At 43.7% G+C, this 143,467-nt stretch overlaps 7 protein-coding genes and 1 long non-coding RNA gene across 25 annotated transcripts; 3 read left to right on the forward strand and 5 right to left on the reverse strand.

Moving 5' to 3' along the window:
* The first annotated feature begins 13,197 nt into the window (after window positions 1-13,197).
* On the forward strand, window positions 13,198-14,491 carry LOC149768362 (uncharacterized). The gene is made up of 2 exons (XM_089929343.1): window positions 13,198-13,295; window positions 13,377-14,491. The coding sequence occupies exons 1-2, from the start codon at window positions 13,248-13,250 to the stop codon at window positions 14,238-14,240; spliced, it is 912 nt and encodes a 303-aa protein (XP_089785469.1). The 5' UTR covers window positions 13,198-13,247; the 3' UTR covers window positions 14,241-14,491.
* A 9,192-nt stretch (window positions 14,492-23,683) lies between these two features.
* LOC103696044 (uncharacterized) lies at window positions 23,684-24,298 on the reverse strand. The gene has a single exon (XM_089928301.1). It carries the CDS (start codon window positions 24,296-24,298, stop codon window positions 23,684-23,686), a length of 615 nt encoding a protein of 204 aa, XP_089784427.1.
* A 2,165-nt stretch (window positions 24,299-26,463) lies between these two features.
* On the reverse strand, window positions 26,464-37,885 carry LOC103696042 (glutamate receptor 2.7-like). Its single transcript, XM_088714709.2, has 5 exons — window positions 37,627-37,885; window positions 34,261-35,600; window positions 29,107-29,419; window positions 27,693-28,099; window positions 26,464-27,015 (listed from the first exon to the last, which is right to left on the reverse strand). Exons 1-5 carry the CDS (start codon window positions 37,883-37,885, stop codon window positions 26,464-26,466), a joined length of 2,871 nt encoding a protein of 956 aa, XP_088570835.2.
* Window positions 37,886-47,270: 9,385 nt separating this feature from the next.
* On the forward strand, window positions 47,271-66,753 carry LOC120107018 (uncharacterized). 18 transcript variants are annotated; one of them, XR_016399507.1, is made up of 6 exons: window positions 47,271-47,397; window positions 47,710-47,777; window positions 48,087-48,179; window positions 48,488-48,528; window positions 62,676-62,788; window positions 64,233-66,753. XR_016399507.1 is itself a non-coding variant. In XM_089929095.1 (5 exons), the coding sequence occupies exons 1-5, from the start codon at window positions 47,317-47,319 to the stop codon at window positions 64,818-64,820; spliced, it is 363 nt and encodes a 120-aa protein (XP_089785221.1). In that variant the 5' UTR covers window positions 47,271-47,316; the 3' UTR covers window positions 64,821-66,753. The 18 variants fall into 18 exon arrangements, 6 of the variants coding, with proteins under 6 accessions (XP_089785221.1, XP_089785219.1, XP_089785220.1 ...); XR_016399508.1 differs by having other exon boundaries at window positions 66,154-66,753; XR_016399509.1 differs by having other exon boundaries at window positions 63,622-64,270.
* Window positions 60,631-62,660, reverse strand: LOC103698939 (glutamate receptor 2.8-like). The gene is made up of 4 exons (XM_089929315.1): window positions 62,597-62,660; window positions 61,893-62,231; window positions 61,396-61,802; window positions 60,631-61,203 (listed from the first exon to the last, which is right to left on the reverse strand). Exons 1-4 carry the CDS (start codon window positions 62,658-62,660, stop codon window positions 60,631-60,633), a joined length of 1,383 nt encoding a protein of 460 aa, XP_089785441.1.
* An 8,547-nt stretch (window positions 66,754-75,300) lies between the features above and the next one.
* On the reverse strand, window positions 75,301-83,142 carry LOC120107019 (glutamate receptor 2.8-like). Its single transcript, XM_089928303.1, has 4 exons — window positions 83,065-83,142; window positions 76,827-76,980; window positions 76,321-76,727; window positions 75,301-75,979 (listed from the first exon to the last, which is right to left on the reverse strand). Exons 1-4 carry the CDS (start codon window positions 83,140-83,142, stop codon window positions 75,389-75,391), a joined length of 1,230 nt encoding a protein of 409 aa, XP_089784429.1. The 3' UTR covers window positions 75,301-75,388.
* A 14,813-nt stretch (window positions 83,143-97,955) lies between these two features.
* LOC149768363 (uncharacterized) lies at window positions 97,956-108,495 on the forward strand. Its single transcript, XR_016399518.1, has 5 exons — window positions 97,956-98,033; window positions 98,348-98,415; window positions 98,725-98,817; window positions 107,407-108,024; window positions 108,128-108,495. It is a non-coding gene; the product is annotated as an uncharacterized LOC149768363 (long non-coding RNA).
* LOC120106867 (glutamate receptor 2.2-like) lies at window positions 100,659-105,241 on the reverse strand (the record flags this gene model as incomplete). The annotated part of the gene is made up of 1 exon (XM_089929316.1): window positions 100,659-105,241. A coding segment is annotated over one exon (1,380 nt), but the record flags the coding sequence as incomplete, so codon positions are not given.
* Window positions 108,496-143,467: the final 34,972 nt, after the last annotated feature.

The raw sequence follows: 143,467 nt of genomic DNA on the forward strand, positions 1-143,467 counted from the left end.
GAAAGAAGAAGAAGAAGGCATTGAAGGCAACATGGGATGATAGTGACACATCATCTTCCGAGGAAGAGAAGGAAGAGACCGCCAATTTGTGCTTCATGGCGTTCGAAGACGACGAGGTATGTCAAAACCCAACTATAAATTTTACTTTAGAAGAATTATATGAAGCTTTTCAAGAACTTATGGGTGATTGTAGTATGTTAGGAGCAAAGAATAAAGAATTAAAAGCCTCCAATCAAAAACTGAAGGAAGATATTGAAAACCTATTAATTGAAAAGGAGAGCATTAAAAATATTAACACTATTGACCTAGAAATCAAAAATTCAAAACTTAGCATTGAAAATGAAAAGGCAAAAACACTAATTAAGGAATTAAATCTAAAAGTAAAATTCCTACTCGATAATAATACCTCACTCGCACAAAATGTTGAATCTCTTAAAAAGGATAAGGAAGAACTAGTTAAAGAAAATTTGAATCTTAAGAATGAGGTACATAAGTACAAATCAATTGTTGAAAAATTCACACAAAGCTCTGAAAAATTAAATCTTATTCTTTCAAATCAAAGAGCTGTTTTTAATAAAGCCGGATTAGGATATAAAACTAACAAGCAACAAAAATATCTAAAGAATTTCTTTGTGAAAGCAAAAGATGTCAAAACTGAAAAACCTACATGCTTTCATTGTGGAAAGAATGGACATAAAGCCTACTCTTGTATTCAAAGAAAGATCCAAACTAACAAGAGTACATTTGTAAAAGCTAAAAACATAACTAAAGTATGGGTGCCTAAGGGAACCAACTACACTAACCACGAAGGACCCAAGAAAACTTGGGTACCTAAGAGCTTCACATGATCATTTTGCAGGTATGCCTTGCAGCCGGAAACAAAAAGAGAATGTGGTATCTTGATAGTGGTTGCTCAAGGCATATGACCGGTGACAAGAGTCTCTTCGTCACCTTGAAATCAAAAGAAGGAGGAGTAGTCACATTCGGAGACAATGCTAAAGGTCAAATCATTGGTGTTGGTAAAATCTCCATATCGCCCTCCTCATTTATTGATAATGTATTGTTAGTTAATGGACTAAAACATAATTTATTAAGTATAAGTCAATTTTGTGACAAGGGCTTTAAAGTGTCATTTGAATCATCACTATGCATAATTAGTAGTCCAATTGACAATGAGATCATACTCACAGGACATAGGCATGGAAATGTTTACATGGTTGATCTTGATGATCTCACCATGAAGGATGGCCAATGTCTTGTAGCCATGAGTCCCAAAGTCAATGAGACTAGTTGGTTATGGCATCGTAGGTTAGGACATGCTAGCATGGATTTAATTTCTAAATTGATTACAAAAGATCTAGTCAAAGGACTACCAAAGATAGATTTTGAAAAGAACAAAATTTGTGCTGCATGTCAATTAGGAAAACAAACGAGAAGCTCTTTCAAGTCTAAAAACATAGTCTCAACAACAAAACCCTTAGAACTAATCCACATGGATTTGTTTGGACCCACTAGAACTGCTAGTCTAGGGGGTAAGAAATTTGGTCTTGTAATTGTTGATGATTTTTCACGTTTTACATGGGTTTCATTTCTTGCACATAAAGATGAGTCCTTTCCCGCTTTTATCAAGTTTCATAATAGAGTTTCGAATGAACTCAATCTTAAACTAAAAGCAATTAGGAGTGATCATGGTACCGAGTTTGAAAATCAGCACTTTGAAAAGTTTTATGACGAAAATGGTATCAATCACAATTTCTCGGCACCTAGGACACCCCAACAAAATGGGGTGGTAGAAAGGAAGAATCGCACACTAGCAGATATGGCTCGTACCATGTTGTGCGAATCGAATCTACCAAAATATCTTTGGGCTGAAGCAATAAATACTGCATGTCACATTTTAAACCGTGCATTAGTTAGATCCATCTTGAAGAAAACACCTTATGAGTTAATAAAAGGTAAGGAACCAAATATAAGCTATTTTCATGTTTTCGGTTGTCGATGCTTTATTTTAAATAATGGAAAGGACAATCTAAGCAAATTTAGTGCTAAATCAGATGAGGGGATCTTCTTAGGTTATTCCTCATCTAGTAGAGCATACAGGGTCTTCAACAAGAGAACTCTTGTTGTTGAAGAATCCATTCATGTTGTTTTTGATGAAGCTAACGGAGATTCTTCTAGAAAAGAAGAAGATGGTGATGCAGGTATACTTGAAGACCGAATGAAGGAATTCTCCATACAAGACAAACAACATGAGGATGAGATCAAAGAAGATACAATTCAGCAAGATGAAGAAGATCAACCTCCATCAAGAAATCAAGATCTTCCTAAGGAATGGAGGTATGCACATGGTCATTCAAGGGATCTAATCCTTGGTGATCCTTCGCAAGGGGTAAGGACAAGATCCTCTCTAAGAAATACCAGTAATTATCTTGCTTTCGTTTCACAAATAGAACCTAAATCACTAGAAGAAGCCGAAAAAGATGATAATTGGATGAATGCTATGCAAGAGGAATTAAACCAATTTGAAAGAAATGAAGTTTGGACTCTAATGAAAAGACCCCCTAATGTTACAATTATAGGCACCAAGTGGGTGTATAGAAATAAACTAGATGAAGATGGAATAGTCATAAGAAACAAAGCTAGACTAGTTGCCAAAGGTTATAATCAGGAGGAAGGAATAGACTTTGATGAAACTTTTGCTCCTGTTGCTAGATTAGAAGCTATTAGACTACTTTTGGCATATGCATGTTTCATGGATTTTAAACTCTATCAAATGGATGTAAAAAGTGCATTTTTAAATGGTTATATAATGGAGGAATTTTATGTAGGACAACCTCCAGGCTTTGAAAACCACTTACATCCAGATTACGTTTATAAATTGCATAAAGCATTGTATGGACTTAAGCAAGCTCCTAGGGCATGGTATGAAAGATTAAGTAATTTCCTAATTGAAAATAAATTTAAGAGAGGAAATGTAGACAAAACCCTCTTCATTAAAAGAAAAGGAAATGACTTATTGCTTGTGCAAATTTATGTGGATGATATAATTTTTGGTGCTACTAATGATAGTCTTTGTCAAGAGTTTGCCAAGCTTACGCAGGGAGAATTTGAAATGAGCATGATGGGTGAGCTCAACTTCTTCCTTGGGCTACAAATAAAACAATCAGAGGAAGGCATCTTCATCAGTCAGTCCAAATACATCAAGGAAATGTTGGAAAAATTCAAGATGAAGGATGCAAAGGAAATCAGCACACCCATGGGCTCAAGTTGCAAGCTTGACAAAGATGAAAAAGGTAAAAGTATAGACTGCAAATTGTACAGAGGTATGATAGGCTCTTTACTTTACCTTACTGCTAGTAGACCAGATATATTATTCAGTGTTTGCATGTGTGCTAGATACCAAGCATGTCCTAAGGAATCACACTTGCAAGCTGTTAAAAGAATTTTTAGATATCTAGTAGGGACATCTAATATAGGCTTATGGTATTCAAAACAATCTGACATAAATCTAATTGCTTATTCCGATGCTGATTTTGCCGGGTGCAAACTCGACAGAAAAAGCACAAGTGGCACATGTCAATTCTTGGGTGCTAATTTGGTTTCTTGGTTTAGCAAGAAACAAAATTCAGTTGCCTTGTCCACAGCGGAGGCTGAGTACATTGCAGCTGAAAGCTGTTGTGCCCAAGTTCTTTGGATTAAGCAACAACTTGAAGACTTCGGTATCAAAATGGATAATATACCAATTAAATGTGATAATACAAGTGCAATTAATTTAACAAAGAATCCTGTCCAACACTCTAAATCAAAGCATATAGAGATTAGGCATCATTTTATTAGGGATCATGTGCTGAAAAATGATGTGATGATTGAATATGTGTGTACTGAAAATCAATTGGCCGATATCTTTACAAAGCCCCTTTGTAAAGATAGATTCAACTTCCTAAGGAATGCTTTGAGCTTGTATGATCCTAGCAAATAAATTGAACTTGTATTGCATTGCCTTGCTACTCAAACTAGTAATCCACCTCAAGGTCAACATAAGTGAAAGCATGAATCCATCTAAGCTAAATGACGAACTGTTTGACTTTCCGGAGGATGGTTACCCTCCCTTGGACTCTTCATGGAGACATTTTCAGAGCCTATTTCATAGGCATTCGAAAGTTGGTCAAACATTCCTCATTTCAACATTAATAATTCAAAAATCATTATTAAACCTCTATAGGATGTATTATTAAGGGGGAGGATCACAAACAAACTCATTCCGTATTCACCAAAAGAAATCATATTGATTAGAGTGATTAAATGAAACAAATTGGGAAAAGATAAAAATCAGTCTGAAATTTTTCAGTGCCGGAGATGTCTCTGGCAAATCGCAGAGACGTCCCCCCGGCGAGACGTCTCGCCTTAGTCGCAGAGACGTCTCGGGGACCGAACGAGGATTTTTAAAATAGGTCGAAACAGCTCGAGCCGACCCGAGCTATCCCTTTCATCCCCGACAAAAACAAAAATCCTAGCCTCCATTTTCTCTCCAACACAAACCCTAGCCTCTTTCTCCTCATTTCCCTAGGTTTTCCATTCAATGGCACCTAAAAGAGCTAGGAGGACTGGTGGGAGGCGTCCTAGGGCAGCGGCCGACGATGAGGAACGGAGGGAAGAACCTTCCGCGCCGTCTCCTCCGGTTGCTCCGCCGACCACAACCATTTTCTGTGCAAATCGCACAGTGACAACCGGGAGGTACATAGATTTTCATTTTCTAGATAATGAGGTGTTCTCTATTGGAGAGAGACTCCGAGCCCAAGGGTGGAAGCACCTTTGTACCCTCAATACCTCGACCTACCCCGGCCTTGTTAGAGAAATGTTTAGTAATATGGCTTTAGGGGACTTAGGGTACACTGCATATGTCCGGGGGACATTAGTAGAAATTAATGAGGACATCTTATCCACTGTTTTGCAAATCCCTAAGGACGGTGAGGCTCCAACCTCACATCCCCAAAGGGAAATAGCCCTAAACTTACTTTTAGGATGAGAGGACTGCGGCCCTCTTGATGTAGTGAACTCACAAGACCTAAATGCCGAGATGAGATTACTTTTAAGTATTGTCAACCGGGTCTTGTTTCCTAAAACCGGTCGCTTCGATTTTGTTTCGGAGCGGGATTTAGTTATCATGCACCATATCCTACTAGGGATTCCTCTAAACCTCCCTAGACTCATGTTAAACTACATTGCTCTATGTCACAGGTATTCTAGGTTTAGTATACCCTATGGCATGATATTTACCCTAGTATTTAAACACTTTAAGGTTCACATTCCCGAAAATGAACCTGCAAAACCCTTGAGAAACACCGACTACTATAATGAGGGCACAATGCGAAGAATGGAGTTTCAAAAGGTAGATGGGTCTTGGGTCAAGGTACCAAAAAGAAAAGCTCAAACCCTAGAGCCTGAAATCCCACATCAGGAGTCTGACCACCACTCTCCTCCACCCAGCCACATGGATTTCCCTGATATACCCTCCAGCTCAGCTGGACCTTCCACATCCATGCCACCACCTCCTCCAGTCAGTGGGCCCTCCTTCCTATCAGAAGACCAGATGCGTACCTTAGCATCTGTCATTTGCCAGCAGATGAGGGAGGAAATGAGATCCATGATCTCTACTGAGTTGGCCCCCATCAGAGCTTCACATAAAGGGCTTCTACAAGAGCTGAAGGAAATTAGAGCTCAAATTGAAGCTACAACGCAAGAAATAGTTGGTGTGGGTGCCACCCAAACAATCAGATCAATTGAGCTAAAGGACAGCTTGAAGACCATTTCAAAGAGTCTTAAAGAGTTGACAAGCCCAGGAGGAAATGTGGGCACCTTGGTTGCCCAACTTAGAGGAAGAATTGAAATGGCAACCATAGAATTTGAAGCACTCGTGGCAGCCTTCCATAAGTCACAGGGAGATCAGTTCAAGACTCTAATGGATTCAATCAATGCATTTATAGATGCAGCTTGTAGGGCTTATGAGCAACGTCGCCGATAAGGGACTTTTTGTATACCCTAGGCTATTTTGAAACACTTTTTGTAGTAGAAATCAATACTTGTAATGATTTCTTCTTTTAACTATGTACTGACTTCAAAGGTTTACAATGATACATGAATACAATTTCTTTTGAAACCTTGTGTATGTGCTACTGTGTATGTGATTCTGTGACTGTGTATGTGTTTCTTGTGATGTGCCATAAAAATCTCATAACATACCTTAAGTATTCAAATTCAACACAACTTATCCATGCATATGACACAGGGGGAGCACATCTTGTGATAACTATGTTAAACAAAAAGAGGAGTCTGAAATGAATTCCAAAACAAAGGAGGAGTGATATGAATGACTAAAATTCTTTAATAGAAATAACTTGGACAGGGGGAGCACAACTTGAATCTCCTTGAGTAGTTCATAGAAGGATAATTTGTCCCCTTCATTGTTGATGACAAAAAGGGGGAGTAGATATATAGAAGGGGGAGTAGAACCAAGAGTAGAACCAATATGGATATTGGATACATTGGAATGCAAAATACGAAATTCATACTCCAAAGTTGAATTAGAAAAGATAAAATTGAAAAATATTGGCTTTTAGATAATTGCCCTTCTGGAAAAGAAAGGGGGAGTCAAAAAGAACTTAGCTTTCAAATTTGAACTTAATTGAAATTCAGTTGATATGCTAAAATTGCTTAAGAGCTATAAAGATCAATCTTATGCATAATGATAGAACTGAAAATTGACTATTTTGAATTATGCACACTGTATCTAGCTCTAATCAAAACATTATGCTTGTACATCTGATCAAATACTGTGTATATGTTTAAAATTCGAATTTTGCATATACTCAGTGTTTTGTCATCATCAAAAAGGGGGAGATTGTTGACCCCCTAATGAATTTTGATGAATACAAAACACTAGAGTATAATTCCATTTATCTTAACAATTTAATTGAGGATTTCATGTATTTTATTAAGAATATTGTTAAGAAATGTCTAGGCAAGTTCCCATGATTTTTTAAGGACTTATTGAAGAATTTTTGAGATGAAAGAAAAAGTTCAGGGACAGCCGAGACGTCTCCGGGTGTCTCAGAGACGTCTCTGGCACAAACAGGAAGAACTGGCACGTCTGGAGACGTCCCCGGCACCTGCCGAGTCGTCCCCGCGATAGCGAAGTCGACTCTCTCAGTAGCGGAGTCGACTCTCTCAGTGGCGGCAGAAAGGCAGTTTTCAAGAGATATGCGCGAGACGTCCCCACCGTACGCGGAGTCGTCCCCGCAAGTAAAAAGCAGACTTTCCGAGTCGTCCCCGAGGTAGCGGAGTCAGCTCTCTCAGGGTTTTCCAGATGATGTCATTTTCGGTGATAAGGCAGCGGAGACGTCCCCTGAAAGAGCGGAGTCGACTCTCTCAGAGAATTCCAGAAGACATGTTTTTCGGAGTTATAACAGCGGAGTCGTCCCCAAGGCAGCGGAGTCGTCCCCATGCAAAAAGTGCAAACAAGCCGAGACGTCCCCGTAAAGTACAGAGACGACCCTCTCAGAAAAACAGAAAAACAAGGATTCAAACGATACAATTCCAGAGTCGTCCCCGTAAAGTGCCGAGTCGACCCCAAACAAAGTAAAAAGTAAATTTATACAGCCGAGACGTCTCGCGTTGAAGCGGAGACGTCTCCGGAGCGCCTGGGACGCGACTGACAACTTTTGCAGGTTTGGTTTGAATTTCAAATCTCTTTTACTTTATCTCTAACGGCTATATTTGCTTTTTGGGCTATAAAAGGGACCTCTTAAGTGCTTCTCAATAACTCTTCACCAACCCAAAGCTAGATCATTTAAGAGAGAAGCAAGAGAAAGAAGTTTAAGGGAGTGAGTGCATTCAAGTGAAGAAATCAAGTGCTTTCAAGCTTTCCAAGTGATTTCAAGCTCAACCACTCTCTTCCGCTCGGGATTCAAAGCTCATACTCAAGCCTACGCGATCCACATCGGAAGAATCATCATTTCCCACGCTTCCAATGGTAAAAGGATTCTTCCGGGTTCTATTGTTTATCATTGTCATATTTGCTTATTAAGAGCTTTTCAATCCTTTATAAAACCTTTCATTGTGGTGCTTGTTCCAGTCAAGGGACTTGGAACAAGGGAAAGGCGTCCCAAGCCTAAGTGAAATTGGGGGTTATAGGGTTTGTTGTTAGCCCGGTGTAAAACAACGAGTTGGGTAGTGCACTCGCAAAACTACCGGACTGTAATCTTGGATTATAGTGGAAATTCCCAAAGGTGCTTTGGGGAGTGGATGTAGGAGCAGTGGAAGCTCCGAACCACTATAAAACCTTGTGTTTGCGATTGACCTTTCTCATTTCTCTTTCTTTACTTTAGTTCATATATTTGTGTGTTTTATTTTTAATTAGGCGAAAAGTTTTAAAACACCCAATTCACCCCCCTCTTGGGTGACCATCTCTGGGCAACAGTGATGCAATCCAGGATTCGAAGTCCGAGCATTACTCAATAAATCAAAAAATATTTGAAAAAAAATCAAGTACAAAATTGCTTGATGTTGTATAAAAATATTCATGAGTAATAGAACAAATCTAAAAAGCTTATATGACCAGAAAATTTAAATTACATATAAAATTAGCATAAACAATACTGTCATCTTATCACAATCATATTCCCTCATTTAAGAAATAATTTTTTGAGATAGAATTAGGGAAGCAAGATGCTTCCCCCATGTTAAATTAAGATTTTAATATTAGGTTATATGTATATAGCGAGCAGCGGAAAGAAATTTACAGGGATAGAGAAGACAGTGAGTTTGTTCGCTTTCGCATCTGCAGGTCATCACTGGACGATGTCACGGAAGCGGGAATCAAGAGAAGCGAGGTCGGAGGCACCTTAACCTCCTCATTCTAAGCAAGGTATTGCGTGAATCCATCCCATCAAGTGGGAATGGCTGTCAAAGTTGATACCCTTAATAAGATGTTTTTCCTGAGACGATCCTGAAGAGGTGGATGGAGGAGAAGAAGAATACATAGTATTTTTCTCACTAAGGAATGAAGATGACTTTTCTCTATATTAAATTTCTTCAATTCTCTTCATTACAAAATGACTCAAATAATAACCCTTATAAAGAGAATTTTATAACCCTTTAAGTAACCTCTATACAAAATACTAAGAGTCATATTTATGAATAACACTACAGTTTTGCTCATGAAGAGAAATCCTAAGTAACTTTCATAGGTAAGACAAAAGGTCTCTTGGAAACACAAACGTCTCAAATAGCATATCTTGATTTAATGCATGATTAAGTTTATTTATTTCCAACACCCTCCTTTAAACTTAATTGTCTTCCATCCTTCATACCAAGCAAACCTTTGAATTTGTTGAAGAGATCAACTCCAAGTAGTTTAGTGAAAATGTCTGCAACTTGATCATGAGTCTTCACATAAATAAGCTCCACATCTCGGCTTATAATGACTTTCTTCTCCTTTGGTTCATAGAGTTTATAGACTTTGGAACTTGCATTTGTACCCGATAAAGATGTATGGTAAGCTTTTATCATCTAACTTGCTTCTTCTTTGATCTGGAATATGTGCATAAGCTATGCACCCAAACACCTTCAAATGAGAGATATCAGGCTTGTAACCACTCCATCCTTCTTGTGGTGTTACTTCTTTCAAGTTCTTTGTGGGGCATCTATTAAGCAAGTAGACCGCACAATTGACGCCTCGCCCCAAAACTCCTTCGACATCTCCTTTGTTTTAAGCATGCTTCGGATCATATCAAGTATAGTTCGATTTTTTCTTTCCGTGACGCCATTTTGTTGAGGTGAGTATGGAGCGATCAAGGGTCTCCAAATACCATAAGTTTTATAAAAAGCTTCAGACTCCTTGAATGTGAATTCTCTTCCATGATCTGACCGTAACGCCTTGATGGTATAGCCACTTTGATTCTCCACCAAAATTTTAAACTCCTTGAAAGCTTGAATGCTTCTGTCTTCTCCTTCAAGAGATGCACCCATGTTTCCTGCTGAAATCATCAATAAAAGTTAGAAAATAGCGACGACCTCCAATTGAGCTAGGAGTGTGGTCCGCAAATGTCGGTGTGGATAAGTTGAAGTGGTATTTTTGCTTTGTTGTAAGACTTCTTTGGAAAGCTCCTCCTTGAGTGTTTGCCAAGAACACACCCCTCACATATATTATTAGGGACATCAATAAAAGGCAACCCCTTCACCATTCTTTTACTTGAAAGACGCTTTAGAGCACCGAAGTTTACATGTCCGAACCGCAAATACCAAAGCCAAGATACATCATTCATACATGCACTTAGACATTTAGCAACAATATGATTTATGTTTAATACAAACATGCGGTTATTTGACATAGAAACATGAGCAATCAATTTATTTTGTTTTCTTAGATAGAAGCTTCCTTCCTTTAGTTGCATATCAAATCCTCTCTCTAAGAGTTACCCAATACTAAGAATGTTGGTTTTTATATCAGGCACATAATAGAACATTGGTGTTGCTGGGGGTCCAAACTGAGAACGATTGGCACTGCAGTGTGAACGGGGTTCCCTTTGAGTTGCTTTGGTTGCACTCCGCCCTCCGCCGTGAAACCTGCAAGCAAGCCTCGCACCACCACCAGAGTAGTGGGGGCCCTCCGACGATCAAGTCAGGGGAGATCGAAGGAGAAGGAGAAGGAGAGGTAGCAGGTAAGATGATACTCTGGAAAATCTTTCTTACCCTCCCCCTTCTCCCCCCAGCCCCATATATATCAGGCTGGGGGGTTTTTCTGGGGATTGGTCATCGTGTGGCACGATGGGGTTGCCACTGACGTGGCCGTTACAGGGCGTCGTGGGGCAGCGCTGGGTACGGCCATGGCAGGGCGTAGTGGAGCTCCGCTTTGTACGGCTGTTACAGGGGATCGTAGGGCAGCGCCGGATTCGGCCGTTGCAGGAAGTAGTGGAGCAGGGGGCCGCGGCGTGCCTCAGGGGAACAGTCTGTTGTTGTCAAGAGATTGCCGACCCGAGGTCGGATTGCTGGATCAAGGGGCAACCGACTCGGGGTCGGACTGCGGAGCCGAAGATATCCGACCCGAGGTCGGATTGCTGGATCAAGGGGCAGCCGACTCGGGGTCGGGCTGCGGAGCCGAAGATATCCGACCCGAGGTCGGATTGCTGGATCAAGGGGCAGCCGACTCGGGGTCGGGCTGCGGAGCCGAAGATATCCGACCCGAGGTCGGATTGCTGGATCAAGGGGCAGCCGACTCGGGGTCGGGCTGCGGAGCCGAAGATGTCCGACCCGAGGTCGGATTGCTGGATCAAGGGGCAGCCGTAGTCTTCCTGGGCGCGCGTGCCGGTCACGTGGGGCATGGTGGCTAAGTTTTCCCGTAACAGTAGCCCCCCACTTCCGAGCCTGGAACCAGGAGGGGAACGGGTGAAGAGAGTGACGCTTCGAGATTGCCGCCATCCCTCGGAAAGGCGCGCGCACTCCGAGCTCCCCGCCTTCTTTATGGCGTATGGCGGTTGTCGCTGATCTGGCAGTCTGCGGATTTCAGCGGACATCCTTCCTTAATGGCGTCGATTCGCCTTTGGGGCGCGAACGATCCTTCGGCAGCCAGGCGTCCTCTGGCGTCACCGAGGCGTCACCCGCCTTTCCGCCTATTTAACCGGGGGCCCTCCCCGTCCGCCTTTCTTTCCACAGGCATCCTCGAGTTTCTCCCTTGTGCTGCTGCCGTTGTTGTCGGACTGTTCGTTCGCTCCTCTTTTGATGCTCTTGGAGCCGTTCTTCCTTCCCTTCCGGTGAGTTGCCCCATTCTTCAATTTAGGGCTCTCCGTACTTTCTCCTTTCGTATTAGTGTACCCCAGTCGTTCCGGTCCCTTCTCCCCTCTTGACCCCGTCCTGACCGTAGATTCTCTGGCCGTTAGGGATGGACGAAGTAAGAGCGGACCGCATTCAGTCGGAGCTGGTCCCCGAAGACCTAGATAGGTTCGTGGCCCGGTACCACCTTCCCGAAGCCTGCAACATTACGCTCCCGGGGCCTGAGGAGAGGATGTCCCATCCTCCTCCAGGGAAGGTCGCCATCAATGAGGACATCCTTCGGGCTGGGTTCCGCTTTCCCCCCTCGGACTTAGTCGTGCAGGTGCTTCGAGGTTTAAGAGTGGCGCCGACGCAACTGGTGCCGAACTCATGGCATACCCTGACGGCCTTCCAGGTTCTCTGCCGCATGCACGAGGTTCCCGCCACCCTGAATGTCTTTTGGAAATGCTACGGCCTGAACGGCCACCCCCGGGACAGAGGGTGGTGGTGCTTTGCGGCGCGGCGAGGGTGCGGCCTCGTCAAGGAGGCTCCTTCCTCCATTCATGGCTGGAAGGAGCGTTTCTTTTTCATCGACGTAGATCCCTCTTGGGGAATTGGGACAACTTGGGAGACGCCGATGAAGTCCCCGATCGGCCTATCGAGGTTGTCAAGGGAGGAGTCCGATGGCGTCGCCGTTTTGAAGGGGTTGGTTGCCGAGGGCCGGCTCCCCCCGGTGGCTTGCCTTATTTCCGAGGATGCCTTGGTGAACGTCGGTCTGAGCTCGGTCCCCGCCGACCGTGAGCCCGCCATCACTCCTTCTTTTTTAGCTCTTTTCTCCTCTTTCGTTTCTTCTTTCCATCAGTTTCTCAGTTTCTAACCATCTCGTTCTTTTTGCAGAAATCGACGACGTCATGCAGTCGGACAGGACAATGGCTGTTAGTAGGGCGTCCCTACTGGAAGCGGTCCGGAGGAAGAAACGGACTCCTCCGAGCGGGGTCCCACCGGCGAAGAAGCCCCGCCAGCAGGCGACTCCGACGCCGACAGACGGGTCCGGGCCCACCGATCAGGGGGACGCCGCGGGCTCGGACCGACAGTTGACGCCGTATCAGCCCTCCGGTGATGAGACTACCGCTTTTCTGGAGGTGTCATCCGGGCGCGCCCGTGGTCGGTCCCCAGCCCGGCCTTCGACTCGATCGGCCTCGGATGATACGAGAAGGAGGGGCGCGCCGAGGCCCCGGCCGAGCGGGACCCTGTTGATTTCTGGCGCGGCCCCCGCCCCGAGCACGGTCGGCATGACTCTCCCTCAAGCAATGGGTAAGGGTAAGGCCGCAGAACCACCGTCCGGCTCCGAGGCGAAGTCGGGGTCGGCCTTCACTTTCACCGGCGCCCGAAACCTCATCGAGACGGTGCTGCTGGAGGGTGACCGTAGGCAGGTCCGGCAGATGAGGATCCCTGAAGTCGGAGCTGCCAGCTGCGTCTGTCTCATGTCGGTGAGTGTTCTTTTGGTCGCTTTCGTCATTTATAGGCTCTATTGATCCCCGTCTGACGCTCTCATTTTTCCTGTCTCTTAGCTCGCCCAGTACATGATCCGTCTGGAGGAGAGCCACGAGGAACAGGCGAGGCTCCTGGCGAAGGCCGAGAGCCGACTGAAAGCTGTAGAGGAGGGAGGCCAGGCTGCGGCGGGGAGAACGACCAGGGACCTCGAGACGAGGCTCCAGGTGGCCGAAGAGCGGGCACTCAGCTTCGCCGCCCTCGAGAGGCAACTGTTGGAGGCTCAGGAGCAACTCAAGGTTGCCTCGGGTCTCGAAAGCGAGATCAGGAAGGCGGAGGAGCGAGCCGAAAAGCAGTCCCGGAAGGCTGCCGACTTCCGGGAAAGGTGGGAGAAGGCCCAGCAGTCGGCCGACAACGCCCGCAACCGAACCCGATCTCTTGAAGCCAAGATGGCCGAATTGGAGTCGGCCTTGGAGGGGACTCGTGCGAGCAACCGGAAGCTTCACTCGCGCCTGGAGGAGGCTGAGGCTGCTCGCGTCGCTGCCGAGGCGAAGCACACGGAGGCTCGGGCCGATCTGCTGAGGGTCTCCTCCGAGGCGGACGACCGGATTGTGGCGAAGGTCATGGAAGCAAAAGCTCAGATTACGGAGCGAGCGGAGGCGGTGCTGGCCGAGAAGAGCGCAGAAATCGGGCGTCAGGCGGTACAGGCCTATCGTCAGTCCGCCGAGTTCATCCGTGACATGTCGGATGCGGGGTCCGACTCCTTTGCCTTAGGCTTCGATGAAGGCCTGGCAAGGGTGTCCACTAAATACCCCGGAATTAACCTGAGTGGGGTCTCCCTCCTCGACTCCCCTCCGATGCCATTACCTGCCGGTTCTCCAACCGTCTCCCTACCCTTCGCGGACGTGCTCGCCGTTTCCGATCCAGGGGTTCCTCCAAGCTGACCCTCTGTACTTTTTCTTTGTTCTTTTCTTTGTATGTTGGCGTTTTGCCATGTTGTATGGGTCTCGGCCCTGATGCAACGAAAGTTAATGCAAACAAAATGTTTCTCCATTTCACTTTCGTCCTTCCTCTTTTTAACTCTTGGTAGCGTCTCGCCGACTCCTGACTCTTGAAGTTCCTCCGGCACTAGGCCAGGCATCCGAGGGTTAGGCCTCAGGAAATTCTTCCGGCGCTAGGCCAGGCATCCGAGAGTTAGGCCTCAGAAAATTCTTCCGGCGCTAGGCCAGGCATCCGAGGGTTAAGCCTCAGGAAATTCTTCCGGCGCTAGGCCAGGCATCCGAGGATTAGGCCTCGGAAAATTCTTCCGGCGCTAGGCCAGGCATCCGAGGGTTAGGCCTCAGGAAATTCTTCCGGCACTAGGCCAGGCATCCGAGGGTTAGGCCTCAGGAAATTCTTCCGGCGCTAGGCCAGGCATCCGAGGGTTAAGCCTCAGGAAATTCTTCCGGCGCTAGGCCAGGCATCCGAGGGTTAGGCCTCGGGAAATTCTTCCGGCGCTATTCCAGGCATCCAAGGGTTAGGCCTCAGGAAATTCTTCCGGCACTAGGCCAGGCATCCGAGGGTTAGGCCTCAGGAAATTCTTCCGGCGCTAGGCCAGGCATCCGAGGGTCAGGCCTCAGGAAATTCTTCCGGCACTAGGCCAGGCATCCGAGGGTTAGGCCTCAGGAAATTCTTCCGGCGCTAGGCCAGGCATCCGAGGGTTAGGCCTCAGGAAATTCCGCTCATTGGTCGGCCAAGGCTGGCGCAAGCCGAGGCGACCGGTCGGGGCTTCAGGCTAGTCTGCTCCCGGGATGATCATCGGGTTAGCCTGGCATCCGAGGGACGAGCCTCGGAGAATTTCGCTCGTTGGTCGGCCAAGGCTGGCGCAAGCCGAGGCGACCGGTCGGGGCTTCAGGCTAGTCTGCTCCCGGGATGATCATCGGGTTAGCCTGGCATCCGAGGGACGAGTCTCGGGGAATTTCGCTCGTTGGTCGGCCAAGGCTGGCGCAAGCCGAGGCGACCGGTCGGGGCTTCAGGCTAGTCTGCTCTCGGGATGATCATCGGGTTAGCCTGGCATCCGAGGGCCGAGCCTCGGGGAATTCCGCTCGTTGGTCGGCCAAGGCTGGCGCAAGCCGAGGTGACCGGTCGGGGCTTCAGGCTAGTCTGTTCCCGGGATGATCATCGGGTTAGCCTGGCATCCGAGGGCGAGCCTCGGGGAATTCCGCTCGTTGGTCGGCCAAGGCTGGCGCAAGCCGAGGCGACCGGTCGGGGCTTCAGGCTAGTCTGCTCCGAGCCTCGGGGAATTCCACTCGTTGGTCGCGCGCCTATCACTTGCCGCTCGACGTGGTTTCTCCGTGGCCAGCTGCGATCGTATTTCTCCTCCTCTCGAAGCGTCGCCTGGGGAACACCAGAAGGCTATTAAATGCTAATTGAGGCGTTACCTGGAAAATCGGACCGGCCTGTTGCTGCTTGCGAGGAGTGCCAGTTAAGCGGCCGCGATACGTGCGTTCTTCGAGGCGGATGCGGCCTGGGCGCGTGCGGAGATACGTGGGCCGTGGGATACACGCCGCCCGGAGTGTCCTGCATGAAGAATGCAATTAAGGAGAACGACGCTTAGGAGGTCGTGGGAGGATACGCCTCGAGAGCCGGAACGGCTCCGGATTCGATGCGCCCGCATTTATTGGAGCCACCCGCATCGGAACGACCGGGGGGCCACAGTTTGGCTATAAATATAAGTGCAGGTGCGGTGGAGCCTGCCAAGCCGGAGCTGTTCAGGTTGCCATGGATCGTGGACCTCCTCTCGGGTGCGTGGCTGGAAAACCCCTGCCGGAGGAACGGGAGGCGCGCCCCTCGTGACTTCCGCCAACTAGCCGTTTCATCTGGGATCAACAAGGAGATTCTCCCCGGCGGAACTCCGCTCTAGGCGTTTCATCCGGGATCGCATCCCCCCTCTTTTCAGTCCCACCTCTCGATTGAGCTCTGCGCTAGACGCTTCATCCGGGATCGCGCCCCCTCGCGCTCTTCTCCCTTGTATTTCTTTCCTCCCCTTCTCCTGGGGAGGACCGGAATATCCCTTGGAGGTGGCGTTCCTCTAGAAGCAGTGCGAACTTCTTCTTCGTCCGCGCCGGCTCTTCGTCTTTTGCGTGAGGCGTCGATGGCGCCTCCGGGGGGAAGCACCCACGCCCGGTGGGATTGCAGCTGCTTCGGATGGAGGGTTCGGGATCCCAGATCTTCAGCTTAACGGAGTCCCCACCTCTTCCTTACTTTCTTTACTCCCCAATTCCCCTCTGGAAATTCTTTGTAATCACACGAACACGCCATTGTAACCAGGAATTATTGAGATGAAAAGGACTATACATTTTTGAACTGTCTTTCTGGCTTTGGCTTTCTACTGGTAATACACCCGTAGGTTAGCGGAATTCCAGCTCCTTGGAATTTCTCGACCATCTAGGGCCTCCAACTGGTAGGAGCCAGGTCGGTTTACCCAGCGAACCCTATACGGGCCTTCCTAATTTGGCGCCAGCTTCCCACCTTCCGCGGGTTGAGATGCTTTGGCTCGCCTTAGCACCAGATCTCCGATTCTGAAAAGTTTTGGTCGGACCTTGGAGTTATAATATCGGGCCACCCTCCGCTGATACATCGCCATCCGAACCTGCGCCATTTCTCTCGCTTCTTCCAAGAGGTCCAGGTTTCCTCGGAGTTGCTCCGAATTGGCCTCGGGTCGGTGCGTAGCCACCCGGGGCGAGGGGAGTCCGAGCTCCACGGGGACAACCGCTTCCGTGCCATAGGTTAGGCTGAAAGGCGTCTCCCCGGTAGGGGTCCGATGCGTGGTCCGATACGCCCAAAGGACGTTCTCGAGTTCTTCGATCCAAGCTTGCCCCGTCCGACCGATTCGCGCCTTAATTCCTTGGAGGATTGTCCGTTTTGTCACCTCGGCCTCACCGTTGGTTTGGGGATGCGACACAGATGTGAACCGATGCTCGATCCCGAATTCCTCGCAGAAGTCACGGAAATGCTTGTTGTCGAACTGTCGACCATTATCCGAGATGAGGACCCGGGGTACCCCAAATCGGACAATGATGTTTTTCTTCACGAACTTCCGGACTTGCACCTCCGTGTTAGTGGCTAGCGGCTCTGCCTCCACCCACTTGGGGAAGTAGTCGATTGCAACAATCAAGAATTTCCGCTGGGCGGAAGCGACGGGGAATGGTCCGAGGATATCCATTCTCCACTGTGCGAAGGGCCAGGGTGCGGTGATTGGTGCCAAGGGGACAGAAGGGACTCTCTGGACGTTGGCGTGGCGCTGGCAGGCGTCGCATTTCCGTACGTGATCCTTTGAGTCCTCCAACAAGGTAGGCCAATAATAGCCTTGCCTCATGATCTTGTGCGTCAAGGACCTAGCCCCCGAGTGCGATCCGCAGACGCCCTCATGGACTTCGCCGAGGACGTAGGCCGCCTCCGAGGGGCGGACGCACCTTAAGAGGGGGGCGGTAAACGAGGTCCGATACAGCCTCCCTTCATAGAGTACGTAGTGGGCGGACTTCCTGACAAGTCGCCGAGCTTGATCTTCGTCTTCAGGGAGGATCCCTTCGGCGAGGTAGGCGACGAGCGGGTCCATCCAAGACGGCTCCGGATCAATCGCCATCACCGCTCCAGCCTCGCCGATGCTCGGGGCATCTAGGGTCTCCAGGTAGATTGCCCTCGACAAGTTGTGCGCCTCTGCGCCCACCAAGCGGGATAACCTGTCGGCCCTGGCATTTTCGCTTCTGGGGACTTGCTGGATGTCGACACTGCCGAGGTCGGAAATGAGTGCTTGCACCTTCCGGACGTAGTTCTGCATGGTCGGGCTCCGGGCCTCGAACTCCCCATGGACCTGCCCGACCACCAGCTGGGAGTCGGTGAAGACCTTCAAACGCCGGATGCCGAGCTCCTCAGTGAGTTTGAGTCCTGCGACTAGGGCCTCGTATTCCGCCTCGTTGTTGGTAACTGGAAATCCAAACCTCAAGGCATACTCGGCTATCACTCCATCAGGACTGGTAAGGACCAGCCCGGCCCCTCCACCCTCGGGGTTCGACGACCCATCGATGTGAAGCGTCCAGGTCGGGAGGTCGAGGCTGGGCGTTTCCGGCGGTCTAGGTTCCGCCTCCTGCACCGTGCACTCAGCGAGGAAGTCCGCGAGCACCTGGGCCTTGATGGCGGGTCGGGGCTGGTAGCGGATGTCGAACTCACCGAGTTCTACTGCCCACTTCACCAGCCGTCCCGCATTCTCGGGGTTGCCGAGGATCTGTCGTAACGGTTGATCAGTTAAGAGGGTGACAGAATGGGCCTGGAAATAGGGGCGGAGCCTCCTGGTCGCGGTCAGCAGCGCGAAGGCGATCTTTTCAGCCTTCGTATACCGCGTCTCGGCGTCCCGTAGGACCCGGCTGATGTAGTACACAGGCTTCTGGAGCTTTGCCTCTTCCCGAACCAGCACCGCACTGACCGCGGTTGGGGAGACCGCCAGATAGAGGTAGAGCATCTCCCCTTCTTGCGGCTTGGACAGTAGGGGAGGAGACGCCAGGTATTCCTTGAGCTGGTCGAATGCTGCTTGACATTCGGCCGTCTAGAGGAAGTCTTTTGGGCGTTTTAACACCTTGAAGAATGGTTGGCAGCGTTCGGCCGATTTTGCCACAAATCGTCCGAGCGCGGCGACCCTTCCAGCGAGCTCCTGAACTTCCTTTACTTTGGTCGGAGGGGACATACCTTGGATGGCCTTGATTTTGTCCGGGTTGGCTTCGATACCCCGCTGGTTGACAATGAAACCAAGGAACCTCCCGGCCGAAGCGCCAAAGGCGCACTTCGCTGGGTTCAGCTTCATGCGAAACTTCCGTAAGGTGGTGAAAGTCTCCTCCAGATCCACGATGTGCTGGTCTGCCTGGCGGCTCTTCACCAGCATATCGTCCACGTACACCTCCATGTTCCGGCCGATTTGCTCTTTGAAGATTTTATTGACGAGGCGCTGGTAAGTGGCGCCAGCGTTCTTCAGACCGAAGGGCATTACCTTGTAGCAGTACAGCCCCCGGTCTGTTATAAAGGCAGTTTTCTCCTTGTCCTGTGGGGCCATCATTATCTGGTTGTAACCGGAGAAGGCGTCCATGAAAGACAGCAGCTGATATCCGGATGTCGCGTCGACCAGTTGGTCTATCTGCGGAAGCGGGAAGCTATCCTTAGGGCACGCCTTGTTCAGGTCGGTATAGTCGACGCACATCCTCCACTTCCCGCTCGCCTTCCGGACAAGTACAACATTTGCCAGCCACTCGGGGTAACTCACCTCCCTTATGAATCCTGCCTCCAAGAGTTTGTCTACCTCCTGGTCGACCACCCGGATCCGATCCGGGGCACAGTGTCTCTTCTTCTGCTTCACTGGCCGGTGGGTCGGGTCGACGTTGAGGGCGTGAGAAATGACCTCCGGGTCGATCCCAGGTACATCGGCCGCCGACCAGGCAAATACATCGGCATTGGCTCGGAGGAATTCCACCAACCGGGCCCGAGATCCCGGGTCGAGATTGGCGCCGACCCGGACCACCCGGTTCCGGCGGCCTTCCTCGAGGGGAACTTCGACCACACCCTCGGCCGGCTTCCCCTGCCGCAAGGCCACCTCATCTCTGGCATCAAGGGACTCGACGCTTAGGGCTTCTGCGGGCTTCTTCCCTTTGAGGGTCGCTAGGAAACATTGCCGTGCGGTCGGTTGGTCGCCTCGGACCTCCCCAATCCCGACCGCCGTGGGGAACCGCATGAGCAGGTGGTACGTAGAGACCACCGCGCGAAGGGCGTTCAGTCCGGGTCGTCCGAGGATAGCGTTGTAGGCCGAGGGAACACGGACGACCAAGAACCCGAGTCGCACCGTGGCTTCTGCGGGTGCGACACCCGCAGTCACAGGCAGCTCAACGACACCTTCCGCCGGGACAGCGTCACCGGTGAATCCTATGAGGGGGGTGGATATTTTGTGCAACAATTGTCTGGACAAGCCCATCTTTTGGAAGGCCTCGTAAAACAAGATATCAGCTGAGCTTCCACTATCCACAAGAACACGCCTTACATCATAGTTTGCCATAGTGAGGGAGATCACCATGGCGTCATCGTGGGGGGTCTGAACCCCCTTTACATCCTCATCACAAAAGGTGATTACATTGCCGACCCTCTGCCTCTTTGCGACGGCCGCCCCCGACGCCTCCGCCGAGCCCCCTGCGCACCTCACGGGCCGGGGGCAGCCCCCAGTGATAGTGTGGATCACGCCCGCAACGGGTCGATTCTGCTCCCGAGGCTCCGGAGGGGCCGGGTCGGCCGGACGCGGGTCTGCGGAGGGACGTCGGTCGCTCACATATCGACCGAGACGCCCCCGGCGGATGAGAGCCTCGATCTCGTCCCGAAGCTGGAAGCAGTCCTCCGTGTCGTGGCCGTGGTCTCGATGGTACTCACAGTACGCCCGGGAGGGCCTCTTCCCAGGGATCCTCCGCATCTGTCTCGGGGCCGGGAGGTCCTCCCGCCCCTTGATCTCCATAAGGATCTGGGCCCGGGGAGTCAGGAGAGGGGTGTACCGGTGAAAACGTCGGGGCGGAGAACGAGGGCGTGGGGCGCCGTGGTTCTTCGCCGGCGACGGGCTTCTGCGCCGACGCTGAGGCGTCGGGCTCCTCCTCTGGCGTGCCTCTTTCCGTCTTTTCTTCCCAAGCTTTTGAGGGATCTCGGCGGCCTCCTTGCTCCGGTGGGCGGCCGCCTCCTCGGCGTCCGCATACTGGTTCGCCCGGGACAACAGCTCTGGGAAGCTCCGCGGCAGGCGTTTGTCCAGGGAGAAGGTGAGTCTGCCCTTCCGGAAGCCACGCTTCAGGGCTGAAAGAGCTACCTCCTGACTCAGGTTCCGGACCTCCAGCGTAGCCCTGTTGAAGCGGGTAAGATAATCCCGCAGGCTTTCTCCCTCGTTTTGCCGGACATCAAAGAAGGAGTCGGAGACCAGTCGCCGCCGGCTACTGACGGCGAAATGAGTGATGAAGAGGCGAGTGAACTGGTCGAAGGACCGGATTGAGTCAGCCTCCAGCCCGGCGAACCATGCCCTCGCCGGGCCATGGAGGGTTGCCGGGAAAGCCTTGCAGAGAAGGGGATCTGATGCTCCGTGGAGGAGCATAAGGGTCCTGAAACTCTCGACGTGATCCCGCGGGTCCGCCGCCCCGTCATAGGGCTCGATCGCCGGCATTTTGAACCCCGGCGGATTCGGGGTCCGCAGGATCCTCGAGGCGAGCGCCGGCTGGGAGGAGATCTCTAAGTCAGCGAAGGGATCTTTGGAATGGCCCTTCAGGACCTGGAGTTGTCGGTGGAGATCGTCCACCCGCCGGTCCAGGGAGCGCGACCGGTGGGTGGGAGACAAGGAGCGGCGAGAGGGGGACCGACTGGAGCGCGGGTTCCTCGAGGACTGGGAGGTCTGGGAACGCGCCCGGGCCCGCCTCTCGTACCCCGCGCAGCTCCGGTGGGAAGGTCCCGGCAGAATGGAGCGTGCTCGAGAATCCTCCTCGCGCCTGCGCTCCTCCCCATGAGAGAGGAAGGAGCGCGGGTTGAGGAGGACAGGCGAACGCTCAGGCAGCAGCGGCTCCTAAGCCCGCTGCGGCGCCCGGGACATCGTACCCTGCAGATTCTGCACCGCCTCCGCGAGGGTGCGAACCTGCTGGGCTAGCTGGTCGAACTGGGCGGCTTCGACCGTCTGAATGGGCGGTGGGGCGGTGGAGTGTTGCTGAGAGTGTGTTGAAGATGCAGCGGCCTCCCGGCCAGAGGCGCGAGAGGCCCCGCGACCGGAAGCATTGGAAGCTCCACGACCACCTCGCCGTGCCATTACGATCGCTCTGAGATCCAGGCCCTCCTTCTAGCGCCAACTGTTGCTGGGGGTCCAAACCGAGAACGATTGGCACTGCGGTGTGAACGGGGTTCCCTTTGAGTTGCTTTGGTTGCACTCCGCCCTCCGCCGTGAAACCTGCAAGCAAGCCTCGCACCACCACCAGGGTAGTGGGCGCCCTCCGACGATCAAGTCAGGGGAGATCGAAGGAGAAGGAGAAGGAGAGGTAGCAGGTAAGATGATACTCTGGAAAATCTTTCTTACCCTCCCCCTTCCCCCCCAGCCCCATATATATCAGGCTGGGAGGTTTTTCTGGGGATTGGTCATCGTGTGGCACGATGGGGTTGCCACTGACGTGGCCATTACAGGGCGTTGTGGGGCAGCGCTGGGTACGGCCATGGCAGGGCGTAGTGGAGCTCCGCTTTGTACGGCTGTTACAGGGGATCGTGGGGCAGCGCCGGATTCGGCCGTTGCATGAAGTAGTGGAGCAGGGGGCCGCGGCGTGCCTCAGGAGAACAGTCTGTTGTTGTTAAGAGATTGCCGACCCGAGGTCGGATTGCTGGATCAAGGGGCAACCGACTCGGGGTCGGACTGCGGAGCCGAAGATATCCGACCCGAGGTCGGATTGCTGGATCAAGGGGCAGCCGACTCGGGGTCGGGCTACGGAGCCGAAGATATCCGACCCGAGGTCGGATTGCTGGATCAAGGGGCAGCCGACTCGGGGTCGGGCTGCGGAGCCGAAGATATCCGACCCGAGGTCGGATTGCTGGATCAAGGGGCAGCCGACTCGGGGTCGGGCTGCGGAGCCGAAGATATCCGACCCGAGGTCGGATTGCTGGATCAAGGGGCAGCCGACTCGGGGTCGGGCTACGGAGCCGAAGATGTCCGACCCGAGGTCGGATTGCTGGATCAAGGGGCAGCCGTAGTCTTCCTGGGCGCGCGTGCCGGTCACGTGGGGCATGGTGGCTAAGTTCCCCCGTAACAATTGGAAATAAACTGTTGGCTTCCATCTTTGAGTTGAATAAGTATCTTACCAATGCCCTTCACCTTTACCTTGGAAGCATCTCCAAATGAGATATGGCCATTCACCGATTCATCAAGCTCCATGAAAATTTCTTTGTGCCCCGACATATGGTTACTTGCACCGGAGTCCAAGTACCACATATTTTGATTGATAGCATTTCCTCCTTTTCGTGCTAGTAGAAGCACATCATCTCCATTGTTTTCCTTTTTGGCATAATTGGCTTTCTCATGAACTTGACTAGATTGATTAGAGTAGCACTCAAAAAGATAATGCCCAAAATTGTTGCAATTGTAACATTGAACTTAACCCTTGTCATACCTTCGGCCTCTATCTCTTTGTCCTCTTCCTCCACGATTCTGGTTGCCTTCCCCAATATTGTTGTGGTCACCACGGCCTCTACCATGACTATAAAATCCACCTCGACCTCTGCCATGACCACGTCCTCGGCCACGACCACGGCCTCTTTGGCTACTTTCGCCTCTTGACTCCTCCTTTTTGTTATTGACGGAGAGCTTGCTTTGTAGGACTTACTCCAATAGCTCTTGTCTTCTCTTTAGTATTCTTTGCTCATGGGCTTGAAGTGAACCTATAAGCTCATCCACCGTCATAGTGTCCAAGTCTTTGGACTCTTCAATGGCCGCCACAACATAATCAAATTTGTGGTCCAAGGATCGTAGGATTTTTTCCACGACCCGATTATCATCAAGTGTCTCGCCGTTCCTCCTCAATTGGTTCACAACGGTCAACACCCTTGTGAAATAGTCTGACACAACTTCGGACTCCTTCATTTGCAAAGCTTCAAACTCGCCTCTCAAGCTTTGGAGGCGAATCTTCTTTACTTTTTTTACACCTTTGTAAGCATTTTGTAAGATCTTCCATACTTGCTTGGACTTGGTAGCACTAGCAACCTTCTCAAAAGCGGCCTGATCTAGGCCTTGGTAGATGAAGTAGAGAGCCTTCTTCTCTTTCTTCAAAGTCTCTCGTTGTTGCGCCGTAAGAATATCTTTATCTTCGGCTTCTACATAGCCTCTTTCGACTATGTCCGAAATATCTTGAGATCCAAGCAACGCCTTCATTTGGATACTCCAATTCGCATAGTTGGTATTGGTAAGACGAGGAATGGGAAGCACTCCGGTAGCCATGATCTAGCTCTGATACCACTTTGAAGAGGTGGATAGAGAAGAAGAAGAATGCGTAGTATTTTTCTCACTAAGGAATGAAGAGGACTTTTCTCTATATTAAATTTCTTTAATTCTCTTCATTACAAAATGACTCAAATAACAACCCTTTATAAAGAGGATTTTATAACCCTTTAAGTAACTTCTATACTAAATATTAAGAGATATATTTATGAATGACACTACGGTTTTACTCATGAAGAGGAATTCTAAGTAACTTTCATAGGTAAGACAAAAGGTCTCTTGGAAACACAAACGTCTCAAATAGCATCTCTTGATTTAATGCATAATTAAGTTTATTTATTTCCGGCAGATCCAGCTTTAGTGCAAGCCTTTCACATTCGATGTTTTTGCCCATGGACGTCCAATCCCTAAACAGAAAGGCCACCATCTTTCCCACTTCGTAGAAGGCCTTCGCCTCGTCCATTACTCCAACAGCAAGTAGCAGTAGAGCAATCCATCGCTACTATACTTCTTCCTTGTTTGGGGTAGATATGCTCGCCGGTCTCTCCAAAGGTCCTACTACTTCTTAGAAGTAGGCGCCGTAGTTGTTTCCAGTAATCGCCTGCAAGAAACAAACGATCGGTGGTCTCCTTTTGGTTGCTGTAAAGCGGGCATGATTCGGGTCCCTTCACACCCTCTCTCTCCAGGTTCTTGGAAGTTTTAAGAATTTTATTGCGATAGCACAACCAGATGAAGGTCTTCACCTTCTTGGGTGAGGGCAGTTTCCAAATAATGCAACAAAGCTGAGGTGTTATGCCTCCATGCATTAAGAAAAGACAGCACCGTCGAACAGTACTGAAAGTCCTGGATGAAGACCATTTCCATAACCTCCCATCATTCTCCTTTGAGATATTGGCAGTGGTCAGGAGTGTTTTTAGAGTCGGAAACTCCAAGCGGGCCCCATCACTCATCGGATTTCTGAAGTTTGTCATCCAGTTATCTACTTTCATGAAATCTCCAATACTTGAACCTCGGTCTTCAGCAAGAGAAAGGAGGACTGGGGACGTTTCGTTAAAAGTCTCACTATTTTTCCAAACTTCGTGCCAGAACGACGCCATCTCCTACTAATGCGGCCGCTGGTAGAAAGCTTGTAAACCTTGTGTACTTGCTTCCGAAATGGTGAGGCAATTTTCAATAGATATTTTGATAGGGGTCGGAGGGGGGGTGGTCTCATTTTCCTTCATGCCCATCCCAACGAGTTGGGTTTTGCTGAAGTTAATCTTCAAACTCGTTAGCAGCTCATACGATTATAGGATACATTTTAACATGCTGACATGGTTTTTGGAGGCACTGCAGAAGATATATATCAATGTGTTGTCAGGGAACTACTGGAGCCACTTTCATGGTCCGGCATAACATGTCAGCAACCATGATGAACAATAGAGGCCGGGAAAGTGGGTTACATTGCTTCAGCCCTCATTTACAAAATGTTGTTAAGCCTTTAATAAATACAAATAAGCTAATTAAAGATTTCAACTTCAAATAATTTACAAAATAGAATGGCCTCGACCAAGTCCAGACCCAATCTAGTGCAATGGATGCATTTATACCTTTAAAAGACCTCTCTTCAGGACTTCCACTTAACTTTCAACACCTACCATATCGAAGCCAAAACCTAATGGGAGTGATTTTATGCATTTAGAGGAAGCCATTCTGTTGCTAAAGCCAGAGGACTTCCCCTTTTTGTGGCGATTGTTCTTCATAATTTCTACAAGACGAAGGGATGCATCTCTGATGAAAGTGAGAGATCGTAAACTCCCTTATTTTAACCATTGGAAAGCTTATGGCTCATAAATAGTTCTCTTCGTAAAAATTTGAATTACATGGTGTCACCGTGCATGTAACCCACTAGATCGAAGTTGAACCATGGTAAAGCTAATCTTTGTTTCTAGCTTGTTTTTTATTCCTGCGTGACTTTGTCTTTGGGGTTAATAGGAATCAGCAAGATACCATTTATAGGGGTTAGATTAAACTGAACACTTTGGATTAGTATAAACTCACTACAATGTGGAAAGAGCTGAAAATTTAATCCAGTAGGAGCTGAGATTAGTTGATCAGGTTTTTGAGATAAAAATCTAAAAACACAAGTTTTCCTGTCTCCGTTTCATAGCTCTCCAGTCCATATTTCAGTTTGGTGCAACAGTAGAGATCTGCTCAGCTTCTGCACTAGGATTTGCAAGCTCTGGAGAGGAGCTTTCTTCTTCATGTGAGTCGGAGACGGCATGTGAATAGCTCGAATTACTAATTTGATTGTGTGAGGCCTCAGCATTGGCTTCATCTCGGCGGTATATACTGGCATCGATGTTCATGTCATTAGTTTGGTCCCTTCTGAAAGTATAAGAATTTTCATCTTTCCTGTCGTAATATTTTAACCAGGAAATGAGCCTCTGCGAAATGGGCCGGTCACGATCGATATTTCTCATCTCATGCCAATTTTCGTAGAAGAACGTGGCTAAAAATATTAGAACGGCGCAAGTTGAAGCAACTCCGGTGATGAGAAATAGTCCCCAAAAGCTCAGAAAGGTGAGGCCGTTAGAGCTGACAATACTACCTTGATTTTGACAAGCATTTTGATCCCCAAACCACTTCCTCTCAATCTCTAGTATGTCATCTCCATCGGTTACATTTAGTATTCCCCTTGAGATATTAGGGACCAGAGGGGAGCCTTTAGGGAAAACCTGTGGAAGTGAGAGAAGTGAGAAGAGTTAGGCATACCAACTAATGAGGAATTCTTATGACTCAAGGGCGGCATAATGATACGAATGCTAGAGATGTTAGCATGCTTATTGATGAAATTGAGCTTGAGCACTCAAAAACTGCATGCAAATATGCTTATTGACTTCTGAAAACAACGGAATCTTTATTGTTAGAAGTTTATACTATCAAATTAACTATGTTATATTTCTTATATTTCTTTTCTTGAATTCATAAAGCTTTCGGATTTCAAATTGAGATTTTATGGATTAAATATCTAGTTTCCAATAAAGATTTAACATGTTTACCTTTGGATGAGAGGGTGGGAACTTTATAATAATTACTCTTATTAGAAAGTTTCAATTCCCTGTCTAGAATTTTTTGGGTTTTCAAAGTGCATCCAAATACCGTCCTTTTCTTTAAACAAAATGAAAACATAGTTTTCCCCTCATGGAACATGCTAGTTTCCATACGCACATATATGCATGCGCGCGTGTGTATGCATGTATGTATGTATGTATAAAAATGCTGGATCAATGGTATGAGAACTATATAGGTGCATTGCAAGAGTTTGTTTTGCCAAAATTGCTGATATTAAGTATTTGATCTCTATATATAGAGACGTTGCACCGATAATGAAGATTAGGATAGTAAAACTCACAAATCCAAACCCTGCAGTTTTATAAATTGGTCCAACCATGGCGTAAGCAGTGCAATGTTGTGCAAGAAATTGCTTGATATAAGGGACTTCATGGACAATTGCAGCGACACCACCATTCTTGCTTCCTTTTGAGAGGGCCTCAACATATTCTTCAGGAGTGTCATAGGCCCTGATCCTCGATTCATCAAAGTGGAGTTCCTTCAAGAGATCCTCAACAAAGGAACCCCTGCTATAGCCGATATAGTCTCCATTCCTGAGGAGATCTCGTACATCAGTTACAGTTGGTTTAAGCTGTTGTACAGTAAGCATTGATGCTAAGCTAGCAGTGTAACTTGATGTAAGCACCAGCACAACAAACACCCATATGATTACCACAAGCTTAGATAAGATGTTCTCCACCCTCTCTCCTGCAATATATAAATTAATTATAAGCTTTCTAATGGAAAGTTCAGAAGTTGTGTATATCTAATTATCCAATAGCATACTTGAGTGTTTAGTCTCTGTGAAAGTTATAAGCTTGCAACATCCATTAAGGGATCATGAATCACTGTTTGGCCTTTTTTCCTCCCACCATATGCAGTGCCTTTTGTGAACTCTACGAATTTTAAAATCATCTCCGGCAATTACCATCTAAGTTATCTTAGCCTTCTTGAACAAAATTTAGGTTTCAAATTAAGTATGCTACTTTTGAATCTTTTCATTGTTGCATTTTGCTTATAACAGTACTGGATTGAAACAGGCTGAGTTATAAATGATATTTAAAAGATTGAAAATTATGAAAACAATTATCACGAAACATTAAGAGTACAGTGATTATGGAAGAGATAGAACAACAACATACAAAACTAATGATAATTTTAGTTTACGAAGTCTGTTAAGTGATATCAATCTTTTACAGAATAGTTCTGATTTGTTTTTTGAGAAAAAAAATTAAAGTATTTCCAATAAAGCAGGAAGAAAACAAACGATATATCAACTATACAATATGAAGTACTTGAAATACAAACCATAATATGAAATAGTTACACTAAATGCTACTAGATTTCTTTTTCCGGAAAAAGCATATCCTCGAGTAGTTTCAATACGTTTTTTCAGTTTTACAAGAATACTTACTTATGTATAATTTATATATTGTTCATTTTATTCTTTCTTTTTGTATTGTTTATAAAACAAACTGCTGTCGCCTACAATATGTTTTAGCGGGGTTAAACATTGGTAAAGGTCTGTTTCAGCATCTCAATTTTGTTAGTATAATCTTTAAGAGGTATTGTGCAGATCAGCTTATTAGATGGATACACAAATCATTTTCCCATCGTAAGTGCAAATTGCTTATATTCATGTTGCTTGGCACATCCAATCATGATACTTAAGCATTAATGGGAGATTTTGGGGTTGAAGACAATATTTACGCAACTGTGAGCAAAGACCAGTGTAGAGAAGGAGAAGTAGAAGACAGTTCCAAGCTGATGGGAAACTGGACCCCTGAACTCCGTGTTGATCCTATGCTCCATCACCCAAATAACAAAGCCTGTGAAGACAAAGAAGGCAAAGCTCCCCAGCCAGAGACTCATACTCAGTGGCCTTAAGAAAATCCATGCGTTCTTGTTTGTGTTGTCTTTGACCCGCACGATCATTGACACCCCTGATGCAGTGTACGGCAATGTGAAATCCGCATACAAAGATCTGTTGAATCTGATTGTTACATCCCCCACCAAAGCATCGTACTTCTGTTACCTCAAGAGGAGAAAAGATAATAAAAAATACTTCATTAGTTAAGAGGAGAAAAGGTAGTTCAGATTTGAATTTTTTACTTGCCAAATTCTTCGAACTCCAAGTTTAAATTCAAGAAAGAACAGGTTGCATGGCATTCAATGATGCGGTAGGTGTCACATGATGAAATATTCTGCTTCAGTTATCTAAGGAGGCAATTATTAGATCGAAAACGGAAAACTGAAGACTATCAGAACCAAGCATTAATTCAAACAGTAATTTTCAACCCACTACCACTCGATCACTCCAGGAGCTAAGAAAATGTTGAAGGATAAACTCAAGCATAGTCACATATTTTAAGGCCGCCTTAAATGAGAAGTTGAAGGGGCAAGCACATGTCACGAAGTGTTTTAAAATTCAGACGTTTAGAGTTTCCAGACGTTTCGAGTTTCCCATAAAAGGTTATGACTGTTTATGTAACCAAGGGTCAGACTTTAATGCTGACGTTTAGAATTCTGTTTTGCTTTTATTCTTGTACGAAACGTAAAAGTTTGCTTTGGTTTATAAGAAGACACTACGCCAAAAAAGTAAATTTCCGACTCTTATTTGCCGACGCTTATTCCAAGCGTCGGCAAAAATTTTTCCCCCGTCAACATTTGACGATGCTTAAAAGCGTCGGCTAATGACGACGCTTAAAAGCGTCGTCAAAGTTAATATGTAATTGACGACGCTTTTAACGACGCTTTTTAGCGTTGTTAAATAACGACGCTTTTAAGCATCGTTAAAAGCGTCGTCGGAAGCCAAAAAACCACCTCATTTTAGTCCCATATCGGCGGATCTGAAAAAAAAACTGTTTATATAACCAAACCCAACCACTCTGCATGGATGGAATGAAGGTACCAATCGGGAAGGTTGTTTATATTTCTCTTTGTGTTCTATCAGCACCATGGAATGGAGGAGAAGATGCAGGCAAATGGTAATTAGCGACGCTTTAAAGCGTCGGTAAAGAGCGACGCTTTAAAGCGTCGCTAAATTGTAATTAGCGACGCTTTTGAAAGCGTCGGAAAATATTTTTTCCACTGTAGCATAGGCGACGCTTTACCGACGCTTTGTAAAGCGTCGGGATGGTTTCTACCGACGCTTAAAAGCGTCGCTAATAGCCAAAAAAAGCGTCGCTAATGTTCAAGTTTCTTGTAGTAAGAGTTGTATTCTGTGGCTTATCAATACATAGAGAAGAAAGAAATATATGTTTTTGAGAATTAATAGTAAGAAAGATGTGTGAATCCACTCTTGTTCCTCCTCTTAAAGAAACAATCTCTGTGTATCAAATTGGTATCAGAGCCATGGTGAATCCCGGGAGTACATCATTGGGGCAGATGCAGCTGTCACGACTCACAAAGTCAAACTACGACAATTGGAGTATTCAGATGCGTGCATTACTTGGTGCACAAGATGCGTGGGAAGTAGTTGAGAATGGCTACACAGAGCTAGAAGCTACTGATAACATGATGGAAGTGTTTGCGAGTCGACATAGAAGATAAAGCTTTACTGTGGCACTTACGGCTCGGACACTTGCATTACGATGGCCTAAGAAAGTTAGCAAAGAAGAATATAGTCCACGGGCTACCAGACATGGACTACACCAGGAAATTCTACGAGGGATGTGTACTCGGCAAGCAAGCAAGGAACACTTTTCCAAAAGGTGCGGAATATCATGCAAGGCATCCTCTCGAGTTAGTACACACCGACATATGTGGCCCGATCACACCAAAGTCATTCAGTGAGAAGAAGTATTTTCTCACTTTCATTGACGACTTTACAAGGAAGACATGGGTTTATTTTCTAAAAGAAAAGTCTGAGGCACTTGAGGTATTCAAGAAATTCAAGGTGTTAGTGGAGAAGATGACCGGTCGTTATATCAAGGCCTTACGGTCAGATAGAGGCGGAGAGTATCTGTCAACTTCCTTCACAAGCTATTGCGAGGAACAAGGGATCAGGAGATTCTTGACCGCACCCTACTCACCTCAGCAAAATGGTGTGGCTGAGAGAAAAAATCGGACTATTCTCAACATGGTCCGATCAATGTTGAAGAGCAAAGACATGCCAAAAGAGTTTTGGGCAGAAGCGGTACAATGTGCTGTATATGTACAAAACCGGTGCCCACATGCAAAATTGGCGGATCAAACACCGCAGGAAGCCTGGAGTGGACAGAAACCCACTGTATCACACCTAAAAGTATTCGGTAGTGTAGCCTATGCGCACGTACCGGATCAAAGAAGAACCAAACTAAATGATAAGAGCAAGAAGTACGTGTTCATCGGGTATGACAAGAAGACAAAAGCTTTTAAATTGTTCGACCCCATTGTAAGGAAGGTGTGGTGAGCCGAGATGTGCAAATAAATGAAACAAAAGCATGGGATTGGAACAACCTAAAGAAGGTGACACAAGAGGAAGAAAAAGGAGGATTCTCAACTGCTGCACCAACAATCACACCGTCAAGACCTCCAATATCTGATGATGAAGAAGAACCAAGACAATCAAAGGTGCGAAGCCTGCAAGACCTGTATGAGTCAACAAGCAAAGTTCACTTGGTATGTCTTCTAGTCAATACCGAGGATATTACTTTTGAAGAAGCAATAAGAGATAAGAAATGTCAAGATGCGATGGATGAAGAAATAAGGGCTATCAAAAGAAATGAAACTTGGGACTTGGTGAAGCTACCAAAAGGATATCAGCCCATAGGAGTAAAATGGGTATATAAGAAAAAAATGAACGCCCAAGGTGAGATAGAAAGGTACAAGGCTCGGCTAGTTGCAAAGGGCTATAGGCAAAAGACGAGGATTGACTATGACGAAGTTTTTGCTCCAGTTGCAAGGATGGAAACAATCCGACTTCTTATATCCCAAGCGGCTCAATTCAAATGGCCAATCTATCAAATGGACGTAAAATCAACATTTTTAAATGGTGTACTTGAAGAGGAAGTATATATGGAACAGCCACCCGAATATATGAAAGCCGGGGAAGAAAAAAAGTGCTGAAGTTAAGGAAGGCACTATATGGGCTGAAGCGAGCGCCTCGAGCATGGAACACCCGAATCGACACCTACTTCAAGGAGAATGGGTTCATGCAGTGTCCCTACGAGCATGCATTATACGTAAAGAAAGAAAAAGATAACTTGTTGTTTGTTGCCCTTTACGTTGATGATCTTATATTCATGGGGAATAATGAGGAGATAATAAAAGATTTTAAAGAAGCCATGACTCGGGAGTTCGAGATGACAGATCTGCGGTTGATGAAGTACTTCCTTGGTCTTGAGATTAGACATGGAAAATCGGAAATATTTGTGTCACAAGAGGCGTATGCAAAAGACATTTTGAAGAAATACAAGATGGAAGAATGCAACCCGGTAGCAACCCCGATGGAACTTGGTTTGAAACTCTCTAAGTTTGAGGGAGGAGATCCAGTGGATGCAAACAAATACCGGAGTTTATTTGGAAGCCTACGGTATCTCACATGCACAAGGCCGGACATCGCATATAGCGTCGGCATAGTGAGCCGATTCATGGAGGAGCCAAAATACTCGCATCTGAAGGCTATCAAAAGGATTCTTCGATATATCCGAGGTACGGTGTCACTCGGGTTATTCTACTCAGAGACAAATGAATGCAAACTGGTGGGTTACTCCAACAGTGATTGGTGCGGAGATGTAGATGATCGAAAAAGCACATCAGGATATGTGTTCTATATGGGAGACATGGCTTTCACATGGCTCTCAAAGAAGCAACCAATAGTGACATTATCAACATATGAGGCGGAGTATGTGGCAGCATCTTGGTGTGTGTGCCACTCAATATGGCTAAGAAATCTTCTTCGCGAGCTAAAGCTCCAGCAACATGAGGCAACCAAAATCCGTGTCGACAATAAGTCGGCAATTGAGTTGGCAAAAAATCCGGTGCACCATGAAAGGAGCAAACATATAGATGTTCGCTTTTATTCCATCCGGGAGCATGTGAAGGAAGGCATTGTGCAATTGAGTCACATTGCGAGTTGTGACCAAGTGGCGGATATCTTTACAAAGCCGCTACCAAAAGAGTTATTCGAAAAATATAAGATGATGATTGGAATGAAGGATGGAAAATGTTTGAGTTTAAGGGAGGAATTTGTTAAAGGATAAACTCAAGCATAGTCACATATTTTAAGGCAGTCTTAAATGAGAAGTTGAAGGGGCAAGCACAGATCACGATGTGTTTTAAAATTCAGACGTTTAGAGTTTCCATACGTTTCGAGTTTTCCATAAAAGGTTATGACTGTTTATGTAACCAAGGGTCAGACTTTAATGCTGACGTTTAGAATTCTGTTTTGCTTTTATTCTTGTACGAAACGTAAGAGTTTGCTTTGGTCTGTAAGAAGAGTTGTATTCTGTGGCTTATCAATACACAGAGAAGAAAGAAATATATGTTTTTGAGAATTAATAGTAAGAAAGGTATGTGAATCCACTCTTGTTCCTCCTCTTAAAGAAACAATCTCTGTGTATCAGAAAACATTCTTGTTTGAATAGTAGAAGACTATATATATCTTTTAATCAATGTCAACTTTGGAATGAAACATCGGAAACAATTTCAAAATATCAGTAGATAATTAAGCAAATAATACCAAAAAATGCCATAATATTCATTTTTTAAAAAGAAACGGTCAAATTCTATTTGTAACCTAGTTGCCATGTTTCCTTCTTTTCTAAGAAAAACGGTTAAAACGGACTACAATATTTTATCGATAATGAAATCAAATAGTTGTCATGTTTGCTTAGCTATTAGAGTAAAATGGCGATGAAGAGGAGTTGGAGGAGGAGGAGGGATACCTGAAGATAGACCTGGTCGACGAAATCATCGTAAGTCTTGGAACCTTGTCCTTGTGCATTGAGAGGGAGAGGGATGTACTCATGAGGTAGTGCGTGAGATAGTCTCTGTATTGCAGCCTCGAAGACATCGATGCAATACCCGCTTACTGTCGTTACATTCGTGGAAGGATTCCTTTCCACATTTACAAATTCGCGATTTTCGTCGCGTACGGGAACACCAATCCTCAGTTTCTTCCCACTTTCTGGCATTTCCCAACCCTTTGGTACTGCAGTCGATTCCCCCGGCCAGATCGCATGATGCAAATCAGTCGTCAAGGTGGAATACGATTTAGTTTTCCTCTGATTTAATTCTTTCGAGAATCCATATCGTGGCGTCCAAAACCCCACCCCTCTCCCTCCTCTTCCAACCACATTGATTATTTGGAATACGGAGGACCGGAGCTGCCCATCTACGAGATGGAAATCGCCACTGATACCTCTGAATCTGCTCTCCAGAATTGCCTCCAGAAGTTCCGGACCATTCATGGAAATTCCCACTGTTTCCAAAGCTGTCAACTTAGCAGCAGCCTGTGGCTTCTGAAATCTAGCATTCGCCACCCCGACCTTCTCCGCCGCCATGGCCACCGCCCAAACTGTATCGTAAGCCCGCAGTCCGAAGATGCTGGGCTCGGTTAGCTGATCACTGGGGTTGTCTTTCTGGAATCTCCTCTTCCATCTTCGCGTGAAGTCATCGAGCTCCCTCGACTTGGGCACGTATGACTTCACACCCAGGGCTCCCTGCATCGAATCAACGATGGAAGGATCGAGGGAATCCACGACGTTGGCTAGCCCATCCGTCATGATCCACACGTACCCTTCGCTCATCATTCCTGCCATCTTGGCCTCTGGAAATAGGCGAGAGCCCATAGGGGATGTCATGTGCACGACGAATACCCTGGTTTGCATGGTCGTTAACTTGTGGAGCTCTTCCATGATTTCATCATTTGTTGCTGATAGGGGGATCAAGCTTTGGTAGGAGATGCGGATGTCCATCCCTTGGAGAGCATCGATGAGGTACGGTATGATGCCCCTGCCGTAGTCGGTGTCCTCGTAGATGGGTACCACCTCCTTCCATCCATAGGCCTTGATGAGGGAGGCGATGCTGTTTACCTGACAAGAATCGTTTACTGTTGTCCTTACAAGGTATGGTGTGCGAGTGGAGGAGAGGGAAGGGCTTGTTGCTGAGAAGGAGACGATAGGGACATGACTCTTGTTGCCGAGATCAGAGACGAAAGCAGCCTGTGATGATTTTTGGGGACCTATGATGGCCTGCACCTCTCTGTTTTTAAGCAGCTCCAGGGCTGTGTTCATGCAGCGAAGTGGCAGATTTTATTTGAAAAATGAATGGTGGATTGAGGTGGATGGTGGAAATGACTGACAACAAATTGCCGATTCATCGACAGGAAACCAATCACATCAAAACATGACGCCTTTCTCGTTACAGGTAAATTTCTTGACTACTTTTTTTCTGAAATATTTGTATATATATATATATATATTATTTAAACTTGTAAATTGCCCTATTGGTAGTTCTTAAATTTTGTTTTGCATGATGTGTTGTAATGAAGGCATCAATCAATGCCAAAAGATAATTTTATCCAAAAATAAATAGATAACACGGCAAAAAAATGTGCTTGCGTATAGTAACACCTTCCTTTATTTTCCTAAGATTGTTATGAACCATATAATAATAGAAAGATTTCGCAGATGTGTGAACATCCAAGTAGTTTTAAAGGTGTTTTCCTTCATACGAGATCTATAGCTCTACATCATTTCACCTAGTCATGATGTTCTTTATGATGATCCATGTGGGTGCATCTAGTCTTATATTATTGTATGCTAGGGAGATCTTGGATACTTAACAACTCTTTTGAATAACGTCTTGTATTGTTACAAATAGTTTTAAAGCGGACTTGGTATATGACCTATGTGTGCCTAAGGAATACTGCAACATTGACCCTTTTAAGACCGACCATGGATTGACCATGATGTTTATGATTAGATTTGACTAGATTTATACCTTTAGTCTGCTAGCGAGAGTATCTCGATTTAAATAGAGAGAAAATGTGAGAATCGTGCAAGCATATATATTGTCCCACATCGATTGCATCGGTAAATTTTGGATATATATTTAAAAATAATAAATCTAAATAATATCTTCAAGCTAGTTTTTTGGATGCGAACCTAGCTAGTTGTTGCATTCTTCGATCTTCTTTTCTTTTTCTTTTCTTCCTTAATTGAAAAATAAGGTAACACTACAAGAAACTTGGACATTAGTGACGCTTTTTTTGGCTATTAGCGATGCCATCCCGATGCTTTACAAAGCGTCGGTAAAACGTCGCCTATGCTACAGTGGAAAAAATATTTTTCGACGCTTTCAAAAGCGTCGCTAATTCAATTTTAGCGACGCTTTTAAGCGTCGCTTTTTTCCGACGCTTTAAAGCGTCGTTCTTTACCGACGCTTTAAAGCGTCGCTAATTACCATTAGCCAATAAAATTACCATTGGCGGTCTGCATCTTCTCCTCCATTCCATGGTGCTGATGGAGCACAAAGAGAAATACAAACAACCTTTCCGATCGGTACCTTCATTCCATGCGTGCAGGGTTGTTGGGTTTGGCTATATAAACAGTTCTTTCGTTTTCAGATCCGCCGATGTGGGACTAAAATGAAGTGGTTTTTTGGCTTCCGACGATGCTTTTAACGACGCTTAAAAGCGTCGTTAGTTAACAAAGTGTCGTTGAAAGCGTCGTCAATTACATACTAATTTCGACGACGCTTTTAAGCGTCGTCATTAGCCGATGCTTTTAAAAAGCGTCGGCAAATGTTGACGAGAAATTTTTTTTGCCGACGCTTGGAATAAGCATCGGCAAATAAGAGTCGGAAATTTTCTTTTTTTGTGTATTATAACAACCCAGAACCTCTCGCCTGTGCATGCACTGAGAAGAAGGTGATGACCGGAGGAACCAAATCCTGTTGGCCTGGTATCAATTTTATCCCATCCGACCAACTGTCACAATTAGAAGAACACAATATGGTGGTTTCCTACCCTCCTTTTCTTATATATTTTAATTGTTAGATAATCACATGCGGCACTTCTCATGCAGTTTTGTATCTATCACGAGTGTCATCCTAGCCTGTAGAGAAAGGAATTTATATCTTTCCACATTAAACTCGTTTTCCCTGCTATACTTAGATACAAGATGCTAAGAGTGATATATGACCAGATAATTTGTTTCACTTTAAATTTATTTTTCCTATTTGAAAGGAAGGCAGAGAGCAGCAGATTATTAGCGCGCGATATACTGTTAATAACAGCTAATTACTACCTGCTGATGCAGCTCGCACAACATCGTTGTCGGAATCCACAGCGTGAACAACCAGCCTTGTGGTGGAGTTGCTGTGCTTGGAATAGAAATCCTCGATTGCCATGGAAATGCTTGTCCAGCCAGTCTTCCCGACCGATGTGCCCAAGTCGAGAACCACCCCAACATGGAAAGCATTCGTTGCTCTTGTGCTGATATTTTCTGCCGATGCAAGGAAAAAGCACAAGCAAAGGAAGAGAATGAACTTACTTGGTTTCTCCATCTGGAGCTGTATGGGTGTTTGCTGCAATGTCAGTTCCCGGCCAAGGATCCGTCTTATAGGAAATCGCAGGAGTAAGTTTCCCCGAAGGTGGGTCAGTTCGACAAAGCAAATAAAAATTGGAATAACTAGAGGAATCGTTTCTAAAGGTTCTGCTGAGATTGCCCATAGAGACGATACTCCAAGAATCCAGGCATCGTTTGCATCACGATTCTTTGGTTATGACGTACGTTTTGTTGCAATGCAGGGATGTATAGGTTTTTGGGCAATACGGCATAAGATGTCACTAATTAATGAATTGATTATTACGAGCTATTTGCTAGGAAAGTGCAAGGAGAAATACTGCGATCATTACAAGGCTCTAGAGGTTAAAGAAGTAATGAAGTATCTTGAAGTCGTTTTCAGCAGAGAGTCATGGAAAATCATCATCTGAAATCAGCCTGCAGCTTCTTATAACAAGCGAACGTAGGAGGGTCTTTCTCTGTCATACATCTTGTTCATTTAAGCTTAGATAGAAAAATCAGCAAATCACTTTTAAAGTTTTAATCAACTCTCTCGGAAAGTCCCCATCTCGGCAGATTAGTCTGCTCCTTTTGGGCTTTTATCGACCATCGCAATCTGCTAGCTAGCAAGCCGTTGCCATTCCTCAGCACATGGTTGATCCTAACTTCCTGAAATCCATATAGCTGGTCCAGGACATATCACGGGACAAACTATATGCATCGAACCTGTTACTTTCTTGGGAATCAACCGGCAGGTGCAGTGCTGGATATTGATAACTGCCACACCTCAAACCCATCACCTGGCCTGGCCATGTGACATGGCCGCATAAACCCTAGAACGGTACTTTAGAGATCATGCAAAATCTAGGATGAACAAATATCTAATAACTTAATAGCTAATAGCCAAATAATCCAATTAGACAAATCTATCATAATCAAACTAGTTCAATTATAGGATCTTCAAATGTATATTGGTATTAGAAAAATAAACTAACTCATAAATCTGATGCTCGAACTCTACGTCTAACCCTTCTGAAACTACGCATCCTGGGACTCTAAAAAAAGGAGGAAAGAGATGGTGTAAACTTTATAGTCTAATACTAATCCCACACACTCACACCAATATAAATATAATAAATTTAAAATAAAGATTAACTATAAACCATATCAAAATACAGGCAAAAATCATAAAATCTTATGCCGACATTCTAACATAGATCGATAAAATTCATGTAAATATGCATCCATAAATGTATGCCATCAAACATATAACCCATTCTAGAAAATATGTAAGATAGGTTTTATATTTTTAATCCTTTATTTTTATCTAGATTTCCGATCAACTATTATCTTTCTGATTTGGACTATTCATGGTCACGCTTCAGCCCATTGTGGCAAGCCAAAATATCCGTGCTTTGATTCGCGGTGGCAACCCAAGATAACTGTGCTTTGGCCCGCAGTAGCAAATCAGAATATCCGCGCTTCGACTCGCGGTGGAAAATTAGAATATCCGTACTTTGACCACCGCGCCCATAGTGGCAAACCAGAATATTCGCACTTCGGCCCGTGGTAGCAAAACAATGGGTTACGATTCGGCCCATGACTGGCAATCCATAACATGTCTAGTCTAAATCTCTTTGTTCATCAATCAAATCATTCAATTTCATTCATATTAGAAAAATATAATTTTACATTATATTTCATGTCCAAATTCTAAAATAATCAGCATTATATCCCAACAACCAAAACCATAATCCAAGCAAACATAATCATCGATAGCTGATATGTCTATATAATAAAGCAATATATATTTATATAACTATGTTAGAAATAAATCAACAATCATACGGTAAACTATGCAAATCCCAAATCATCAGCACATGTTACAAAATACATATTATCTATATAGGTGATTGTATATAGGACTTCTTACCTCTATTGATCTCAGACTCAAGTACAATGCATACCGATCTACTATTCGATCTACGACTCGGGGGAAAAGTGGTCTGCTCAACACCTTCCTACCCAAGCGTTCGTCCCCCCTACATGGTCAAGTCTTATTCTCAGCTTAATTACATTAACTATGGTTAATATTGAAGTATTACCGATAGATGAACAAATCATGTTGGCTTGAGACCTAAGGTTTGTAATACCAACTTGGGGTCCCTGGTCCCGCAATGCTAGCTAGCCTAGGACCTCTCCAAGGGTCAGCCCAAATCTATTAGACAATTTTGGACCCACCACTGGTCCACTAAAATATGTAGAGAGAGAATGAGTAGAGTGAGAAAGAGTGATAAAGAGAGAGAAATAGAGAGAGAGCAAGAGAGAGATAGGGAGAAAGCAAGATAGAGAGAACCTATGGTTCTCTTCTCAAACGAGAAGGAAACAGGGCTCTAGGCCCAGCCACCCCCCATGGTGTTGACTCCCGGCAACAACAGTAGTGATGACCCCGACGACAGCAACAGCCACAGCCCTCAATGATGGTGGCCGACCGAACAAGAAGGAATAAAAGAAGAAAAATAGGGAAAAGCCCCTTCTTGAAATTCGGTGATTAGCCGGCTTCAATCGGCCAACTACGGTAGTCTAGGGACTAGAAGAGGAAGGAGAAGAAGGTCTAGAGTTCGTTACCTCAACTCTAGTGAGGTATCGATGATAGCTTGATGAAAATTTCCAACGGAAAATCAAGAGAAATCTCAATGAAAATAGGCTCAAATTGGCGGCGAACTAGCATGATCAACAATGAGGCTCGAATGAGGGGTGAGGTTTGCTTAAATAGACATGGAGGCTAGGGTTTTCTAGTCTCCGACGGAGTCGAAGAGGAGTCGGAGTTGGTCTCCTCTTCCGACTCAAATAGGAGAACTTCGTTTCTTTTTTTTTTTGAGCTTTTTGCATGAATATCCTTCTAAAAATTCAAATTTGTGTGAATAACCTCTTAAATCGATATTTATTTCTGTACCTTCATAAAACATTATTTTTGCACAAATGCCCCAAATATAATGATTCTTCTAACACCGTTAATAAAAACCATATTTATTTTAATTAAAAATAAAATAAAATTTTGAAATTACTTTTTTATCCTCCATCGCGATCGTCTTATAAATGCTTCTTTTTGCACATCTACCTATTAAGGGTATTTATTTATTTTAATTTGACACCATTAATTTTTTAATGGTGTTAGATGACGTAGATACACATGCTAAAATAAGGATAAAAAAGGGAAGAATAACAAAATAAGTATTTTACGAGAGTATACATGCAAATATCATTTTTTGAAAGGTATTAATGCAAAATTTATTAAGGAAGGTATTCATGCAAAAAATTCATTTTCTTTTGTGGCTTTGATCTCGCGTTAATGGTGCTGGGCCATGGGCTGGCTAAAGGTCCGGGCCCTGACAATAATTATGATATCACCACTTCTTTGTTTAAAAGCATCCTGATGTGCGTTTGGATAAAGAAATGAAACAAGTTTGGAGTCCTATGATGTTAAGGTTGTTTCATCTCACATTCCAGTTTTGTCCCCTTCGTCTGATGCGAAGAGATAGAAACGAGGTGCAGGTGGTCCAGGTCAATCGACAAGTTCACTGTTCTCAGATTCAAGCACAAAAGGTCAGAAGTCCAGAAACAAAGTGACGAATCAGGCAAAGTCCAGCTCTGCTTACGAGGACAGGCTCGGGAAGATCCGCACGTGTTATCGTTGGCCTGGGCTCTTCGTTTTTGTGCTGATGATTGAATATAAAATCGATAAAAAAGAATCAGATTAGAGTGTTGTGGCTGCTGCTGATATTAATGTAACTAGATCTTGGTACATTCGTTGCATGCGATTATTTTTTTGGAGAACTTGCTTAGCGGTCCATTTATAGACCGGTCATTAACATTAAATCCCTATTGACCCGATCCGTGTTCGACCCGCCATAAACAGATTTAGGTTTGGCCTAAATAGGTTCGGGTTATAAACAGGTTGACCTATTTAACCTGTTTATTAATTGGGTCGGATATAGGTTTTAGATGTCTTGACCCATTTAACCCGTTTAATATGTGGAACCTTTAGATATTTTTTTAGCTGCTTTGAGATCCGTGACCGATGAATGACGTTGGATCGGTTGTTAAGAGATCAAACCGCTCGGCAGTCGGCATTTCCTTTTCGGCATTTCCGCTCCGCGATGGGGATTGGATTTGGGGAACGAACCCTAGAGGCCTAGCCGCTTAGATGCATTCTCCACTCCACGATGGGCCGATGGCCAATGGGGATCCATCTCTTCGACAACTCTGTGGCCTCGCTGGCAACTCCGACGACTCTGACGAGGACGAGTCCGAGTCCGACGACGGCAACGACGATCCCGTCGACTCCGGTAAGAAGGACCTCCAGTTCTTTTTTCTTTTTGCTAAAAGGGGACCTTCTGGTTCTGGCTCTCCCCCACCCCACCACTGTCCTCCCCTTTCCCCTCCACCCATCGTGTCCGCCCCTTTCATCGTCACCGATGCGACGCAAAATGGCGATCTGGCGGTGGTGCAGCACCGCACCCTTCCTGGAGGCCGCCACCTCCGGCCCCAGCGTCGCCATTCACGGCCGCGAGCGGCCCCTCCTGTCGGACCCTGGGCCAACCTCACCGGTTCCCTCTCCATCTTCGAGATCCTCCGCTCCCACGCTCGAATCCCTCCTCGCCGCCCTCAAGACCGTCTCCTCCCTCCTCGACCAGCAAATTAATGGCAGATCCCGAGTTCAATCTAAGCCCCCAGTCGATATCAAGGAGCAGGAGGAGGGTCTCAACTCTCAGTCATGGCATTTCTAGAGGCGGCAGAGAAAGAGGAGGGCAAACTGCAAACAAGTTAGTAGGTTACCTGTTTAACGGGTCGGGTTGGGTTAAACATAATCCCTGACCTGTTTATTAAACAGATTAAACGGGTCGGATCAGGTTACCCATTTAATAAACAGGTCAGGTTCATGTTGTAATTTTCTGACCTGTTTAGTAAACAAGTCGGGTTCAGGTTTATAATTTTTTGACCCGACCTGCATCTAACCCGACCTGTTTATGTCCAACCCAACCCGATTGCCACCCCTAACCGGTCCAAATATGGGACGAAAATGCCCCCGCCTCTCCCATTCCCACCAAAGAAGGAAAAGAAAAAGGCAACCGCCGGCCATGGCCTGCCCCCCTCTCCCGCCTGCCGCCAGCCACGGCCCGCCCCCTCCCGCGCCCGCTGCCCCTTCCGTGCTACCGGGAATGCCCCCACCCCCACGGTGGGGAGGTGACGAAGAAGAGGAACAGCTGGCCGGCCGTGGCCGCCGCAAGCGCCGCCAGCTGCGACTCGGCCCCCCCAGTGGCCCCCTCCTACGGCCGCCACCGTCCGGTCCCCTTTCGTCGCCGCTGGCCTCGCGGGAGGAGAAGGAAGAAGAAAGAAGGAGAAGGGAAGAAGAGAAGAAAAAAGAAAAGGAAAGGAAAAGAAAAAGAAAGAAAAAGAAAGAAAAAGAAGAAAAGAAAAGAAAATAAGAATAAAGTTAAATCATCTTGGAACACAGTTAAATAAGTTTGAGATACACTTAATCTAGCATGACATACAGTTAAATAAGCTTGGAACACAATTAAATAAGTTTGGAACACACTTATTCTAGCCTGGCACACAGTTAAATAAGCTTGGAACACAGTTAAATAAGTTTGGAATACATTTAATCTAGCATGGCACACAGTTAAATAAGCTTGGAACATAGTTAAATAAATTTGGAACACACTTATTTTAGCCTGGCACAGTTAAATAAGCTTGGAACACGGTTAAATAAGTTTGGAACACACTTATTCTAGCCTGGCACACAGTTAAATAAGCTTGGAACATAGTTAAATCATTCCGGAACACACTTAACCTAGCCTGACACACAGTTAAATAAGTTTGGAACACACTTATTCTAGCCCGGCACACAGTTAAATAAGTTTGGAGCACAGTTAAATCATCCCGGAACACACTTAATCTAGCCTGGCATACAGTTAAATAAGCTTAGAATACAGTTAAATAAGTTTGGGACACATTTACGCTAGCCTGGCACACAGTTAAATAAGTTTGGAACACACTTATTTAATTGTGTGTCAGGGTCGCTTAAGGGGTCGACTCCCGCAACGTTGGGGTCGACTCGAACTGTCCAGGGATCAACTCGAATCTGCATGAGGTCAACACTTAGGCTTGGCTAATTTCGACTGCTTTCTGTCTTTGCTCTATGCCACTTAAGGAGTTGACTCGCTTGGCACTGGGGCGACTCGAACTGCCCAGAGGCCGACTCGAATCTGCCTGAGGTCGACATTTAGGCTTGACTGATTTCGGCTGCTCTCTGTCTTTGCTCTGTGCCACTTAAGGAGTCGACTCGTTTGGCACTGGGGTCGACTTGAACTATCCAGAGGTCGACTCGAATCTGCGTGAGGTCGACACTTAGGCTTGGCTGATTTCGGCTGCTCTCTATTTTTGCTCTATGCCATTTAGGGAGTCGACTCGTTTGACACTGGGGTCGACTCGAACTGTCCAGAGGTCGACTTGTAGAATAAATTTCCTAAGAACACTTAACTGTGTGCACAATTCTATTAACTGTATTCGCAGGCAAAATAACTGTGTTCCAAGCTTATTTAACTGTGTGTTAGGATAGAATAAGTGTGTTCCAAGCTTATTTAACTGTGTGCCAGGCTAAAATAAGTGTGTTCCACGATGATTTAACTGTATTCTAAGCTCATTTAACTGTGTGCCAAGCTAGAATAAGTGTATTTTAAGTTTATTTAACTATGTTCCAAGCTTATTTAATTGTGTGCCAGGCTAGAATAAGTGTGTTCCAAGCTTATTTAACTGTGTTCCAAGCTTATTTAACTATGTGCCAGGCTAGAATAAGTGTGTTCCAAACTTATTTAACTATGTTCCAAGTTGATTTAACTATGTGCCAGGCTAGATTAAGTGTGTTCCGGGATGATTTAATTGTGTTCCAAGCTTCTTTAACTGTGTGCCGGGCTAGATTAAGTGTGTTCCGGGATGATTTAACTGTGTGCCAGGTTAGATTAAGTATGTTCCAAGCTTATTTAACTGTGTTCCAAGCTTATTTAATTTTATTTTTATTTTTTTATTTTTTATTTTTTTTTCTTCTCTTCTTCCCTTCTTCTTCTTTCTTCTCCTCCCGCAAGCCGGCGACGCCGGAAGGGGGCCGGGCCGCCGCTGTCGGCAGCCGCCGCGGCTTGTCAGAGGAGAACTCGTCTCCTCCCGCGAGGCCGACTGCGCCGGAAAGGGGGGGCCGGGCTGCGGTGGGCGCTGGAGAAGGGCGGGCTGTGGCTGGCGACAGCCGCAGGACGTGGGAGAGCGCCTTTCTTCCTCTTCTTCGGCACCTTCCCACCGTGGGGGCGGAGGCATTCTGGGCGGCGCGGCCGGGGGGGGGGGTTGTCCTCGGGAGGGGGCGGGCCGAGGCCGGCGGCGGCCGCGAGAGGGGGCTCTGGAGGGGGCGGGCCATAGTTGGCGGCGGCCGCAGGTGGCCGTTTTCTTCTTCTTCTTCGGGGGATGGGAGATCAGGAGAGGATGGGCATTTTCGGTATCTTATTTAAATTAATGGAGCTCAGAGGGACCGGGAATTACAGTTTGGAAAGTCCATGGACCGAATGTTTTAAATTTAATCAACAAGGACTTTTGGTTACAAAGGAGTCTTCGGAAGGATGGGAAAGTAATTTCTCCTTCTTTTTTTTCGGCATCAACTTGCATAAGAGATAGTCTAGATTGCTCTGATCTTCAAACTTATCAAATCATTTGATATACATGCTTTTTGTTTTGAGAATGGAACAATCGAAATATTTTTTTGCTTAAACATTGGAGTAGGTTCTTGGTATAAAGCTGGAGGCTAGGGAGCTCGTGTCTAATACGGAAAAGCCATCGTGTATATATATGCCTTGGAACCGAAAACTGGATCCCATGACAAATTCTTTCAGTTAATGATTTACGTGGAGTTATAATGGGAGTCCGATTAGAGTAGAATAATAGATTAAGGAAAGGAGAAGTAATGGCGTGGAGATGGCCGCATATATGCCCTAAAGCCTCGCGCACGCGTCGACGCTCATTAGTCTGTGATCAATAATAGAATACTTATAATCTTCCTTCTAATCTCAAAAAATATGCGTTGGTTTTTCAAACTATTGCATATAAGTGTAATTCCCTTCTAATCTTAGGGATAGTTTTTGTAATTTACTCTTTCTTAAAAAACTCATGTTGTCTGAAGTGACTGCGCGCAGGTGCGGCCCCTTTTATGTTCACACCACATTTTTCTTATGTTAATCACTCCTAGAGAGTGAACAAATGATTTGATATTTGTAAAGGTGGCAGTTTAATCTGTTCCATCGGATATCCGACCCGGCCCGATATGACTTTAGTAGGTTGGGTTTTGTCCGATCTGCAACGGATCCGAGGATGAAACATGTAGTGGTAAAATCTGTCTTGAATCCGATCAGAATATATATAATTTTTTATAAATTTCTTCTTTGAGCTCAAAAAATTGATTTGAATGAAAAAAATTAATTTTTTTATAACATTATCCGACCTGTCCAATCTATCTAGCTATATCCCTCGTTCTACCCTCAAGGCGAGTACAGGGAGGGAGCAGGTAATGGGCTACCCAACCCGCATCACACCTATTGCTATCCCCAAGTGTATCGGTCACTCTTTGCAGTGTTGGCTGTCAATCAGATCTTGAACTGGCCCAGCCCATGATTAGGTACATGTTAACTGGGCTGGCCCACCCTTTTTTTTTTTTTTTTTTTTTGCTTAAAACGGGTGCTTCAAACAACACGTGTCCGAATGCACCCAAGAACATCAAAATACAAAATCTCGCGTAGTGCCGATGGCAACTCCCGCTCTCCTGCCCACAGAGCGTATCCTGAATGGTGTGCTGCATATGCAGCTACCCAGTCAGCCGCCCCGTTAGCCTTCCTGAATACATGCTTAGCCTCAAAGGCCACAACATCCCTCACCATCATCCTAATATCCCGGATCAGAGGATGGTCAGTGCTCTCCCGCCGAATCCACCCAATGACAGTGGATGAGTCGCCCTCCAAGATGATCGAGCTAGCCCGTAATACCCGCCGCGCATGGTAGAGGCCGGCCCAGGCAGCTCGCAACTCCGCCGCAGGCACTGATGTGTCGAATAGCCGGCAACCGCCCGCTGCCACTACCCTAGAGTGAGGGTCTCGTATGATGAAGCCGGCACCGCCTCGTGTACCACTGTCTAGTACTGAACCATCAAAATTGACCTTGAGGAAACTCGGGGGTGGGGGCTCCCAGGTGAAAAATACCGATCGGAGAACTGCCTGAGCAGAGCAAGAACCCCAGGTGTCCCGAGCTATCAAGGTCGTATCTGAAGGCTGGCCCACCTTTCGCGTCACGCATATATCACAGGCTTTGATTCCGGCACACGCTTCCATAAATACCGCCATGTTCCGAAACTTGCATCGCCTTTATCCCAGATCGTTGCCCTCTCTTTCTCGCATGTCCGATCCAAACGTCCGCGGCCGAGTACGTTCTTTTCTTTCTAATTCCTGTTCTAAAGTTTTTGTATTAGGGTTAGGTTTTCCGTCGGGATCTCCCTTTCTACGGGTGGTGTGAGGTTTTTAATTTTGGCCCCTCGGATTTTGTTGGGGTTTGGGTTCCTCCTCGTTTCTTTTGGATTCCGAATTCCTCCTTTGTAACGGGTTTGCCGGGACCCCTCTTTCTCTTTCTTCTTCCCTTCGATGCATTTGCTTGATATCGTTATCGGAGAAATTTTAGTTCTTTGTGTTTTTTTTTCTTGTTCTTTGGTTTAAATCTAAATTTCAGATCCTTTTGTAGATCCCGCGGTCAAAGCACGGGCAGGAGAAGTTAAGGCGGGGGAGCCGTTTCAGTGGCCAAATTATCAGGTCTCTTCTTCTTAATCCTCCTCTCTCGGTAGTCGACTCGTTACCATAATTTCATTGGTTTATGTACTTTTATTATTTTATTTTGTGTAAATACCGTCGGATATTATGAATTCTTGACTTGCTCTTCCCTGCTTTTCGTGTGCGCAAACAGATGATCGGTATTTCAGAGATTTCCATAAATTATTTGGGGGTCCAGCGAGATTGTTTCCCTAATAAGGACTGCTTTTTTATGATTTCTTAATGAGTTTTATGCGAGGAGGACCTATTGGTGCTGACATTTTTGTTTTTCCCCTCGTCGTCACTTGACAGGTTTGGTGAGAAGGCTGTGCTGAAGGTGAGGAGCCAAGAAGGAATCTCTGTTGTTGCTGCTGATTTTTCAAGCTTGACTGGGACAATGAATCTGTATGCATTACAATCTCAATTACTCTTGGTTTTTCTTTTCTTTTTCCTGATGTCTCGTGTTATATCAATGTTCTGTTACGGTTTAATAAACAACCAAAAAGATTTGTTCTGCTTCACCTGGTTCAGTTCCGAGGTCAAAGCCTCCAGATAAAGGGTAGCTGTCTTTGACTGCCTTATCGCTACTCAATCATCGTCCCCCTTTTGGAACTTTTTGACGTTGACTTATGGGTTCTTGTATTTACAGGGCTATTTCTTGCTTATGTTGCATATAATTTGCTGGTTTTCTTACTCTTAGTATATTATCGCAGGGCCATGATAAGCTCTCTTGGGCTTAGCATGATTCCTACAGGTAATAAATTATTGAACCAAGAACAGCTAATGTACAATGTCCCGTGCTTTTTGTTTAGAGCTGGCATCTAGAAATTTTACAGTAGCCTCTTTTGTTAATCTAAAATTCACCAAGTGATAATCATTTAATTTCTATGGTACTCTAGGATTGCATTCTATTATTATTTTTTTAATTGTTTATCATCCTCTTGGAGGAGGGGGTCTAATACTTCATTCAATGAATCACGAATTCCCTATACTTGAGCAATGAAAAATCTCTTCCTTTTAGTTATTGGATTAGTTGACAACTTTTTTTTCTTTTTGTGGTTGAACTTAATAGTTCAATCCCATGAACTACGATTCTTCAGTAAAAAAGTTCTCATAGGACAAATTCTAAACTATCTTTATGCCTACATGGTTTAAGCTCATGCATCAAGAGCAAAACTTGTTATTGCATAATATGCTTGCATGTAGGTTTCTAATGTCTTTACTAATCTTTAGATAAATCATAGTTTATGACACCTCTTGCTAAGCTTACTAAATTTTTAAAAGGAATGGGAAGATGGATGAAGATAGTTTTGGCGGATGAAGTGGCGAGGTGCCTCTAAGGCGTCACATGATTTTCAATAATGCACCAATAGTGTATACTTCAAAGTGTTGGTAAATGAAAGAATCTCCATCGAAAGAAGATGACTATGATAGAACTAGAAATATTAACATGAATGTGTTGTAAAAGTAGAAATAGAGTGACAAACTAATTTATTGGAGAGAGCATAGTAGACAAACCAATCCAGAAGAAAGTAATCAAGAAACATTTGGGATGGTGTGAGCATGTTTGATGGGAATTTGAGGAGGCCTTGTTTAGAAGAGGCTCTTGAATCTGTTTAAGATTTTTGAAAAGAGGAAAAGGCCTAAGCTGATGTGGATGGAAGTCGTTAGGAAGAAATTGAAAGGGCTGGCTACCATCATGGAGGTAGTCCTAAATAGGAATGACTAACTAATAAGAATTTATGAAGCAAACATTAGATTGTTGGGACAAGCTTGATGATTACACTTACTAGTAAATGCATGCATTGCATTGTGTGGCATCTTAGATATAGAATGTGGTATCTTTAAATTGTAGACCTCTCTATGTGGCCTTTTCAGATAGTTATACTGACCTTCTTACTTCCTTTAGTTTGAAGCAGCTTTTGAGTTTAGTAAGTAGGTGCTTTTGATTAGGTAGCTATAAATACTTAGGGATAAGGGATATTGATGTTGTTGTGAAGGGTCAAAAGGTAATAAATATCCTTATATGTATTGTATTAAAAGATTGTATGGATTAATAGGTAGTAGGGGACACTAGGTGTGTACCAGGGGTCAAATTGCGCAATAATAATAAATTTAAAGAGAAATCTAAGAAGTTATTTTCCAATAAATAATGCATAAAGAAGGCCATTACCCAGTTATGGTCCTGGCAATGGGGATCCTGGGAAGGGTAGACTGGGGATAAACCTAATCTTTGGCCTTTTTTTTGCCAAAAATGGTTGTCCTAGAACTTGAAACTGTACTGCTGCACTTGTGAAACCATGCCTTTACTATTGCATCAATCAATAGCCCCCTCAATGAATAATGCATGAATGTCAAGTAATATTTAGTATGCCGATGGTAAATATCACTCAGCTTTGTCCAATAGTAATACGTAATGTGTTGCAAAGTCGTTAAGGTGGGTTGTCTGTGGAGTGAAGACAGTAGTGTTTTTAAAAAGTGTTTTTATTTGTTGATGGAGTTTATGATTGAAGATTGAGAATTATGACTTGGTAATGTGCCATAGGAATAATATTATAGTAATACAGTGCAACCAGGTCATGATCTAATTGGGAAGAAGGGAAATTTTTTTTCAACATGCTTCCCTTGAATCTCTTCAAACATAGAAAAACTGGTAAAAGTAGGGTATAGGTCTCCTTTTTTCCATTAATGATGATAAAACTGAGTTACAATATCTTTATTTAAACTAATTAGATCCGCCCTTACACAACCCAAGTTGAATTTATCTTCTATTAAAAAATGGCACAACTTTTCCAAAATAGACACTGTTGCTGGTGGTCCAAACCGAGAACGATTGGCACAGCGGTGTGAACGGGGTTCCCTTTGAGTTGCTTTGGTTGCGCTCCGCCCTCCGCCGTGAAACCTGCAAGCAAGCCTCGCACCACCACCGGGGTAGTGGGGGCCCTCCGACGATCAAGTCAGAGGAGATTAAAGAAGAAGGAGAAGGAGAAGGTAGCAGGTGAGATGATACTCTGGAAGATATATCTTTTTCTCCCCCTTCCCCCCCAGCCTCATATATATCAGGCTGGGGGGTTTTTCCGGGGATTCGTCATCGTGTGGCACGATGGGGCTGCCACTGACATGGCCGTTACAGGGCGTCGTGGGGCAGCGCTGGGTACAGCCATGGCAGGGCATAGTGGAGCTCCGCTTTGTACGGCTGTTACAGGGGATCGTGGGGCAGCGCCGGATACGGCCGTTGCAGGGAGTAGTGGAGCAGGGGGCCGCGGCGTGCCTCAGAGGAACAGTCTGTTGTTGTCGAGAGATTGCCGACTCGGGGTCGGATTGCTGGATCAAGGGGCAGCCGACTCGGGGTCGGGCTGCGGAGCTGAAGATATCCGACTCGGGGTCGGATTGCTGGATCAAGGGGCAGCCGACTCGGGGTCGGGCTGCGGAGCTGAAGATATCCGACCCGAGGTCGGATTGCTGGATCAAGGGGCAGCCGACTCGGGGTCGGGCTGCGGAGCTGAAGATATCCGACCCGGGGTCGGATTGCTGGATCAAGGGGCAGCTGTAGTCTTCCTGGGCGCGCGTGCCGGTCACGTGGGGCATGGTGGCTAAGTTTTCCCGTAACAGTAGCCCCCCACTCCCGAGCCTGGAACCAGGAGGGGAACGGGTGAAGGGAGTGATGCTTCGAGATTGCCGCCATCCCTCGGAAAGGCGCGCGCGCTCCGAGCTTTCCGCCTTCTTTATGGCGTATGGCAGTTGTCGCTGATCTGGCGGTCTGCGGATTTCGGCGGACATCCTTCTTTAATGGCGTCGATTCGCCTTTGGGGCGCGAACAAACTTTCGACAGCCAGGCGTCCTCTGGCGTCACCGAGGCGTCACCCGCCTTTCCGCCTATTTAACCGGGGGCCCTCCCCCGTCCGCCTTTCTCTTCACAGGCATCTTCAAGTTTCTCCCTTGTGCCGCTGCCGTTGCCGCCGAACTGTTCGTTCGCTCCTCCTTTGACGCTCTCGGAGCCGTTCTTCCTCCCTTTCCGGTGAGTTGCCCCACTCTTCAATTTAGGGCTCTCCGTACTTTCTCCTTTCGTGTTAGTATACTCCAGTCGTTCCGGTGCCTTCCCCCCTCTTGACCCCGTCCTGACCGTAGGTTCACTGGCCATTAGGGATGGACGAAGTAAGGGCGGACCGCCTTCGGTCGGAGCTGGTCCCTGAAGACCTAGATAGGTTCGTGGCCCGGTACCACCTTCCCGAAGCCTGCAACATTACGCTCCTGGGGCCTGAGGAGAGGATGTCCCATCCTCCTCCAGGGAAGGTCGCCATCAATGAGGACATCCTTCGGGCTGGGTTCCGCTTTCCCCCCTCGGACTTAGTCGTGCAGGTGCTTCGGGGTTTAAGAATGGCGCCGACGCAACTGGTGCCGAACTCATGGCGTACCCTGACGGCCTTCCAGGTTCTCTGCCGCATGCACGAGGTTCCCGCCACCCTGAACGTTTTTTGGGAATGCTACGGCCTGAGCGGCCACCCTCGGGACAGAGGGTGGTGGTGCTTTGCGGCGCGGCGAGGGTGCGGCCTCGTCAAGGATGCTCCTTCCTCCATTCACGGCTGGAAGGAGCGTTTCTTTTTTATTGACGTAGATCCCTCTTGGGGAATCGGGGCAACCTGGGAGACGCCGATGAAGTCCCCGATCGGCTTATCGAGGTTGTCGAGGGAGGAGTCCGATGGCGTTGCCGTCTTGAGGGGGCTGGTTGCCGAGGGCCGGCTTCCCCCGGTGGCCCGCCTTATTTCCGAGGATGCCTTGGTGAACGTCGGTCTGAGCTTGGTAGCGTCTCGCCGACTCCTGACTCTTCAGGCTAGTCTGCTCCCACGCGCCTGTCGCTTGCCGCTCGACGGGATTTCTCCGTGGCCAGCTACGATCGTGTTTCTCCTATTCTCCAAGCGTCGCCTGGGGAACACCAGAAGGGTATTAAATGCTAATTGAGGCGTTACCTGGGAAATCGGATCGCCAGTTGCTGCTTGCAAGGAGTGTCAGTTAAGCGGCCGCGATACGCGCGCTCTTCGAGGCGGATGCGGCCTGGGCGCGAGCGGAGATACGTGGGCCGTGGGATACACACCGCCCGGAGTGTCCTGCATGAAGAATGCAATTAAGGAGAACGACGCTTAGGAGATCGTGGGAGGATACGCCTCGAGAGCTGGAACGGCTCCGGATTCGGTGCGCCCGCCTTTATTGGAGCCACCCGCATCGGAACGACCGGGGGGCCATAGTTTGGCTATAAATATAAGTGCAGGTGCGGTGGAGCCTCCCAAGCCGGAGCTATTCAGGTTGCCATGGATCGTGGACCTCCTCTCCGGCGTGTGGCTGGGAAACCCCTGCCGGAGGAACGGGAGGCGCGCCCCTCGCGACTTCCGCCAACTAGCCGTTTCATCTGGGATCAACAAGGAGGTTCTCCCCGGCGGAACTCCGCTCTAGGCGTTTCATCCGGGATCACATCCCCCCTCGCGTTCTTCTCCCTCGTATTCCTTCCCTCCCCTTCTCCTGGGGAGGACCGGAATATCCCTTGGAGGTGGCGTTCCTCTGGAGGCAGCGTGAACTCCTCCTTCGTCCACTTCTTCTTCGTCCGTGCCGGCTCTTCGTCTTTTGTGTGAGGCGTCGATGGCGCCTCCGGGGAGAAGCACCCACGCCCGGTGGGATTGCAGCTGCTTCGGGTGGAGGGTTCGGGATCCCGGATCTTCAACTCTACAGAGTCCCCACCTCTTCCTTATTTTCTTTACTCCCCAATCCCCCTCTGGGAATTCTTTGTAATCACACGAACACGCCATTGTAACCAGGAATTATTGAAATAAAAAGAATTGTACATTTTTCGAACTGTCTTCCTGGCTTTGTAGTTCTACTGGTAATACGCCCGCAGGTTAGCGGAATTCCAGCTCCTCGGAATTTCTCGACCATCTAGGGCCTCCAACTGGTAGGAGCCAGGTCGGTTTACCCAGCGAACCCTATACGGGCCTTCCCAATTTGGCGCCAGCTTCCCACCTTCCGCGGGTTGAGATGCTTTGGTTCGCCTTAGCACCAGATCTCCGATTCTGAAAAGTTTCGGTCGGACCTTGGAGTTATAATATCGGGCCACCCTCCGCTGATACATCGCCATCCGAACCTGCGCCATTTCTCTTGCTTCTTCCAAGAGGTCCAGGTTCCCTCGGAGTTGCTCCGAATTGGCCTCGGGTCGGTGCGCAGCCACCCGGGGCGAGGGGAGTCCGAGCTCCATGGGAACAACTGCTTCCGTGCCATAGGTTAGGCTGAAAGGTGTCTCCCCGGTAGGGGTCCGATGCGTGGTCCGATACGCCCAAAGGACATTCTCGAGTTCTTCGACCCAAGCTTGCCCCGTCCGACCGATTCGCGCCTTAATTCCTTGGAGGATTGTCCGATTTGTGACCTCGGCCTCACCGTTGGTTTGGGGATGCGACACAGATGTGAACCGATGCTCGATCCCGAACTCCTCGCAGAAATCACGGAAATGCTTGTTGTCGAACTGTCGACCATTATCCGAGATGAGGACTCGGGGTACCCCAAATCGGACAATGATGTTTTTCTTCACGAACTTCCGGACTTGCGCCTCCGTGATAGTGGCCAGCGGGTCTGCCTCCACCCACTTGGTGAAGTAGTCGATTGCAACAATCAAGAATTTCCGCTGGGCTGAAGCGACGGGGAATGGTCCAAGGATATCCATTCCCCACTGTGCGAAGGGCCAGGGTGCGGTGATTGGTGCCAAGGGGACAGAAGGGACTCTCTGGACGTTGGCGTGGCGCTGGCAGGCGTCGCATTTCCGTACATGATCCTTTGAGTCCTCCAACAAGGTAGGCCAATAATAGCCTTGCCTCATGATCTTGTGCGCCAAGGACCTAGCCCCCAAGTGCGATCCGCAAACGCCCTCGTGGACTTCGCCGAGGACGTAGGCCGCCTCCGAGGGGCGGAGGCACCTTAAGAGGGGGGCGGTAAATGAGGTCCGATACAGCCTCCCTTCATAGAGTACGTAGTGGGCGGACTTCTTGACAAGTCGCCGAGCTTGATCTTCGTCTTCAGGGAGGATCCCTTCGGCGAGGTAGGCGACGAGCGGGTCCATCCAAGACGGCTCCGGATCAATCGCCATCACCGCTCCAGCCTCGCCGATGCTCGGGGCCTCCAGGGTCTCCAGGTAGATTGCCCTCGACAAGTTGTGCGCCTCTGCGCTCACCAAGCGGGACAACCTGTCGGCCCTAGCATTTTCGCTTCTGGGGACCTGCTGGATGTCGACACTGCCGAGATCGGAAATGAGTGCTTGCACCTTCCGGACGTAGTTCTGCATGGTCGGGCTCCGGGCCTCGAACTCCCCACGGACCTGCCCGACCACCAGCTGGGAGTCGGTGAAGACCTTCAAACGCCGGATGCCGAGCTCCCTGGTGAGTTTGAGTCCCGTGACTAGGGCCTCGTACTCCGCCTCGTTGTTGGTCACTGGAAATCCAAATCTCAAGGCATACTCGGCTATCACTCCATCAGGACTGGTAAGGACCAGCCCGGCTCCTCCACCCTCGGGGTTCGACGACCCATCGATGTGAAGCGTCCAGGTCGGGAGGTCGAGGCTGGGCGTTTCCGGCGGTCTAGGTTCCGCCTCCTGCACCGTGCACTCAGCGAGGAAATCCGCGAGCACCTGGGCCTTGATGGCGGGTCGAGGCTGGTAGCGGATGTCGAACTCACCGAGTTCTTTTGCCCACTTCACCAGCCGTCCCGCATTCCCGGGGTTGCTGAGGATCTGTCGTAGTGGTTGATCAGTTAAGAGGGTGACAGAATGGGCTTGGAAATAGGGGCGAAGTCTCCTGGTCGCGGTCAGCAGCGCGAAGGCGATCTTCTCAGCCTTCGTATACCGCGTCTCGGCATTCCGTAGGACCCGGCTGATATAGTACACGGGCTTCTGGAGCTTTGCCTCTTCCCGAACCAGCACCGCACTGACCGCGGTTGGGGAGACCGCCAGATAGAGGTAGAGCATCTCCCCTTCTTGCGGCTTGGACAGTAGGGGAGGAGACGCCAGGTATTCCTTGAGCTGGTCGAATGCTGCTTGACATTCGGCCGTCCAGAGGAAGTCTTTCGGGTGTTTTAACACCTTGAAGAATGGTTGGCAGCGTTCGGCCGATTTTGCCACAAATCGTCCAAGCGCGGCGACCCTTCCAGCGAGCTCCTGAACCTCCTTTACTTTGGTCGGAGGGGACATACCTTGGATGGCCTTGATTTTGTCCGGGTTGGCTTCGATACCCCGCTGGTTGACAATGAAACCGAGGAACCTCCCGGCCGAAGCGCCGAAGGCGCACTTCGCTGGGTTCAGCTTCATGCGAAACTTCCGCAAAGTGGTGAAAGTCTCCTCCAAATCCGCGATGTGCTGGTCTGCATGGCGGCTCTTCACCAGCATGTCGTCCACGTACACCTCCATGTTCCGGCCGATTTGCTCTTTGAAGATTTTGTTGACGAGGCGCTGGTAAGTGGCGCCAGCATTCTTCAGACCGAAGGGCATTACCTTGTAGCAGTACAGCCCTCGGTCTGTTATAAAGGCAGTTTTCTCCTTGTCCTGTAGGGCCATCATTATCTGGTTGTAACCGGAGAAGGCGTCCATGAAAGACAGCAGCTGATACCCGGAAGTCGCATCGACCAGTTGGTCTATTCGCGGAAGCGAAAAGTTATCCTTAGGGCACGCCTTGTTCAGGTCGGTATAGTCGACGCACATCCTCCACTTCCCGCTCGCCTTCCGGACAAGTACAACATTTGCCAGCCACTCGGGGTAGCTTACCTCCCTTATGAATCCTGCCTCCAAGAGCTTGTCTACCTCCTGGTCGACCACCCGGATCCGATCCGGGGCACAGTGTCTCTTCTTCTGCTTTATTGGTCGGTGGGTCGGGTCGACGTTGAGGGCGTGAGAAATGACCTCCGGGTCGATCCCAGGTACATCGGCCGCCGACCAGGCAAATACATCGGTATTGGCTCGGAGGAATTCCACCAACCGGGCCCGAGCTCCCGGATCGAGATTGGCGCCGACCCGGACCGCCCGGTCGGGGCGGCCTTCCTCGAGGGGGACTTCGACCACACCCTCGGCCGGCTCCCCCTGCCGCAAGGCCACCTCGTCTCTGGCATCAAGGGACTCGACGCTTAGGGCTTCCACGGGCTTCTTCCCTTTGAGGGTTGCTAGGAAACATTGACGTGCGGTCGGTTGGTCACCTCGGACCTCTCCGATCCCGACCGCCGTGGGGAACCGCATGAGCAAGTGGTACGTGGAGACCACCGCGCGAAGGGCGTTCAGCCCGGGTCGCCCGAGGATAGCGTTGTAGGCCGAGGGAACACGGACGACCAAGAACCCGAGTCGCACCGTGGCTTCTGCGGGTGCGACGCCCGCAGTCACAGGCAGCTCAACGACACCTTCCGCCGGGACAGCGTCACCGGTGAATCCTACGAGGGGGGTGGACATTTTGTGCAACAACTGTCTGGACAAGCTCATCTTTTGGAAGGCCTCGTAAAACAAAATATCAGCTGAGCTTCCACTATCCACAAGAACACGCCTTACATCATAGTTTGCCATAGTGAGGGAGATCACCATGGCGTCATCGTGGGGAGTTTGAACCCCCTTTACATCCTCATCAGAAAAGGTGATTACATTGCCGACCCTCTGCCTCTTTACGACGGCCGTCCCTGACGCTTCCGTCGAGCCCCCTGCGTTCCTCACGGGCCGAGAGCAGCCCCCAGTGATAGTGTGGATCACGCCCGCAACGGGTCGATTCTGCTCCCGAGGCTCCGGAGGAGCCGGGTCGGCCGGACGCGGGTCTGCGGGGGGACGTCGGTCGCTCACATATCGACCGAGACGCCCCCGACGGATAAGGGCCTCGATCTCGTCCCGAAGCTGGAAGCAGTCCTCTGTGTCGTGGCCGTGGTCTCGGTGGTACTCACAGTACGCCCGGGAGGGCCTCTTTCCAGGGATCCTTCGTATCTGTCTCGGGGCCGGGAGGTCCTCCCGCCCCTTGATCTCCATAAGGATCTGGGCCCGGGGAGTCAGGAGAGGGGTGTACCGGTTGAAACGTCGGGGCGGAGAACGAGGGCGTGGGGCGCCGTGGTTCTTCGCCGGCGACGGGCTTCTGCGCCGACGCTGGGGCGTCGGGCTCCTCCTCTGGCGCGCCTCTTTCCGCCTTTTCTTCCCAAGCTTTGGAGGGATCTCGGCAGCCTCCTTGCTCCGGTGGGCGGCCGCCTCCTCGGCGTCCGCATACTGGTTCGCCCGGGACAACAGCTCTGGGAAGCTCCGCGGCAAGCGTTTGTCCAGGGAGAAGGTGAGCCTGCCCTTCCGGAAGCCACGCTTCAGGGCTGAAAGAGCTACCTCCTGACTCAGGTTCCAGACCTCCAGCGTAGCCCTGTTGAAGCGGGTAAGATAACCCCGCAGGCTTTCTCCCTCGTTTTGCCGGACGTCAAAGAGGGAGTCGGAGACCAGTCGCCGCCGGCTACTGACGGCGAAATGAGTGATGAAGAGGCGAGTGAACTGGTCGAAAGACCGGATTGAGTCAGCCTCCAGCCCGGCGAACCACGCCCTCGCCGGGCCACGGAGGGTTGCCGGGAAGGCCTTGCAGAGAAGGGGATCTGATGCTCCGTGGAGGAGCATAAGGGTCCTGAAACTCTCGACGTGATCCCGCGGGTCTGCCGCGCCGTCATAGGGCTCAATCGTCGGCATTTTGAACCCCGGGGGATTCGGAGTTCGCAGGATCCTCGAGGCAAGTGCCGGCTGGGAGGAGATCTCTAAGTCGGCGAAGGGATCTTTGGAATGGCCCTTCAGGACCTGGAGTTGTCGGTGGAGATCGTCCACCCGCCGGTCCAGGGAGCGCGACCGGTGGGTGGGAGACAAGGAGCGGCGAGTGGGGGACCGACTGGAGCGCAGGTTCCTCGAGGACTGGGGGGTCTGGGAACGCGCCCGGGCCCGCCTCTCGTACCCCGCGCAGCTCCGATGGGAAGGTCCCGGCAGAATAGACCGTGCTCGAGAATCCTCCTCGCGCCGGCGCTCCTCCCCATGGGAGAGGAAGGAGCGCGGGTTGAGGAGGACAGGCGAGCGCTCAGGGAGCAGTGGCTCCTGAGCCCGCTGTGGCGCCCGGGACATCGCGCCCTGCAGATTCTGCACCGCCTCCGCGAGGGTGCGAACCTGCTGGGTTAGCTGGTCGAACTGGGCGGCTTCGACCATCTGAATGGGCGGTGGGGCGGTGGAGTGTTGCTGAGAGCGTGTTGGAGATGCAGCGGCCTCCCGGCCAGTGGCGCGAGAGGCCCCGCGACCGGAAGCATTGGAAGCTCCACGACCACCTCGCCGTGCCATTACGATCGCTCTGAGATCCGTCCCCTTCCTCTAGCGCCAACTGTTGCTGGTGGTCCAAACCGAGAACGATTGGCACAGCGGTGTGAACGGGGTTCCCTTTGAGTTGTTTTGGTTGCGCTCCGCCCTCCGCCGTGAAACCTGCAAGCAAGCCTCGCACCACCACCGGGGTAGTGGGGGCCCTCCGACGATCAAGTCAGAGGAGATTAAAGGAGAAGGAGAAGGAGAAGGTAGCAGGTGAGATGATACTCTGGAAGATATATCTTTTTCTCCCCCTTCCCCCCCAGCCTCATATATATCAGGCTGGGGGGTTTTTCCGGGGATTCGTCATCGTGTGGCACGATGGGGCTGCCACTGACATGGCCGTTACAGGGCGTCGTGGGGCAGCGCTGGGTACAGCCATGGCAGGGCATAGTGGAGCTCCGCTTTGTACGGCTGTTACAGGGGATCGTGGGGCAGCGCCGGATACGGCCGTTGCAGGGAGTAGTGGAGCAGGGGGCCGCGGCGTGCCTCAGAGGAACAGTCTGTTGTTGTCGAGAGATTGCCGACTCGGGGTCGGATTGCTGGATCAAGGGGCAGCCGACTCGGGGTCGGGCTGCGGAGCTGAAGATATCCGACTCGGGGTCGGATTGCTGGATCAAGGGGCAGCCGACTCGGGGTCGGGCTGCGGAGCTGAAGATATCCGACCCGAGGTCGGATTGCTGGATCAAGGGGCAGCCGACTCGGGGTCGGGCTGCGGAGCTGAAGATATCCGACCCGGGGTCGGATTGCTGGATCAAGGGGCAGCCGTAGTCTTCCTGGGCGCGCGTGCCGGTCACGTGGGGCATGGTGGCTAAGTTCCCCCGTAACAGACATGTCTAGTGAAAATAATCATGAAAAAGTTAAAACCTTGCAAGAGGTGGATTTGAATTTCTATATCTACTTTGTTTTCAACTGCGTTGCTTTATTCTTTTCGTATTGAGAAATATGTCTGGTCAAAGTCTTCATCAAAAAGAAAATTTTCATATTGATCAGTCTATTTTGAGATCTAAAGATTGGAATTTGCCCTTGATCGTTAGGTGTGTTACACCCTTTAGGAGTTGGTGTCATGTTGCAGATCTCGAGAAGTTACCGATTTTAGAAAAAACACATTAATCGAACATCGTACATGCAAGTTAGGATTTGTAGGAGCTGGTGTGTGATTTGGCTTCCTGATGTGGCTATCTTGCTCCCAAACTTTATGCAGACCTGCCCGTAATAGCCAAAATGGTCCGAATGGAGTTTGGTGATCCTCTTTAATTCGGTCATAAGAGAGTAGCATATACATGAACAGGCATTGAGGTCAAATTCTGGTGAATGTAAAATAGGTAGTGATACTATATTAGTATAATGCAGTTAGGTCATAAAAGAGAGTAGCATATGGATGAATGGGCTTTGAAATCAGATTCTAGTGAAGGTAAAAATTTGGGAAAAACAATGGAACATGGTATATATAATTCTTTTCAATCTTTGTGTTAACAATTGTACCAACCCTTGCTCAATGCCTTAGTATATCTCTGTAGAGGCTTGTGTATCTTGAGTTTCTATGCTTGGACTACCTAGTTCTTGAGAAGTCATTCCTTCGTATGGCGGGAAGATGCTCAGATCAGAATGTTCAGAAATGCTAATGGGACTCTGCGATCCATCAGCATTAATTGAAGCCCTCATATTTGCTCTATGTACAGGGCTATCACCAACATATGAGGATCCACCAATTGGCCCGTCCCTTTTGAATGTAGAGGAGGTTAAATCTTTCTTGTCCCAGTATTTGCTCCACACTACAACTCTTGTCCAAATGGAATATCCGGAACCCATGGTTTTCAACTCATCCTGGTTCTTATAGATAAAGATAGCTAGGTATATCAAGAGAGCTGAAGTTGAAGTAATTCCTGTGGTGAGGAATAGTCCTCCAAAGTTGTTGAAGTTTAGACTGTGTGAGCCTAGGGTCATGTCTTGATTTTGACAAGTATTTTCGTAACTAATCCATTTCCTCTCTATTTCCACCATTTTATCCCCCTGTGTTACATTTAAGACTGCCCTTGATACATCAGGGACTAACGGGGAACCTTTGGGAAAGACCTGTGAGACAGATAAAAGTAAGAATATCTCCATAATATGTTCATCTGTGATAAAAGATTCAAGCTTCCTACAGAGCATAAACAATGTATAATTTGCATGTATAACAAGGATTTTAAGAACCTAAAAAAGTTAAATTTTGAGGTTTCAAATATCTATTTTGAGTTATGGAGAGAGGGAAGAGAGACAACTTACAAATCCAAACCCAGCAGTCTTGTAGGCTGGTCCAACTATTGTGTATCTACTACAGTGGTCTGCAAGGAAGCTCTTGACATATGGGATCTCATGGAAGATGGCAGATACACCATTATTGTGGCTGCCCTTAGAGAGTGCCTCTGCAAATTCATCAGAACTTCCCAAGTCTCTAAGCTTGGACTCATCAAAGTGGAGCTGCATCAGTAGCTCTTTTACAAAGGAACCCCGTTTATAGCCAACGTAGTCACCATTTTTTATAAGCTGTTTTATGCCTGTAACAGTTGGCTGGAGCTGTTCAACAGTCAACATGGAGGTCAAACTAGCTGTGTAACTCGATGTGAGGATCAGCACGACAAATAGCCATATGATCAGTACGATCTTTGATAAGTTGCTCTTCAGTTTTTCTCCTGAAACCATAGTAAAAATATTACTCTTTCTCGATTATGGCTGTGATTGCCTGACCTTGTCATTAGATAGCTAGGGGGTAATTACTTAACTATGACCAAAGACAAGTGTTGAGAAAGCAAAATAGAAGATGGTTCCGAGTTGTTTGGACGTATGGCCCCTAAATTCTTCATTGATTCGATGCTCCACCACCCACACCACGAATCCTGTAAAGAAAAAGAAGGCCAAGGAAGCGAGCCAGAGGTCCACTGTGAGTGGCTTCAAGAAGATCCATGCATTCTTTCTTGCATCCTCTTTGATTGGAACAATCATAACCACTACTGATTCTGTGTATGGCAACGTAAAATCCACATACAAGGAACGGTTGGCTATGATTGTGACATCTCCTGCCACAGCATCATAATTCTGTCGAACCCAAATGTGGTTAGTAACTTATATGCAGGCAATGTAGCAATAGCGTTAGAAAACAATAATTCAGTCAGGTGATTTAATTTTGTTACTTTTTTTTTTGGTTGGGGGGTGGGGTGGGGGGAGGTGTGGAATGGTTTGGAATTGTGTTAACCTTGATGTTCTTAGGGATTTTTAAAATTTGCAAGAGATTGCTAGTTCTTCTGCAAAATAACAAACTTATCTGGTTGTACTGGAGAATCTTGTTAACGTGAATTTTACCTTTTGTTCTTGAGTTTCATCAAAAATTATTCGGAACTAGAAACTTCTGGTTCTGCTTTTTAAATTCATAATATTTCTCTTCAATTGTTGGTTCTTCTGCCTCTATTGTTAGTTTTTGACTACTCACACACTTTATTCAATATAACTTCCTTGCCTACATACCTGAATGTAGACCTGGTATATAAGTTCATTGTATGAACCTGCAGTGTCCCCTGTGGCATTTTCAAAAGGAACATACTCATAAGGGATTGCATATGGCAAAGCTTGCATCACGGCATCAAAGACATCAATGCAGTACCCACTCACTGTTGTTGCATTGGTGAGAGGATTCCGTCCCACCTTTACAAATTCATGAAACTCAGCTTTTACAGGGACCCCTATCTTCAACTTTTTTTCACTTGTTGGGATTTCCCAACCTTTTGGCACTATGGTTGATTCTCCAGGCCAGAAAATGATGCTAAGATTAATCATGGAAGTTGAATAAGTTCTGCTAATTGGATTCGGTGTCCTTGAGATCCCATGTGCTGGTGTCCAGAAACCAATCACTCTTTCCCCTTTCCCAATTACATTAATTATTTGAAAGGTGGGTGATTGTGATTGCCCATCAATGAGACAGAGTTCCCCACTAAGGCCATCGAATTTGGTATCTAGGATTGCCTTGAGAAGACCTGGACCTGTCTCAGAGAATTCTAACATATCCAAGATGCCTGAATTGTTTGTGGTTTGGGGTTGCAAAAAAGTAGAATTTGTGATCCCAACTTTCTCTGCAGCCATTGCTAGTGCCCAAACTGTATCATATGCCCACAGGGCAAAAATGCTAAGCTCTGCCTTCTCAATATCAGGATGCTCCTGCCGGAATTTTCTTTTCCATCGAATGGTGAGTTCATCCAGCTTTCTTGTTTTTGGTACATAAGGTCTCACACCTAGTAGTCCTTGCATCGAGTCAAGGATAGATTGGTCAAAGGAATTTAATAGATTTGTTAACCCATCTGTTATAATCCACACATAACCTTTTGTCATCATTCCTGCCTCATTTGCCTTTAGAAAGAAATTGGTGCCAAGAAATGGTGCCATGTGCACAATGAAGACCCTTGTTTGCATGGTTTGTAGTTTGTATAACTCCCCTAATATCTGGTCATCGGTTACTGATAGAGGAATGACACTACGGTGGTGTACATGAGCATCAATCTCTTGTAGGGCGTCGATGAGATACGGCACGATGCCCGTACCATAATCAGTGTCTTCATAGACAAGGGTGACTCTTCTCCATCCAAAGGCCTTAATAATGGCGGCTATAGCATTCACCTGAGAAGAGTCATTAAATGCTGTACGCACAAAATATGCTGCACGGGCGGGGGAGACAGAAGGGCTTGTTGCTGAAAAAGAAACAATAGGAACTCGAGTCTTGTTTCCAAGATCTGATATGAACACAGCTTGAGAAGATTTTTGAGGACCTATGATTGCCTGCACTCCTACATCGATTAACAACTTGAGAGCTGCATGCACATGAAGGAAATAAGTTTAGAAGTCATCCTGGTAAGTGTTGGGTTCTTGAAGGCAGGTCCATGACTTGACCGCTGGCTATTTTGGTTAAAAGTCAACAGAAGCTTAAAATTGCTGATGGCTAATTTATGATATCAGCCAAGTTTAAACTCTCCTACTTTTTGTTTCTTGAGGTGTTTTAAATCATGACCAGCAAGAAGTTTATTATTTTTTTGTCTTTTGGTAGCTTCTAAAATTGGGTGACCATCCTTTGTCAATAGATGGTCCGAATAAATGGTGAAGAGCTGTCATCGGATCAGATGGTAAGGGATAAATGAGTTGTGTGTGCAGTCTACACATTATTTCCAGATCAGGGATCATGCATTATACCCCATGAGGGCAACTTTTGCTGATTGGACATGTATTCATTTATGACGTGCATGGCTGCTACTCTGCTTAGGTATATGATGTCGACATGGTTGACTGTATGGTCAATCCTTAGAGTGACTACGGCTTCATGTTGTTTGGAAATGGGCTACATCTATGTAGATATCTAAGACTTGATTAAAGCTTAGAAACACAATGGTTTTTCCTTATTCCTCCTCTCAAGAGACGGTTTCGAGGTTAAGATGAACTGTTACATTAAGTTCTAGACTGGTTCCTGTTAATTTTGGTTTGTTCTCCTTCCGGTGTACTAAGCCTGTTCTTGCTCGTATACCTTGGTGAACTCCTCATGAATTGTTGGTTTGTCATTTTTCTTATTCTAGTTATTTTTTTTTGTTGCTATAGTGCTTCCTATTTCCTGTGTGTTACTGATGCTGTTAGCGATACTCGAGTGTTTGCACTCGACGCGTCTACTTGGTAATTAGTCTTTGAGCCATTCAGGTCTGTCAATGGTTTAGTCCACTGTTAAGGCAGGCTTCCTCTGTGCATGCCTAAGTTTATTCTCACTTTCTCAATCATTTTCTGATAATTTGATTACAGTCGATGAGTATTGCGATTCATAATATTGGATGTAATAGATGTTTGTGATGTAAAAAATATAAGAATCCATGTTGAAAGAACATCTTCATTTTATACTCAAGTTATTGGACTAATTAACCTGAAATCATATGGTTATGGTCCATGATGAAGATGATACAACTTTCCATACTCGTACTAATATAGCAGGGTATTAAAAGATTTCTGAGAAAGTAATTCATCAGATTTCAGTTAGGTAATTTGTATTCCTGATGAATTTGTTGTCTAGTCCTTGGTTCTACCTCAACATATTAATGATTATTGTGAATAACCGTCCAACATTTGATCAAGTAACAAAAGAACAATCAATCAAAAAGTATATTTCTTAACCATGGTACCTAGAGTCTACTCTCTCTATCTCTCTCTCTTCTCTCTGTCGGACCACACGGGCATGCTTGGTGTTTCTTTTTATTTTTTCTATTCTAAGAGTAAAATTGCAAAAATTGAGATAAAAAGTTGTGTGGTGCTATTATTTTTAATTTTTAATTTTTAATTTTTTAAAATTATTTCTAAAATAATGAAAGAAAAAGAATTACTTTAACTATTTGCAAAAACGAGAAACTAATATTTGTACCACCACTTTCACGACCACTGTAGTTACCTAGGCCACCATTGCAATTGTTGTCTTTGTTTTTGCAGTAGCCACCATTTCTACCATCATTACCATGTTTACTACGCAGCTGTTATGATTGTCGCCTCCATATCGTAGATACCATTGCCATTGGTGCCATACCACAGTCATTATTATTGTCGCCTCCATTATATAGTTGGCACCCCTTATCACTACCATATCCACCACCGCCTCCACCAAACCACCATGAGTACCATTTGGCCTATATTGCCATCATCACTATGACTATTATCTCAATCATCATTATCATAGTTATGCTTTAAATATAAATGACGATACCAAATACATTATATTTTTCAAATTTAAAAATAAAGGTAAAATTTATATTTTTTAGACAAAAATGAAAGTGATGCTAAACATTATCGACGTAGCTCTTTTTATTAATTTGGAGTGCATGTTAGAAGTGGTGAGGCTCGGTTAGATCACAACTTGCACGAGCTCGTAATCTCTATTGGGTGATAATTAGTTGTTTGTGACTTCAATTATATGTATAAATATTCCCTACCAATTTTGTATGCGAAAACAAATCTTGATGGACGGGTTGTTTTCAGAGAGGAGATTTGAGAGATGTTACCAGAATGATAACTCCAGGGAAAAAGTAAAACGATCTACCTACCTGCAGAGGTGGCTCCAATGGCGTCCTCCTTGCCATCCTCGGTGTGGAGAATCAACCTTGTGGTGTAGTTACTGTTTGCAGCATAGAAATCATTGATTGCCATTGAGATGCTGGTCTGGCTCATCTTTCCAACCAGTGTTCCTGTGTCAAGGATTAGACCAACATGGACTGAGATTATCATATTGCTTCCATTGCCATTCTGAGCCTTTGCTATTGAAGACAAAAGGAGAAAGAAGAGAAGTGTTGCCCTCTCCATCTGAAGCTGCCTTGCAAAGGATAAAAGAAGAGGAAGAGGAAGGGTTTGAGATAGAGGAACTCAAGGCCGTTTTGGTTGACTTATGTAGAGTTGACAGTTGGTAAGATAGGTTTCCTAGAAGTTGTTTGTGAGGCTATGTCATTGTCTAAATACGCAAACGGTGCACATTATTAGGGCCAGCGACTCTTGACAGATTCAACATTCCTTTCCCTTATGTTTTGCTTTCAAAAAGTTTAGAAAATTTATAATAGTGGCAAGTTCCTCTATTGTATCGATCCATCGCTGGGATCTCTGAAGGTGAGTATATAATGTCTAGTTGTATGTTTTTTTCAAAAAAACACCAATATATAATCCTCTATGCTAACGGTCAGTTTTTACATGAACCAATATCTCTCGTAGGCCGCCTGCTGGCCCGTGCGTGGTATGCAGTATTCCGTTTCTCCTTTGAGGCAGTCTCTCTGTTTTTGGAGATATCAGGCAACATGCAACTACAATGGCTGCAGCTCCACTTTTGCGCATCTTCTGTTACACTGAATTTCTTATTTGCGAGGAAGCTCGGCTATTTAGGTTGCATTATCGTTAAGCAAATAAATAATAAATAACAAGATCTCTCTGACTTTATTTTATAAATAAGGTGTACGATTTTACATATAGCTGGGACTATTAAATTGATCCTTAGATGAGTCAAAAAAGACTCACTGAAACATCACATATTCCCATGGTCTAGATTTTGGATGAACGATGTCTCATGAGCTTTCTGGCTCCCACCTTTGAGGATACGGCTATGTGCCTTCAAAGTGACTTGGTTATTGGGAAGGGTCCATATGAAAACTTACGCCAGCAACATCAGATTTTGCTCTGATTTTTGAACGGCTATAATGGTTTTCAACGATCGGTCGAGACAGCAACTGGAGTAAGCTTGGCAGCAATATTCGTTTGATTCCGTGCTGTCGAAAACATTCTTTAGGGCTCGTTTGGTTCGCGGGAAAAGAAAGGGGGAAAGTGTGGTCAACGGGAAAGTAATGAGGTGCCTCTTGTTTGGTTGGAGTTTTCAAAGGAGAGAGAAGGAAAAGTTGTATTCCCATGGGAATATGATTCCCACATTTCATGGAAAAGTCTTTCTCATGAGAAACATGGGAAAGTAAAGGCGGAAATCACTCAATTTTTACTTTTTCCAAAAAAGTCCCTTCAGCATTAAAGAAGCATTAAAGAGGCATTAAAAACCTAATTATCCGGTCTTTTGAACAGAGCACACACAATCCGAAGGAACTCAAGGCCGTTTTGGTTGACTTTTGCAGAGTTGACAGTTGGTAAGATAGGTTTCCTAGAAGTTGTTTGTGAGGCTATGTCATTGTCTAAATACGCAAACGGTGCACATTATTAGGGCCAGCGACTCTTGACAGATTCAACATTCCTTTCCCTTATGTTTTGCTTTCAAAAAGTTTAGAAAATTAATAATAGTGGCAGGTTCCTCTATTGTATCGATCCATCGCTGGGATCTCTGAAGGTGAGTATATAATGTCTAGTTGTATGTTTTTTTCAAAAAAACACCAATATATAATCCTCTAAGCTAACAGTCACTTTTTACATGAGCCAATATCTCTCGTAGGCCGGCTGCTGGCCCCTGCGTGGTATGCAGTATTCCGTTTCTCCTTTGAGGCAGTCTCTCTGTTTTTGGAGATATCAGGCAACATGCAACTACAATGGCTGCAGCTCCACTTTTACGCATCTTCTGGTACACTGAATTTCTTATTTGCGAGGAAGCTCGGCTTTTTAGGTTACATTATCGTTAAGCAAATAAATAATAAATAACAAGATCTCTCTGACTTTATTTTATAAATAAGGTGTACGATTTTACATATAGCTGGGACTATTAAATTGATCCTTAGATGAGTCAAAAAAGTCTCACTGAAACATCACATATTCGCATGGTCTAGATTTTGGATGAACGATGTCTCGAGAGCTTTTTGGCTTTCACCTTTGAGGATGCGGCTATGTGCCTTCAAAGTGACTTGGTTATTGGGAAGGGTCCACATGAAAACTTACGCCAGCAGCATCACATTTTGCTCTGATTTTTGAACGGCTATAATGGTTTTCAACGATCGATCGAGACGGCAACTGGAGTAAGCTTGGCAGTAATATTCGTTTGATTCCGTGCTGTCGAAAATATTCTTTAGTTTACGAAAGCCAACGTCTTCTTCCTTGATCCTGCAGCCCCAGCTAATTTTGGTCTAGTTGCTTTTGCAAGTCTGCCGCTGAACCAGTCCCATAAGGAAGCTCGGTTTCTGGCTTCCATTATGTGTACGGAATCCTGTATGAAATGGGCGAACATCCTAACATGGATGGCGATGGATATGCGGTAAAGTAGATATGTTATGGTACTTTTAGATCATGGGTACATTATCTCGCTATGATAGCTGTTGAAAAAAATATTAACATCTCGATCTCGGTCCAGATCTTCCTCCTTGATCTTAGATATGAACCAAAATTAACAACTCGAGCCTCGATCGAGGAGCTAATCAGCCGACGTGAGCGACTTCGGCCGCGACCGAGGAGCCGATCAGCCGAGGAGAGCAATCAACATGCGTCGATAAGGACTTACAATCCTAACAACTAACAGCCTTGGCAGTTTGCAATTGTGACAACACCGTAGTTTGCGCCCTACTGGCGCTGCCTGTCGTTCACACGGACTGGCATCCATGCCTCAATTGTACTACCGGCTGTTATTTGGCCATCATTACATGCCAAGTCAGGCTAGGTAACAACAAAATGGACTCCCTTATATAAAGAGGCAGTTCGGGGGATCTGAGGTACGCATGCAATATTACTTATAGGGCTTCCGCTTTGCCGAAATTTTTTTTCTTCCACATTATTGCTTAAATCAGAACGGCTTCGTTGCCCTCCGGGCCCGACGACCCATCCACATGCGGAGTTTATGACCACTCGATTATAGTCTTTTTGAGGAGCTCGGTTATTCGAGGCACTTAGGGACTCAGCAGGCCCGCCAGCAATGGTGTTGATGACGCTTGCTGTCGATTTTCGATCGGTTCCGGGAGAGATGGATCAGAGGCCGAAGCGAACACTTCTCAGTCCCCCAAAGGGCGCATGTATCGGTCTAGCTGCCTGCATCGGATGAGTGCTTCGATTTCATCCTTGAACTAAACGCACTCCTCAGTATTGTGGCCGCAGTGATCAATGGAAGCGACAGTACTTCTTCTGATCTCTCTTGGTCACCGGGCAGTTCATCGGATGCGGAGGACGCAGATTGTATATGTACAATGTGGAAGATAGCATGTGTCAGGCCCTTCACTCTGCTAAAATTCTCTTCCTTTCATACTATTGCCTTACGATTCTGACTTAGGCATTAGAGAGTTCCCGCTGGAAACTCTTGGGCAATGGACTTTTTGCAGGCCACATCCGAAGGAGATCCACTCTCCGGCATCTCAGCCAGCCTGCTCAGCTTATCTCCAGCCGACCTCAGGGTCATTCGAGCTACGCTCTGACCTCAGCCCAGATTCGGTGACAACAATAGCCATCATATATATAACATGAAGTGGGGATGGTATTTGACATGTCTTAAGTGCTTGGAGATTGATTTCTCTTTGGTATCTGGGAAAGCCAATGGATTGACTTTTCTCTCAGTCGTCCTCTAGTGCCGGTGAGTCTCTTTTCTCTCATCTATTACCACTTGTTCTACGGTCCAACATAAGGAAAAAGATTATGGGACTTTTAAAGAGAGCAACAAAATAAAAGCCAGTTGAGACCTTTAAATCCTAATGTAGAATTTTCAAAGAAACCTTGATGCTCTTTCTTTCTTTGTTTGCCTTTGGAACTTTTAGATCCCGCTAATAGCATTCTATGATTCATCCTCCCTCTCTCTCTCTTAACACCATGCGAGACTCCACTCCAGTAATAGTAGCAAGGGTATGCAGCAGCAGGCAAGATTGACTATGGAAAATCATTTAAAAAAGATAAGTTCCTTGTTCTTGTTGCTTTCCATAGTATAGAATTAGTGGTTAAAGGGCTTTACACTTTATTTTTACTTTTCAGCCTAAGAATTCTTCTTCTAAATGAAAGAAATGTTGTTTGTGTGTATTATGAATTTGTAAAATAAATTGAATAATAAATCGATGAATAAATAAATCTGACCTCAAATGAAGATTCAACTATGTAAGATCAAGGCTAGTGTTTGTCACTATGTCTTTAAGACAGATTTCGCCCTCCATACATGTGCTTTGGATCTCTTGAGCGTCTGCCTCTCAGGATACAATGATCTTCACAAACAAAAGGAGCACACCAATTTGTTTGTACGGCGAAGCAAAAATTGAGTTACTGTACTCTCTTTGGATGAACTCACTAATGCTCTCTAAGAACTCCACAATGAGAGAACTAGATGAATTGAAAAATTCAGTGTTTTAAATGGTTGGAGGAAGGCTCTATTTATAGAGTTCATGGTGACTTTCTAGAACAGACACCAAGTGAAGTGACATGTCTTTTCTATTCAAATGAATAGATATATCCCTACAAATAGTCATGTCTTTCATGCTAACAGTTATGTCTTTTAAATGAAAAGATGCATCCATACAAATGAATAGATGCAATAGAAAGATGCATCCATCCAAATGAATAGATGCATCTCTTTTGACGCAACTCTTTTGAAGAGACACATCTCTTCTAAGAAGCAACCTTTCAAGTAGGTCAGTTTGGAAACTATTTTCTCATTCACCTTTTATTGTCTAACAATCCCCCACATCAATAGAAAATTGGCGGAATATATGTAAATGACAATGCAGACACTTAAGAGAGTACTTTGCGAAAAGATTGTGCATCGAGATAGGTAGCTTTTGGCCTTGAACCTTCTCTAGTAAAAGACTATCGGATATACTGGCTAAATAGTGAACATGATGTTTTGAACTATTCAGCTGATTAAGTAAATCAGATCGAATAGACTTCACACGGTCCCTTTTCTAACACAATTGGTTTTCATGATTGTGTTCATTTTGGCCCTGAATAACTTTTGGTATTCATGAGTGCTCTAGAGAATTCAACCTTATAAAAATTCTCATAGAAGCGGCCCCTTCACACTCATATATTAGAAATATGCTGCTTTATCCCACTTGGATTTCCAAGATATAAGAGTTAATTAAAAGCAAAGCTTACCTTTATAAACGCTGTAGGCAACACTAGTTAATCTTAGGAATGGGTTGGAGATTTTGTCTCCCTAGTGCTCACGTTAAGCCACACATAATTCGGTTGTCCCTTTGAACCTAGATCTTGGGATCTCCAGTCAGCTAGGTTGGGTTGCCATTATGATGACTCTTTAATTATAGGCTTTAATCCTATTTTCCTCGTTGTGCAATTTACTTGCTCTTTAGTTAAACCTTTAGTAAGTAGATCGGCGAGATTCTCTTTAGACTTTATGTAATCTGTGGATATAATTCCATTTGAGAGTAATTGCATTATGGTATTATGTCTTTGATGGATATGTCGAGACTTACTATTATACATATTACTCTGTGCCTTCCTATTGCTGATTGGCTATCGCAATGTATACCTATTGCTAGCACAGGTTTTGGCCATATTAGAATATTCTCTAGAAAATGATGAAGCCCTCTACTTCTTCTCATGTTTTGTCTAAAGTAATAAATTCAGACTCTATTGTGAATCTTGCAATACAAGTTTGCTTAGAGGATTTCTAAGACACGGCACCACCACCAAGTGTAAATACATAACCACTTATGGATTTTGTATATTTGGTATCAGATATCCAGTTTGCATCGCTGTATCCCTCAAGTACAGCTGGATTTTTTGTATAGTGCAAACCAAAGTTTAGAGTGTATCTCAAATATCTAAGCACTCTAATGATTGCCTTCCAATGATCAACTCTAGGATTACTCGTATATCTACTCAATTTGTTAACTGAGTATGCTATATCGGGTCTAGTGCAGTTCATGACATACATTAGACTACCAATTATATGAGAGTATTCCACTTAAATGCCCTCTCCAGTATTGTTGGCTAAATGAAGGTTTATGTCAACAGGTATTCTAGTTACATGGTTATCTTCTTTGTTGAACTTTTCAAGTATTTTCTCAATAGAATGAGATTGAGAGAATGCAAGTCCATCAGATGTTTTAGAAATCTTAATTCCTAATATAACATCTGCAACACCTAAATCTTTCATGTCGAACTTACTGGATAGCATTCTCTTAGTAGTTTTAATGATTGCATTATTACTATCCAGAATGATCATATCATCCACATAGAGGCAAACAATAACATAGGCTTGGCCATCATTTTTGACATAAACATATTTATCGCATTCATTGATTTTAAATTCATTTGTGATCATGTGTTTGTCAAATTTTTCATGCCATTACTTTAGTGCTTGTTTTAATCCATACAGGGATTTAACGAGTTTGCATACTTTCTTCTCTTGTTCTGGAACAATGGTCCCTTTAGGTTGTTCTATATAAATCTTCTCATTTAAATCACCATTTAGGAAAGCTGTTTTAACATCCATTTGATGTATTTCAAGGTTATACAATGCTGCAATAGCAATTAGTATACGAATGGATGTTATCCTCGTAATAGGCTAGTAGGTATCAAAATAATCAATACCTTTCTTTTGGTTGTAACTCTTTGCTACAAGTCTAGTCTTGTATTTATCAATTGATCCATCAGCTTTCATTTTTCTTTTGAAAATCCATTTACAACCCAACAGTTTACTACCAGGTGGAAGATCTACCAATTTCCAGGTGTGATTTTGCATAATGGATTTAATTTCATTATTAACAGCTTCATTCCAAAAAGGAGCTTCAAGAGTGGACATCGCTTTCTTGAAGCTTTGAGGCTCATTTTCTAACAAATACATTAGAAAATCAGGACCAAATGACTTTGCAGTCTTTGCCCTCTTACTACGTTTAATTTCATTGCCTGTTTCTTTCTCTATGGACTCATGATCCATATCACTAATCGCAACATCATAAGTTCTTTTATAAGAACTTGTATCACTTGTATTTTGCATGAAAAAACATTCTCAAAAAATGATGCATTTCTAGATTCAATAATTATATTGACATGTATTTCAGAAATATCAGATTTATGTACAAGAAATCTATATGCAATACTGTTATTTGCAAATTTCATAAAAATGCAATCAACAGTTTTAGGTCTTATTTTGCTCTTTTTGGGTGTAGAAACCATTACCTTAGCCAAGCACCCACACACTTTTAAATATTTGTCGGAAGGTCTTCTACCTTTCCATGCTTTATAAGGGGTTTTGTTTGTTTCTTGTGGAGTAACTTGTTGAGTATGTAATTTGCAGAAAGCAAAGCTTCTCTCCACAAGTTCTGAGGTAATCCTGAACATAGCATTCATCATCTCTTTTAGAGTTCCATTCTTTCTTTCAGCAACACCATTTTGCTGAGGTGAATAACGCACAGTAGTTTGGTGAATAATGTCATGTTCTTAGGGCTAGCTGTTAGGGCATGATATTGATCGAGGATGGAGGAGAAGGGGCGCGACCGCTGATTTTGTTAGGAATTGGATTTTTGACGACGTGAATAAGCATCGTCTTAGGCCAAGAATACGATGCTAATTAGTGTCGTATCTTGCCGACGCTTTTTACAAGCGTCGGCTATTTTTGGTGCCAGACCGACATTTCCCGATGCTTGTAGAAAACGTCAGCAAAAAAGGGTCGGTAAAACCCAATTTTTCTGTAGTGATGGCCGGATTTGTTGCACACATAGCAATTTTCCTAAAACCTCTTCCATTGCCACTCTTGGTGTCTTGTTGATCATTATTCTTTCTTTTCCTTTATTGGTCTTTTGTCCCTCTTCCACCACATGAACCTTGGACTCCATGGAATGGTTTCCATCCTTTTTCTTAGAATTTCGGTTGTCTTCCTCAATTCTCAATCTAACAATTATCTTCAAGTTTCATCTCCTTGCGCTTATGCTTGAGATAATTTTCGAAATCCTTCCAAAGTGGTTGTAATTTTTTAATAATTGCAGCCACTTGAAAAGACTCACTTAGTACCATCTTTTCAGTATGAATATCATGGATGATCACTTGGACATCTTGAACTTGGCTTATGACATCCTTGGAGTCGATTATCTTGTAGTCTAGGAATTTGTCCACAATGACCTTTTTTGTTCCAGCATCTTCCGTTTTGTACTTCTTATCCTAGGATTCCCATAGTTCGTTTGCCGACTTGAGAGGACTATACACAATATATAATGTGTTGTAAAATCTATTGAGAATATAGTTCTTACATAGAAAATCAGAATGCTTCCATGCTTCTACAGCAGTCATAGTTTGAGCATTCTCTTCACCTTCGGTAAGAATAGGTGCCTCTTTACGAAGAACCTTCATAAGATTCAACGTAGTGAGATATTAGAATAACATTTTTTGTTGCCGTCTCTTGAAATCGTTCCCATCGAACTTTTCGGGCTTCTCTCCATGGCTCATATATGAGGCAATAGGAATGGCGGTAGGCACCACATTGCTACAACTTGAAGCCATCTCAAATTACTAAATAAATCAACAATCTCTAATTGGAATGAGGAATATCAAAATTTAGTTTGTCAAGTAAATGCAAACCAACAATGAACAAATTTTGCAAACAGAATTATAAAGTGTATATATAAAACTATTTGGAAAAAAATAAATAAACACAAAATCACAATATATACAATGTAAAAGTAGAAAACTGACTTAAGATTGTTGTTTGTGTATTATGAATTTGTAAAATAAAGTGGCATTTGATTTTCGGCTGCATCGATTTCATGTGGGATGTGGCATTGCTGATAGTTGGACAGCCTATTCACAATTAAGTGGCATTTGATTTCATGTGACCTAGCTAACCGAACTACATGGAACAATCTAATTAAATGAGGCAACCAATCTAGATTCAGACAGCTCTCTCCATCCTGATTTCAGACAGCTCTTCAAATGCCTCGGCCTGTGGCGATCTAATCCGTGGACTGCCCAGCTCCATAGGGGACATTCCTTCATCTGGTGAGGCAAAGTTTATGTCGGAATGGTTGGAGATGCTCATGGGACTCTGTGAACCATCAAAAAAAGGCAAGATTACAGCGCCCTGAGCATGCCCGTTTTGGTTGAGTTCCCCATTGTTTGGAATGACTTCATCTTTCTTCTTGAAAGTAGGGGAAGTGAGATCCTTGCTGTCGTAGCACTTGGCCAACGCTACTATTTTTATCCAGAGGGAACTCTCAGATGTAGTGGCTCCTTTCCAGTTCTTGTAGAGGAACATGGCAAAGAAGACCAACAATGCAAGCAGCGAGACGGCTCCAGTGATGAGAAACAGGCCTCCAAAGCTCTGGAAGTTGAGACTCGCAGGGCTGACGCTATCGCTCTGGCTTGGGGAAGCTGACTGATCCCCAAACCACTTCTTTTCGATCCCTGTCATTATATCCCCTTCCGTCACACTCAAGACGGCCCTTGAGACATCAGGCACCAGAGGAGAATGTCTCGGAAAAACCTGCGAAACATAAAATTCAGATTTTTCATCTCAAATTCCAATGTTGGAATCATGAAACATGTTTTTTCCTGTCAGGTTTGTAACATGTTATGTCATACTTTAGCTCAGAGAGTTAAAGCTAATATCAGACCATTTGCTCACATTTCAGTGAAGTATTTTGCGGAACAAGAAATTATGAACGGTTTTAGAGGAGAAAGTATGGCAAATGATACAAGAAGGTGCGATGCATGGTAAGCCCTGCTCTGTGAGGAGCATGTCTCATCATGAAGATATGTGATGGTTATGTGATTATCTGATAGCAATGCGAATCCATGGAAAAAGGTAGGAGAAATGGAGCTTACGAAGCCAAACCCGTCAGTCTTGTAGGTTGGTCCAACCATAGTGTAGTCTGCGCCATGTTTTGATAGGAAAACCTTCAGGCAGGGAATCTTATCAAAGATAGCTGCAACCCCTCCATGAGCACTCCCATTTCTCAAAGCCTGAGCATACTGGTCAACTGTACTGTAGTTCCTGAGCTTGTTCTCGCCGAAGTTCATTCTCTTCAGCATCCCCAACACGAACGATCCGTCTTGGTACCCAATATATTCTCCATTCTTTAGCAGTTCGTTCATGTCAGTTACCGTTGGCTGGAGCTGTTGCACGGTCAGCATCGAAGTCAGGCTCGCCGTGTAGCTCGATGTCAATATGAGCACCACAAACACCCAAATGATCACCGCGAACCTCGATAGATTGCTCTCCAGCTTCTCCCCTGGAAATTTGTCCAAATCCAATGGAAGTTAGCCGAAGATCGATGTACGTACTAATAATCTCCTACGATAGATAGAAGCATGAGAATCGATCACCGAACTGTGGGCGAAGACGAGGGTGGAGAAGGCGAAGTAGAAGATGAGTCCAAGCTGCTGGCTCGGCGTTCCCCGGAACTGCTTGTTGATCCGGTGCTCGATCACCCACACAACACACCCGGTGAAGAAGAAGGAAAACTGTTTCTCGCGAACCGAGCCCTAAGGTTTTAATAAAGAGATTTTCCACCCTCCCAAGAACTCTAGTATTACAATAAATTCTTGTTGACTAGTTTCATAAGAACCGGTCCAATAACTTCAGTAAGTTATTGAAGGGTATTTGGATTTGAAGCAACACTACAGCCGGCTTTATTTGTTTATTTGTAAATAATTGACTCCAGAGGGCCTGCGTGGATAGTCGTTGCCTCCACTTCTTCTTGTGTGGAGTACTTCACTGTCCGACAAGTGAAGCAGTGTCAAGTGGAAGCTCTGTTGGTACAAGATACATACTTTTCTTTTTTTTTTTTTCAGTTGACTAATCTTCTTAGTATAAAGGACAGATTGCTATTATTGTTAAAAATTTAGTTTATTATGCTATAAAGCTTCGATTCTTATTTTCTTTAAGTACTGGAATTTATTTTTATATTTTTTTTATTTATTCGATTTGTATGAAAAAAATTGTAGCTTATCCATTCTGACTTATTCCAACCTGCAACGTCTAGCTTCACCCACCACGTTCCACTCTGAGGCAGTTATAGGGTAGGTATGGATATATGATTACCAACTACGGAGCGGGTATGGTAATAGTCTACTCTACCCATAGCTGCCTCATTGTCATCTCTAATAACCATCTGATGAAGCCTTGATTCAAGAAAGAGATAAAGTTGAAAGCCAATATACACACGTAAATCATAGACATAATTGTGGGGGAAAAAAAAGGAATACAGTGATTGATAAAGAAAATTCCATACTGCACTAAGTTCCAGGCTTACATATATAGATAGCATACAACAATTCTGAATTTTTGAAATTCAAAATGAACTAGCTCGTTGGGGAATTGTAAAAGCTGAATTTATCAATGATAGTGATGCCATCTTATCTATTCGTTAAGAACTCGTTTGCTTCACAAAAAGAAGAAGAGGCTCTTTCCATGCAAGTTGAAAGACGCACCTAAAAAATTGCCACTGGGTAAGTTAATAAATGTCAATGACTTTCAAGGTTCATGCCAAGACGACCACCACAGGTTGCTAGAGAGTGCTGTACCTTTTTTTTTTTTTTTTTGCTTAAAGAGAGCGCTGTACTTTTTTTTTTTTGATAAAAACAGTAATTTATAAAGCTCTAACGTGAGTATATCCTGCCAAATCACAAGAAAGTAAAAGAAACAAAGAAGAAGAAATGTCTACTGCCGAAGCCCAAAGGACCTCCTCGGCATGCCGGGCAACAAAAGAGGCTGCAGCCTCCAAGCGAGCCCGATCTCGCCTACGGCTGCATACATGTGCGCGCCTATGCGCACCCCTATGTCTGCATACATGGCCGTACATTACAGCATCACCGTGCCATACTTTGTTTGCTAGCCACTCTACGGCATGATAACTAAGGGCCATACCCTGTTAACGCATGCAACGCCATACTGTGCGCAGGAACAGCTCGAAACCTGTGCCCCAAGCAAGCCATGGCTATACGACACCTGAGCACTTCTGCGGGGACTATAAATAGCCCCATCAGATAACGCTTAAGGACTTTTGGTTGGACCACCTAAGATCCACTCTAACTTAATCATCGGAGGGCTCTCACCAGAATCCTACCAGTGAGACTTTGTGCAGGTCCGCTGGCGCGTAGGGAGCGGCGTCCCCACTCCATCCCGACCAGTAACTCCCCCGACTCCTCCAGTGTCGTCACCCTCGGGCCGAATTTGAACCACATTAACAGAGACGATACTCCAAGGACCCCAGCATCGTTTGCATCACGATTCCTTTTTTTTTTAGCTAGAGCGTTTGCATCACGATTCTCTGGTTATGACGTTTTGTTGCAATGCAGGGATGTATAGGTTTTTGGGCAATACGACATAAGATGTCACTAATTAATGAATTGATTATTACGAGCTATTTGCTAGGAAAGTGCATGGAGAAATACTGCGATCATTACAGGGCTCTAGAGGTTAAAGAAGTAATAAGTATCTTGAAGTCGTTTTCAGCAGAGTCATGGAAGATTATCATCTGTCATCAGCCTGCAGCTTCTTATAACAAGCAAACGTAGGAGGGTCTTTCTCTGTCATACAGCTTGTTCATTTAAGCTTAGATAGAAAAATCAGCACATCACTTTTAATCAACTCTCTCGGAAAGTCCCCATCTCGGTAGATTAGTCTGCTCCTTTTTGGCTTTTATCGGTCATCGCAATCTGCAAGCAAGCCGTTGCCATTCCTCAGCACATGGTTGATCCTAACTTCCTGAAATGCATATAGCTGGTCCAGGACATGTCACGGGACAAACTATATGCATTGAACCTGTTACTATATTGGGAATCAACCGGCAGGTGCAGTGCTGGATATTGATAACTGCCGCACCTCAAACCCATCCTGGGTTGGCCGCATGAACCCTAGAGCAATGCTTTAGAGATCATGCAAAGTCTAGGATGAACAAATATCCAATAACTTAATAGTTAATAGCCAAATAATCCAACTAGATAAATCTATCATAATCAAACTAGTTCAATTATAGGATCTTCAAATGTACATCGGTATTAGATAAATAAACTAACTCATAAATCTGATGCTCGAACTCTATGCCTAACCCATCTGAAACTACGCATCCTAGGACTCTAAAAGAAGGAGGAATGAGATGGTATAAGTTTTATAGTCTAATAATAATCCCACGCACTCACACCAATATCAATATAGTAAATTTAAAATAAAGATTAACTATAAACCCGATCAAAATATAGGCAAAAATCATAAAATCTTATATCGATATTCTAACATAGATCGATAAAATTCATGTAAATATGCATCCATAAACGTATACCATCAAACATATAACCCATTTTAGAAAATATGTAAGATAGGTTTTATATTTTTAATCCTCCATTTTTATCTAGATTTCGATCAACAATTATCTTTCAGATTTGGACTATTCATGGTCACGCTTCAGCACATTGTGGCAAGCCAAAATATCCGCGCTTTGGTTCGCGGTGGCAAACTAAGATAACTGTGCTTTGGCCCGCAGTAGCAAATCAAAATATCCGCGCATCGACCCACGGTGGAAAAGTAGAATATCCATGTTTCGACCACAACGCCCGTAGTGGCAAACCAGAATATCCGCACTTCGGCTCGTGGTAGCAAAACAATGTGTTACGATTCGGTCCATGACTGGCAATCCATAACATGTCTAGTCCAATTTTTTTGTTCATCAATCAAATCATTCAATTTCATCCATACTAGAAAAATATAATTTTACATTATATTTTATGTCCAAATTCTAAAATAATCAGCATTATATCCCAACAACCAAAACCATAATCCAAACAAACATAATCATCGATAGCTGATATGTCTATATAATAAAGCAATATATATTTATATAACTATGTCATAAATAAATCAACAATCATACGGTAAACTATGCAAATCCCAAATCATCGGCACATGTTACAAAATACATGTTATCTATATAGGTGATTGTGTATAGGACTTCTTACCTCTATCGATCTCAGACTCAAGTACAACACATACCGATCTACTCTTCGATCTACGACTTGGGGGCAAAGTGGTCTGCTCAACACCTTCCTACCCAAGCTTTTGTCCCCCCTACATGGTCAAGTCTCATCCTCAGCTTAATTACATTAACTATGGTTAATATTGAAGTATTACCAATAGATGATCAAATCATGTTGGCTTGAGACCTAAGGTTTGCAATACCATCTTGGGGTCCCCGGTCCTGCAATGCTAGCCTAGGACCTCTCCAAGGATCAGCCCAAATCTACTAGACAATTCTGGACCCACCACTGGTCCACTAAAATATGTAGAGAGAGAATGAGTAGAGTGAGAAAGAGTGATAAGGAGAGAGAAATAGAGAGAGCAAGAGAGAGATAGGGAGAAACCAAGATAGAGAGAACCTATGATTCTCTTCTCAAACGAGAAGAAGGAAACAGGCCTCTAGGCCCAGCTACCCCCCATGGTGGCGACTTCCGGCAATAGCGGCAGTGATGACCCCGACAACAGCAACGGCCATAGCCCTCGACAGTGGTGCCCGACCGAACGAGAAGAAAAAAAAGAAGAAAAATAGGGGAAAGCCCCTTCTTCTTGAAATTCGGTGATTAGCTGGCTTCAATCGGCCGACTATGGTAGTCCAGGGACTAGAAGAGGGAGGAGAAGAAGGTCTAGAGTTCATTACCTCAACTCCGATGAGGTATCGATGATAGCTTGATGAAAATCTCCAATGGAAAATCAAGAGAAATCTCAACGAAAATAGGCTCAAATTGGCGGCAAACTAGCATGATCAACAGTGAGGCTTGAATGAGGGGTGAGGTTTGCTTAAATAGACATGGAGGCTAGGGTTTCCTAGCCTCCGACGGAGTCGAAGAGGAGTCGGAGTTGGTCTCCTCTTCCGGCTCAAATAGGAGAACTTTGTTTCTTTTTTTTTTTTGAGCTTTTTGCATGAATATCCTTCTAAAAATTCAAATTTATGTGAATAACCTCTTAAAATCGATATTTATTTCTGTACCCTCATAAAATACTATTTTTGCACAAATGCCCCAAATATAACGGTTCTTCTAACACCGTTAATAAAAACCATGTTTATTTTAATTAAAAATAAAATAAAATTTTGAAAATTACTTTTTTGTCCTCCATCGCGATCGCCTTATAAATATTTTCTTTTGCATATCTACCTATTAAGGGTATTTTAGTCATTTTAATTTGAAACCGTTAATTTTTTAACGATGTTAGATGACATTGATACATATGCAAAAATAAGGATAAAAAAAGCATAGAATAATAAAATAAGTATTTTATTATTGTATACATGCAAATATTATTTTTTGAAAGGTATTAATGCAAAATTCAATATTTAGGAAGGTATTCATGCAAAGAAAAAAAAAATTGTTTTGTGGGTCTGATCTCTCTTTAATGGTGCTGGGCCATGGGCCGGCTAAAGGCCGGGGGGGCCCTGACAATAATTATGATATCACCCCTTCTTTGTTTAAAAGCATCCTGATGTGGGTTTGGATAAAGAAATGAAACAAGTTTGGAGCCCTATGATGTTAAGGTTGTTTCATCTCACATTCAAGTTTTGTCCCCTTCGTCTGATGCGAAGAGATGGAAACAAGGTGCAGGTGGTCCAGGTCAATCGACAAGTTCACTGTTCTCAGATTCAAGCACAAAAGGTCAGAAGTCCATAAAAAAAGTGACGCTCAGGCAAAGTCGACCAGCTCTGCTTACGAGGACAGGCTCGGGAAGATCCGCACGTGTTATCGTTGGCCTGGGCTCTTCGTTTTTGTGCTGATGATTGAATATAAAATCCATAAAAAAGAATCAGATTAGAGTGTTGTGGCTGCTGCTGATATTAATGTAACTAGATCTTGGTACATTCGTTGCATGCGATTATTTTTTTGGGGAACTTGCTTAGCGGTCAATTTATTGATCGGTCCTTAACATTAAATCCCTGTTGACCAGTTGTTTAACAACCGGTCCTAGGGGTGGCAAAATATGACCCGACCCGCCAACCCGACCTGTGTTCGACCCGCCATAAACAGGTTTGGGTTTGGCCTAAACAGGTTCGGGTCATAAACAGGTTGACCCATTTAACCTATTTATTAATTGGGTCGGATACACGTTTTAGATGTCTTGACCCGTTTAACCCGTTTAATATATGGAACCTTTAGATATTTTTTTAGCTGCTTTGAGATCCGTGACGGATGAATGACGTTGGATCGGCTGTTAAGAGATCAAACCGCTCGGCAGTCGGCATTTCCTTTTCGGCTTTTCCGCTCCGCGATGGGGATTGGATTTGGGAACGAACCCTAGAGGCCTAGCCGCTTATATGCATTCTCCGCTCCACGATGGGCCGATGGCCAATGGGGATCCATCTCTTCGACAACTCCATGGCCTTGCCGGCAACTCCGATGACTCCGACGAGGACGAGTCCTTGTCCGACGACGGCAACGACGATCCTGTCGACTCCGGTAAGAAGGACCTCCAGTTCTTTTTTTTTGGCTAAAAGGGGACCTTCTGGTTCCGGCTCTCCCCCACCCCACCACCGTCCTCCCCTTTCCCCTCCACCCATCGTGTCCGCCCCTTTCATCGTCACCGACGTGACGCAAAATGGTGATCTGGCGGTGGCGCAGCACCGCACCCTTCCTGGAGGCCGCCGCCGCCCCCAGCGTCGCCATTCACGGCCGCGAGCGGCCCCTCCTGTCGGACCCCGGGCCAACCTCACCGGTTCCCTCTTCGTCCTCGAGATCCTCCGCTCCCACGCTCGAATCCCTCCTCGCCGCCCTCAAGACCGTCTCCTCCCTCCTCGACCAGCAAATTAATGGCAGATCCCGAGCTCAATCTAAGCCCCCAGTCGATAGCAAGGAGCAGGAGGAGGGTCTCAACTCTCAGTCATGGCATTTTTGGAGGCGGCGGAGAAAGAGGAGGGCAAACTGCAAACAGGTTAGTAGGTTACCTGTTTAACGGGTCGGGTTGGGTCGGGTTGGGTTAAACATAATCCCTGATCTATTTATTAAACAGGTTAAACGGGTCGGGTCGGGTTGGGTTAAACATAATCCCTGATCTATTTATTAAACAGATCAGGTTACCCGTTTAATAAACAGGTCAGGTTCAGGTTGTAATTTCCTGACCTGTTTAGTAAACAAGTCGGGTTCAGGTTTATAATTTTCTGACCCGACCTGCATCTAACCCGATCTGTTTATGTCCAACCCGACCTGATTGCCACCCCTAACCGGTCCAGATATATTTCAACATTGCAATATGGGACGAAAATGCCCCCGCCTCTCCCATTCCCACCGAAGAAGGGAAAGAAAAAGGCAGTCGCCGGCCACGGCCCGCCCCCTCTCGCGCCTGCCGCCGGCCACGGCTCGTCCCCTCCAGCGCCCGCTGCCCCCTTTCGCGCTGCCGGGAATGCCCCCGCCCCCACGGTGGGGAGGTGCCGAAGAAGAGGAATAACTGGCTAGCCGCGGCCGCTGCAGGCGCCGCCAGCTACGACTCGGCCCCCCCGGTGGCCCCCTCCTGCGGCCGCCACCATCCGGTCCCCTTCCGTCGCCGCTGGCCTCGCGGGAGGAGAAGGAAGAAGAAAGAAGGAGAAGGGAAGAAGAGAAGAAAAAAGAAAAGAAAAGGAAAAGAAAAAAAAGAAAAAGAAAGAAAAAGAAGAAAAGAAAAGAAAATAAGAATAAAGTTAAAGAAAAAGAAAGAAAAAGAAGAAAAGAAAAGAAAATAAGAATAAAGTTAAATTATCCTGGAACACAGTTAAATAAGTTTGAAACATACTTAATCTAGCATGGCACACAGTTAAATAAGGAGTCGACTCGCCCGGCACTGGGGTCGGCTCAAACTGCCCAGAGGTCGACTCGAATCTGCCTGAGGTCGACACTTAGGCTTGACTGATTTCGGCTGCTCTCTGTCTTTACTTTGTGCCACTTAAGGGGTTGACTCGCCTGGCACTAGGGTCGACTCGAATTGTCTAGAGGTCGACTCGAATCTGCGTGAGGTCGACACTTAGGCTTGGCTGATTTCGGCTGCTCTCTATCTTTGCCTGGCACTGGGGTCGACTCGAACTGTCCAGAGGTCGACTCGAATCTGCGTGAGGTCGACACTTAGGCTTGGCTGATTTCGGCTGCTCACTATTTTTGCCCTATGCCACTTAAGAAGTCGACTCGCCTGGCACTGGAGTCGCAGGCGAGTCGACTCGAACTGTCCAGAGGTCGACTTATAGAACAAATTTCCTAAGAACACTTAATTGCATGCACAGTTCTATTAACTGTGTTCGCAGGCAAAATAACTGTGTTCCAAACTTATTTAACTGTGTGTTAGGCTAGAATAAGTGTGTTCCAAGCTTATTTATGTTGGGAATTGTATCCTAAATGTCAATCGTCAGCATGTTGATGATTGAATTTTGTAAATGATTTGACAAATCAATAAAGTATTTTTTGGCATTATTCATCATTTTACATCTTCAAATGGACTCTTATATGATGAAGTCCTTAGGACTTATTAATGATAAAGGAGGATTTATCTTTAAGTCCTTAAACTAGTTCGCGACCAAATGATATGTTGTTACAAAGACGACAGCGTTATCAAGATTAGGTCGTTGTGTGACGTATACGTTGGTTGTCCTCTTGACGAAGGAGTGTGGAGACATTGGTATGCCACATAGGTGAAGTGTAGGAGTACATTTCACTGAACGTGACCAATTCCAGAACGCTCTACAGTCAAGAGATGTTTCGAGTGGATATGGGTATAAGTTTGGCCCTCTGACCTGAGACCGCAACCTGTGACTAGCAAGCAACTCATTGTACTTTGGTACCGGACTACCTGAATTTCTAATTCAGTGACGGAAGGTCACTGGGTGCAGTCAAGTACTTGCGTAGTCAGTTGTGAGTCGAGATGGAATTGACCCCTCCTGAAAACAGGAGATAATGTCTTGTGATTAATTTAGCAAAACCTTGGCCAGGATAATCCCAGTGAGGAGTCACAGGATATCTAAAATTAATAACATAATGGATGTACTAATTATAGGGTTGACAGTGAGCTCTAAGTCATCCTGGCATTAGGAGTCAAAGGGATTGAATTATACAGTATCCATAGTTTTGGGTTCCAGAATATTTGCTTCGCATATATTCGGCCTATCCAGACGTCGGGTACCATTGCTAGATGGTCACATCGATTAGTGTAGGAAGTCGTTCCTATACTACCGGCTTAGGTTCGAACCTATGAGGTCACACGCATAGAAGATTCCTGATTGATCAAGAAGGCTGATGAATGATTAAGAATCATTCAGGGGTAATTTGGTCAATTTGATTGGCGAATTATCTTATAAAATAATTAAAGTAATTATCGAAGGATTAATTAGTAATTATATTGCTAATGAACTCAATTGGATTGAGTAATTAGACTAAGTATGAGCCAAATTGAATTAGATTCAATTCTGGGCTCAATCAGGATTTTTGACCTGATTGGATTAGGTCTGAATCAAGAGGACTTAGGTTGACCAAATTAAATTAGATTAAATTTGTGCTTAATTAGGGATTGACCTAATTGGATTAGGTTCAACCCATGATAATTGGATCATTCTAATTGTTAGGATTTAATTAAATTAAATGGGTTTGATCTGAAACTGTTCGGATCTTGAAATCCACTTGTCACATATCCATGCATGGCGCCATAAATTGATTTTTAATATGATTGAAAATTAATTTAATTTATTTAATGGTGCCATGGGATACTTGGCTACATCAGGGACCTTTTTCATCATTAGATGGGTCGAAATGGAGAGATAAATTCATGAAAAGAATTGGATAAGATCAAATTCTCTCTCTTCATGGCATATGTCATCCTTATCTTTATCTCACTTCTAATTAAGGTTGAATTTCGAATTTAATCACCACAAAATCACCACGTGACCCTCTAATCTGATTGGAGGTATGGAAATTTCGAAATTGAAAGAGGAAAGTGGCAACATGATGAATGGTTTAGATTAGATCAAGCTTTATCATGTAATGGCGCATGAACTTAAATTTTGAATTCAAAATTCAAAACCCCACAAAATCCTCCCCAAATATGGGATGGTTGGCATGAAGTTAGGGGGGATAGCAACATTAAAAGGACCTCCATCAGCTGGTGGTCGAATTCAAGGAAAAAAGAGAGAAAAAGAAGAAGAAGAAAGGAAAAAGGAAAGAGAGGAACCCTAGTTCATGCATGAAAAAATTCTGCATTCAATCTAGCCGACTTCTTCCTCCTCTAAGTCCATCATGCCATTATTGTTAGGGGTCCCTGATAAGAGTCTTTAGATCAGATCTAAGTCCTCTTCAATCCCTCTAAATCTTTCCTCCAAGTTCTTCCAAGAAGGCAGATCAAAAGTTGATAGAGTTGGGAAGATCAAATTTCAGTCTCAAGAAATTCTGCGCAAGCTAGCACTTCTGCAGGATTGAATCTCTTCAGGAACTTCGCGTGTACTTCTCATAGAGGCCATTCGTGTGCGTGGCTGCGAAGTCAAGGATCAGATCCACAACTTTCATCCATCATAAAAGGTATTAATCTAGCATTAATCATTTATTATGGTGTCAAGATCTAGGTCCGATTTTCCGAGGTTTTACCCTCTTTTGGGGCTCCTCACGGAGTTATCTCCAGAATCCATTCGATGGATATTCGAAGATTAATTGGAATAGAGTTTTTAAGTTTCATATCTGATAGTTAATCATGCATGAAAGTTTTAGCATAATTGTTTAAACGATTCCGGCATAATCCTATGTGTTCTTAAGGTGCTGATTTTTAGATTTGATCTTGTAAGCATGCATGAATTAAATTGTTTGATTCGGCTTTTCCGCTGTATTTTTGAAATTTAAAAAGAACTACGTATGGCTTGATCCCCCTTATGAAGGGGTACGTAGGCAACCCGATCAGGTTCAGCCATGGTTTTCAAAAAAAAAAAAATTCAGCATGCTAAACACCGAAGAACCTAGGATTCACTTTCAGTGGTATCAGAGCCAGGTTCGTGTTTAAACTTTTATGTTTTACTTTTTGTAATTAAATCTGAAATCGTGAACATGTTTAGATTAGATCTAAAGTATTTTTTTATGATTGATTTAATTGCTGATTATGCATGATTAACTAGATCTGAAATTTTGGATGCATATGATTCATGTTTGTGTTAGGATTAGTAACATGAATAAATCTGAAATCATAATATTATTTAGATTAGATCTAAATAAAGTTTATGATTCATATGATTTCTGATTTTAATAAACAAATCAGATCTGAAAGTAAAAGTGAAAAAAAAAACAAATACATAAGATGTATGTTGTTTGAATTAATTCATGTTGTTATGTATAAGTGATGCATGAACATAAAACATAATGACTTAAACATGAATTAAATCTGATTACATGTGATTAATTACAAAAACTCAGATCCGAAAATGTATTTTAAGAACTGAAAGATTGTAATTAATATGTAATTAAAAAGAAATATGCAATGATCAAAACTTTCATAAGTCTAAACTTAATTGAGAATTAAGTGTTATGAAATAGAATTGTAACTCAATTAATTGACATTGCATAATTATTAGGGCATATGGGTCAACTTGAATCAAGTTCTTAGGATTGGGTTAGACCTAAGGTTAGAATCATACATGGACTAATAGAATTAATTGATCAAATCTAATTAAGTAGTAACTAGATTAGGTCAAAAAAATTCTAGGTCAATTTACAATAGTTGTAGATGGATCAAGTCCATGTCTTTGATTAGACCAAGATGGAACTTGATTTAGGCTCAGAGGTGTAGCCCGAGTCATTTGAGTAATCAAATCGAAATTGATTAACCAGTCGGTGTCTAAGGTAAGTTTGGCAGTTTTGACCGGTGGTTTTTAATTGGGAGCTACTCGCACTGATTCGTCTTTGTCGAGTTAATGGCATATCCCTTCTACCGATCTCACTTACCTGGCCGACATGGTCAATCACATTTTGATTGGATCACTTAATGATTCGAGTTAGCCCATACCTATAAGAAAAATCAGTTTGACTAATTTAGGTGCCTCTTTAACCGGTTTGAGTCTAATCTGATTTGGTGAAGTTAGTGGGAGAAATTAGACTAACCAGATCTTCTCATCTATCCTAATTATAAAATCCTCTAAAATTATTAGGTCCTTAAAATGAAATAGTTATGGGGATAATTAGGTCATAGCCTCCCATTAAGTTGGGTGATAATAGGTCCAATGTTTTGATAATTATTGGAGACGCGACACGCCTGGTACTTATCAAGCATTGGAATTGTCATTCAATATATGATGAGTTAAGTGTACCTTCAATAGGCGGTCAGATGAGCCGAGCCACACTCGGGCTTGGTCGTCTATTAGTTGATTAGACTTAACCCTATTATTTAATGGTTGGACCTGACTAGGGTATTCGGTGGAGGCGCCACACGCCTGCCGAAGAACCTAGGGCAAAATTATCACTAAAAAGTTGCTTGGTGAAGCAATTGGTTAAGAACCTACCAATAGGTGCATATGGGTTGGCCGAGCCACACTCGGGCCCATATGCGATCTATTGGGTTCTAATGCCCACTAAAGAATTAAGAGTAATTTTTCGAATTGGAGATAGAGGCTACCAATTTGTATAAAATAATAGGAGTATCTTTAGACTAAAGTCCAAGTCTACTGTGTTTAGTCAATTCATATACTAATAGCCAAATTTTCTTTTATGTAGAAATGGCCACAAGTTTGTCACTTCGTTCATTTTTGGATAATGACAAGTTGACTGGTCCCAACTTCAATAATTGGTATAGAAAGCTGAAAACTCAGCATAGTCAGACCAAAAAGATTAAGGATGACCAAAGTCAGGCAGAATGCTTCTATTGTAAGAAGCAGGAGCATTGGAAGAGGAATTGTCCTCAGTACCTTGCCTCACTTGATCCGAACAGGCCAAGCAAGAGAAAAGGGCAATCAGTTGCTGATCAAGGTATTTATATGATAACACCTTGTAATTTCTCTATATGTGATAATTCGACCTGGGTATTAGATACTGGAAGTCCGTTTAATATATGCAATTCGTTGCAAGGATTTCAGGTCAACGAGAGATATGAAAACAGCGAGAGATTCCTGAATGTTGGAGATGGAAGATCTATTCCAGTTCTAGCTTTAGAAAATCTCAAACTTGTTTTCAATTCTCATGTAGTTGTCTTGAGTTATTATCACTATTGTCCCACGTTCTTATTGAATGTAATTTCCGTAGACCTTTTGGCCATGAACGGTTATGAAATTTCAATAAAAAATGTTCTTGTGATATCATTATGAATGGTGTTACTGTAATGAAGGGACAATTGAGTAATGGGATTTACATATTATCACAGCCTGTTAATGTAATGTACAAGTCAAGTAAGCGCCCTAAAATAGATAATGTCACGGATGTCTACCTTTGGCATCATATGCTAGGTCATATTAATAAGAATAGGATGAACAGGTTAAGTAAAGAGGGAATCCTCAATGTAAATGATTGTGAATCATTGACAACCTGTGAATCATGTCTTCTTGGTAAAATGACCAAATCACCTTTTACCGGAAAAGGTGAACAAGCCAGTGATTTGTTGACCCTTGTACATTCTGATGTATGTGGGCCAATGAGCACAGATGCTAGAGGTGGGTATTCATATTTCATTACGTTTACAGACGACCTTTCTAGGTATGGTTATGTCTATTTAATGAGACATAAATCTGAATCATTTGAAATGTTCAAATTATATCGTAATGAAGTAGAAAAACAAACTGGAAAGAGTATTAAAACTCTTCGATCAGATCGAGGAGGTGAATACCTCTCCAATGAGTTTTTGACATATCTAGGAGAGAATGGGATTCTCTCCCAATGGACTCCTCCTGGTACACCACAGTATAACGGTGTATCAGAAAGGAGAAATCGAACTCTGTTAGACATGGTTCGATCCATGATGGGGTTTGTGAGTCTGCCCATATCCTTTTGGGGATATGCACTTGAGTCAGCCTGCTACATTCTAAATAAGGTTCCAAGTAAGTCGGTAAATAAAACACCATATGAGATGTGGACTGGACGTAAGCCGATGCTCTCTCACATTAGGATTTGGGGGTGTCCGGCGTATGTCAAACGTTTGAAAACAGACAAACTTGAACCCAAGTCTGACAGATGTTTCTTTGTTGGTTACCCTAAAAAAACTAAAGGATATTACTTCTACTTTGCTGAAGAACAAAAGTTGTTCGTAAGCAATAGAGGTGTTTTCTTAGAGAAAGAATTTCTTAGTGAAAGAACTAAAAGCTCTAATGTTGAGCTTAGGAAAGTTCAACATGTACAAGACCCGACACCATCTACTGACCCAATTGAGTCAGATTTGATTAGATCAGATCCAGAACCCATCTTAGATGCATCATTAAGGCGATCAGGTAGAGTACCACGTCAGCCAGACAGATACTACGGTTTCTTGATCCGGGATGGGGATCCTGTCGAACTTGATAAAAATGATGAGAATCCGATCACCTATATGGATGCAATGCAGAGGTATGACTCTGATAAATGGCTTGGAGCCATGCAATCCGAAATGGAATCCATGAAGGTCAATGATGTATGGACATTAGTTGACCCACCCGAAGGGATTAAACCCATAGGGTGTAAGTGGATATTCAAAAGGAAACAGGGCGCAGACGGAAAGGTAGAGACCTATAAAACCCGTCTGGTTGCCAAGGGATATCGTCAACGTTATAGTATTGACTATGACGAGACATTTTCTCATGTGGCAATGCTCAAATCCATTCGGATTATGCTTGCGATAGCAGCACACTTAGATTATGAAATCTGGCAAATAGATGTAAAGACTGCTTTTCTAAATGGAGATTTAGAAGAGGAGGTGTATATGATGCAACCTGAAGGTTTTATATCTGCAGATGAGTCTAAGGTGTGCAAGCTTCAAAAATCCATTTATGAATTAAAGCAAGCTTCACGGAGTTGGAACATACGATTTGATAAGATGATCAACTCGTATGGCTTTATTAAGAATGAAGAGGAACCTTGCATTTATAAATGGGAAAATGGTTCAGTTATCATATTTCTTGTTTTGTATGTGGATGACATTCTTTTAATCGAAAATGACATTCCTGCATTACAAGGAATAAAGGTTTAGCTATCATCTCAATTTGCCATGAAGGATTTGGGAGAAGCATCTTACATCCTAGGGATGAAGATCTATAGAGATAGATCTAGAAGATTACTTGGATTATCTTAATCCACATACATTGATACTATAATGAAGAGGTTCAGTATGATTAATTCCAAGAAAGGCTATCTTCCGATGGGCCATGGAATTAACCTCTCTAAGAGGGATTGTCCGACAACCCCTCAAGAAAGAGAGTATATGGATAGAATTCCATATGCTTCGGTAGTGGGATCTATAATGTATGCCATGACATGTACTAGACCAGACGTGGCATACTCACTAGGAGTAGTGAGCAGATACCAGTCTGATCCAGGTAGCAACCACTGGAAGGTTGTTAAAACCATCCTTAAGTATTTGAGAAATACTAAAGACCAGTGGCTGGTCTACGGTAATTCTGACTTAAAACTTGAGGGATATACCGACTCAAGTTTTCATTCAGATCAAGATGATAGCAAGAGCGTGTCGGGATATATCTTTACTCTTAAGGGTGGGGTCATCTGCTGGAAGAGTTCCAAGCAGCATACAGTGGCAGATTCTACATGTGAAGCAGAATACATCGCAGCATCTGATGCCGCCAAGGAAGCTGTATGGTTGCGAAAGTTCATCACCGAGCTTGGAGTGACACCCTCCATTGATGGTCCAGTGCCTATATTTTGTGACAATACTAGAGCCATAGCTCAAGCAAGAGAACCCAAAGCACATCAGCGGACCAAGCATATTCTACGTCGCTATCACTTGGTTCGAGAGATCGTCGAACGACGTGATATTGATCTTCAGAAGATCGACACAAAAGAAAATCTGGCTGACCCATTTACCAAAGTCCTCGGCATCAAAGAGTTTAACGAATACAAGTCGAAGATGGGTATTAGATACTGTGCCGATTGGCTTTAGGCTAAATGGGAGTTGTTGGAAATTGTATCCTAAATGTCAATCGTCAGCATGTTGATGATTGAATTTTGTAAATGAATTGACAAATCAATAAAGTATTTTTTGGCATTATTCATCATTTTACATCTTCAAATGGACTCTTATATGATGAAGTCCTTAGGACTTATTAATGATAAAGGAAGATTTATCTTTGAGTCCTTAAACTAGTTCGCGACCAAATGATATGTTGTTACAAGGACGACAGCATTATCAAGATTAGGTCGTTGTGTGACATATACGTTGGTTGTCCTCTTAACCAAGGAGTGTGGAGACACTGGTATGCCACATAGGTAAAGTGTAGGAGTACATTTCACTGAACGTGACCAATTCCGGAACGTTCTACTGTCAAGAGATGTTCCGAGTGGATATGGGTATAAGTTTGGCCCTCTGACCTGAGACCGCAATCTGTGACTAGCAAGCAAATCATTGTACTTTGGTACCGAACTATCTGAATTTCTAATTCAGTGACGGAAGGTCACTGGGTGCAGTCAAGTACTTGCGTAGTCAGTTGTGAGTCGAGATGGAATTGACCCCTCCTGAAAACACGAGATAATGTCTTGTGACTAATTTAGCTAAACCTTGGCCAGGGTAATCCTAGTGAGGAGTCACAGGATATCTAAAATTAATCACATAATGGATGTACTAATTATAGGGTTGACAGTGAGCTCTAAGTCATCCTAGCATTAGGAGTCAAAGGGATTGAATTATAAAGTAACCATAGTTCAGGGTTCCAGAATATTTGCTTCGCATATATTCGGCCTATCCGGACGTCAGGTACCATTGCTAGATGGTCACATCGATTAGTGTAGGAAGTCGTTCCTATACTACCGGCTTAGGTTCGAACCTATGAGGTCACACGCATAGAAGATTTCTGATTGATCAAGAAGGCTGATGAATGATTAAGAATCATTCAGGGGTAATTTGGTCAATTCGATTGGCGAATTATCTTATAAAATAATTAAAATAATTATTGGAGGATTAATTAGTAATTAGATTGCTAACGAACTCAATTGGATTGAGTAATTAGACTAAGGATGAGCCAAATTGAATTAGATTCAATTCTGGGCTCAATCAGGATTTTTGACCTGATTGGATTAGGTCTGAATCAAGAGGAATTAGGTTGACCAAATTAAATTAGATTAAATTTGTGCTTAATTAGGGATTGACCTAATTGGATTAGGTTCAACCCATGATAATTGGATCATTCTAATTGTTAGGATTTAATTAAATTAAATAGGTTTGATCTGAAACTGTTTGGATCTTGAAATCCACTTGTCACATATCCATGCAGGCGCCATAAATTGATTTTTAATATGATTAAAAATTAAGTTAATTTATTTAATGGTGCCATGGGACACTTGGCAACATCATGGACCTCTTTCATCATTAGATGGGTCGAAATGGAGAGATAAATTTATGAAAAGAATTGGATAAGATCAAATTCTCTCTCTTCATGGCATATGTCATCCTTATCCTTCTCTCACTTCTAATTAAGGTTGAATTTCGAATTTAATCACCACAAAATCACCACGTGACCCTCTAATCTGATTGGGGGCATGGGAATTTCGAAATTGAAAGAGGGAAGTGGCAACATGATGAATGGTTTAGATTAAATCAAGCTTTATCATGTAATGGCGCTTGAACTTGAATTTTGAATTCAAAATTCAAAACCCCACAAAATCCTTCCCAAATATGGGATGGTTGGCATGAAGTTAGGGGGGATAGCAACATTAAAAGGACCTCCATCAGCTGGTGGTCGAATTCAAGGAAAAAAGAGAGAAAAAGAAGAAGAAAAAAGGAAAAAAGGAAAGAGAGGAACCCTAGTTCATGCATGGAAAAATTCTGCATTCAATCTAGCCAACTTCTTCCTCCTCTAAGTCCATCATGCCATTAGTGTTAGGGGTCCCTGATAAGAGTCTTTAGATCAGATCTAAGTCCTCTTCAATCCCTCTAAACCTTTCCTCCAAGTTCTTCCAAGAAGGCGGATCAAAAGTTGGTAGCTTTGGGAAGATCAAATTTCAGCCTCAAGAAATTCTGCGCAAGCTAGTACTTCCGCAGGATTGGATCTCTTCAGGAACTTCGCGTGTACTTCTCATAGAGGCCATTCGTGTGCGTGGCTGCGAAGTCAAGGATCAGATCCACAACTTTCATCCATCATAAAAGGTATTAATCTAGCATTAATCATTTATTATGGTGTCAAGATTTAGGTCCGATTTTTCGAGGTTTTACCCTCTTTTGGGGCTCCTCACGGAGATATCTCCAGAATCCATTCGATGGATATTCGGAGATTAATTGGAATAGAGTTCTTAAGTTTCAGATCTGATAGTTAATCATGCATAAAAGTTTTAGCATAATTGGTTAAACGATTCCGGTATAATCCTATGTGTTCCTAAGGTGCTGATTTCTAGATTTGATCTTGTAAGCATGCATGAATTAAATTATTTGATTCGGCTTTTCCGCTGCATTTTTGAAACTTAAAAAGAACTACGTATGGCTTGATCCCCTTATGAAGGGGTACGTAGGCAACCCGATCAGGTTCAGCCATGGTTTTCAAAAAAAAAAAAAATCAGCATGCTAAACACCGAAGAACCTAGGATTCACTTTCAATTTAACTATGTGCCAGGCTAGAATAAGTGTGTTCCGGGATGATTTAACTGTGTTCCAAGCTTATTTAACTATGTGCCAGGCTAGAATTAGCATGTTCCAAGCTTATTTAACTGTGTTCCAAGCTTATTTAACTGTGTGCCAGGCTAGAATAAGTGTGTTCCAAGGTTATTTAACTGTGTTCCAAGCTTATTTAACTGTCTGCCAGGCTAGATTAGGTGTGCTCCGGGATGATTTAACTGTGTTCCAAGCTTATTTAACTGTGTGCCAGGCTAGAATAAGTGTGTTCCAAGCTTATTTAACTGTGTTCCAAGCTTATTTAACTGTGTGCCAGGCTAGAATAAGTGTGTTCCAAACTTATTTAACTGTGTTCCAAGCTTATTTAACTATATGCCAGGCTAGATTAAGTGTGTTCCGGGATGATTTAACTGTATTCCAAGCTTATTTAACTGTGTGCCAGGCTAGATTAAGTGTATTCCAAACTTATGTAACTGTGTTCCAAGCTTATTTAACTGTGTGCCAGGCTAGATTAAGTGTGTTCCGGGATGATTTAACTATGTTCCAAGCTTATTTAACAGTGTGCCAGGCTAGATTAAGTATGTTCCAAGCTTATTTAACTGTGTTCTAAGCTTATTTAACTTTATTTTTATTTTTTTTATTTTTTTTCTTTTTTTTTTCTCTCTTTTTTGCTTCTTCTTCTTTCTTCTCCTCCCGCAAGCCGGCGGCGCCGGAAGAGGGCCGGGCCATGGCGGCTGCAGGAGGGGGCCGGGCCGCCGCCGTCGGCAACAGCCGCGGCTAGCCAGCGGAGAACTCGTCTCCTCCCGCGAGGCTGACTGCGCCGGAAAGGGGGGCCGGGCCGCGGCAGGCGCTGGAGAAGGGCGGGCCGTGGCTGGCGATAGCCGCAGGACACGGGAGAGCGCCCTTCTTCTTCTTCTTCGGCACCTTCCCACCGTGGGGGCGGAGGCATTCCTGGCGGCGCGGCCGCGGGGGGGGGGGGGGTGTCCTCAGAAGGGGACGGGCCGAGGCCGGCAGCGGCCGCGAGAGGGGGCGGGCCACAGTTGGCAGCTGCCGCAGCTGGCCGTTTTCTTCTTCTTTTTCGGAGGGATGGGAGATCAGGAAAGGAGGGGCATTTTTGGTATCTTATTTAAATTAAATGGAGCTAAGGGACCGGGAATTACAGTTTGGAAAGTCCATGGACCGCATGTTTTAAATTTAATCAACAAGGACTTTTGGTTACAAAGGAGTCTTTGGAAGGATGGGAAAGTAATTTCCCTTTTTTTTTTCGGCATCAACTTGCATAAGAGATAGTCTAGATTGCTCTGATCTTTCAAACCTATCAAATCATTTGATATCATGCTTATGGTTTTGAGAATGGAACAATCGAAATATTTTTGTGCTTAAACATTGGAGTAGGTTCTTGGTATAAAGCCGGAGGCTTGGGAGCTCGTGTCTAATACGGAAAAGCCATCGTATATGTATGCCTTGGAACCGAAAACTGGATCCCATGACAAATTCTTTCAGTTAATGATTTACGTGGAGTTATAATGGGAGTCCAATTATAGTAGAATAATAGATTAAGGCAAGGAGAAGAAATGGCGTGGAGATGGACGCATATATGCTCTAAAGCCTCACGTACGCGTCGACGCTCATTAGTCTGGGATCAATAATAGAATACTTATAATCCTCCTTTTGGTTGTGGACAAATGTATCTTCTTGCAAGTTACAGCTCAAAAGCTACTTATCTCTACTCATATATTAGAATCGGTAATGTAAATCCATTGGCTAGGCGGCTTGGTGGATCCCACTGTTTTGTTTAAGAGTAACTTAGAAAAACCTTCATTAGATTTTCATTTATTACGCTTAAATCCAATTGTTTGTAAAATCTACGCTTACATTCAGTTAAATTAACGAGGTTAGTAGAACAATTTTCCTCGTGTAAAAGGTTGAAATTGCCTTTAAGTGAGGGGGAGGATATATATGTTTTCTTATATCCTTAGATAGATGTTATGCCATTTAAGGTAATTTTTTTTTTTAATTTCTTTTAATGCGCAATTTGGGACCTATTTAAGGTTAACAATTTGACTAATATCACGTTGAGTCATGCATTAAAGTGTTGGATAAAAATAAATCTCAAAAAAATACATATTGGTTTTTCAAACTATTGCATATAAGTGTAATTCCCTCCGAATCTTAAGGACAATTTTGTAATTTACTCTTTGTTAAAAAATTCATGTTGTCTGAAGTGACTGCGCGCCGGTGCGGCCCCTTTTATGTTCACATCACATTTTTTTTATATTAATCACTCCTAGAGAGTGAACAAATGATTTGGTATTTATAAAGGTGGTAGTTTAATATGTTCCATCGGATATCCGACCCGATCCTATGTGACTTTAGTAGGTTGGGTTTTATCCGACCTGCAACAGATCCAAGGATATATATAACTTTTCATAAATTTCTTCTTTGAGCTCAAAAAATTGAATTGCATGAAAAAAATTAAATTTTTTTTTATAGCATTATCCGACCTGATCCGTCCAATCTAACCATATCCCTCGTTCTACCCTAAGGCAAGTATAGGGAGGGAGCAGGTAATGGTGTACCCAACCCACATCACACTTATTGCTATCCCCAAGTGTATCGGTCACTCTTTGCAGTGTTGGCTGTCAATCAGATCTTGAACTGGCCCAGCCCACGATTAGGTACATGTTAACTGGGCTGGCCCACCTTTCGCGTCACGTATATATTACAGGCTTTGATTCCGGCACACGCTTCCATAAATAGCGCCATGTTTCAAAACTTGCATCGCCTTTATCCCAGATCGTTGCCCTTTCTTTCTCGCATGTCCGATCCAAACGTCCGCGGCCAAGTACGTTCTTTTCTTTCTAATTCCTGTTCTAAAGTTTTTGTATTAGGGTTAGGTTTTCCATCGGGATCTCCCTTTCTACGGGTGGCGTGAGGTTTTTAATTAGTTTGGCCTCTCGGATTTTGTTGGGGTTAGGGTTCCTCCTCGTTTCTTTTGGATTCCGAATTCCTCCTTTGTAACGGGTTTGCCGGGACCCCTCTTTCTCTTTCTTCTTCCCTTCGATGCATTTGCTTGAAATCGTTATCGGAGAAATTTTAGTTCTTTGTGTTTTTTTTTTTGTTCTTTGGTTTAAATCTAAATTTCAGATCCTTTTGTAGGTCCCGCGGTCAAAGCACGGGCAGGAGAAGTTAAGGTGGGGGAGCCGTTTCAGTGGCCAAATTATCAGGTCTTTCCTTCTTAATCCTCCTCTCTCGGTAGTCGACTCGTTACCATAATTTCATTGGTTTACGTAATTTTATTATTTTATTTTGTGTAAATACCGTCGGATATTATGAATTCTTGAATTGCTCTTCCCTGCTTTTCGTGTGCGCAAACAGATGATCGGTATTTCAGAGATTTCCATAAATTATTTGGGGGTCCAGCGAGATTGTTTCCCTAATAAGGACTGCTTTTTTATGATTTCTTAATGAGTTTTATGCGAGGAGGACCTATTGGTGCTGACATTTTTGTTTTTCCCCTCGTCGTCACTTGACAGGTTCGGTGAGATAGCTGTGCTGAAGGTGAGGAGCCAAGAAGGAATCTCTGTTGTTGCTGCTGATTTTTCAAGCTTGACTGGGACAATGAATCTGTAAGCATTACAATCTCAGTTACTCTTGGTTTTTCTTTTCTTTTTCCTGATGTCTCGTGTTATATCAATGTTCTGTTACGGTTTAATAAACAACCAAAAAGATTTGTTCTGCTTCACCTGGTTCAGTTCCGAGATCAAAGCCTCCAGATAAAGGGTAGCTGTCTTTGACTGCCTTATCGCTACTCAATCATCGTCCCCCTTTTGGAACTTTTTGACGTTGACTTATGGGTTCTTGTATTTACAGGGCTATTTCTTGCTTATGTTGCATATAATTTGCTGGTTTTCTTACTCTTAGTATATTATCGCAGGGCCATGATAAGCTCTCTTGGGCTTAGCATGATTCCTACAGATAATAAATTATTGAACCAAGAACAGCTAATGTACAATGTCCCGTGCTTTTTGTTTAGAGCTGGCATCTAGAAATTTTACAGTAGCCTCTTTTGTTAATCTAAAATTCACCAAGTGATAATCATTTAATTTCTATGGTACTCTAGGATTGCATTCTATTATTATTTTTTTAATTGTTTATCATCCTCTTGGAGGAGGGGGTCTAATACTTCATTCAATGAATCACGAATTCCCTATACTTGAGCAATGAAAAATCTCTTCCTTTTAGTTATTGGATTAGTTGACAACTTTTTTTTCTTTTTGTGGTTGAACTTAATAGTTCAATCCCATGAACTATGATTCTTCAGTAAAAAAGTTCTCATAGGACAAATTCTAAACTATCTTTATGCCTACATGGTTTAAGCTCATGCATCAAGAGCAAAACTTGTTATTGCATAATATGCTTGCATGTAGGTTTCTAATGTTATTACTAATCTTTAGATAAATCATAGTTTATGACACCTCTTGCTAAGCTTACTAAATTTTTAAAAGGAATGGGAAGATGGATGAAGATAGTTTTGGCGGATGAAGTGGCGAGGTGCCTCTAAGGCGTCACATGATTTTCAATAATGCACCAATAGTGTATACTTCAAAGTGTTGGTAAATGAAAGAATCTCCATCGAAAGAAGATGACTATGATAGAACTAGAAATATTAACATGAATGTGTTGTAAAAGTAGAAATAGAGTGACAAACTAATTCATTGGAGAGAGCATAGTAGACAAACCAATCCAGAAGAAAGTAATCAAGAAACATTTGGGATGGTGTGAGCATGTTTGATGGGAATTTGAGGAGGCCTTGTTTAGAAGAGGCTCTTGAATCTGTTTAAGATTTTTGAAAAGAGGAAAAGGCCTAAGCTGATGTGGATGGAAGTCGTTAGGAAGAAATTGAAAGGGCTGGCTACCATCATGGAGGTAGTCCTAAATAGGAATGACTAACTAATAAGAATTTATGAAGCAAACATTAAATTGCTGGGACAAGCTTGATGATTACACTTACTAGTAAATGCATGCATTGCATTGTGTGGCATCTTAGATATAGAATGTGGTATCTTTAAATTGTAGATCTCTCTATGTGGCCTTTTCAGATAGTTGTACTGACCTTCTTACTTCCTTTAGTTTGAAGCAGCTTTTGAGTTTAGTAACTAGGTGCTTTTGATTAGGTAGCTATAAATACTTAGTGATAAGGGATATTGATGTTGTTGTGAAGGGTCAAAAGGTAATAAATATCCTTATATGTATTGTATTAAAAGATTATATGGATTAATAGGTAGTAGGGGACACTAGGTGTGTACCAGGGGTCAAATTGCGCAATAATAATAAATTTAAAGAGAAATCTAAGAAGTTATTTTCCAATAAATAATGCATAAAAAAGGCCATTACCCAGTTATGGTCCTGGCAATGGGGGTCCTGGGAAGGGTAGACTGGGGATAAACCTAATCTTTGGCCCTTTTTTTTTTGCCAAAAATGGCTATCCTAGAACTTGAAACTATACTGCTGCACTTGTGAAACCATGCCTTTACCATTGCATCAATCAATAGCCCCCCCAATGAATAATGCATGAATGTCAAGTAATATTTAGTATGCCGATGGTAAATATCACTCAGCTTTGTCCAATAGGAATATGTAATGAATGTGTTGCAAAGTTGTTAAGGTGGGTTGTCTGTGGAGTGAAGACAGTAATGTTTTAAAACAGTGTTTTTATTTGTTGATGGAGTTTATGATTGAAGATTGAGAATTATGACTTGGTAATGTGCCATAGGAATAATATTATAGTAATACAGTGCGACCAGGTCATGATCTAATCGGGAAGAAGGGAAATTTTTTTTCAACATGCTTCCCTTGAATCTCTTCAAACATAGAAAAACTGGTAAAAGTAGGGTATAGGTCTCCTTTTTTCCATTAATGATGATAAAACTGAGTTACAATATCTTTATTTAAACTAATTAGATCCGCCCTTACACAACCCAAGTTGAATTTATCTTCTATTAAAAAATGGCACAACTTTTCCAAAATAGACATGTCTAGTGAAAATAATCATGAAAAGCAAGAGGTGGATTTCAATTTCTATATCTACTTTGTTTTCAACTGCGTTGCTTTATTCTTTCCGTATTGAGAAATATGTCTGGTCAAAGTCTTCATCAAAAAGAAAATTTTATATTGATCAGTCTATTTTGAGATCTAAAGATTGGAATTTGCCCTTGATCGTTAGGTGTGTTACACCCTTTAGGAGTTGGTGTCATGTTGCAGATCTCGAGAAGTTCCCGATTTTAGAAAAAAACACATTAATCGAACATCATACATGCTAGTTAGGATTTGTAGGAGCTGGTGTGTGATTTGGCTTCCTGATGTGGCTATCTTGCTCCCGAACTTTATGCAGACCTGCCCGTAATGGCCAAAATGGTCCAAATGGAGTTTGGTGATCCTCTTTAATTCGGTCATAAGAGAGTAGCATATACATGAACAGGCATTGAGGTCAAATTCTAGTGAATGTAAAATAGGTAGTGATACTATATTAGTATAATGCAGTTAGGTCATAAAAGAGAGTAGCATATGGATGAATGGGCTTTGAAATCAGATTCTAGTGAAGGTAAAAATTTGGGAAAAACAATGGAACATGGCATATATAATTCTTTTCCATCTTTGTGTTAACAATTGTACCAACACCTGCTCAATGCCTTAGTATATCTCTGTAGAGGCTTGTGCATCTTGAGTTTCTATGCTTGGACTACCTAGTTATTGAGAAGTCATTCCTTCGTATGGCGGGAAGATGCTCAGATCAGAATGTTCAGAAATGCTAATGGGACTCTGCGATCCATCAGCATTAATTGAAGCCCTCATATTTGCTCTGTGTACAAGGCTATCACCAACATATGAGGATCCACCAATTGGCACGTCCCTTTTGAATGTAGAGGAGGTTAAATCTTTCTTGTCCCAGTATTTGCTCCACACTACAACTCTTGTCCAAATGGAATATCCGGAACCCATGGTTTTCAACTCATCCTGGTTCTTATAGATAAAGTTAGCTAGGAATATCAAGAGAGCTGAAGTTGAAGTAATTCCCGTGGTGAGGAATAGTCCTCCAAAGTTGTTGAAGTTTAGACCGTGTGAGCCTAGGGTCATGTCTTGATTTTGACAAGTATTTTCGTAACCAATCCATTTCCTCTCTATTTCCACCATTTTATCCCCCTGTGTTACATTTAAGACTGCCCTTGATACATCAGGGACTAACGGGGAACCTTTGGGAAAGACCTATGAGACAGATAAAAGTAAGAATATCTCCATAATATGTTCATCTGTGATAAAAGATTCAAGCTTCCTACAGAGCATAAACAATGTATAATTTGCATGTATAAACAAGGATTTTAAGAACCTAAAAAAGTTAAATTTTGAGGTTTCAAATATCTATTTTGAGTTATGGAGAGAGGGAAGAGAGACAACTTACAAATCCAAACCCAGCAGTCTTGTAGGCTGGTCCAACCATTGTGTATCTACTACAGTGGTCTGCAAGGAAGCTCTTGACATATGGGATCTCATGGAAGATGGCAGATACACCATTATTGTGGCTGCCCTTAGAGAGTGCCTCTGCATATTCATCAGAACTTCCCAAGTCTCTAAGCTTGGACTCATCAAAGTGGAGCTGCATCAGTAGCTCTTTTACAAAGGAACCCCGTTTATAGCCAACGTAGTCACCATTTTTTATAAGCTGTTTTATGCCCGTAACAGTTGGCTGGAGCTGTTCAACAGTCAACATGGAGGTCAAACTAGCTGTGTAACTCGATGTGAGGATCAGCACGACAAATACCCATATGATCAGTATGATCTTTGATAAGTTGCTCTCCAGTTTTTCTCCTGAAACCATAGTAAAAATATTACTCTTTCTCGATCATGGCTGTGATTGCCTGACCTTGTCATTAGATAGCTAGGGGGTAATTACTTAACTATGACCAAAGACAAGTGTTGAGAAAGCAAAATAGAAGATGGTTCCGAGTTGTTTGGACGTATGGCCCCTAAATTCTTCGTTGATTCGATGCTCCACCACCCACACCACGAATCCTGTAAAGAAAAAGAAGGCCAAGGAAGCGAGCCAGAGGTCCACTGTGAGTGGCTTCAAGAAGAGCCATGCATTCTTTCTTGCATCCTCTTTGACTGGAACAATCATAACCACTCCTGATTCTGCGTATGGCAACGTAAAATCCACATACAAGGAACAGTTGGCTATGATTGTGACATCTCCTGCCACAGCATCATAATTCTGTCGAACCCATATGTGGTTAGTAACTTATATGCAGGCAATGTAGCAATAGCGTTAGAAAACAATAATTCAGTCAGGTGATTTAATTTTGTTACTTTTTTTTTTGGTTGGGGGTGGGGTGGGGGGAGGTGTGGAATGGTTTGGAATTGTGTTAACCTTGATGTTCTTAGGGATTTTTAAAATTTGCAAGAGATTGCTAGTTCTTCTGCAAAATAACAAACTTATCTGGTTGTACTGGAGAATCTTGTTAACATGAATTTTACCTTTTGTTCTTGAGTTTCATCAAAAAATATTCGGAACTAGAAACTTCTGGTTCTGCTTTTTAAATTCATAATATTTCTCTTCAATTGTTGGGTCTTCTGCCTCTATTGTTAGTTTTTGACTACTCACACACTTTATGCAATTTAACTTCCTTGCCTACATACCTGAATGTAGACCTGGTATATAAGTTCATTGTATGAACCTGCGGTGTCCCCTGTGGCATTTTCAAAAGGAACATACTCGTAAGGGATTGCATATGGCAAAGCTTGCATCACAGCATCAAAGACATCTATGCAGTACCCACTCACTGTTGTTGCATTGGTGAGAGGATTCCGTTCCACCTTTACAAATTCATGAAACCCATCTTTTACAGGGACCCCTATCTTCAACTTTTTTTCACTTGTTGGGATTTCCCAACCTTTTGGCACTATGATTGATTCTCCAGGCCAGAAAATGATGCTAAGATTAATCATGGAAGTTGAATAAGTTCTGCTAATTGGATTCGGTGTCCTTGAGATCCCATGTGCTGGTGTCCAGAAACCAATCACTCTTTCCCCTTTCCCAATTACATTAATTATTTGAAAGGTGGGTGATTGTGATTGCCCATCAATGAGACAGAGTTCCCCGCTAAGGCCATCGAATTTGGTATCTAGGATTGCCTTGAGAAGACCTGGACCTGTCTCAGAGAATTCTAACATATCCAAGATGCCTGAATTGTTTGTGGTTTGGGGTTGCAAAAAAGTAGAATTTGTGATCCCAACTTTCTCTGCAGCCATTGCTAGTGCCCAAACTGTATCATATGCCCATAGGGCAAAAATGCTAACCTCTGCCTTCTCAATATCAGGATGCTCCTGCCGGAATTTTCTTTTCCATCGAATGGTGAGTTCATCCAGCTTTCTTGTTTTTGGTACATAAGGTCTCACACCTAGTAGTCCTTGCATCGAGTCAAGGATAGATTGGTCAAAGGAATTTAATAGATTTGTTAACCCATCTGTTATAATCCACACATAACCTTTTGTCATCATTCCTGCCTCATTTGCCTTTAGAAAGAAATTGGTGCCAAGAAATGGTGCCATGTGCACAATGAAGACCCTTGTTTGCATGGTTTGTAGTTTGTATAACTCCCCTAATATCTGGTCATCGGTTACTGATAGAGGAACGACACTACGGTGGTGTACATGAGCATCAATCTCTTGTAGGGCGTCGATGAGATACGGCACGATGCCCGTACCATAATCATTGTCTTCATAGACAAGGGTGACTCTTCTCCATCCAAAGGCCTTAATAATGGCGGCTATAGCATTCACCTGAGAAGAGTCATTAAATGCTGTACGCACAAAATATGCTGCACGGGCAGGGGAGACAGAAGGGCTTGTTGCTGAAAAAGAAACAATAGGAACTCGAGTCTTGTTTCCAAGATCTGATATGAACACAGCTTGAGAAGATTTTTGAGGACCTATGATTGCCTGCACTCCTACATCGATTAACAACTTGAGAGCTGCATGCACATGAAGGAAATAAGTTTAGAAGTCATCCTGGTAAGCGTTGGGTTCTTGAAGGCAGGTCCATGACTTGACCGCTGGCTATTTTGGTTAAAAGTCAACAGAAGCTTAAAATTGCTGATGGCTAATTTATGATATCAGCCAAGTTTAAACTCTCCTACTTTTTGTTTCTTGAGGTGTTTTAAATCATGACCGGCAAGAAGTTTATTATTTTTTTGTCTTTTGGTAGCTTCTAAAATTGGGTGACCATCCTTTGTCAATAGATGGTCCGAATAAATGGTGAAGAGCTGTCATCGGATCAGATGGTAAGGGATAAATGAGTTGTGTGTGCAGTCTACACATTTTCTCCAGATTAGGGATCATGCATTATACCCCATGAGGGCAACATTTGCTGATTGGACATGTATACTTTTATGACGTGCATGGCTGCTACTCTGCCTAGGTATATGATGTCGACATGGTTGACTGTATGGTCAATCCTTAGAGTGACTACGGGTTCATGTTGATTGGAAATGGGCTACATCTATGTAGATATCTAAGACTTGATTAAAGCTTAGAAACACAATGGTTTTTCCTTATTCCTCCTCTCAAGAGACGGTTTCGAGGTTAAGATGAACTGTTACATTAAGTTCTAGACTGGTTCCTGTTAATTTTAGTTTGTTCTCCTTCCGGTGTACTAAGCCTGTTCTTGCTCTTATAACTTGGTGAACTCCTCATGAATTGTTGGTTTATCATTTTTCTTATTCTAGTTTTTTTTTTTTTTGTTGCTATAGTGCTTCCTATTTCCTGTGTGTTACTGATGCTGTTAGCGATATTTGAGTGTTTGCACTCAATGCGTCTACTTGGTAATTAGTCTCTGAGCCATTCAGGTCTGTCAATGGTTTAGTCCACTGTTAAGGCAGGCTTCCTCATTGCATGCTTAAGTTTATTCTCACTTTCTCAATCATTTTCTGATAATTTGATTACAGTCGATGAGTATTGCGATTCATAATATTGGATGTAATAGATGTTTGTGATGTAAAAAATATAAGAATCCATGTTGAAAGAACATCTTCATTTTATACTCAAGTTATTGGATTAATTAACCTGAAATCATATGGTTATGATCCATGATGAAGATGATACAACTTTCAATACTCGTACTAATATAGCAGGGTATTAAAAGATTTCTGAGAAAGTAATTCATCAGATTTCAGTTAGGTAATTTATATTCCTGATGAATTTGTTGTCTAGTCCTTGGTTCTACCTCAACATATTAATGACTAATTATTGTGAATAACCGTCCAACATTTGATTAAGTAACAAAAGAACAATCAATTAAAAAGTATATTTCTTAACCATGATACCTAGAGTCTTCTCTCTCTATCTCTCTCTCTTCTCTCTGTTGGACCATGGGCATGCTTGGTGTTTCTTTTTATTTTTTCTATTCTAAGAGTAAAATTGCAAAAATTGAGATAAAAAGTTGTGTGGTGCTGTTATTTTTATTTTTTATTTTTTAATTTTTTTAAAATTATTTCTAAAATAATGAAAGAAAAAAATTACTTTAACTATTTTCAAAAACGAGAAACTAATATTTGTACCACCACTTTCACGGCCACTATAGTTACTTAGGCCACCATTGCAATTGTTGCCTTTGCTTTTGCGGTAGCCACCATTCCTACCATTACCATATTTACTACGCAGCTGTTATGATTGTCGCCTCTATATTGTAGATACCATTGCCATTGGTGCCATACTATGGTCATTATTATTGTCGCCTCCATTATATAGTTAGCACCCTTTATCACCACCATATCTGCCACTGCTTCCACCAAACCACCATGAGTACCATTTGGCCTATATTGCCATCATCCCTATGACTATTATCTCAATTATCATTATCATGGTTATGCTTTAAATATAAATGACTATACCAAATACATCATATTTTTCAAATTTAAAAATAAAAGTAAAATTTATATTTTTTAGAGAAAAATGAAAGTGATGCTAAACATTATCTACGTAGTTCTTTTATTAATTTGGAGTGCATGTTAGAAGTGGTGAGGCTCGGTTAGATCGCAACTTGCACGATCTCGTAATCTCTTTTGGGTGATAAATAGTTCTGTATGTGACTTCAATTATATGTATAAATATTCCCTTCCAATTTTGTATGCCAAAACAAAGCTTGATGGACGGGTTGTTTTCAGAGAGGAGATTTGAGAGATGTTACCAGAATGATAAGTCCAGGGAAAAAGTAAAACGATCTACCTACCTGCAGAGGTGGCTCCAATGGCGTCCTCCTTGCCATCCTCGGTGTGGAGAATCAACCTTTTGGTGTAGTTACTGTTTGCAGCATAGAAATCATTGATTGCCATTGAGATGCTGGTCTGGCTCATCTTTCCAACCAGTGTTCCTGTGTCAAGGATTAGATCAACATGGACTGAGATTATCATATTGCTTCCATTGCCATTCTGAGCCTTTGCTAACGAAGACAAAAGGAGAAAGAAGAGAAGTGTTGCCCCCTCCATCTGAAGCTGCCTTGCAAAGGATAAAAGAAGAGGAAGAGGAAGGGTTTGAGATAGAGGAACTCAAGGCCGTTTTGGTTGACTTATGTAGAGTTGACAGTTGGTAAGATAGGTTTCCTAGAAGTTGTTTGTGAGGCTATGTCATTGTCTAAATACGCAAACGGTGCACATTATTAGGGCCAGCGACTCTTGACAGATTCAACATTCCTTTCCCTTATGTTTTGCTTTCAAAAAGTTTAGAAAATTAATAATAGTGGCAAGTTCCTCTATTGTATCGATCCATCGCTGGGATCTCTGAAGGTGAGTATATAACGTCTGGTTGTATGTTTTTTTTCAAAAAAACACCAATATATAATCCTCTATGCTAACGGTCCGTTTTTACATGAACCAATATCTCTCGTAGGCCGGCTGCTGGCCCGTGCGTGGTATGCAGTATTCCGTTTCTCCTTTGAGGCAGTCTCTCTGTTTTTGGAGATATCAGGCAACATGCAACTACAATGGCTGCAGCTCCACTTTTACGCATCTTCTGGTACACTGAATTTCTTATTTGCGAGGAAGCTCGGCTATTTAGGTTGCATTATCGTTAAGCAAATAAATAATAAATAACAAGATCTCTCTGACTTTATTTTATAAATAAGGTGTACGATTTTACATATAGCTGGGACTATTAAATTGATCCTTAGATGAGTCAAAAAAGACTCACTGAAACATCACATATTCCCATGGTCTAGATTTTGGATGAACGATGTCTCATGAGCTTTCTGGCTCCCACCTTTGAGGATACGGCTATGTGCCTTCAAAGTGACTTGGTTATTGGGAAGGGTCCATATGAAAACTTACGACAGCAACGTCAGATTTTGCTCTTATTTTTGAACGGCTATAATGGTTTTCAACGATCGGTCGAGACAGCAACTGGAGTAAGCTTGGCAGCAATATTCGTTTGATTCCGTGCTGTCGAAAACATTCTTTAGTTTACGAAAGCCAACGTCTTCTTCCTTGATCCTGCAGCCCCAGCTAATTTTGGTCCTGTTGCTTTTGCAAGTCTGCCGCTGAACCAGTCCCATAAGGAAGCTCTTGATCCTAAAAATTTTCCCTCTTTCTTCTTTGCTGGTTTCTGGCTTCCATTATGTGTACGGTATCCTGTATGAAATGGTCAAACATCCTAACATGGATGGCCATGGATATGCGGTAAAGTAGATATGTTATGGGACTTTTAGATCATGAGTACATTATCTCGCTATGATAGCTGTTGAAAAAAATATTGGACACCTCGATTTCGGGCCAGATCTTCCTCCTTGATCTTAGACATGAACCAAGATTAACAACTCCTGCCTCGATCGAGGAGCCAATCAGCTGACATGAGCAATTTCGGCCCCGACCGAGGAGCCGATCAACCGAGGAGAGCAATTAACACGCGTCGATAAGGACTTACAATCCTAACAAGTAACAGCCCTGGCAGTTTGCAATTGTAACAACACCGTAGTTTGTGCCCTACTAGCGCTGCCTGTCATTCACACGGACTGGCATCTATGCCTCAATTGTACTACCAGCCTTCACCTGGCCATCATTGCATGCCACGTCAGGCTAGGTAACGACAGAATGGATTCCCTTATATAAAGAGGCAGTTCGGGGGATCTAAGGTACACATGCAATATTACTTATAGGGCTTCCACTTTGCTGAAATTTTCTTAAATCAGAACGGCTCCGTTGCCCTCTGGGCCCAACGACCCATCCACGTGTGGAGTTTATGACCGCTCGATTGTAGTCTTTTTGAGGAGCTCAGTTATTCGAGGCACTTAGGGACTCGGCAGGGTCGCCTGCAATGGTGTTGATGACGCTTGCTGTCGATTGTCGATCTGTTGGGGTATGTGGAGACCTTTAGTGATGAAGAGAATTGAAGGAGAATCAATTCTGAATAGTTCCGTCTGGTGGACTGTCGGAGTCGACTCGAGCTACAGTCGAGTCGACTCGGGAACAGTCGAGTCGACTCGAGGTCTGTCGAGTCGACCCGAGAGGAGAAAGCCGCAAAAACCATGTTTCTGTCTGGACTGTCAGAGTCGACTCGAACTACAGTCGAGTCGACTCGGAGCATTGTCGAGTCGACTCGAGATACAGTGGAGTCGACTCGAGATCGTGCCAGTCATACTGGAAGTTGTCCAGACGTGCCCGAGTCGACTCGAACTAAAGTCGAGTCGACTCGAGCTCGCGGAAATCATACGGATGAGTTTTCTTTTGGTGTTTTGTTGGCGTTTCGACGGCTATGATCATCTGAAGGTCTTGAGACTATATATAGGACTCATGAGAGCCCTAGGGTATAGTGATTGGCCGTATATTTGAGAGAGACTCTTGTTTGTGAGGCTAGGGTTCTAGAGAAGAAGAGGTTTGGGATCCTACTTCTTGTGCAAAGGGAATTCTGTGTGAATCTCTTGTAGATCGATCGCTTGTGATCTTTCGGGTGTGTGCTATCTCTGTAATCAGTTCATCCTTATTGAGATTTGGAGCGGTGGAGGACGTAGGCTATTTGTAGCCGAACCTCGTTACATCTTTGTGTTTGCTTTGCTATTTTCTTCCTTCTTCTTCCTTTGATCTTTGATAATCCGTTGCGGTGCTCAAGTGTTTTACCCTACTGATACCACGGGGTAATCTTTTGCCCTTCGTAGGCGGAGCGAAGAGGTGATCCTTGAGTCCGGAGTCGAGGGAGCGAGAGAGTGCTTATCCGTTTGTATCTCTCTTGCTTGTCCGACGTCGGTGGCGGCGCTGGTGTGAGTGGGTTCCGGCGTGGGCGCCGACAACAATTGGTATCAGAGCTATTGGTTATTCTGCAATGGCGGATGAAGAGAAGTTGCGAATTGAGAAGTTCAATGGCACGAACTTCGGGTTTTGGAAGATGCAAATAGAAGATTACCTTTACCAGAAGGATCTCTATTTACCTCTTGGAGGTAGAGCAAAGAAGCCAGAGAAGATGTCCGATGAAGACTGGGAGGTCCTCGATTGGAAGACGCTCGGCACTATCAGATTGTCACTTGCATCCCAAGTGGCATTCAACATCAAAAACGAGAAGACGACGATGGAGTTGATGGCAACATTGTCGCGGATGTACGAGAAACCCTCAGCATCAAACAAGGTATTTCTCATGAAGAGGTTGTTTAATCTTCGTATGAAAAATGGCGGCAGCGTAGCAGAATACCTCAACGAGTTCAATGGACTGACGGCCCAGTTGGAGTCAGTGGAGATTAGTTTTGACGATGAGATTCGGGCATTGCTAATCCTCTCCGGATTGCCTGATAGCTGGGAGGGCCTGGTGATGGCGGTGAGCAACTCTTCGGCAACGGGGAAGTTGATTTTTGATGACGTTGTGGGAGTGCTTCTGAGTGAAGAAGCAAGAAGGAAATCTTCTGGAGCTACGGAGTCGTCTGGAAGTGCACTAAACACCTCTGACCGGGAAAGACAAAAGAAGGACGGTCGATTTCGAAGCGACTCGAAGTCGAGATCCAGCAGGTCTCGAGCACCTCAGAACAAGGGAGCGAAGTGCTGGAACTGCGGGAAGACGGTGCACTTTAGGAGGGATTGCAAATCTCCTAAAGGGAAGCAAGGCGACCACACCGAAGGAGTCAGCAAGGATCTGGCAAATCTTGCTGAAGACGGTGATATGGATGCCCTCGTTCTATCTTTGTCTACCTGTGACGAGTCTTGGGTGATAGACTCGGGCGCGTCTTTCCATGCTACATCCCAACGGAAGCTTCTTGGAGGATATGAAAAGGGAGACTTTGGCAAAGTCTACCTAGGGGATGGAGAGCCTTGCACCATACAAGGAAGGGGAAGCGCGGAAGTGAAGTTGGTTTCTGGATCTTCACTTGAGCTTGAGGACGTACGGCACGTACCTCAACTGCAGAGAAATCTGATTTCTGTTGGACAGTTGGCGAGCCAGGGGTACAAGGCTACTTTCACAGCTGATCAGTGGAAGATATCCAGAGGTTCGTTGACGGTGGCTAGTGGCAAGAAGGTTGGGACACTTTATGTCACCAACGGCACGGAGAACTCTATTGGAGTTGTTGCAGCAGATGTGGACACCAAGTTATGGCATTGTAGACTTGGGCACATGAGTTATCAGGGACTGGAGGTGATGCACCAGTTGGGAAAGCTGCAGGGTCTCAGGAGTGTTGAGATGGACTTCTGTGAGGATTGTGTTCTCGGAAAGCAGAAGCGTGTTTCATTCAACAAAGAAGGCAAACCTCGGAAGCAAGAAAAGCTAGATCTCGTGCACACAGACGTGTGGGGGCCTGCACCAGTTTCTTCCATTGGTGGATCTCAGTACTATGTTACTTTTATTGATGATGCTACCAGGAAGCTTTGGGTGTTCTTCTTGAAGCACAAGTCAGAGGTATTTGGGGTCTTCAGGAGATGGCAGGCGATGGTAGAACTCGAGACAGGAAAGAGGTTGAAATGCCTGAGATCGGACAACGGTGGTGAGTATTGTAGCAGGGAGTTTGAGGACTACTGTGCAGATGCTGGGATCGTCAGGCAAAGGACAGTTCCAGGAACACCACAACAAAATGGAGTTGCTGAAAGGATGAACAGAACAATTAATGAGCATGCCAGGAGTATGAGGATACATGCTGGATTGCCACAGCAGTTTTGGGCGGAAGCAGTTAACACTGCTGCCTACTTGATCAACAGAGGGCCATCAAAGAAACTTGAATTTGGGATTCCTGAGGAAGCATGGACAGCGAAGAAGATTGATTTGGCGCACTTACGAGTATTCGGTTGTACCAGTTATGTCCATGTTGATTCCAGTCAAAGAAGCAAACTAGACGCCAAATCAAAGAAGTGTATTTTCGTTGGATACGGAGGTCAACAGTTTGGGTACCGGCTTTGGGATCCCGAACACAAGAAGATCATTCGTAGTAATGATGTGGTATTCAATGAGAAAATGCAGCAGAGCACTGAATCAGAAACAAAACCTGTTGAGCCGTGTTTTGTGGATCCTGAAGAGGAGTCTACAAATTCTGGTCAGAAGACTCAGTCAGAGCAAGAACCTGAAGCATTGGCACCCCCTCCACAACTAAGAAGGTCCACTCGTAGTACTCATGGGAAGCCTCCTCAAAGGTATGATGGGACTCTTAGTTATTTGCTGCTCACAGATAATGGCGAACCTGAATGCTTCACGGAGGCATTGGAGGTTGATACCAGGAAGGAGTGGGAGTTGGCCATGGATGATGAGATGAAGTCATTGGAGCAGAATCAAACGTGGGATTTGGTGGATCTGCCCAAGGGGAAGAAAGCACTGTCAAACAAATGGGTTTACAGGCTGAAGGAAGAGCAAGGCGGGAAGAAGCGATACAAGGCCAGGCTGGTTGTAAAAGGATTTCAGTAGAGAGCAGGTATCGACTTCACAGAGATCTTTTCTCCTGTAGTCAAGATGAGTACTATTCGAGCGGTGCTGAGCATGGTGGCAGTAGAGGATCTTCACTTAGAGCAGCTTGATGTGAAGACGGCCTTTCTCCACGGAGATCTCGATGAGGAGATATATATGCAGCAGCCGGAGGGATACATTGCAGCTGGCACGGGTGACTTAGTCTGCAAACTAAAGAAAAGCCTCTATGGTTTGAAACAGGCACCCAGACAATGGTATCTCAAGTTCGATAGTTACATGCTTGAGATAGGATACAGGAGATGTCAGGAGGATCACTGTTGCTACTTCCGGGACTTCGGTACATCTTACATTATCTTGCTATTGTATGTTGATGACATGTTAGTTGCAGGAGCTAGCATGCATGAGATTGCAAAATTGAAGCTGAAGCTGTCAAGAAAATTTGCAATGAAGGATCTAGGAGCAGCAAAACAGATTCTTGGGATGCGGATCAGTAGGGATAGGTCTAAACATATCCTCAGACTATCTCAGGCGGAGTACATCAGCCGAGTACTCAGGAGATTCTGCATGGAGGGTGCCAAACCTGTTGGCACACCGCTGGGTGCCCATTTTAAGCTCTCAAAAGGGCAAAGTCCGAAGACGCGGGTGGAGGAGCTCAATATGTCAAAAATCCCGTATGCATCGGCAGTGGGGAGCTTGATGTACGCTATGGTGTGTACGAGACCAGACATTGCTCAAGCAGTGGGAGTCGTGAGTCGCTTCATGAGCTGCCCAGGCTTGGAGCATTGGCGCGCGGTCAAATGGATACTGAGGTATCTGAAAGGCACTGAGCACATGTCATTGTGCTATGGAGGTTCTGAGATCCGGTTACAGGGCTATGTGGACTCAGACATGGCAGGGGACTTGGACGGCAGGAGAAGCACGACAGGGTACTTGTTCACCTTGGGCAGTGGAGCCGTCAGTTGGATTTCCAGGTTGCAACCAGTTGTTGCATTGTCGACTACGGAGGCGGAGTATGTGGCAGCCACAGAGGCGTGCAAGGAACTAATATGGCTTCAAGGCTTGATGAAGGAGCTTGGGAAGGAACAGAAGGATTGCATGTTATATTCAGACAGTCAAAGTGCAATTCATCTGGCGAAGAATTCAGCTTTTCATTCAAGGACGAAGCATATTGACATACGGTACCACTTCGTGAGGTCATTGCTCGAGCAGGGACTCGTCAAGTTGGAGAAAATTCATACAAGTCAGAATCCTGCAGATATGTTGACGAAGGTCGTCACGGTGGAGAAGCTGAGGAGCTGTTCAGCTTCTGCTGGTCTTCATGCTTGAAGACGTTGAGGAGGCATCGTACCGATTTCACTAGGATGATCCAGTTTCAGTGGGAGCACAGAGGAGAACCAAGTAACAAGAGAATATACCCAAGGTCTCCAAGTGGGAGATTGTTGGGGCATGTGGAGACCTTTAGTGATGAAGAGAATTGAAGGAGAATCAATTCTGAATAGTTCCGTCTGGTGGACTGTCGGAGTCGACTCGAGCTACAGTCGAGTCGACTCGGGAACAGTCGAGTCGACTCGAGGTCTGTCGAGTCGACCCGAGAGGAGAAAGCCGCAAAAACCATGTTTCTGTCTGGACTGTCAGAGTCGACTCGAACTACAGTCGAGTTGACTCGGAGCATCGTCGAGTCGACTCGAGATACAGTGGAGTCGACTCGAGATCGTGCCAGTCATACTGGAAGTTGTCCAGACGTGCCCGAGTCGACTCGAACTAAAGCCGAGTCGACTCGAGCTCGCGGAAATCATACGGATGAGTTTTCTTTTGGTGTTTTGTTGGCGTTTCGACGGCTATGATCATCTGAAGGTCTTGAGACTATATATAGGACTCATGAGAGCCCTAGGGTATAGTGATTGGCCGTATATTTGAGAGAGACTCTTGTTTGTGAGGCTAGGGTTCTAGAGAAGAAGAGGTTTGGGATCCTACTTCTTGTGCAAAGGGAATTCTGTGTGAATCTCTTGTAGATCGATCGCTTGTGATCGTTCGGGTGTGTGCTATCTCTGTAATCAGTTCATCCTTATTGAGATTTGGAGCGGTGGAGGACGTAGGCTATTTGTAGCCGAACCTCGTTACATCTTTGTGTTTGCTTTGCTATTTTCTTCCTTCTTCTTCCTTTGATCTTTGATAATCCGTTGCGGTGCTCAAGTGTTTTACCCTACTGATACCACGGGGTAATCTTTTGCCCTTCGTAGGCGGAGCGAAGAGGTGATCCTTGAGTCCGGAGTCGAGGGAGCGAGAGAGTGCTTATCCGTTTGTATCTCTCTTGCTTGTCCGACGTCGGTGGCGGCGCTGGTGTGAGTGGGTTCCGGCGTGGGCGCCGACAACACGATCGATTTTGGGAGAGGTGGATCAGAGGCCAAAGCGAGCACTTCTCAGTCCCCCAAAGGGCGAACGTATCGGTCTAGCTGTCTGCATCGGATAAGTGCTTCGATTTCATTCTTGAACTGAACGCACTCCTCAGTGTCATGGCCGTAGTGATCAATGGGAGCGACAGTACTTCTTTTGATCTCTCTTGGTCACCGGGCAGTTCATCAGATGCGGAGGGCGCAGATTGTATATGTACAATGTGGAAGATAGCATGTGTCAGGCCCTTCACTCTGCTAAAATTCTCTTCCTTTCATACTATTGCCTTACGATTCTGACTTAGGCATTAGAGAGTTCTCGTTGGAAACTCTTGGGCAATGGACTTTTTGCAGGCCACATCCGAAGGAGATCCACTCTCCAGTATCTTGGCTAGCCTACTCAGCTCATCTCCAGCCGATCTCAGGGTCATCCGAGCTACGCTCCGACCTCAGCCAAGATTCGACAATAACAATAGCCATCGTATATATAACATGAAGTGGGGCTGGTATTTGACATGTCTTAAGTGCTTGGAGATTGATTTCTCTTTGGTATCTGGGAAAGCCACTGGAATGACTTTTCTCTCAGTCGTCCTCTGGTGCCGGTGAGTCTCTTTTCTCTCATCTCTTATCACTTGTTCTACGATCTAACATAAGGAAAAAGATTATGGGACTTTTAAAGAGAGCAACAACAAAAAAAGCCAGTTGAGACCTTTAAATCCTAATCTAGAATTCTCGAAGAAACCTTGATGCTCTTTCTTTCTTTGTTTGCCTTTGGAACTTTTAGATCCCACTAATAGCATTCTACGATTTGTCATCCCTCTCTCTCTCCTAACACCATGCGAGACTCCACTCCAGTAATAGAAGCAAGGGTATGCAGCAGAAGGCAAGATTGGCTATGGAAAATCATTTAAAAAAGATAAGTTCCTTGTTCTTATTGCTTTCCATAGTATAGTGTTGCCCAAGAAGACAACCCAAGAGGGGGGGGGGGTGAATTGGGTTATGACTTAAATTTTGACAAATTAAAAACTATGTTTAATGGTTAACCAATTCTATTTCAAGTATTCAGGTTAAGCAATTAAATGCAGTGAATGAGTAGAGAGAGTGTAAGAGACAAAGCAGCAACCAACACAAACACAAGCAATTTTATAGTGGTTCGGAGCTAACCCTTGCTCCTACGTCCACTCTCCAAGCTTCACTTGGGAGTTCACTATAATCCCTTGGATTACAGCCGGTTGTTTTACAAGCTCACAATCCAACTTGTTGTTTTACGAGATCACAACGAACTCGGTCGATTTTCACAGGCTCACCGACTAGAACCACCCGATTATTTTTCCGGGATCACAATTGAACCCTTACACCGTTGGTTTTACCCTCGGCTCACCAACAAACCTTACAACCCTTGATTCAATCCCCTGATTGAATCAAGTAAGAAAATAGTTTGGAAAAATTACACGGAAAGCTTCTTAATAAGCAAATATTAAACAATATGAAAAGAGTGGAGTTAGAAGCCCTCAAACAGATTTTGGAAGTGGAAGAAGGGGCTTCTCGAATTCAGAGTCTCCTCTTTGAATGCGCTAAAGACTTGATGTCAGAAGGAGAGCCTTGAATGCGAAGGAAAGAGTTTGTAGGATGGAGTTCAATGCGCTTCTTCCTTCTTTCTCTTGTATTTACTCTTGAGAGCCTTTGGTAGGTGGAAATCACTTTTGCTTTGAATGGAATATCTCTCTTGATATCTACTACTGTTCCCTCTGGCTATTTAAGCAGTCCACTTTGAAAACTAGCCGTTAGACACCAATTTGTGGCCGTTCTGTACAATCTACAACTCCTGACAATGTATCCATTGGGATCGGAGTCGACTCGCTCGATCTAGAATCGACTCGGCTGTTGCTGGAGTCAACTCATGCTTCACTGGAGATGACTCGCCCACTGTTCAGGATTTGAATTAAAGTGCTATCCCGTTCTGGAGTCGATTCGGTCAAACCTGGAGTCGACTCGCCAGTATCCGGAGATGACTCGGCCCTCTGGAGACGACTCGTTCTCAGGATTCCAGAGATCTATTTTTCTGCATTTCTTTCTCGAGTCGACTCGGATCATCTTGGAGTCGACTCGGCTCTCAGAACCCAAAAACTGATCTTCTGTCTTTGGAGTTGAACTGCCTCGGAGTCGACTCGGATTGTCTTGGAGTCGACTCGGCTCTCAGAGCCCGAAGTTGGTTCTCTGACTTTTAGTCTTGCTTTCCTCTGAGAGTCGACTCTTGCTTGTTTAGGAGTCGACTCCCCAAACGTTGGAGTCGACTCGAATTCTTCTGGAGTCGACTCGGTAACAGGGTCCAGAAACCACTTCTCTGTCTTTCTGTCTGTTACTCCTTGGAGTCGACTCGGAACTGTCGGGAGTCGACTCGGTAAGCATCGGAGTCGACTCGGTGACAGGGTCTGAGATTCATCTTTCTGTCCTGCTGTCTGTTCTCAGTCGGAGTCGACTCGCAGTGTGCCGGAGTCGACTCGAGCCTGTGCCAGAACATCTGAAAAACTTGGAGTCGACTCGTAATCCTCCGGAGTCGACTCGAGTTTCAGCCTTTGACTTAAGCTGATTTCCACATGCATTCAAAAGAAGATTCTCATAATTTTTGCCTGAGCTACTAGATTGAATTCATTAGTATAACACAAAATATACTCAAATGCTTTGGTCTCATCAAAATCAAATTGGAGTATTATCAATCACTCCACAATCTCCCCCTTTTTGATGATGACAAAACATTGAGTATTTGATGAGAGAAATGCCCATCTAAAAAGATGATTCATAGTAAAATTTTGAAATGAATTCAAATTTCTGATCATTTAATTTATCCAAAAATTGAAAGGTATGGATCAATAAATCCTGAAGTTAAGGCTCCCCCTTTCATTTGGAATTATATAAGCCTTCATATTATGCAATCAATTGTTTGGCTTATATGTGTTTAATGAATTGCTTTCTTAAGACTTCAGATTCTCCCCCTCAACATATGCATTCAAATTTGTTTAGATTTTTTGAATTTTGTTCTAATGTTTTGAAGCTTTTAAGCTTAACTCTTTACTTTTAGAGGAAAAATCTGATAATTTGTTCTTGAGTATGATTCAACTAATCTTCGAATATTCCTTGAATGGATTCTGGAGATTACTCTTTGAAGAGCCCCAACAGAGGGATAATTAGCCTCGAGGTATCAAATCTACTAAGAACAAATTGCTCTTTTTAAGGATATTGTGCTTTTTAGTGATTCATTTTTACATCACATTTTCGGATTCTTTTTATTGATTCATATTTTTACATCATATTTTCTCCCCCTTTTTGTCATCATAGCAAAAAGGCAGAAGGCATACAAGTATAAGAATTCAAGTGCACAGTCTTGAAAAAGAAATGTCTACTCATTGTATTGATGCTAATTTGAGTACAGTTGTAAATACATCATACAAGTGTAGAGACAAATACATCAAAAGGTAAAAACAAAGCTACACTAGGGTTTCTTGGAGGATGAGGCTTCTGAACCTAGTCTTGTGTGTTTCAAGACCAAGCTGAGCCCCTCTGAAACATTCCCTAGCTGAGCTATGATCTCCGAGGTGGCCCTAGTCAGGATCGAGGTAAGCTCGGTCACACTCTCCTGGAGGGTGTCCAACTTGGAGATCAATGCATTGGCTAGCCGCTCTGCACCCTGACTCTGACTGCCTAGCTCATGTCGGATGCTGTCTCGCATCTTCCTCGTGTCGTCCTTGACGTCACTCATGTTCCAGTATTGAGCTTGAACTAGGCTTCGTACATTGGATATTTCCTCCTTCAGGTGTGCAGTCATCTCTGTCACGGCTGCCAAGGAGGGGACTACCTCGGTGAAGGAAGCAGTTTGAGGACCTCGGAGCTCCCTCAGCAGGTCATCCCTCAGCTCCCTCACTATCTCCTGCCGCAACTCTTGGAGCTGCTCAGAAGATATCCGAACCTCTAGAGGCTGCTGCTGAAAAGGTGGTGCAGTCGAGGGTCCGGCTGAAGTGGATGGGAATGAAGGACCAGAAGTGGAAGGAAAAGTGGGAGGAGCTATGTCATGATCCTAATCATGATCAGGACTGGGTGAGTGATGAGTGGTAGGGTCAGAAGGTGTGGATGCAGATGGTCTCCTAACCCATACTTCCTCAACTCTATGGAAACCCATACGATGGAGAGTCCCCTCACCCATGCAATCTGTGTGACGCAGTGAGCGAGAGGGTTTCCCCTCAGGAATAGGGACCTCTAACTCCCTAAAGATAAGAGTGAATAACATACCATATGGGAGACTCAACCTAGGTTTATCTAGGGGTTCACAGATATACTTGTAGATAAGTTTAGGAAAGTTGATAGGAGTGTCTTGGAGTATGTGGAACATCAAGGCTAGGTTCCTCTTAGAGATAAAGTCAAATCGGCCAGTTTTGGGAAAGAGAGTCCTAGAAATGATACTCAGGAGGAGCCGCATTTCAGCTGAGAGCTTATTTGCAGACACTTCCTCTATAGGAGACTGAGGAGGACTCTCTAACACGGCCGTAAGGGCCTCAGTCCTATCATGGGGGTGAGTGGAAAAGATTTCTTCTCGGGAGAGATGGAGGACTCGAGCAATGAAGTCCTCCGAGATGAATACAGGGACACCCACTACGGTTCTCTGGATACCACCACTACCTCGGGCTACTGTCCCATAAAATTTCCTAACTAACCTCGGGTAAGTAGGGAGGTCTAAGGAACAGAACAACTCTAACCCTTGAGCCCTGAGACGATGCCCTAGGGTGAACCCTTCCCGGGAGAGGAAGTCAAAGTCGACTTTCCTCCCGGTGGAGACTGCCCTCCCGGCGCACGGACGCGAGGGAACCGGCCTAGGCGGGGAAGGAACCGGAGGTGGTGGCCTCACGGGTTCGTTCCGTGCCTTTGACCGTCGGCGCCGCTCGCGGAGAGAGGTCTCTTCCGGCTTAGGACAAGGGCTTTCCTAGGCATCTTGACCTAGAAATGGAGGAATGGACAAGGGAAATGGAAGAAAACTCGAGGGAGAGAGCCTAGAATAGGTCGGAGACAACTCTAGGGTTTTGGAACAGTGGCGGTCGAGAATAGAAATGAGGAATAAACGTTTCGATTAGGGTTAAAAAAAAATTGGATTCCCGACCTCGAGTCGACTCCTAAATATGCACGAGTCGACTCGCCTACGAGCCGACTCTGAAATCTATTTGAGTTGCCTCCAACTCTGACACATAATCAAAAAGGCTTGTTATTACCGTGCCAAAGGAGAGGGTTATGGAAATATGTAAGATTTAAGATCTGATTTGATGACCATAGATAATAAGTCCTATATCTAGCATAGGCTAATCATCAAAATCACTCATTTAGAGGGGAGTATTACACGAATGGATCAATCACTCCTAATCCTCTTCTAAGAATGCAAAATCGATCTTCACTCAAGGGCTTTGTGAAGATATCAGCGAGTTGATCATCAGTGCAAACAAACTCAAGCATTACATCACTATTTAACACATGATCTCTTATGAAGTGATGTCTTATCTCTATATGTTTAGTTCTTGAGTGTTGAATTTGATTTTTAGTTAGATTTATGGCACTTGTATTATCACAATTTATGAGAATTCTATCTTGTATAATGCCATAATCGTCAAGTTGTTGCTTGATCCATAAAATTTGAGCACAACAACTCCCGACAGCAACATATTCGGCTTCAGTCGTAGATAGTACAACCGAGTTTTGTTTCTTGCTAAACCAAGAGATTATGTTTTCTCCTAAAAATTGACATGACCCGCTGGTGCTTTTTCTATCAAGTTTACGACCAGCGAAGTCTGAATCAGTGTACCCTATTAAGTTTATGCTTGATTCAGTAGAGTACCATAGACCTATATTTTTTGTTCCTATGAGATATTTAAAAATTCTCTTAACTGCAATTAGGTGTGATTTCTTAGGATTAGATTGATATCTAGCACACATGCATACACTAAACATAATATCAGGTCTACTTGCTGTAAGATATAATAAAGATCCTATCATACCTCTATACATCTTTTGATCTACTGATTTACCTGATTCATCTTTATCTAGTTTGCATGATGAACTCATGGGTGTGCTGATTGGCTTGTTTCCATCCATATCAAACTTCTTAAGCATCTCCTTGATGTATTTTGCTTGATTGATGAAGATGCCTTCTTTAGATTGTTTGATGTGGAGCCCGAGAAAATAGTTCAGCTCTTCCATCATGCTCATTTCAAATTCACTCTACATTAAGTCAGCAAATTCTTCGCAGAGGCGATTGTTAGTAGCACCGAAAATAATATCATCTACATAAATCTATACTACTAACATATCTTTATTTTTCTTCTTTAAAAACAGTGTTGTATCAACATTCCCTCTAGAGAATTCATGGTCTAATAGAAATTTGCTAAGTCTTTCATACCATGGTCTAGGAGCTTGTTTCAGACCATAAAATGCTTTATTTAGTTTATAAACATGATTGGGGTATTGATGATTTTCAAAACCAGGAGGTTGTTCTATATACACCTCCTCATTAATATACCCATTCAAAAAGGCACTTTTTACATCCATTTGAAATAGTTTGAAGTCTTTAGAGCATGCAAATAATAGTAACAATCTAATTGCTTCGAGTCTAGCTACAGGAGCAAAAGTCTCATCAAAGTTTATACCTTCTTCTTGATTATAGCCCTTTGCTACTAGTCTAGCCTTGTTCCTAATTACGATTTTATTTTTATCAAGTTTATTTTTATATATCCATTTAGTTCCTATTATTGAGTATTCAGTGGGTCGTTCAACTAAGTTCCATACTTTGTTTCTAGTAAATTGGTTTAGCTCTTCTTGCATAGCATTTAACCAATTTACATCATTTTTAGCTTCTCCTATATTTTTAGGTTCAAAGTGTGAGACAAATGCTAGATGATTATTTAAGTTCCTAAGAGATGCTCTAGTTCTAACAGGTTGAGATGGATCATCTAAAATTAATTCTTTAGGGTGACCATGAGCATACCTCCAAGCCTTAGTAAGCCCATGATCAACAATTACCTCTTGGCTTGTTGAAGTTTGTCTAATTTGCTTCGGTTCATCCTCTTGTAATGTCATCTCAATTATCCTTTTCTCAAGTATTCCTGCATCAAGAGCCACTCTCTTGCTAGTAGAGATATCCTTAGTATCATCAAAAACAACATGTATAGACTCTTCAATTACAAGGGTTCTTTTGTTAAAGACTCTATAAGCTTTACTTGATGTAGAATATCCCAAAAAGATACCTTCATCAGATTTAGAATCAAATTTACCTAAGTTATCTTTGCCATTATTATGAATGAAACACCTACATCCAAAAATATGAAAGTAGTTTACTTTGGGCTTTCTATCTCTCCGAAGTTCATAAGGTATTTTCTTTATAATTGGTCTCAATAAAACTCTATTTAATATATGACATGATGTGTTAATGGCTTGTCCCCAAAAATACTTAGGGAGGTCACTTTCACATAACATGGTCCTAGCCATTTTCTCTAAGGTTCTATTCTTTCTTTCCACAACTCCATTTTGTTGAGGAATCCTAGGTGCAGAGAAATTATGAGTTATCCCCTTTTTACTACAGAATTCGTCAAATAGGTGATTCTCAAATTCTGTTCCATGGTCACTCCTAATAGCTATAACTGAAGTATTTCTTAGATTAGTTACTACCTTATGAAATTTCTTAAATGCTGAAAATGCTTCATCCTTATGAGCTAGGAACATGACCCATGTGTATCTAGAAAAATCATCTACAATGACAAGACCATACTTGTTTCCACCAAGGCTTGTGGTTCTAGTTGGTCCAAAAAGATCCATGTGAAGTAATTCTAGGGGTCTAGTAGTAGAAACACAATTTATGAATTTGAAAGAGCTTCTAGATTGTTTGCCATATTGACATGCTTCACAAATTTTATTTTTCTCAAATTTTAATTTTGGCAACCCAATCACAAAATCTCTTTTAACTAATTTTGATATTGTGTCCATACTTGCATGGCCTAATTTACGGTGCCATAACCAACTTGCATCATTGATTTTAGAATCACTAGCTACTAGGCAACGACTATTATTGGCTAGATCTTCAAGATCTACTACATAAACGTTGCCACGTCTTATTCCTTTGAATACCAAGCTATTATCAATTGAGTTGGTTATGATGCATAGAGATGGCTTGAATAGAACATCAAAACCTCTATCACATAATTGACTAACGCTAAGTAAGTTATGCTTAAGACCATCTACAAATCGTACATTATCAATGAAGGTTGAAGAGGTGATTTGTACTTTACCTATGCCAACGATGTGACCTTGATTATCATCTCCAAAAGTCACAGCACCTCCCTTTTTAGGCTCTAGGGTGAAAAATTGCTCCTTGTCACCTGTCATGTGTCTTGAGCAGCCACTATCCAAATACCAACAGTTTTTGTCGACTTTGGCTGCAAGACACTCCTACACAAGAAAATCATTCAATTTTAGATACAATGATTTTCAAAAACAAAAGGAGCACACCAATTTGTTTGTACGACGAACCAAAAATTAAGTTTTTGTACTCTCTTTGGATGAACTCACTAATGCTCTCTAAGAACTCTAGAATGAGAGAACTAGATGAATTGAAAAATTCAGTGTTTTAAATGGTTGGGGGAAGGCCTATTATATAGAGTTCATGGTGACTTTTCAGAACAGACACCAAGTGAAGTTACATGTCTTTTCTATTCAAATGAATAGATATATCCCTATAAGTAGTCATGTCTTTCATGCTAACAGTTATATCTTTTAAATGAAAAGATGCATCCATACAAATGAATAGATGCAATAAAAAGATGCATCCATACAAATGAATAGATGCATCTCTTTTGATGCAACTTTTTTGAAGAGACACGCCTCTTCTAAGAAGCAACCTTGTAAGTAGGTCACTTTGGAAACTATTTTCTCATTCACCTTTTATTATCTAACAATCCCACACATCAATAAAAAATTGGCTGAGGATGATAGTGGTATTTTGATGATTAATACAATAATCAAGAGTATGTTACAAGTTAATTCGATACTTCATTTATAAGTCTGTTACTCTCAGTATATTCGTATAATAAGATAAAGATGCATTTCATTGTTTATATGGATGAATCTAACCTTGAGTTGCAGCAAAGTGTGGATTGAGTCGACCCCAAGGTTGATTGGGTCGACCCCGGCACATCAAGAAAGCATCTGGCACACTTCTGCAAAAATGGCACGGATGAACAGTAGTTGGGTCGACCCAAGGAAAGCATGAGTCGACCCAAACCTCAAACCTCTCAAGCCTCAAGAAAGCAGTTCTCTGGAAACACTGAGAGGGTCGACCCAAGAGGAAGTTGAGTCGACCCAAACTTGAGTCGACCCAAACACTGAGAGGGTCGACCTAAAGGCAATGACATTCAAAATACGTTCTCTGGAAACCCTGAGAGGGTCGACCCAAGTGGAAGTTGAGTCAACCCAACTGAACCTTGAGTCGACCCAAAAAGATGTTGAGTCAACCCAAGTGAAGGAAGGCTGAATTGCAAGGTTCTGTGGTTCTGAGAGGGTCGACCCAAGGAAAGGTTGAGTCGACCCAAGTGAAAGTTGGGTCGACCCCAGTAAAAGTTGAGTCGACCCAAGCACGGGCAGAAGCATAACGGCTAGTTCTGCAGAAGTACTTTTTGACCTTCCAACAGTGAGTAACGGCTAGTTTTTGAATTCTAACCATTGGGGCTTGTCCAATGGATGAAGGAAACTATTTAAAGTGGCACTATTCATCAGAGAAAATATTCTTTTGCAAAATATCAAAGAGTACACAGGAAAGACAAGTGCCCTAATCTTCTTCATCCAAGTGCTTCATTCAAGAGTAAAAAGAAAGTGGTTGAGCAGATTCAAAGAGTCATTAAGAGCTCCATCCATCCTTGAAGAGTGAAGCATCCTTGACAAAGAAGAGAGAAGTCTCATCAAGCGATAACTATTCTCTAAACTCTTTTTTGTAGATTATATTGTTATATTTGCTCATCTAGGAGCTTAAATCTTCTTACTTCTTTTATTAATCACCTTGTAAAGGTTTATTGGTAAGCCCGCAAAACCAACGGTGTAGGTTGATTGGTGAACCCGTAAAACCAATTGTAAAGGTTCGTTGGTGAGCCCGGAAAACCAACATAGGTTCGTTGGTGAGCCCGTAAAACCAACATAGGTTTTTGGTGAACCCGAAAAACCAAAGTGTAAAGGTTTTTGGATTGTGAGCCCGAAAACAATCCAACTGTAATCCACTGGATTATAGTGAATTTCCAAGGGGTCGCTTGGGGAGTGGACGTAGGTACTTAGGAGAGCACCGAACCACTATACTTCTTGTGTGTTTGTATTGTGCTTTGTTAAATTCCACTAACTCATTAATTGACATAAGTAATATAGTAAAAATAAAGAGAAACCAATTCACCCTCCCTCTTGGCTTGTCACCTTGGGCAACAAGTGGTATCAGAGCAAGGTGCTTCAATAGTATTTATTGATCTCACAATCAAGAGTTAAAGATCATGACAACCCAAATGGGATGTTCTATGAGTGAGGGGCAATCCACAAATAGACCTCCTCTATTTAATGGCACAAATTACACATACTGAAAAACTAGAATGAGGATATTCATTCAAGCTCTAGACTATGAATTATGGTATATTATAACTAGAGGACCTCACACACCCACAATTAGTATAGAGGGCACTATCATACCCAAACCAGAAATGGATTGAAATGAAAGTGATAGAAGATTAGCACAATTAAATGCTAAAGCGATTAATGTACTTTACTGTTCATTAGATGTAAGTGAATTCAATAGAATATCTACATGCATCTCTGCAAAAGAAATTTGGGACAAACTTGAGGTCACACATGAAGGAACTAATTAAGTTAAGGAGTCAAAAATAAAGATATTAGTACATAAGTATGAATTGTTTAAAATGAAATTGTTGCCCAGATAGACAACCCAAGAGGGGGGGTGAATTGGGTTTTAAAATAATTTAGATAATTTAAAACGTTATGGATGATTAATTAAAAACTATTGCAAGTTATTTAATTAATTACTATGTGCTGTGAGTAATATGAAATGAGAAGAAGGAGAGACAATCAATCACAAACACAAGTTTTATAGTGGTTCGGAGCTAACCCTTGCTCCTACGTCCACTCCCCAAGTCTCACTTGGGAATTCACTATAATCCCCTTGGATTACAGCCGGTTGTTTTCCAAGCTCACAACCAAACTTGTTGTTTTACGAGCTCACAACGAACTCGGTCGGTTTTTCCAGGCTCACCGACTAGAACCACCCCCGATTGTTTTCCCGGGATCACAATCGAACCCTTACACACGTTGGTTTTAACTCGGCTCACCAACCAACCTCAATCCCCTTGATTCAATCCCCGATTGAACCAAGTAAATACAAGTTGTAAAAAGAAAACAGAAAATGAGCTTCTCAAAAAGCAGATGAAAACAATATGAACAATAAATGAAGTTAAGAAGCCTCAAACGCTTTTAGATTGGAGATGAGGAATGGCTTCTTAAACTTCTGGTCTCCTCTTGAAAGAGTAGTCGACTTGAATGCAGGAGAAGGAGGCTTTAATTGCTGGGAAGATGTAGTTGGAAGCAGTAAATGCAGATCTTCCTCTTTTTCGTTGAAGAGCACGTTGCGGAGCTTGAATGCTTGATTAGTTGGAGTGAAAATAGTTGTTCTCTTCCTTGCTACAGTCCTCTGTGGCTATTTAAGCCAACCCCCACGGAAACTAGCCGTTAGAGTATTTTTTCTGCCCGTTCTGAACACTCTGCGCAGCCTGACAATATGACCGTTGGTGGGTTGGAGTCGACTCGCGCGATCAGGAGTCGACTCGGCTGTAGCGGGAGTCGACTCAAGCTTTTCCGGAGTCGACTCGGCAACTGTTCCAAATTTGAATTAAAGTTGCCTTCACGACTGGGAGTCGACTCGTCTTGACCTGGAGTCGACTCGTCAACTTCTGGAGCTGACTTGGCAATTTTGGAGTCGGCTCATCCACTGAAGTCCGTGGATCCAATTTTGAATTTTGTCCACTCGAGTCGACTCGACTGTCCTGGGAGTCGACTCGAATCTCAGAGCCCGAACTCCCGATCCTCTGTCTTTTGGCTCGTCCAGTCTTGGAGTCGACTCGGCTCTCAGTTTCCGAAAGATGGTCTTCTGCCTTTTGACGTGAAGCTGTCTTGGAGTCGACTCGAGCTGTCTGGGAGTCGACTCGAATCTCAGAGGCAGTAACTTGGTTTTCTGTCTGTCTTGGGGTCGCGGTGTCTTGGAGTCGACTCGCGTATTGCGGGAGTCGACTCGAATCTCAGAGTCCATAGAATGGTCTCTGACTTTCTTTGTGTACCGCTGAGAGTCGACTCTTGCTTTCTTTGGAGTTGTCCTGTCAACCATCAGAGTCGACTCGCGTTCCACTGGAGTCGACTCGAATCTCAGACCCGAAAACTGCTCTCTGACTTTTCTGCCTGTGACTGCTTGGAGTCGACTCTTACTTCCCTGGAGTCGACTTGGTGAACATTGGAGTCGACTCGCGCACTTCAGGAGTCGACTCGTTGACAGGTTCTGAGTTGATCCTTTCTGTTCTTCTGTCTGTTCTCAGTCGGAGTCGACTCGTACTCATCTGGAGTCGACTCGAGCTCGTGCCAGTGAACTTGATACGCTTGGAGTCGACTCGTGATACTCGGGAGTCGACTCGAATCTCAGACATTGGTTCAAACAGACTCCTTAACTTATCCAACAATTATAAACCAAGTCTTGGGACACTTAGACAGGATTTTCACTGAAACACTCAATTGAATTCATTAGTAATTAAAAGATATACTCAAATGCTTTGAGCTCATCAAAATCAAATGGGGTTTTAATCAATCACTCCACAATCTCCCCCTTTTTGATGATGACAAAACATTGAGTATATGTAAAATGAATTGCTCAATAAATAATGAAATAAAATCCATAAATGAATTCAAATGTCTGGTAATTCAATTTATCCAAGCTTGAAAGGAGTGAAACATTAAATTTCGGAGTTAAAGCTCCCCCTTTCATTTGGAATTATATAAGCCTTCATATTATGCAATCAATTGTTTGGCTTATATGTCATTAATGATTTAGTTTGATTAAAATTCAGATTCTCCCCCTCAACATATGCATTCAACTATGTTTTGATTCTCTGAATTTCCTTTTAATGCTTTGAAGTTTTTGAACTGAATTTTTTGATTTTTAGAGGGAAAAATCTGTCAATTTGTTCATGAGTAAGATTCAGCTAATCTCCGAATATCCCTTGAATAGATTCTGGAGATTACTCCATTAGGAGCCCCAAAAGAGAGATAATGAGCCTCGAGGTACCGAATCCACTTGGAACAAATTTGTGTGTGTTTTTAAGAGTTTATCTTTTTATTGATTTCTTTTACATATTTTATCCATGTTTCTCCCCTTTTACATATTTTATACATATTTCTCCCCCTTTTTGTCATCATATCAAAAAGGAGGTAATCACACACAATCAATGGCACAAATGGCACAACCAATCATCAAATGGCACAGAAATGAAGATAAGATGTCTACTCATTGTATTGATATGAATGTGAATACATTTGAGCATACAATAAGTAAAGCAAAACAATACAAAACAAAACAAAAAGAACATCTATGGTCTCCTCGAGGATGAAGATCCCCCCCTCGAGGATGTATCTCCCCCTCTCGATGAGGTGGCTCCTCCTCTCGAGGATGTGGCTCCTCCTCTCGAGGATGGTGCTCCTCCTCTCAATCGGCTCTGCTCCATGAGGAGGGTGACTGCATCTGTAACATGTCCGAGCTGCGTGATAATAGACGTAGTGGCTCTGCTATGTGTAGTGGAGAGCTCAGTCACCGACGTCTGAAGCCCAGTCACTGACGTCTGAAGTGCGTCCAGCTTGTCGATGAGTACATTCGACAAGCGCTCGGCCCCCTCGGTGGTGGTGTGCATGTCACGACCTATGTCCTCTCGCATCTGTCGAGTGGTGCTCGTGACCTCACTCATGCTCTGGAACTGGGCCTGGACCAAACTCCGGACATTGTAGATCTCTTCCCGTACATGAGCCGTCATGTCAGTCACGGCTGTCAAGGAAGGGACCAACTGAGAAGATACGGGTGCAGGAGTGGGAGCAGGCACCGCACCTCGGAGCTCCCGAAGCAGCTCATCCCTCACCTCTCTGACTATCTCCTGTCGCAGCTCCCGGAGCTGCTCAGGATCAATCCGGACCGCCATAGAGGGTGGTGCCGAGGAGGAAGGTCCGGCGGAGGTGGTAGGAGCAGGAGGAGTGGATGGAAGGTCTGGATGGTCTGGAAGGTCTGGGTAGTCTGAATCGGGCTCAGGACTGGGTGAAGGTCTGGATGGTCTGGAAGGTCTGGGTAGTCTGAATCGGGCTCAGGACTGGGTGTGGTCTGAGCGGTGAGGGTAGACTTCCTAACCCATACCCCCTCTCTCTTCCGAAACCCCATCCTGTGTAGGGTCCCCGCACGCGTGCGATCAGTCCATCGCAAAGCGCGAAAGGGCTCCCCCTCAGGAATGGGAACCTCGTACTCCCTAAACAGAAGGGTGAATATCATGCCATATGGGAGGGTGAGCCTAGGTCTTTCTAGGGGCTCACACATGTATCGATATATGAGTTTAGGAAAGTTGATTGGGGTGTCATGAAGCATATAGAACATAAGAGCTAGGTCCCTCTCATTTACAAAATCAAATCTCCCTGTCTTAGGGAAGATGGACCTAGACAGTATACTCAAGAGGATCCGCATCTCAATCGGTAGTGAGCTGGCGGATACCTCATCTACGGGTGACTGGGGTGGATGCCCGAGAACGACCGTAAGGGCCTCAACTCTGTCCTCGGGATGTGTGGGAGCCACCCCTACTAGTGGAAGGTGGAGGATGTGGCCAATAAGATCCTCCGTGACAAACACAGGGACACCGGCTACTGTGCCCTCGATACCCCCATCTCCCCGATGGACGGTACCGTAAAACTCTCTAACGAGCCCTGGATATGTGGGGAGGTCCAATGTAAGGAAGAACTCTAAGCCCTGGACCCTAAGTCTTTCACCTATGGTGAAACCTTCCCGGGAGAGGAAGTCGAAATCGACATACCTCCCGGTGGAGACGACCTTCCCGGCCAATGGCCTCGCGGGAACCGCCCTAGGCGGGGAACGAGCCGGAGGTGGTTGCCTCGCGGGATCGTGCCGCGCCTTGGAGCGCCGCTCGGGACCGGCCTCGGGACGGGACCTCTTCCTAACCACGGTCTTACGTGGCATTTTGACCTAAAATAGAATGAAGAACCTAAAGGACGGAGAAGGGTCGACGGAGGAAGCTTGGGACGGACCGGAGACGACCTAGGAACGGACGAAAACCCTAAGAACCGGTGAAAAATCGACGGAAAAAGGGTTGGAGACGATCGGGGACGACCTAGGAGTCGGCTCTAGGGCTTTTTGAACAGTGGCGGCTTGAGAGAAAAGTGTTTTCGAAACGACAAATCTAGGGTTAAAAAGTCGGATCCCGACTGCGAGTCGACTCCACTGAGTCGCGAGTCGACTCGACCTCGAGTCGACTCCAGAATATGCGCGAGTCGACTCTCCTTATGCGCCTGTAGGCCTCGAGTCGACTCCCGACAATATGCGAGTCGACTCCCCCTCTGCTGCCATCTTTGCGAGTCGACTCCCGCCAATGCGCGAGTCGACTCCCCCTTAGGAGCCGGCTCTGTAACTTACTCGAGTCGTCTCTAACCTTGGCACGCACCTAAAAATCATGCTATAATCGTGCCAAATGAGGAAAAATCACCTAATTAAGATCTGATTTGATGATCATTGAAAAGGAACTCTATTTTAACCATATTGTAATCATCAAAATCAATGAATCTAGTGGAAACTACCACTAGGATGGATCAATCACTCCTAATCTCCTCCTAAGCACACTAAACCTCTCTTCACTTAGGGGTTTTGTAAAAATATCTGCTAATTGATTATCAGTACAAACAAATTGGAGTGTCACATCACCATTCAATACATGATCTCTTATGAAGTGATGTCTTATCTCAATGTGTTTAGTTCTTGAATGTTGAATTGGATTTTTAGTTAGATTTATGGCACTTGTATTATCACAATTAATGGGAATTTTATCTTGTTTAATGCCATAATCTTCTAACTGTTGTTTAATCCATAAGATTTGAGCACAACAACTCCCGGCTGCAACATATTCAGCTTCTGCAGTGGATAATGCAACCGAGTTTTGTTTCTTGCTAAACCATGAGATAAGGTTTTCTCCTAGAAATTGACACGACCCGCTGGTACTTTTTCTATCAAGCTTACATCCAGCGAAGTCTGAATCTGTGTATCCTATTAAGTTTAGGCTAGATTCTTTAGAGTACCATAGCCCTATGTTCTTAGTTCCTATTAAGTATTTAAAAATTCTCTTAACTGCAGCTAGGTGTGTTTCTTTAGGATTAGCCTGATATCTAGCACACATGCACACACTAAACATAATATCAGGTCTACTTGCAGTAAGATACAGTAAAGATCCTATCATACCTCTATAAAGTTTTTGATCTACAGATTTACTTGATTCATCTTGGTCTAATTTGCATGATGAGCTCATGGGGGTGCTGATTGATTTGTTTTCCTCCATATCAAACTTCTTGAGCATCTCCTTGATATATTTAGCTTGATTGATGAAGATGCCTCCTTCAGACTGTTTGATTTGAAGCCCGAGGAAGTAGTTCAGCTCTCCCATCATGCTCATCTCAAACTCACTCTGCATCAAATCAGCAAACTCTTCGCAGAGGCGATTGTTAGTAGCACCGAAAATGATATCATCAACATAAATCTGTACTAATAACATATCCTTATTTTGCTTTTTCAGAAATAATGTTGTATCTACATTTCCCCTAGAGAATTCATGTTCTAATAGGAATTTGCTAAGCCTCTCATACCATGCTCTAGGTGCTTGTTTTAAACCATAAAGTGCTTTGTTTAGTTTATATACATGATTGGGATATTGATGATTTTCAAAATCAGGAGGTTGTTCTACATATACCTCCTCATTAATATACCCATTTAAAAAAGCACTTTTTATATCCATTTGATATAGTTTGAAGTCCTTAGAGCATGCATATGCTAATAATAATCTAATAGCCTCAAGTCTAGCTACGGAAGCAAAGGTTTCATCAAAATCTATGCCTTCTTCTTGATTATAACCCTTTGCTACTAGTCTAGCCTTATTCTTTATAACAATTCCATTTTCATCTAGCTTATTTTTATATATCCATTTAGTACCTATAATTGGATATTCAGAAGGTCTCTCTACTAGATTCCACACTTTGTTTCTAGTAAATTGGTTTAGTTCTTCTTGCATTGCATTTATCCAATTTACATCATTTTCGGCTTCTTCTATATGTTTGGGCTCAAAGTGTGAAACAAAAGCTAGATGGTTATTCAAATTCCTAAGGGATGCTCTAGTCCTAACGGGTTGAGATGGATCATCTAGAATTAGTTCCTTAGGATGCCCATGAGCATACCTCCAAGCTTTAGTTAGCCCATGATCCACAATACCCTCTTGGCTTGATGATTCTCCTTCAATCAACTTTTGATTATTATCTTGAAATCCCATCTCATCTATCTTTTCTTCAAGTATTTCAACATCATCATCAAAATTAATCTTCTTACTAGACGAGATGTCACTAGAGTCATCAAAAACAACATGTATAGATTCTTCTATAACTAAGGTTCTTTTATTAAAGACTCTATAGGCTTTACTAGTTGTAGAATAACCTAAGAATATTTCTTCATCCGATTTAGAGTCAAATTTACCTAGATTATCTTTCCCATTATTATGAACAAAACACCTACATCCAAAAACATGAAAGTAATTAACTTTTGGTTTTCTGTTTTTCCAAAGTTCATAACGTGTTTTCTTTATAATGGGTCTTAACAAAACTCTATTTAATATATGGCAAGAAGTATTAATGGCTTCTCCCCAAAAGTACTTAGGGAGGTTACTTTCACATAACATAGTTCTAGCCATTTCTTCTAGTGTTCTATTTTTCCTTTCCACAACTCCATTTTGTTGTGGTGTCCTAGGTGCTGAAAAATTATGGGTTATCCCCTTTTTACTACAAAACTCCTCAAATGACTGATTTTCGAATTCGGTACCATGGTCACTTCTAATAGCTATTACTGAGTTATCTCTAGCATTGGTTACTTTTTTATGGAATTTCTTAAAGACAGAAAATGCTTGATCCTTATGTGCTAGGAACATGACCCATGTGTACTTAGAATAATCATCTACAATGACTAGACCATATTTATTTCCACCTAGGCTTGTTGTTCTAGTTGGACCGAATAGATCCATGTGTAATAATTCTAGAGGTCTAGAAGTAGAGACACATTTTATGGATTTAAATGAGTTCCTAGATTGTTTGCCAAATTGACATGCTTCACATATTTTGTTCTTTTCAAATTTTAATTTTGGCAAACCTATCACGGAGTCTCTTTTAACTAGTTTAGTTATTGTGTCCATGCTTGCATGACCTAACTTACGGTGCCATAACCAACTAGCATCATTTTCTTTAGTTTCATTAACAACTAAACATTGGTTATGTTTTGCAAGATCTTCTAGGTCTACAACATATACATTTCCACGCCTAATCCCTTTAAAAACTAAACTATTATCATTAGGATTTGTTATAATGCATAGTGATGGTTTAAACATAACATCATATCCTTTATCACATAATTGACTAATGCTTAACAAGTTATGCTTAAGACCATCAACATATCTAACATTATCTATAAAAGTAGAAGGGGTGATTTGAACTTTACCAATACCAATGATGTGACCTTGGTTGTTGTCTCCAAAAGTCACAGCACCTCCCTTCTTAGCTTCGAGGGTGAAGAATTGATCTTTATCACCCGTCATGTGCCTTGAGCAGCCACTATCCAAATACCAGCAGTTTTTGTTGACCTTGGCTGCAAGACACTCCTACACAAGCAAATCATGTCATCTTAGGTACCCAAGTTTTCTTGGGTCCTTCATGGTTAGTCAAGTTGGTTCCTTTTGGAACCCATACCCTTTTTATTTTCCTTTTTGTTTTACTTTTCCTATAGTCACATACATTTACCTTATGTCCGATAGTTCCACAACAAAAGCAGGTTATTTTCTTAGTTTTAGTTTCCCCAGCTTTAACAAAGAAGTTACTAAGAAGTTTTTGTTTATTTCTTGGTTTATATCCTAACCCCGCTTTATTAAATACGGCTCGTTGACTATTAAGTATCATGTTTAACTTTTCAGAACTATAGGTAAATTTTTCAACTAAGGGTTTGTATTTGTTAAGTTCTTTAGTTAGTGTTTGATTTTCTGCTTTTAGATCATTAAGTTCTTTTGTGAGATCCTTGTTTAGGATTTGTTTATGATTTTTGGGTTCTAATGTTTCTTTATTTAGCCTTTCATTTTCTTTAGTTAAGGTATTAGTCTTTTGAGTTAAAAGTTTATTGCTTGTCTTAAGTTCCATATTTTCTTTGGTGATTAAGTCCTTATCCTTAACTAATTTATCGTACTTAAGTATATATGATTGATTAGCTATTTTTAGTTCTTTATTCTTCAGATTTATTGCCTTATATTCTATCATTAATTCATTAAAAGCATCATAAAGCTCATCAAAAGTAAAATCTAAAGGTGATTCGGATGTTACCTCACTTTCATTGGCCATGAAGCAGAGATTGGCCTTTTCCTCTTGTTCCTCATCCGATGAAGAGGATGATGAGTCGGAGTCGGATAGAGTCGTTACAAGAGCCTTCTTCTTTTTGTACTTGCTCCCCTTTTTCAGTAAAGGGCATTCAGCTCTTATGTGACCCGGCTTCTTGCACTCGTAACACCCAATCCCCTCGTTTTCCCTTTCCTTACCTTTGTCCTTGCGGTAGAAATTTGAGGGGCCTCTCCTTTGATGATAGGACTTCTTGTGGTTGATGAATCTCTTGAACTTGCGCACAAGAAGAGCCTCACCATCATCTTCCTCATCCTCTTCTTCGTCACTGCTGCTACTGCAAGATAAGTCCTTGTTAGATGAAGTAGATTTTAGAGCTATTACCTTTTTCTTATGGGAGGACTCTTCCTCGTTGTGTTGCTTCATGGTTAGCTCGTGCGTCATTAGGGATCCAAGAAGCTCCTCTAGTGGTAACTTGTTCAAGTCCTTGGCTTCTTGGATTGCCGTCACTTTAGCTTCCCACGACCTAGGTAGACACCGAAGGATTTTCCTGACAAGATCACTGTTAGTATAGCTCTTGCCAAGGCTTTTTAGGCCATTGACAATGTCTGTAAACCTAGTGAACATGCTAGTGATTGTCTCATTAGAATTCATTCTAAATAGTTCATACTTATGAACCAGTATATTTATTTTGGATTCTTTAACTTGATTTGTGCCCTCATGGGTCACTTCAAGTCTATCCCAAATCTCTTTTGCAGAGTTGCAAGTAGAGACCCTATTGAATTCATTTCTATCTAAGGCACAATAAAACACATTCATAGCTTTAGAGTTTAGTTGTGCCTTCCTCATGTCATGTTCATCCCAATCCGTTTCTAGTTTGGGTACCTTGACACCATCTACATATATGGATGGGATGTATGGCCCATTTACTACAATAGTCCACATCTCATAGTCTTGGGCTTGGATGAATATTCTCATCCTAGCCTTCCAATATGAGTAGTCAGACCCATTAAAGAATGGGGGTCTTTGGGTGGACTGACCCTCAATGTGGGAAGATCCAAATGGGGTTGTCATTTCGATCTTTTACTCTTGGGTGGAAGAGTTTAGGCTCTGATACCACTTGTTGCCCAGATAGACAACCCAAGAGGGGGGATGAATTGGGTTTTAAAATAATTTAGATAATTTAAAACGTTATGGATGATTAATTAAAAACTATTGCAAGTTATTTAATTAATTACTATGTGCTGTGAGTAATATGAAATGAGAAGAAGGAGAGACAATCAATCACAAACACAAGTTTTATAGTGGTTCGGAGCTAACCCTTGCTCCTACGTCCACTCCCCAAGTCTCACTTGGGAATTCACTATAATCCCCTTGGATTACAGCCGGTTGTTTTCTAAGCTCACAACCAAACTTGTTGTTTTACGAGCTCACAACGAACTCGGTCGGTTTTTCCAGGCTCACCGACTAGAACCACCCCCGATTGTTTTCTCGGGATCACAATCGAACCCTTACACACGTTGGTTTTAACTCGGCTCACCAACCAACCTCAATCCCCTTGATTCAATCCCCGATTGAACCAAGTAAATACAAGTTGTAAAAAGAAAACAGAAAATGAGCTTCTCAAAAAGCAGATGAAAACAATATGAACAATAAATGAAGTTAAGAAGCCTCAAACGCTTTTAGATTGGAGATGAGGAATGGCTTCTTAAACTTCTGGTCTCCTCTTGAAAGAGTAGTCGACTTGAATGCAGGAGAAGGAGGCTTTAATTGCTGGGAAGATGTAGTTGGAAGCAGTAAATGCAGATCTTCCTCTTTTTCGTTGAAGAGCACGTTGCGGAGCTTGAATGCTTGATTAGTTGGAGTGAAAATAGTTGTTCTCTTCCTTGCTACAGTCCTCTGTGGCTATTTAAGCCAACTCCCACGGAAACTAGCCGTTAGAGTATTTTTTCTGCCCGTTCTGAACACTCTGCGCAGCCTGACAATATGACCGTTGGTGGGTTGGAGTCGACTCGCGCGATCAGGAGTCGACTCGGCTGTAGTGGGAGTCGACTCAAGCTTTTCCGGAGTCGACTCGGCAACTGTTCCAAATTTGAATTAAAGTTGCCTTCACGACTGGGAGTCGACTCGTCTTGACCTGGAGTCGACTCGTCAACTTCTGGAGCTGACTTGGCAATTTTGGAGTCGGCTCATCCACTGAAGTCCGTGGATCCAATTTTGAATTTTGTCCACTCGAGTCGACTCGACTGTCCTGGGAGTCGACTCGAATCTCAGAGCCCGAACTCCCGATCCTCTGTCTTTTGGCTCGTCCAGTCTTGGAGTCGACTCGGCTCTCAGTTTCCGAAAGATGGTCTTCTGCCTTTTGACGTGAAGCTGTCTTGGAGTCGACTCGAGCTGTCTGGGAGTCGACTCGAATCTCAGAGGCAGTAACTTGGTTTTCTGTCTGTCTTGGGGTCGCGGTGTCTTGGAGTCGACTCGCGTATTGCGGGAGTCGACTCGAATCTCAGAGTCCATAGAATGGTCTCTGACTTTCTTTGTGTACCGCTGAGAGTCGACTCTTGCTTTCTTTGGAGTTGTCCTGTCAACCATCAGAGTCGACTCGCGTTCCACTGGAGTCGACTCGAATCTCAGACCCGAAAACTGCTCTCTGACTTTTCTGCCTGTGACTGCTTGGAGTCGACTCTTACTTCCCTGGAGTCGACTTGGTGAACATTGGAGTCGACTCGCGCACTTCAGGAGTCGACTCGTTGACAGGTTCTGAGTTGATCCTTTCTGTTCTTCTGTCTGTTCTCAGTCGGAGTCGACTCGTACTCATCTGGAGTCGACTCGAGCTCGTGCCAGTGAACTTGATACGCTTGGAGTCGACTCGTGATACTCGGAAGTCGACTCGAATCTCAGACATTGGTTCAAACAGACTCCTTAACTTATCCAACAATTATAAACCAAGTCTTGGGACACTTAGACAGGATTTTCACTGAAACACTCAATTGAATTCATTAGTAATTAAAAGATATACTCAAATGCTTTGAGCTCATCAAAATCAAATGGGATTTTAATCAATCACTCCACAGGAATCCACTGAGTCAATAACTGATATGTTTACTCGTTTTACTAAAATTATAAATGGGCTAAAGAGTTTAGGAAAGTCTTATACTAATTCTGAATTGGTGCGAAAAATTCTCAGGTCTCTACCAAGAGTTTGGGAGGCCAAGGTAACTGTAATTCAGGAAGCAAAGGACCTCAATACACTGCAATTAGAGGAACTTCTAGGATCACTCATGACCCATGAGTTGACCATGAGGCAAAATTCAGAAGATGAGGTCAAGAGAAGAAAGACCATTGCCCTAAAGTCTACCACTCCAAAACAACATACTGAGTCGGAAGATTCTGATGATGATGATGAATTTGATGAAGAAGGAATGGCTATGCTTGGAAGAAAATTCAGAAAGTTTATGAGAGGTAAGAATAGATTTCATAAAAAGAAATCCTTCTTCAAAGGTAGCTCAAGCAAAGAAAAGGGTAAGGACAAAGAAAAGAAAAAAGAAACACCTATTTGTTATGAGTGTAACAAACCCGGGCATTATAAGATAGATTGCCCGGAATTAAAGTGGATGGCAAGAAAACTTAAAAAGAAGAACTTCATGGCTGAATGGAGTGAAAGTGAGGAGTCAAGTTCGGAAGAGGAAGATCATCAAGAGACGGCCCAAATATGCCATATGGCCAATGACGATGAGGGGTGTCTTGCAGCTAACAAAGTAGAAAAATGATGGTATCTAGATAGCGGCTGTTCAAGACACATGACCGGTGACGTAGACCAATTTGTCACCTTGGAATCTAAGAAGGGTGGAGTAGTAACCTATGGAGACAATGGAAAAGGGTATATCATTGGAAAGGATAAAATTTTCATTACTCCATCTACCTTCATAGAAAATGTCTTATTAGTTAATAGTTTGAAACATAACCTACTTAGCATAAGTCAATTTTGTGATAAAGGATTTAAAGTCACATTTGAAGCATCAGTATGCATAATCATAAATCCTAAAGATAATAGCATTGTACTTGTAGGACAAAGGCAAAGAAATATTTACATGGTAGATCTTCATGATTTAGGCAAGAAAAATGGATTATGTATAATTACTAATGAAGAAAAGAAAAATGAAACAAGTTGGCTTTGACATCGTAGACTAGGACATGCTAGTATGGAATTAATATCAAAACTAGTCAAGAAGGAATTAATAAAAGATGTGCCAAAATTGATTTTTGAAAAGGACAAAATTTGTGGACCATGCTCATTAGGAAAACAAACTAAATCATCCTTCAAATCAAAGAATATAGTATCAACAACTAGGCCTTTTGAACTCATACACATGGATCTATTTGGACCCACTAGAACTGCGAGTCTAGGAGGGAAGAAGTATGGACTAGTTAGATGATTTTTCAAGATATACATGTGTTTCATTTTTGGCACATAAGAATGAAGCATTTTCAGAATTCTTGAAACATTATAATTATATCATAAATGAAAAGAAGCTCACCTTAGTAGCAATTCGAAGTGATCATGGAACTGAATTTGAAAATCAACACTTTGAAGAATTTTGTAATAAAAATGGTATCTCACATCAATTTTCAGCACCTAGAACGCCTCAACAAAATGGGGTTGTTGAAAGGAAAAATAGGACCTTGGCAGAAATGGCACGCACGATGTTGTGCGAGTCAAATCTTCCAAAGTACTTTTGGGCTGAAGCTATAAGCACTGCTTGCCATATTCTAAATCGGGTTTTAATACGACCTATAACCAAGAAAACTCCTTATGAACTTTGGAAGAATAAGAAACCAACCGCTAAATATCTTAGAGTATTTGGATGTAGATGTTTCATTTTAAACAATGGCAAGGAGGATCTAAGTAAATTTGATGCCAAGTCAGATGAAGGTATCTTCTTAGGATACTCCACATCTAGCAGGGCATACAGAGTGTTCAATAAAAGAACTCTTGTAGTCGAAGAGTCAGTTAATATCATATTTGATGAGTCTGATAGTGAGTCTGCTAGGAAAGAAAATATTCTTGATGATGATGCAGGAATTATTAACTTTAAAAAGTTGAATCTTGATGACGTGCCAATTAAAGATAAGGGAAATGACTGCGTGCCACCACAATCTCAAAACTTGCCAAAGGAATGGAGGTATGCATATGGACACCTTAAAGACTTAATCATTGGTGATCCATCTCAAGGGGTAAGAACTCGATCCTCTCTTAGAAATTTAAATGATTATCTTGATTTTGTTTCACAGTTAGAACCTAAGACTTATGAAGAAGCTGAAAAAGATACCAATTGGATAAATGCTATGCAAGAAGAATTAAATCAATTCAAAAGAAGTAATGTATGGACATTAACTGAGAGACCAAAGCATAACTCTGTAATTGGAACAAAATGGATCTTTAGAAATAAATTAGATGAAAATGGGGTAGTTGTAAGAAATAAAGCTAGACTTGTAGCTAAGGGATACAATCAAGAAGAAAGGATAGATTTTGATGAAACATTTGCTCCCGTAGCTAGATTAGAGGCTATTAGATTACTTCTAGCTTTTGCATGTTTCATGGATTTCAAATTGTATCAAATGGATGTAAAAAGTGCATTCTTAAACGGTTTTATAGAGGAAGAAGTATATGTAGAGCAACCTCCTGGTTTTGAGAATCATGAATTACCAAATCATGTGTTTAGACTACATAAGGCATTATATGGATTGAAGCAAGCACTTAGGGCTTGGTATGATCGATTAAGCAAATTTCTACTAAATAATGACTTCAGTAGAGGAAATGTAAATAAAACACTTTTTCTCAAAAGAAAGGACGAAAATCTGCTAGTGGTACAAATATATGTAGATGACATAATCTTTGGTGCCACAAATGATAATCTTTGCAAAGAGTTTGCTGATTTAATGCACGGAGAATTCGAGATGAGTTTGATGGGAGAACTAAGTTTCTTTCTCGGATTACAAATCAAACAAACTAAAGAAGATATCTTCATTCATCAAACTAAGTATACAAAGGAAATACTAAAGAAGTTTGGGAATGAAAATCACAAGGGAGTAGGCACTCCAATGAATCCTACTAGTAAGCTAGACAAAGATGAGAAAGGAAAGAGTATTGATATTAAGCTTTATAGAGGATTAGTTGGATCCTTGCTCTACCTTACTGCTAGTAGACCAGACATCGTGTTTAGTGTAGAAATATGTGCTAGATACCAATCAGATCCTAAGGAGTCACATTTAAGTGCTGTTAAAAGAATCCTTAGATATTTAAGAGGAACTACAAACATAGGATTATGGTACTCGAGAGACTCCTGTTTAGATTTGCTTGCCTACTCAGATGCTGATTTTGCTGGATGCAAATTAGATAGGAAGAGCACTAGTGGAACATGTCAATTTTTAGGAAATAACTTAGTATCATGGTTTAGCAAAAAGCAGAATTCAGTGGCACTGTCGATAGCTGAAGCTGAATATATAGCTGCCGGCAGTTGTTGTGCTCAAGTACTATGGCTTAAGCAACAACTAGAGGACTATAGAGTTAAGCTAGATAACATTCCTATAAAGTGTGATAATACTAGTGCCATCAACCTTACTAAAAATCCGGTTCAGCACTCTAAAGCCAAACACATTGAAATAAGATATCATTTTATTAGATATCATGTGCAAAATAGAAACATATGTATTGAGCATGTATGTACTGAGAAACAATTAGCTGACATATTCACAAAACCTTTGAGTAAAGATAGATTTTGCACGCTCAGGAGGGAATTAGGCATATGTGATCCTTTTTATTGAGGAGATATAAAAGGGAGCAAGCAATCTCATGATACACTCCTCCCATTTCTAAAAACCCATGAAACATGAGTCAAACTTGTCATCTATAGATTTCTTACTCATGTATCATTGTCCCAGAAAGAATTTGTGAGGATTGGAAGCAAGGAAAATTTTTAGAAGGAAAAAGGAAGAGAAAGAAAAAATTTCTGAACTTGGGTCGACCCAACCCAGAATAGGGTCGACCCAACGTTGAGTCGACCCAAGAAAATTCTTGAGTCGACCCAACGTCGGGACCCCACTGTTAAAAGGGGGACCCGTGAGCTATCTAGGGCACTGTTTTCACTTTGTCCTCTTCCGAAAACCCTATTCCCCACTCTCAAATCTCCTCCAATCATCTCCAAACAGTAGATTACTTCAAGATCTTGGAGAAATGGGACCCAAGAGAGCTGTAGCCAAGCGATCCGGGAGAGTCTCACGGATCACACGTGCGGATAGGGAAGCTACAGAGCCATCTACAGTGTCTCCACAAGGTGAGACACGTGTAGAGCCACCTCCTCCTCCCTCCCCTTCAGTACAACTTGCAAAGTTTGCGGGGAGACCGGTTACAACGGGGAGAAGGATCCATTCCGAGTTTTTGGATCAAGAAGGGTTCCGTTTGGGGGAATGGATCCGAAGGCAAGGATGGGAGTATCTTTGCTCCCTAGATGTGGTGATCTACCCGGGATTAGTCCGTGAGTTCTATGCCTTCCTCAAAACTGGGATGGGAGGGCTTATATCGGAAGTTCGAGGAGTTAGGGTTCGAGTTTCTGAAGAGAGTTTGAGTGAGTTGCTTCATCTCCCCTGCGAAGGAGCAACTCCAGAAAAGCCAGAAAACAAATTGATGGCCTTGCAGTTGATTCTTGAGAATGAAGACTTCGACTACTCGGAAAATGTAATAGCAAGCTCTCTTTCAGCGGAAATGAGGTTGTTGCACAACTTCATTGGTCGGATTTTGTTTCCGAAGAGCGAAAGATTTGATCTCATTTCAGAGCGAGATCTGGTTGTTATGGAACACATTATTTAGGGCATTCCCCTGAATCTCCCGGCTATGATACTGAGGCAGATGAGGAAGGTAATATGCAACTCCAGAATCTCCCTGCCTTATGGTATGATACTCACCCTGATCTTTCGACAGCATGATATATCAGTAGAGGGAGAGATCTCCAGGCATCTACTATTCACTGACACATACACTGCACGAACCCTTATTCGCATGGGTTATGAGAAGGTGAACGAGCAGTGGGTACGTAATGGAGCTGGAATTCAGGGTGATGCACCAGAGATTGGAGACCCCATCCCTGAGGATGAGGAGCATACGGATCATCCTACTGCACATTCAGAGGCTGGACCTTCGTCATCTGTTCCT

This window comes from Phoenix dactylifera, chromosome 2 (assembly GCF_051530095.1).
Source record: "Phoenix dactylifera cultivar Ajwa chromosome 2, Ajwa_hap1_PhDact_Kaust_v1.1, whole genome shotgun sequence".
In the NCBI taxonomy this organism is placed as follows: Eukaryota; Viridiplantae; Streptophyta; class Magnoliopsida; order Arecales; family Arecaceae; genus Phoenix; species Phoenix dactylifera.

What these genes read in the sequence shown, in the direction of transcription:
- LOC149768362 (XM_089929343.1), top strand. Translation starts at nt 13,248, where the DNA reads ATGAGGATCCCTGAAGTCGGAGCTGCCAGCTGCGTCTGTCTCATGTCG. An exon ending in GCTGCGTCTGTCTCATGTCG is followed by an intron (nt 13,296 to 13,376) that starts GTGAGTGTTCTT and finishes CCTGTCTCTTAG; the next exon opens with CTCGCCCAGTACATGATCCG.
- LOC103696044 (XM_089928301.1), bottom strand. Translation starts at nt 24,298, where the DNA reads ATGGCTACCGGAGTGCTTCCCATTCCTCGTCTTACCAATACCAACTAT.
- LOC103696042 (XM_088714709.2), bottom strand. Translation starts at nt 37,885, where the DNA reads ATGGAGAAACCAAGTAAGTTCATTCTCTTCCTTTGCTTGTGCTTTTTC. An exon ending in TACACTGGTCTTTGCTCACA is followed by an intron (nt 28,100 to 29,106) that starts GTTGCGTAAATA and finishes TATATATTGCAG; the next exon opens with GAGAGAGGGTGGAGAACATC. An exon ending in AAACTGCAGGGTTTGGATTT is followed by an intron (nt 27,016 to 27,692) that starts GTGAGTTTTACT and finishes TCACTTCCACAG; the next exon opens with GTTTTCCCTAAAGGCTCCCC.
- LOC120107018 (XM_089929092.1), top strand. Translation starts at nt 47,317, where the DNA reads ATGTTCCGAAACTTGCATCGCCTTTATCCCAGATCGTTGCCCTCTCTT. An exon ending in ATCCAAACGTCCGCGGCCGA is followed by an intron (nt 47,398 to 47,709) that starts GTACGTTCTTTT and finishes ATCCTTTTGTAG; the next exon opens with ATCCCGCGGTCAAAGCACGG. An exon ending in CACTCACTGTTGTTGCATTG is followed by an intron (nt 62,789 to 66,153) that starts GTGAGAGGATTC and finishes GGTTGTTTTCAG; the next exon opens with AGAGGAGATTTGAGAGATGT.
- LOC103698939 (XM_089929315.1), bottom strand. Translation starts at nt 62,660, where the DNA reads ATGAACTTATATACCAGGTCTACATTCAGGTATGTAGGCAAGGAAGTT. An exon ending in AGTTATATTGAATAAAGTGT is followed by an intron (nt 62,232 to 62,596) that starts GTGAGTAGTCAA and finishes CCTGCATATAAG; the next exon opens with TTACTAACCACATTTGGGTT. An exon ending in AGACTGCTGGGTTTGGATTT is followed by an intron (nt 61,204 to 61,395) that starts GTAAGTTGTCTC and finishes TCTGTCTCACAG; the next exon opens with GTCTTTCCCAAAGGTTCCCC.
- LOC120107019 (XM_089928303.1), bottom strand. Translation starts at nt 83,142, where the DNA reads ATGGCGACGCTGGGGGCGGCGGCGGCCTCCAGGAAGGGTGCGGTGCTG. An exon ending in AGATCACCATTTTGCGTCAC is followed by an intron (nt 76,981 to 83,064) that starts GTCGGTGACGAT and finishes TTAAAACCTTAG; the next exon opens with GGCTCGGTTCGCGAGAAACA. An exon ending in CACCCTCGTCTTCGCCCACA is followed by an intron (nt 76,728 to 76,826) that starts GTTCGGTGATCG and finishes ACAAATTTCCAG; the next exon opens with GGGAGAAGCTGGAGAGCAAT.